Below are 141,912 nucleotides of genomic sequence, written 5' to 3'. Positions count from 1 at the left end.
CTGCATGGCCAAGATGATATAGGGAAAAGGAAATCAAGCCACCCGATAGTCCTTCCATCCTAAAGCAGTCCTGTTTTGTGTGAGGGGTGGGGAGCGGGGGACAGGGGCTTTCCCCTAGCAGGTCTTTTGTGCTTCCGCACGCTCACTGGACAAATACTTACTGAGCATCTACTCAATAAATGGCCCCAGGCAGGGATGCAGAGGTGGGAGAAGAAGAGAGCTGCTCGCCCTTCCTCTAACGGTTCCACATTCCAGTGGGAGACACAGACAGGGTCTTGGGCTCCTGTTCTGTGGCCTCGCCTCCACTGTCACAACCAGAAGGCCATGTGACTATCTGCTGAATAATAATGTCCACTGTTCATTGAGCTCTTTTCTGGGCCTGCTAGACCGTGAGCTCCTCGAGCCAGGATCGTGGCTGCATTGGATCCTCACATAGTAGGTGCTTGGCACATAGCAGGCGCACGATAAATGCTTGTTGGGTGGAGACTGAAACAGCAGGAGCTGTGCTGAGCTCTTCACCCGCCTGATTCCACTGTCATGATCGCTCTGTCAGCAGCCACTGTCTGTAATCTCCAGTTCCTAGGCGGGGGTCTGAGCCCAGAGAGGTACAGCAAGCTGTTCTAGACGATGCAGCTGTGGCCTTGAGAGCCAGGACTTAGACGGCAAGGCCATACTCTGTGCAAGGCCCCAAACCCGAGTGAGGGTCGGGTGAGGGCATGCACTGGCGTCAGGGGTGTGATCTAGCCACACCCTGACTCAGTTGCTGTGTCACCGTGGGTTGGTCACTAGCTCTCTCTGAGCCTCAGTTTTCTCATCTGTAAGATGGGAAAGTATTGATTGCTGCCCTTTGCATTCAAAGAGATAAAGGGAGTAGGACCCATAAAGCGTCCTACATGTAGGCTTTCTCCTGATTTGCACACAATACCTCCGAGTGGGTGGCGCTGAAAACAGGGGCTGCCTCTGGGAGGAACTGGGGGTTTGGGAGAAAGGACAGGGATGCTTTTGTGCGTTTGGAATTTTGACTCATGTGAATGTGTTATTTTTAAAAACATTACAACATCCAGCATTTTACCCACAGCTGGAGCCAAGTATTCCCTTTGGCAAAAGACCAGTGGTCAGTTCCTCTTCCTCAGAGCTCCTGGGCAGGAATCCAGGCCTACAGGGATACGGCAGGACCTCTTGGGTGGGTCCTTCCCTAGGCCCATGTCATACTCCCCCTCACAGAGCAGGGTGAGCCTCGCTGATTCCCAAGGCCCAGCCAGGGAGGCCTGTTTCTCCTGGGGCACCCACTTGGCCCTCGGGGCTTCACACCCACAGTCATTGCGGGGCTCCCCTTAGCTGAGCTGGTGTGTGCCCACTGGCCTCGCCAGGGCAAGGATTGGAGGGCATTGGTTTTGCCAGGCCTCCTGACACCCCCATCTGGATGGGGAAGCCCTGTTGACGGCTTCCCAAGGAGCAGGAGAACTTCCTGGCAGGCTGCTGTCCTGGCTGATGTTTCTGTTCTGCTCCTGGGGCCGTGGAAGGCAATGAATGTGAGTGTCCCTGGCTGGGGTACTGGTGGTCAATGGCAATGCCTGCCAAGGAGCGGGAGGCATGTCCCTCTGCTGGTGCAGCAGGTGCTGGGACCTGGCACAGGAGTGTGAGAGGTCATGGGATCAAGGTTAAAAAGCAAAAAAGTAACAAATAAATACATACATACATACATACATACATACATACATAGATAAAACCAAACAAAACCCAGAAATGCCTATCCCTGCATCTTAGACTCTTAAACTGTCGTCGGCACCACCATCATCCCATCAGCTATATTTTTGAGTGACACACTTTTTGCATTCTCTCATTTGATCCTTGTTCTTCCTCTTTTTGTTGTGGTAAAATACACAGACCTTAAAATTCATTATTTTAAAGAGTGTACAGCTCAACGGCATTCAGCGCATCCACAGTACAACCATCAAATTCCAGAACATTTGAATCATACCCACTAAGCCCTCCTCCTTCGGCCCTCCCACCCCCACCACCCCCGGAACCACAGATCTCCTTTCTGTCTCCATGGATTTGCCTCTTCTGGGCATTTTATATAAATGCAATCATGCAATATGATGACTGCATAAGTACAAATGCCGGCCTTTGCGCCTGGCTTTTTGTAAGAAGTGTAATGCTTTCTTGGACCCTGTTGTAGCATGCATTGGTGCTTGGTTCCGTTATATGGCTGGAGAGTGTCCCATTGCATGGCTAGACCACGTTGTGTTCAGTCCTCATCCATCACAGACTCTTGGCTGGTTTCCTATCTCATTCAATCTTCATACCCACTCCCTGAGGTACCTTGGTTGCTCCTGCTTCATCACAGCTCAAAAAATGGAGCAGAGAGAAGTTAACATGCCTCAGGTCAGGATTTGAACTCAGAGCTGGGTTCCAGGGTGGGCAGGCCAGTTAATGGGACACGCTGCCCCTTTGTTCCTTGATGCCCAGAATCTGAGAATCATGGAAACACAGGACAAGGACTTTCAGAGCATGACAGCTCCCACGACCCTCCTGGTGTGGCTCCTGGGGAAGGGGCTCCCTGGGGTGGGGAGGGCCAATGACATTTTAAGGTCATGATCCCATGACCTCTCACACTCCTATGCCAGGTCCCAGCTTAGCAGAATACATTCTACTTCCATCCATGTTGTTGCAAATGGCAAGATTTCATTCCCTTTGATTGCCGAGTAATACTCCATTGTACATGTATATACCACATCTTCTCTATCCATTTATCTGTCGATGGACATTTGGGCTCTTTCCATACTTTGGCTCTTGTGGATAGTGCTGCTATAAACATGGGGGTGCATGTACCCCTTTGAAAGAGCACTCCTTTAACCTTTTGATAAATACCTAGCAGTGCATTTATCCAAAATTTTATCCAGATTTATCCAATTTATCCAATTGCTGGGTCATAGGGTAGTTCTATTTTAAAATTTTTAAGGAACCTCCATACTCTTTTCCAGGGTGGTTGCGCCAGTTTGCAGTCCTACCAGCAATGCAAAAATGTTTCCCTTTCTCCATATCCTTGTCAATATCTATTGTTTCCTGAGTTGTTCATTTTAGCCATTCTGACAGGTGTGAGGTGGTATCTCATTGTGGTTTTGATCTGTAGTTCCCTGATGATGAGTGATGTTGACCATTTTCTCATGTGTCTGTTAGCCATCTGGATGTCTTCTTGGGAAAAGTGTCTGTTCATGTCTTTTGCCCATTTCTACACTGCATTATTTGGTTTTGGGGTGTTGAATTTGGTAAGTTCTTCAGAGATTTCGCATACTAAACCTTTTTCTGATATGTCATTTGCAAATGTCTTCTCCCATTCCGTTGAGTGACTTTTAGTTTTGTTGATTGTTTTCTTTGCTGTACAGAAGTTTTGACCTTGATGAGGTCCCAATAGTTCGTTTGTGCTTTTGTTTCCTTTGTCTCTGGAGACATGTCTAGTAAGGAGTTGCTGCAGCCAAGGTCAAAGAGGTTTTTGCTTCCTTTCTCCTCTAGGATTTTGATGGCTTCCTGTCTTATGTTTAAGTTTTTCATCCATTTCAAGTTTATTTTTGTGTATGGTGTAAGAAAGTGGTCCAGGTTCATTCTTCTGCATGTCGCTGTCCAGTTTTCCCAGCACCATTTGCTGAAGAGACAGTCTTTTTTCCATTGGATATTCTTTGCTGGTTTGTCAAATATTAGTCGGCCATGCACTTATGGGTCCATTTCTGGGTTCTCTATTCTGTTCCATTGAACCATGTGTCTTTTTTTGTGTCAGTGACCATACTGTCTTGATGATTACAGCTTTGTAACACAGCTGGATGGTGATGCCTCCTGCTTTGGTTTTCTCTTTCAACATTACTTTGGCTATTTGGGGTCTTTTCTGGTTTCATACAAATTTTAGAATTGTTTGTTCTAGCTCTGTGAAGAATGCTGGTGTTATTTTGATAGGAATTGCATTGAATAAGTAGATTGCTTTGGGTAGTATCAACATTCTAACAATATTTGTTCTTCCTACCCATGAGCATGGAATGTTTTTCCATGTTTTTGTGTCTTCAGTTTCCTTCATAAGTTTTTATAGTTTTCAGTGTATAGATTTTTCACCTCTTTGCTTAGGTTTATTCCTAGGTATTTTATGGGTTTTGGTGCAATTGTAATTGGGATCGATTCTTTGATTTCTCTTTCTGCTGTTTCATTACTGGTGTGTAGAAATGCAACCGATTTCTGTACCTTGGTTTCACATTCTGTGACTTTGCTGAATTCGTGGATCAGTTCTAGCAGTTTTTTGGTGGAATCTTTTGGGTTTTCCATGTAGAATAGCATGTCATCTGCAAACAGTGAGGGTTTGACTTCTTCCTTTCTGATTTGGATGCTTTTTATTTCTTTTTGTTGTCTGATTGCTGAGGCTAGGACTTCCAGTACTATGTTGAACACAGTGGTGAGAGTGGACATCCTTGCCGTGTTCCTGACCTTAGGGGGAAAGCTCTCAGTTTTTCCCCATTAGTGACAATATTAGCTGTGGGCCTTTCATATATGGCCTTTATGATCTTGAGGTTTCCCTCCTTCTATCCCTACTTTCTTGAGGATTTTTAACCAAGAAAGAATGCTGTATTTTGTCAAATGCTTTCTCTGCATCTATTGAGAGGATCATGTGGTTCTTGTCCTTTCTTTTTTTATTTTTTTATTTTTTTTTTCAACGTTTATTTATTTTTGGGACAGAGAGAGACAGAGCATGAACGGGGGAGGGGCAGAGAGAGAGGGAGACACAGAATCGGAAACAGGCTCCAGGCTCTGAGCCATCAGCCCAGAGCCCGACGCAGGGCTCAAACTCACGGACCGTGAGATCGTGACCTGGCTGAAGTCGGACGCTTAACTGACTGCGCCACCCAGGCGCCCCTCTTGTCCTTTCTTTTATTGATGTGATGTATCACATTGATTGATTTGCAGATATTGAAATATCCCTGCATCCCAGGAATAAATCCCACTTGGTTGTGGTGAATAATTCTTTTATTGTATTGTTGGATGTGGTTGGCTAGTGTCTTGTTGAGAATTTTGCATCCATGTTCATCAGGGAAATTGGTCTTTTGTTCTCCTTTTTGGTGCAGTCTTTGATTTTGGAATCAAGATAATGCTGGCCTCATAGAATGAGTCTGGTAGTTTTCCTTCCATTTCTATTTTTTGAAACAGATTCAAAAGAATAGGTATTAACTCTTCTTAAAATGATTGGTAGAATTCCCTTGGAAAGTCATACAGCACTGGACTCTTGTTTTTTGGGAGATTTACGATTCCTAATTCAATGGCTTTCGGTTATGGTCTGTTCAAATTTTCTACTTCTTCCTGTTTCAGTTTTGGTAGTTCATAAGTTTCTAGGAATTTGTCCATTTCTTCTCGATTGCCTGACTTGTTGGAAAATAATTGGTCATAATATTCTCTTATTATTGTTTGTATTTCTGCAGTGTTGGATGTGATCTTGGTTTTATTTATTTGTTGCCTTTACTTCTTTTTGATAAATCTGGCTAGGTTATCAATTTTGTTGATTTTTTTCAAAGAACCAGCTCGTTGTTTCATTGATCTGTTCTACTGTGCTTTTTAAATTTAAATTTTTTTTTTTTGAGAGACACAGAGACAGAGCATGAACATGGGAGGGGCAGAGAAAGAGAGGGAGACACAGAATCTGAAGCAGGCTCCAGGCTTATAGCTATCAGCACAGAGCCTGACATGGGGCTTGAACTCACAAACTGCAAGATCATGTCCTGAGCTGAAGTCGGACGCTCAACTGACTGAGTCACCCAGGCACCCCTGTTCTATTATTTTTTTATTTCAATATCATTGATTTCTTCTCTAATCTTTATTATTTCCCATCTTCTGCTCGTTTGGGGCTCTATTTGCTGTTCTTTCTCCAGCTCTTTAAGGTATACGGTTAGGTTGTTTATCTGAGGCCTTTCTTCCTTCTTTAGGAAGGCCTGGATTGCTATATATTTTCCTGTTATGACCCCCTTTGCTGTATCCCAGAGGTTTTGGGATGTCATGTTATCATGTTCATTGGCTTCCATGTACTTTTTAATTTCCTCTTTAATTTCCTGGCTAGCCCATTCATTCTTTAGTAGGATGGTCTTTACTTTCCAAGTATTCATGGTGTTTCCAAATATTTTCTTTTGGTTGATTTTGAGTTTCATAGTATTGTGGTCTGAAAATATGCATGGTATAATCTCAATCTTTTTGTACTTGTTGAGGGTTGATTTTTATCCCACTATGTGATCTATTCTGGCAAACGTTCCATGCGCACTGGGGAAGAATGTGTATTCCGCTGCTCTAGAATGAAATGTTCTGAATATATCTGTTAAGTCCATCCAGTCCAGTGTGTCATTGAAAGTCATTGTTTCCTTACTGATTTTCTGCCTAGGTGATCTGTCCATTGTTGTAAATGGGGTGTTGACGTTCCCTACTATTATGGTATTATTATCAACGAGTTTATGTTTGTGATTCACTAATTTATATATTTGGGTGTTTCATGTTGGGGGCATAAATGTTTACAATTGTTAGATCTTCTTGGTGGATAGACCCCTTAATTGTGATATAATGCCCTTCTTCATCTCCTGTTACAGTCTTTATTTTAAAGTCTAGATTGTCTGATATAAGTATGGCTACCCCAGCTTTCTTTTTTTGACCATTAGCATGATAGATGGTTCTCCATCTCCTTACTTTCAATCTAAAGGTGTCTTTAGGTCTAAAGTGGGTCTCTTGTAAACAGTGTATAGATGGATATTGTTTTCTTATCCATTCTGATGCCCCATGTCTTTTGATTGGAGTATTTAGTCCATTGACATTTAAAGTGGGTACTGAAAGATATGAATTTATTGCCATTGTGTTGCCTGTAGAGTTGGAGTTTCTGGTGGTGTTCCCTGGTCCTTTCTAATCTTTGTTGCTTTTGGTATTTTTTGTTTTGTTTCATCTTTTCTCCCCTCAGAGAGTTCCCCTTAACATTTCTTGCATGGCTGGTTTAGTGGTCATGACCTCCTTTAGTTTTTGTTTGTCTGGGAAACTCTTTATCTCTCCTTCTCTTTTGAATGACAGCCTTGCTGACAGCCTTGGCTGCATGTTTTTCCAATTCTTCACGGAATATATCCTGCCACTCCTTTCTGGACTGCCAAGTTTCTGTGGATAAGTCTGCTGTGAACCTGATCTGTCTTCCCTTATAGGTTAAGGACTTTTTTTCCCCTTGTTGCTTTCACAATTCTTATCTTGTCTGTGTATTTTGGGAATTTGACTATGATATGCCTTGTTGATGGTCAGTTTTTGTTGAATCTAGTGGAAGTTCTCTGTGTTTCTTGGATTGTGATATCTGTGTCTTTCCCCAGATTAGGAAATTTTTCTGCTGTAATTTGCACATAAAACTTCTACTCCTTTTTCTCTCTCTTCATCTTCTGGGACTCCTATGATTCAGATGTTATTCCTTTTTAATAAGTCACTGAGTTCTCTAATTCTTGTATCATGGCCTTTTGCCTTAGTTTTATTCTTTTTTTCTGCTTCATTATTCTCCACAATTTTGTCTTCTATATTGCTGATTCACTTCTCTGCTTCATCCATCCTTAATGCTGTGGCATCTATTCGTGGTTGCGTCTCGATCATAGCATTTTTAATTTCATCCTGACTAGATCTTACTTCTTTTATCTCCGCAGAGGGGATTCTATGCTTTTTTCCCACCCCAGCTAGTATTCTTATTATCATGGTTCTAAGTTCTAGTTCATACATCTTGCTTATATCTGTGTTGATTAAGCCCTTGGCTGTCATTCCTTCCTGTTCTTTCTTTTGGGTGAATTCCTTTGTTTTGTCATTTTGGAGGAAGAAAAAATAACTAATAAAATTAAAAAATTAAAATTAAAAAATTAAAAACAACACAAAAAACTAAAATAAAGGAAGCTAGAACTTAGGTGTGTTTTGGTCTGGTTGTTGAAAGAAGCTTAATAGAATAGAGAAAAAAGGGAAAGAAAAGAAAAAAAACAAAGTTTAAAAGTTAAAAAATGTATATAATGGTTAAAAAAAATACAATGAAGGAAGTGAAATAGAATAAGAAAATTTACAAAAAAATAAAAAACATAGTAAAAATAATTTTTAAAAAATTTTTAAATGAAAATAACAATAAATTTTTCCCTTTCTGTATTCAAGAAAAAGAAAAGAGAGAAGGGGGAAAAAAGCCAAATAGATGGACCAGCAAACAGAATGAAACCCAAATAAAGTTACATCCAGTTTTCCCTAGAAGTCAAGCTATGAAGCATTCTATAATCCGTACACTAAGCAGATGGAGAGACTTGTGGCAGTCCTCTAGGCATGTGCTGGGAGGGCACAGTTGGACGGGATTTGGTGTAACGACTCTGTTCTCCACTAGGGGCGCTGCTTAGCTTACTGGGGTAGATCCGTGTGGCACCCATGTACATGCATGTGTATGCGCATGCACAGGAGAGGTGAAAATGGTTTCAGCCAGCTTTCTAGTCTCTGGCACAGGTATTCTGCGCCCCCACTGACCGGCAATCAAGCATCCCTCCTTTATCTTAGGCTTCCGTCCACTCCCTCCTTCAACACTGTCCATGTCCAAGCCATCAGCCTGCCAGGCAGCACCCCCCTCCAAAATTATATCTCAGATGGGGCTCTGTTTCCAAACCCCTCACTTCAGAGAACCCTGTGGCTTGGACCCTTTCTGACTCTCTGGGGCAGGGTCTCTCTGAGCAATGGCCAGATGCCAGCTTGCCCCAGAGGATGTTTGTTCAACTGCACTGCAGCAGAGGTTCAGAGATTGTGGCCAGGTGCTGTCTTGCCCTAGAAAAAGTCTATGCAATCGCCCAATGGCAGAGGTTCAGAGATTATGGCAAATCACAATACATAGCCAGTGCCAGGTTTCACCGCACTCTGGTGTCTTTGTTCTAATACCAGCAAACATGGCTGTTCTCAGTACGAAATTGTTGAATGTTGACTGTAGGGTATATGTGTCTGCCTGCATGTTCTTCAGCCGCTGAGTGGACAGGGAACCACAAGCACCTTCATGCTCAGGTACGCACAAATACAATGGGCATCAAAGAGTTTGCCCCCGTGCCTAGGCCACTGAGACTGCTGTGAGCAAAGCTACTCTTGGATGTCACCAAGTCAGAGACAGCATTCCCTACCCTCCTCCCCAGGTTCCTATGCCATTTATAGCCCACGACTTCTAGCCTAACACCTTCCTTCCTTCTCCTTTTTTATGGCCATGCAACATTCCATCGGGTGAGATATATATATATATATATATATATATATATATATATATATATATATATCTCACATCTACTTTTTTAAAATGTTTATTTTATTAAAATTTTTTTTTAATCTTTGTTTATTTTTGACAAAGAGAGAGAGAGAGTCAGTGTGAGCAGGGGAGGAACAGAGAGAGAGGGAGACATAGGCTCCAGGCTCTGAGCTGTCAGCACAGAGCCCGATGCGGGGCTCGAACTCAGCAACCACGAGTTCATGACCTGAGCTGAAGTTGGAGGCTCAAATAACTGAGCCAATCCAGGTGCCCCTATGTTTATTTTATTTTTGAGAGAGAGAGAGCATGAGTAGGGGAGGGGCAGAGAGAGAGGGGGACAGAGGATTTGAAGTAGGCTCCGCACTGACAGCAGCGAGCCTGATGCAGGGCTCGAACTCACAAACCATGAGATCATGACCTGAGCTGAAGTCGAACACTCAACTGAGCCAACATATGCCACCTCTTCTTAATCCACTCATCTGTTGATGGACACTTGGGTTGCTTCCATATTTTGGCTATTATGATAATGCTGCAATAAACATAAGAGTCCATCTATCTTTTCAAGTTAGTGTTATTATATTCCCTGGGTAAATATCCAGTAATGGAATTACTGAATTACATGGTAATTCTCTTTTTAATTGTTTTGAGAAGTTGCATGCTAACATAGTGGGGTCTTTTGAGTTCTGCGTGACTTTTTTAGGACAAAATGAGCTTTCCACCTTGCTGTGATAGATTCACGTCACTCAAACCAAGGCTGGGACTAGGGTGAGGCAAAGGATACACTCATCTTGGGCACAAAGTCTGAGAAGCCAGAAAAATTAAGTAGTCAAGATAAAGATTTTGACGAAATGCTTTTAGAAATCAGACTTAGGGAATCAAAGAGATATTTGTACACACACGTTCATAGCAGCATTATTTACAACAGCCAAAAGGTGGAAGCAACTCAGGTGTCCATCAGTGGATGAATGGATAAACAAAATGTGGCATACGTGTACAATGGGATATTATTCAGCCTTGAAAAGGAAGGAAACTCGGACACCTGCCACAACATGGATGAGCCCTGAAGACGCTGTACAAAGTGAAATAAGCCAGTCATAAAAGGACAAATATTATCGTATGCTCTCTCTTACATGAGGTTTCTAGAATAGTCAAATCCATAGAGACAGAAAGTGGAATGGTGGCTGCTGGGGGTTAAGGGAGAGGGGAACGGGGAGTTAGTGTTGAATAGGGACAGAGTTTCAGTTGGTGAAGATGAAAAGTTCTGGAGATGGATGGTGGTGACGGTCCCATGACCATGTGAATGTACCGAATGCCCCCAAACCGCATACTCAAAAATGGTTAAAATTGGAAATATAGGTTATGTATATTTGATCACAATTTTAAAAATCGAAATGAATACAAAAGATCCATAACGAATACAGTGTCAAAACTTTAGGGAAAGACTAGGTCAGTATTACTGATTTCTCCCTTGTGTCTCAGGCTCCAACATGGCTTTGTCAAAGTCTATCCTGTGGCAGAGAAGGCGACAGCCTTTTTCCCCAACATGTTCCTTTAACCACTCAGTGCTGCCTAAAATCACATCTTCAGAGGATACACCTAGGGGGAGAAATTTATGGCAAAACTGGACCCAGAACCCAGGTCAAAAATTCCCATTCTAATAGGGGGATTCCATTGACTTTGCCATTTAGTCAAGTACACAATAGTAAGGACTAGCTAATAAATTTCCTTCCTAAGAGTAAGCATTCATCGTATGTAGGCATTAGGTAGGAGGAAAATAAACTTAGGATGGGGAGACGGAGGCAACAGTGAGAACCGACTTTATCATTTGTCCCAGTGTGGGCGACTCTGACCAAGGATTTGGCATGGCAGGACCTGTACCCCAGCCCTGGAGGGAGCGTGGATTAAAAGCAGCTGTGGCCTGAGCAGAGTCCTGGCCCTGTGGCCCGGCCCCCTAATTCTCTTGGGGAGGGTCCCAGCCTGGGAGATGGAGGGTGGTTATGACGACCCCTCCCAGAAATGTTCGGCCTCACTTCCCGGGAGAGAGCTGGTGGAGGCCTCTACATTCACAAGAGAGGCAGGACAAGGGGTCAGCCGGCTTGGGCAGGAAGGCCTCACCGAGGTTGCACGGACTGAGCTGCCCCTTCACTGGAAGGACATGAGGCGCCCAAGGCCTCCTGTTAGCACCAAGGGCTGAGGCAGAGACTGGCATTCTTGTTGCAGGTCAAGGGCCTGGGGAAATGCACACCTGAGGACACAGCCCTGGCCATTGTCACGGCTCAACTCCAGTGGGATCTCAGGCTTGGAGCACCTCAAACTCCAAGAGACGGCTTCACGGAGTAGAGGGGAGACCTGACCTACCCATAGGAGTCAACTGTTAAATGTTTAGGAATTTTGCAAGCCAGTTATCAAATGCAGCTATTATTAGAAATTAAATGACGTAAGTGATATTAAAAACAAACTTAAATCAAAACATCACTTCCGAATTATTTCACTTGGGGTTATTGGCATCCGCTGGATCTGTAGAGCGGCCGTAACTATAGGGTGCCATGCTACTGTGCGTCTCTTGCCAACTTTGCATTCTGTGACATCATGTTGGGAGCTTGAACTTGGCCATGGTCAGAGTACTTACGCCCCAGAAGTTAGCAAAGGCTAGCATATACCAGGCTTTCCGCTCTGCCCCATAAGAACTGATTTTTAGGCTTCTGCCAGCACACCACTGACTGGGAGCCCGAAATCTAGCCCACTGGCTCCACCAACCCGCCCATGGCTTCCTCCACCTCCCCCAGACCTCCCTTTCCAGCTCCGATGGCACCTCTTCCAGGAACCCTCCCCTGAGTTCTTAGCCTGAGCTCCCAAATTCTTTCTCACCTCTTCTGTCCTCACATAGTCAGTTTTGTACTTCAGCCTGGCCTTTTCTCCTCCTTAGACACTTTTTTCTTTAATTATATATTTTTCTTTCTTTTTTTAAAAAAATTTTTTTTAACGTTTATTCATTATTGACAGATAGAGAGAGACTGAGCACGAGCCGGGGAGGGGCAGAGAGAGGGGGAGACACAGAACCCGGAGCAGGCTCCAGGCTCCAAGCCGTCAGCACACAGCGTGACATGGGGCTTGAACTCACAAACCGTGAGATCATGACCTGAGCCGAAGTCGGACGCCCAACCGACTGAGCCACCCAGGCACCCCGTAATTATATATTTTTCTTTATTATAAATAGAATTTGTGCTCATTAGAAAACATAATTCAGACAAGCAAAATAAAGCAAAGCTTAGCAGCACCGACAGTCCCACTCACCTCTCACCACCTACAACTGCTGTGTGCACCTTAGTTTCTATCCCTGCAAACACTTTTCCTCGTATCTAGGTGATGATTAGTATTTATTTTTAAATGAGATCCTATTATACAAGTTCTTTTATAACAGCCTTTCTCCTTACTTTTTTACTTCCTGCCTTTTAACAAAAAAATCTCTACAGCAATCGGTACGTTTACACAAGATCTTTGTTTAAAAATCTGTACGTGGGGGAGCCTTGGGTGGCTCAGTCGGTTAAGCGTCTGACTCTTGGTTTCGGCTCAGGTCATGATCTCACACTTCATGAGTGCGAGCCCCACGTCGGGCTCTGCATTGACAGCGCGGATCCTGCTTGGGATTCTCTCTCTCCCTCTCTCTGTGTCCCTCTCCCACTCCCTCGCACTCTTTCTCTCAAAATAAACACATAAACATCAAAAAAAATAAACATCTTCACAGTGTTCTACTCGGCAGCTGCATTATGATTTATTGAACCCTACTGGACTGGACTGGACACATCCCTTCACGTATAGCCTTAATTATGTCTTGAGTTTAAACGCCTTGCTGGGTAACAAGCATGTACGTGAGTCTCCCCAGTATTTTCCCATGGCTGTGTGGATCCACACACACACACACACAAACACACGCCACATTTTTTACAAAAATGGGTTCCTACTACACATGCTTCTCTGTGTCCTGCCACTTAAAAATTGTTTTATTATTTTGATGATGATGATGATGATGATGATGTTGCTAACACGTCCTTCCTAGTCATTTGGTGCCTGCATTGGTCTCCTGCAGCTGCTAGGACAAATCACCAAGAACTTGATAGCTTAAAACAACAGAAATTTATCCACTTACAGTTCTGGAGGCCAGCCGACTACACTCGGTGTCCCTGGACGGCACTCCTGCTGAGGCTCTAGGGTGATCCCGTTCCTCGCCTCTTCCGGCTTCTGGCAGCTGCCAGAACGCCTTGGCTTGTGGCCACATCTCTCTAATCTCAGCCTCCGTGTTCATGTTGCCTTCTCCTCTTCTGTCCATGAGTCCCATCTCCCTCTACTTCTCTGAGACCGCATTTACGAACCACCTGCCTAATCCACGATAATCTCAAGTCCTTAATCACATCTGCAAAAGAAAAAAAGAAAAAAAATATTTTGTGGCCATATCAAATAACATTCACAGGGGCCAGGGATCAGGACAGGAATATCTTGGGTGGGGGGAAGGCATTACTCAGCTTGCCACAGTGTTTTTGCGGGGAGAAGCCTATACAACATGACCCCACTTCCGCAAAGCAGATAATGATGACAGGCCCAGAGCTCAGTCTGTACAGGATTATTTGTGAGGACACACACTAGATTGTGTTGTAGAGGCTGCTAGGCAGTCCTCCCACCCTGTCCACACTGGATTATTAACTTGTCACCTGGGGCAGGGGTGGGAAGTAATGTTACCCCTGAGATGCAGGGGACGGCCTAGCTCCTTGTGTTTGGTCACAGGCAAAGACGAGGCCGCCGTGTCCGTGGGTCTCTAAAGAAAGGGAAGGACTTCTGAATGAGAACAAGCTATGTGTGACTGCCAGCACGGGTCACTCACTGGCGGTGTGATCGGATGCGTCACGTAACCTCTCAGAGCCTCAGTTTCCTCAACCATGAAACGGGCTGAGCATACGCGTTGTGCGAATTCGAGGAGCTATTGCTTAGTACAGGCCTGGCCCACAGTTGGGGAGGAAAGCTCCTGCCCATTCATGTATTCTGCCCCAGCGAGGCTTTGTCACCAAGGCTGGCAGCAGAGGGAGCCTCCCATCCCTGGAAGGTGAGTGCCTGGCACACAGGAGGACTTCGGTAAGGATTTGCGGAGAGAAGGAATCTGAGAAGGAGCTGGGATTTTTTGTTAAATGTTGCCGTGGCCTCCAGGCTGGCCTTGGGCTGTGCAAGTGGTGGCCTTGGACATGAGGACATCTGTACAACACAAACACTGTAGGGTCCAGCGGCCCCTCTGATGCCCACTATGGAGCCTCAGAGAGGCCCATTCCCCACAAGCCCAAAGGTTTAGCAGAATTCTGAACAGGCTTAGGACTGAGGAGAGTGGAGACAGACAGCTACAGAGCAGCCTTGAAGAGACCCAGAGACAGAGTGACAGAGCCGAGGCTGTGGAGGAGCCAGAGGTGGCCAGGCTGGCTGACTCCCAGACGTCCAGGTGCCAGAACTCCAGAGACAACTGGCAGAGGCCTGGGGGAGGTGGAGAGGGGCACAGAGAGACTTCGGGTGGCCTCCAGCGCCAGGCTCAGACTGGAAGTGGCCTGGAGTGCAGAGGCCCAAAGATCCTGAGGCTGCAGGTTGAGGAGCCGACGAAAAGAAGGCCCCACAGCGCCGTCTGCTGCCCCCTAGTGGCTACTGACCAACCAGCTGCAGACTTTCCGCCAGCCCAGTCTCCCTCGGCCGGGGAGGAGGCTCACACGCATTCTGGTGTCACTGTTAACCGCAGGGACTCAAGATGCATACACACCCAATGCACCCCTACTCACGCACCTGCCCAGATAAAGCAGCACACGTGCAGATAACCTTGTGCACACGTGTGCACAGATATGCCCACCCCCGTGCCCACACAGGACCCCTACTCACAGGCTCTTACGCAGCAACCCCAGCGACATGTGCCTCTGAGACCCATTTGCCCACACACGTTCATGTACAGCCACAGGAACCATCCACGGCACATATGAACAAACGCACTGCTGTCCCTGTCTTTTTTAAAAAACATTTTCACGGGCCATATGTTCACAAAACTCTTGGTGTTCAGTGTCTCTGGGACGTCAATCATTCAAGAACTACGATCATGATTTTTGTCATCTCTGTATGTGCTTTTATTTTTTTTACACCACGAGGAAATTCTTTACTAAGCTATTTTAAACGCTTTAGAACTGCACTGTGCTTTATTCAGTCTATTATTTATTTAACCTTTGAAACTGACTTGGCTTTCTACTTAAATATATTTTTAAAGGGAACTTTATATTCTCACTTTAAGTGGAAAAATACACTTAACTAAACCATTTAAAAAGAAAATAGTTACTGGTGTTCGGGTGGCTCAGTCGGTTAAGTACCTGACTTCGGCTCAGGTCATGACCTCACGCTCTGTGAATTTGAGTCCCGCTTCGGGTAAACACAAGTCCCACTTCGAGTGAGCCCCACTTCTCTCTCTCTCCTTTTCTCTCTCTCTCCTTCTCCCTCCCTCTCTTTACCCCTCGTAGGATTCTCTCTTCCTCTGCCCCTCGCTCACCTGCATGCACCCTGTCTCTCAGAATAAATAATTAAATAAATAAAATGTATTAAAAAAATAACATGGTTATTAAAGGGTTCTACCATGGACCCTCTAGATTTGTTCTGCATGCCCATCCCAGGTCACCCCTGCCAACTTTGGAAAGCACTGCATTATTCTGAGCCTTGTGCCCCCCGTGTGGTGGGCAGAGCAGGTTTGATATGTCCTCGGGGGTCTGTGTTATAGGTGCGGAAGCAGGAGCTCAGCACGGAGGTTCAACTTCCCCCGGGGCCCCATGGCTAGGGCTGAAACCAGCTCTCCTGTCCCCACACACTCTGCCCTTCCCAGGGGACGACCCCTCTGGCCTCACCCCTCCCAACAGCTTCCTGTCGCAGGCCAACCCCAGCAAGAACACAGCACCGCCTTCCCTGCTGTCTCCCCGGTCAGCCTTACTCTCTCTGACCCCGCTTCCCCCAGTCCTGCCCTGTCATCTACAATCTCCATAATCCCACTATTCTCGCTCTTGCCTATGCTTTTATCCCCCGTCCCCCATGTCATTGTCCGTCCACTTGTTCCCTCGCACAGTCTCTGTTATCCCACCAGGATGGAAGCTCCCTGAGGGCAGGGATCACCCGGCACCAGGTCGGTCCCCAGTGGGTGATCGTTGAGTGTTGACTGTAGGACACGTGTCCGCCCGCGTGTTCTTCAGCCACTGAGTGGACAGGGAACCACGAGCACCTTCTTCATGCTCAGGCACGCACGAATACGATGGGCATCGGAGAATTCGCCCCTGTGCCTAGGCCACTGGAACTGCTGTGAGCCAAGCTACTCTTGGATGTTACCAAGTCGGAGACAGCACCCCCCACCCTCCTCCCCAGGGTCCCATGCCATTTATTGCCCACCACTTCTAGCCTAACACTTTCCTTCCAGTTGAGGCCTCCTCTTCCAGCAAGCTTACCCAGCCCCCTCCCCAGAACAGGAGACATTTGCAAGGCACAGAGCGAAGCCTTCCCTGGAGCCTCCCCCGTATGCTTTCGGTCTGAAGCACAGGCAGAAGTGCCCCCTGAGTAAGGGACACAGTCTGCCTGGAAGCCACCTCCCACTGGCCAGCACGACACACAAGGAGAAGGAGCTGGACCTGTAATCTCCAGAGCCGGGACCCAGTATCAGTCAGGGTTCTTTCCGAGAAACAGAACGGGTAGGAGATTAATGTTTTGTTTATTTCAAGGAAGGGGCTTACGTGATGGTAGAGGCTGGCTGGGTGGAGGCTGGCCCGGCAAGTTGGAAGTCACAGGGCAGGACGGCAGGCCGACCGGAAACTCCGGAGCTTCTCCGCTGCATTCCGTGGGCAGAACTGCTGCTTCCTCAGGGAAGCTTCTGTTTTGCCCTTCAGAACTTTCAGTTAATTGAATGAGGCCCGCTCAGATTATAAAGGATAATTGCCTTCACTTCAAATCTACTGATTGTAGGGGCACCTGTGTGGCCCAGTCGGTTAAGCGTCCGACTTCGGCTCAGGTCATGATCTCGTGGTTCGTGGATTTGAGCCCCGCATCAGGCTCTGTGCTGACGCCTGGAGCTTGCCTCAGATTCTGTGTCTCCCTCTCTCTCTGCCCTTTCCCTGCTCACACGTTCTCTCTCAAAAAATAAGTAAACATTAAAAAAAAAATTAAAAGAAAATCTACTGATTGTAAACATTAATCTACATCTGCAAAATACCTTCACTGGCAACACCTAGCTAATGGTTGATTGAATAATTGGACCTAGCCACATTGACACTTTAGACTAACCTTCCTCGAGATCACCCTTTGTCAATTCAGTACCCACGCACATGTTCTCAAACCACACTTAATCCCCAGATAAAGACAATAACAGAGTCATGATTGCATTCAGTGTGATGCAACTCCTGTGTTTAAAACAAAAAACACGCTGACCTTTTTCCCAGGAAAGGATGCCAAGTCCTTGGGTGATGATTACTTTGCTCCTGGATATCCTGTAACTAAAATCCTGTGATGTGACGTTAGGTATTATTAATTCACCTTATGTTAGAAGATAAGGAGATAAGGGAGGAAAACATAGGTAATATACAAGTTTGCATGTGCGTATAAACGTATACATAATGAGGAATATTCATGACAGCTACAGTCTTCATTTCTACAACTAGTCACATGGTTGTAATTGGTATTTGCAACTCTCTTCTACCACGATTCATTCCATGTCCTCAGCGAGCACCTCAGATGGTTATGGTTCTCTCCCTGGCAGTGGGGGTGGGGGGGAGGGGCAGTGACCCTAACTTTCACTCCCGAAGAGTCAAGGCCATTAGTAATCCTACCTGAATTGGGTTGTAACTTTCCATTGACTTTAATCACAGGGCATGGTACTAAAAGACACCCTAATGGACCTCCTGTATTCCCCAAATCTTATCTTCATTGTACAGTAACAGCCTAATGTCTTCCTGATAGCCAGGATCAATCCACCCAGCCAATAGAACAACTCCCTTCTTTGCCTATTGATTCAGAAGCATGAGGACCCCAAAGTGGCCAGGCAGTAGTCTTAGCTTCCAGTTCAATGGAATCATCATTGTGTCTCCTAGCAGAAGCATTGCTCTGTTGTGGGTTTAACTGTGTCCCCCCAAGCTCATGTCCATTCAGAACCTTGAAATGTGAAAAGGGGCCTTTGCAGGTATAAATCCAATGACTGGCATCCTTATAAGAAGGTCATATAAAGCCAGAGACACAGAAACAGAGGGAAGAAAGCCATACGAAGGAGGCAGAAATTAGAGTCACACAGCTACAAGCCAAGGAGCACCAAGAATTGCTGGCAACCACGAGAAGCTGGGAGAAAGGCCTGGAACAGGTTCTCCCACAGGGAGCCCAGAAGATCCAAACCAGTAATTTTCTAAATATTGAGTGACATGAAGTACATTATTTTACTACATTTAGCTACCTGCTGTGGATGCATTGACACTTCTGCCACATCCCCCACCCGTCAGCTGTCTTAAGCCTGATCTGTTGTCTGAACATTCCCCACTTTGTCCTGGTGCAGCTTGGGCCAATCTGAACCCTTGTCAGCTGTCCTTAGGAGCATCTTCCTGGAACTATTTTGGGCCCATGGAATCTGGAGGTTAGGGGTCAGAAGCTGACCCCACCTCCTTTAGAAACAGGAGCTGGGCATCTCGCCAAATGGTGATGCCCCCTCCTCTGAAAATGAACAGGATTTTCTTTTTTTTTTTTTTTTTTTAATTTCTTTTTTTTTTTCAACGTTTATTTATTTTTGGGACAGAGAGAGACAGAGCATGAACGGGGGAGGGGCAGAGAGAGAGGGAGACACAGAATCGGAAACAGGCTCCAGGCTCTGAGCAGTCAGCCCAGAGCCCGACGCGGGGCTCGAACTCGCCGACCGCGAGATCGTGACCTGGCTGAAGTCGGACGCTCAACCGACTGCGCCACCCAGGCGCCCCCTTTTTTTTTTTTTTTTGAACAGGATTTTCTACCCAAGACTTGAGTATGAACTCCTAATGATCACTTTCATAAATCGCCAAAACTAAATACCAAGCATGCCAAGAATCCAGCTTTGAGGCAGGAGGCGGCAAATCTCACCTCTGCTCTTTTGCTTTCACTGGGACCCTTCATCTCCTCAGATTCCTTCCATTATTTCAGACCCACTTCCTCAATCGCAAAACCCTCAAATCTGCAATCGCAAGTCCGTTCTTCCGTCAGGCAAATCCTGCCTTCTTCATAACTTGTCCATAATGGCTGCCTTCTCGTCACTCCTCTGCTCTGGAGGCCAGCGTTCTTTGAAACTCCAGGCCATTTAACTCCTGGCACAATTATATTTACTGGCTTTTTAAGGCACAACCGTATACAAAATACCTTTGTGTCTACCCAGCATCTTGCTTTGAATTGTTCAATGAAGGTTTATTTGATGTAAATGTTTCCAGTAATGATTCATTTAAATGATCACAACACCATAGTATAAGAAGTGATTTAGTGTGCCAAAAACACACTGCCCAGGCCTTTAGCATTCTGCCTGTAACATTATTTGTGTGAAAAATACACAGGACTGTGCTTTTAAGATTAGTCTTAAATAGTTGAAAGATTAAAATCACAAAAGCAAGCTCAGCTTACAAAAGCCTGATATATGAGCAGGTGTAACTACCGCCTAATTGTCAAGGTGGAAGGTACTTAATGCCTTTTTTAAGAAAAATTTTTAAAGGAGGCTCCATGTCCAACATGGGGCTTGAATTCAGGACCCTGAGATCAAGTCACACGCTCTACTGACTGAACCAGCCAGGTGCCCCAATGTTACTAACTTTAAATCTGGAGAATTCAAGTTTGATGGGTTAGTATATAAGCCAGTACTGCTGGAAACAGGGAATGGGGACAAACACAGTATATTCTTAGTAAATTAAAACTTTCATGGTCTTACCTTATCATTCTTTATTGGTACAAATAGTCCTTTTATAAAAAGAAGCAAAACATTCAGATTACTTGCAAGTCAGCAACTCAACTATTGACCCTCCAGCGACAAGGGACATGGAGCAAAATGCTAAGATGACAGGAGTCTCTTCCACGGTCATTCATAGTAAAACTTTATTGAACAGAAAACCCAGCAAAGGTTTTCACCTCTGCAAAGTTCTCTTGGTTTAAAGTAAAGCACTGCATTTTAAAAAGCAATTATACATAAGTCTTCCCTAGAAAAGTCCTGCTAAAACATGTCTAGCAATTTCATTGATTATATAAAGTAGTACACTTAGTGTAATTTAAACATTCCAACAGGAATCAAATCGTACCAGCAGAACCATTTCTGCATCTATGAGATCTATGTACAAACACACATGCAGACACACACATCTGAAAAGTTCCTCAGGCATAAGCATGCGACACTAATGCCTTCTACTTACAATGCCTATTAAACTACATACAGTATATATTAAAGCTCTTCAGAATAAAGACAGGAGAAGCCTTGGGCAAAATTTTTGTTCATCAATTTGTATCATGGCTTCACGTCTTAGTTTCTGCTTTTGCTTGACCACAAAAGCATGTCCTTCTCCTTGTTGGTTCTTTACTAATTCTGTGCCACTGCCATGGCTGGGTGAGGAAATCTAGCTGGAGCTAGATGATCCAGTCCACGCCTGTCGAGGCCTCCAGCAGCCAGAAAGCAAGCACCATCAGTTTGCTATGGCTGGGGGACCTTCCGGAAGAAGAGAGGCAAAGAAAGTCTTGAAGACAAGCCAGGCTGTGCTCATAAATGAAGGGCTGGTCTGCTCGTCATCCAGTACGTCCCTGTCCGGAGGGAGGTGGTTGGGGTCTTCGATTTCAGGATCGGGACCTTCCTGCAGTTATGAAATACAATGAGAACACAATCAGGACCGTGATAAATACCAAATAATGTAATAATGTTAGGAGAGGGCAGACTAAATCCCTGGCCCCATATTCAAAGCAGCCAGGCAGACAGGACCCCAGGGAATGGTGTCCTAGGCTGGATGGAGTTCTCAGGCCTCACAGCACAACTGTGCTAGTGACATTCTCACAGTCCTGAAAGTTCCTGGCAGTAACATTAAAAGAAATGAGGTAACTACATCTTTATTATTAAACTCATGAGTTAAGTTAACCACTTCATTAACTATGAATATTCTAAATTTGGCAGTATTCTGAGTTAAGAAACAAAAATAGAAACCCAAGGTGATAATTTATATTATAAAAATGGTAATAGTAGGGTGATAATTAATAATATAAAAGAATTCCTTTAGGATTATGCATTAAACGGATTTATAAATCTAGGGAAGTTATCTAGGACATCTATTCTGTGAGACATGCTTATATTCTTAATCCTTACTTAGATTAACTATCCATTAGCTGGGGTGCCTGGGTGGCTTAGCCAGTTAAGCGTTCAACTTCAGCTCAGGTCATGATCTCATGGTTTGTGAGTCTGAGCCCCATGTTGGGTTGTGCTGACAGCTCAGAGCCTGGAGCCTGCTTTGGATTCTTTATCTCCCTCTCTCCCTGCCCCTCCCCCACCCATTCTCATTCTTATTCTCTCTCTCTCTCTCAGAAATAAACATCAAAACAAATTTTTTTAATAAATTATCCAATAGCAGTTTCCATGATAGAACACATTATTACAGACCACTGAACACTCAAAAACAGTGTGCTAAAAAAACCCATTATTTACATATGCCAAAATGCAAACTGCCAAATGCCAAAAAATACCTGATGGATTTTATGGCACATTCAATGTTTTTTAAAAATAGCTACTGCTCGGGGCGCCTGGGTGGCTCAGTCAGTTAAGCGTCCAACTTGGGCTCAGGTCATGATCTCACAGTCTGTGGGTTCGAGCCCCGTGTCAGGCTCTGTGCTGACAGCTTAGGGCCTGGAGCCTGCTTTAGATTTTGTGTCTCCCTCTCTCTCTCTGCCCCTCCCCCACTCATGCTCAGTCTCTCTTTCCCTCCAAAATAAGCATTAAAAAAAACAATAGCCACTGCTCTAAGAATAAATTTGAAAAAATCTTGAAACTTCCGCCTAATGAAATGGTAAACCAGGAGGCTAAATATCTAAAGGTTAAGGATTTGAGAGCCCGGCACTTCACATCAAGCTTGCTGGACTCCAATGGGAGTTCCTTACCTGTAAGTTATTGTTGGGGTCCTGATTTACAGCTTCATGAGGAGGACCATCATTGGGGAAGTTCTGAACTGGCCTCTGTCTAAATGGAAACCATCCAACGTGATGCCTTCAAAGGAAGCACATAAAAGCTCATCTTAGCTAATCACAGTGAAATTTACTCAAGAATTTGAGTCTTCTTGATCAGATAATGTTCCTCTTGCTCCCCTCCTCCAATCAGAGCAGTGCTCTGACTATAAGCTCACAGCGGGCAGATCTGCAGAGATGTTCTGTCACACCATCTCCTAGACTTCCTCACTTGCCCACTGGCTTCTTCAAGGTCACTATGGGGACTATGTTTTATTCACCACTGTATGCCCGGCAACATTAACAGCACACAGTATATGCTCTATAAATGCTTGCTCATCCAAACTAAACTTTACACATGAAGACCTGAACCGGGGGATGGGGGGGGGATAAATACACACACACACACACACACACACACACACACACACACACACACCAGAGGCAGGACTGGGATTATATGTAATAACCTAAGATAATAATACCTAAATTTGATCACTTAAATATATGATTCTAGAGACTATAAAACTTAAACTGACTAGAAGTTTTATTTGGAAAATCCAATTAAGTGCAAGTTTTGAAGCAAATATGACAAAATATTAGTAATGATTAATTCTGGATTTATGAGTATTTTTTATTTTATTCAGGTATTTCTCAAGATTTTTAAAACTAAAGTAAAAATTCTTTTTCACCACAGAGGAAATATTTGTCTGTCTCGACCACAAAGGAGGACATGTCACTCGATGCCAGGGTTTCTTAACTTTGGCACTACTGACATATTGGGCTAGGTATTTACTGGGGGGCTGTCCTATGCACTGTAGGATGATTAGCAGCATCCCTGGCCTCTACCCACTAGATAACAGCAGGACCACCCCCTAGTTGCCAATCAAAAACGTCACACTCTGGGGATGCAAAATCATCCTGGTTGAGAACCACTACTCTGAGCTAAGGACAAGCCAAATGTCAGGTCTGTACAGGTTCCTTGGCCCTTTAGAGCTATGCTGACAGTCAGTGCCTGACCTTTATCCTGGAAAGCAGCAGCTGCAGCTTGGTAAACATGTTTTTATTCAAAACAAATCAATTTTCCCTTCCATGCCTCAGAACGGCCGTTATTATTGTGGTTCATGAGCCTGGCAGGTACCTTATCTAGAAGAAAACAGAATGTTCTCCTTGCATTCACACACGATTGATGTGTTTTCAGCAGTGCCCAAACAAGCCATCAGTTCCTTGCATTCAAAGTGCCAGAATGATATGCTATTGAAATACACTTCCATTAACAATGACTGAGACTGCTCAAAAAGAGAAAAATCTGTACTTGGCTTGAGTCACCATGCAGTGTTAATTTGTATTAAGGGAAAAAAGGAAAGCAAAATCATGTGCTTACAGGTACATGACAACGGTGGCCCCCATGACCATGAGGAACCTGCTCAGGGAGGAGTAGAAGTAGAGGATACTGAGAAAAACGGAAAACGTGGCTGCTGAATAGGTCCAATCCAACCAATCTCGATTTATCTCATCATCTTCTTCCACAATAGGGCCGCCTTGTGCATTCATTCGCAAATTTTGATTCGCCCCAGGATTAACCACCACTGGAGGAGCAGCGTTCTGATTAGCTGGCTGGTTCTCGGCTGGAAACTGGTTGTGAATGGGGGCCGGAGCAGGTGCAGAAACCACAGGTATCTCTTGTGCACTTGGTGAGGGGACAAAAGCCCCTGAGGCAGCAGTGGCTGCTAAACTAAAATAAAAATGATAGAGGCAGATACTGTTGAAAGCAAATCACCGTGAAGACTGTGCTTCTCATAATCTTATTTACGCAGGGTCTTTTACTGTTAAGAACTGTCTGTAGGTACATGAAAAACCTGACTTTTAAGTTAGTGAAGAATTTCTTTACTAACAGTCATATCTATACATGCCTCTTCTGCTCCTAAGAGAGACTGGCCGTAAATTTCATCTGGAGTTAAACATGAAGGCCACGATAAAAGTATGGTATGTTAAAAAAACTAATTAAACCTTCCGCAAAACTTTAAAGCTACCACATACTGAAAAGGAAGTAAAGTAGGTACAGACACAAACACTCCTGAATTAACACACGATTAAGATAGCAGGTATCATTTATACTCTCCTCCACCCACCGAACCAGACAGAACAGAGCTCTGCAGAAACTGATGAAAGTACACTCCTTCCTCCATTCCTAACCCCGGGCGTGCCTAGCATGACGGGAAAGGACTCACTATTGCATGTAGTACTGCCGTGCGTAGATCTGCTGGAACCAGGAGAGCTGCAGCCAACCGTAGGTAGTATAGCCCGAGAAACCAGGCCCCAAGCCTTGGAAGGCCGGCTGGGCAGCTTCAGGCCTACGAAACATTGTTAAAAAACACTCGTTTTGACTTGGTTTAGTATGAATAAATGAAGTTTAAATGACAATAAGGATTTCAAGTCAAAGAGACAAAAACTCCATGACAGCTACATGGTAGGTTACTGTGCGATGCCCCCGTGTGACCCAAGCACGGAAAGTGCTGCCAAAGCCCTCCTACCATGGTCCAGACCCCACAGAGAAACGAGCGCCCGTGGCCAGCACTGGGTTCTCATGCCATGTCGTTGCTATGGCGTATAAACAAGCTGGACCCTTTCAGACTAGATGGATACTCACTCCCATTTTTCATTTGCTGAGTCTCACTGCAGCTCGAAACCCACTGTTTATCCTTCAAAGGACAGCTCTAAAAAGCCACATCTCTCTCAAAGCCTTTCCTGAAGGAAACTCCCTCTTCCTTCTGACAGCCATTTCTCCCCACCCCTAAACCTGACTACATGGGGGGCAGAGTTCTGTGTATATGTGGCATCACTCATACATGCTTTCTGACCACTTGTGCCCTCTACAAGCTGCTGGGTTGTTGCCTCACTGGATTCCCGACAACCTTGTGGGGAGGGGGCTATCCCCTCCATTTCACAGAAGGGAGTCTGAATAGAGCTCAGGGAAGACAAGGGATTTGCACAAAGTCACTGAGCTGGTTAAATAGCATGCTGGATTTGAGACCTGTTTGACACCAAACTCCTGTTTCTTAAACAGCCTAGGGCAGAGCATAGGAGTGTCATCTTTGGCCTTGTGTGCCTTAACAGAGTGAACTCCTTTGGCAGCAATTCGCAAAACTGAAACTATAAAAACTTATGGTAAGATCATGAATGGATTATGTCAACACCTCTGCTGGTTAACTCCCATCCTTAAACAAAGTTATATGTATTGACTGTTCAATAAATACGTGTTGGATAAAATCGGTAAGCTTTATCCAGGTGAAATTCACATAGATATGGGCCACAATTCTCAGGCTGTATAGCCAGAATAAGGGAGGCAATTTTAAGTGGTTCTATCCAATTATCCAATTTATAGGCTGACAGTCTTTTACCCAAATTCCCTACCCAGAGTGCTTCTAAAATGGTATTCCAGTTCAAGTAGGTCTTGGTAGAATACTGGTTTTGATCATTCAAAAAAGTTGCAGTGCAAGGAAATGAGACCATAACAAAGTGCTTTTGCAGCTCTGATGAGAACAGCATTGTAGATATACAAGATAACTCTATGGTTTTACTCAAGTATGTAGGGGTGAACTGACATGAAGTCTGGGAATTACGGCAAAAGGAAAAAGCAAAAGAGGAATAGATGAAACAAGCATGGCAAAACCTTCATCATTATTGGGCCTGGGGGACGTCTATGCAGAGATTCATTGCACAATTCCCTCTGCTTTTGTGTGTATTTGAAATTTCCATGAAGAAAAAAACCCCTCATTCCCTAAAGACCTGACTTGTCAAAATCAAATATTAAAAACTAGTAGGAAAAGGGAAGCAGGGGAATGGAGGGGTTATAGAATTTCAACTCATAATGATTTTTTCTCATAAGAACTTTCAATAATAAGGTGTTCCAGGAGTTATGAAATCCAAACATCAGAGCATTTAGTCTAGAGCTCTAACTGCTCTAAAGAAACGATCTTTTTTCTAGCACCACCAACTCAGTCCTTGGCAGAGCATTTCTTAAACAATTTTTCACCTTTTGTCACCCATTGTTATGATAGACAAAGCACAAAGCCACTCAGCAAAGCAGCTGCGAGATGCTTACACCAGCTGTTTCCTCTGCAGCAGCACGAATTCCCTATCATGAGGTCAGCACAATGCAAAGCATCTCCATGTGGGAGGGGAGATGCCTACGTTGTCAACACACGCATCCCGATATTTATATGTACTTAAAAGGCTATGTATTAAGAAGAGTTAAATAAATAAAAAATCTTTAAAGTGAAACCCTTAAAGCAAAATTCTGTACATTAAGTTCTGCGACTATATACTATCAACACACTTTATTCTTAAAGTTGATGCAAATGATACACATCCATGTTGTATAAACCTGGTTCTTTATTATGACACTCACCTTGAGATGTTCTCCCATCCAGAGGGAGAAAGGTTACGAAGAATCTCCCTTTGCCTTAAGCTATCACCTGAGGAATCCCCAGGATACTGTCCCTGATGAAGACCAGCAGGCTGCTCTGTGGATTCGGCAACCTAAATAAGTAGAAGATGAACATTAAAACAAAGGATCTGATGCAACAGCCTGCAACCAAACTGAAAGGATTATTCTGCTGTGAATGGCTTATATCTCTCACCCCGACCTCTGAACTTCACAAAATTGAACAGATGCAGTGTTATGTAAAAAATATTCTGAAATTTGTTCAACCCAAATTCAATATACAGATATTCTTTAAATCCATATTTTTTCCTAGAATAACTATGCTGTGGTTTCATTAAAATCTTCCAATGAAGTTATCACTGGTGAGAAAGCATCCTGATAATGTTCTACAGATCCTACAGTGCTAAATTTACTAAATCAAGAAACCAAATCTGACCAACAAGATTTATAAATACAACCCAGCCAGCAACTTAAAGGAAAGAATGTTTTATGCTATGTTCAGATGTTTTAGGAAATAGAGCTGTAATGCTAATTTACAGTCCATCACTACACTAGAATATTATTACTATATATTCAAATCAACACCATGAAATGAAAAATAAACAATTTTGACTGTCAAATGTAAGTCTTTAGAGATCACTTGATAGAGATTGTGGTCTTTTCCTATCCAATTAAATAAATCATGATGAAAATTTCCAAAGAAGGGGTGCCTGGGTGGCTCAATTGGTTGAACTTCAACTTCAGCTCAGGTCATGATCTTGTGGTTCGTTGAGTCTGAGCCCCATGTTGGGCTCTGTGCTGACAGCTCAAAGCCTGAAGCCTGCTTCAGATTCTGTGTCTGTCTGTCTGTCTGTCTGTCTCTCTCTGTCCCTCACCTGCTCATGCTCTGTTACTCTCTGTCAGAAATAAACGTTAAAAAAAAAAAGAAAATTTCCAAAGGAAATATATTCACTTTTGTACTGTTTATAAAAATTAGTGATTCCTTAGAAGAAATTTATTATGTGCTAAATTTAATAAAAACCCATTTTGAGTGCCTTGCTAATTCAGAGATCTGGATACACAGCTATTGTAGGTCAAATCATGTCCCAAAAGATAGAGTAATGTAGAACTCTACTCTTCTACTACAACACTAATGGCATACAGTCTACTACTGTAATAATAAACACACACTTGTATTGATAAGTTTCTCATTCTTTATTCTCACTGGGGAGAAACAAAATTTTACTTGATAAAAAGGTAATAAAATCTCTTCAGAGTTTTATCCAACTCCCTTTATTTTTACCATGTGGGTCTGAATGACACAGATGGTTATAATCTTGAAAAAGCAGACATACCTTTGTACTGGTCTCTGACACTTTTGAAGGACCCTTCACATTGCATACCAGATGCAAAACATGCCGTTTTTCCTGCTAAAAGTAATAAGGAGGTACTTTAGGACCTGAATTCAACCTTGTAAGTGCTTAAACATTCAACAGTTAATGTGTAAATGATGTACCTTTGGAAGCAAGTCCTTGAGACACTGGTGATCCAACAAGAGCTTCCCAGAATAAATTAACCTCTGGTCCTCTGGACGCTTGTCATGGAAAGAAAGAGAAGCACAGGTCAGTACTTAGCTCACACAAGTTCCCAAATACAGAAGAAACTGTTTTATACAAACAACTTGAATATGTGTGTTTTTTTCCTAGAATCACAGGAAAACATTTTTTACAAAAGTCTCATATACAAACCTTTCCTTTAGAAAGTGCTGAACTTTGAATTTCTAACATGCAAATAAATTTAGGATGGCAAATTATCTCTAGTCCACAAAACCACGGCCAACTACTTGACTTTTAAAGTCCTAAGGAAATTCCTTTCTGCCACTAGAAACACAAATTTTATTTGGGGATCCTACAGCCTAACTTCAAAACCTGGTTTGGTCTCATACAACAGTCAAAGTACTCCCAACCAAGGTCAGCCTTCACCAAAACGACCTCGTACCGTCCTGAGATAACATAAGGCAATTCTAAACTAAGCTCTCAAAGAGACTTCCCAAAATACAAACGCAGTTACAGAGAAGATGGTGTGTAGGTACCATTTCATATAACCCTGTGAGATTTAGTATCCCTATGTGAAGGGAGGAAAAGTCTGAAATTGACTTGTCCACAGTCAACCTGCTGTTGAAGAGTCAAGATTCCAAACCCGCTTCTCCATTCCAGTGATTTCAAAATCACAGGGACTCTGCACACTTTCATACAAATCTGATTTTTAAAAATCTAGTTTTAATTCCGCTAAAAACCATACTTAAAAATAATGGCATCAAATGACACATACCAAAGTAGGTAGTGATCACCAAACAATGCCAGAATAAACAATTTTGCAAAATTTGGAATAAAGCCGCTCCTGCCAAGTAGCTGGAGATTATAAAGCAAACTGTTTAAAACAATCAAAACAATAACCGCATCTATTTATCTGCAGAAATCAGGACTTTTTGACACTGTGCACCTAAAACAAACTACAGAGCCGAAGTGGATACTGCGTTCACCACTGTTCTGATTGACTTTATAGGGAAATCCCATACACATAATTTTGTAAAATGCTACTGCAGAGGTGGGATCCTACACTGAAGAGTTCCACACTAGTAAAGGCTTTGAAATCAACAGGTGCCTGTAATTTAAATTGTTTTCCTTTTTAAAGGGCTGACTTGATATTCTGTGCCTTTACCTAGAAAGCTCATTTGAAAAAAAATAATAAATGTTGAACTATTATAAAAGTAAGACTTCTCAGGTTAGAAACCAAATGCTGAGTGCTCTCTAGCCATAATTTTTAAGCACCAATGTACACACCTGAGAGACCTTTTACAACTTTGGGTCTTCAGACTTAATAGGAGTCATGTTTGTCACCCAAGGAAGCCCTTAAGGGAAGCTCTCCTCCAAAACACTGCCTTTTACCAAGTGATGCAACTAGAGACTACGCCAATCTGTATCTAACAGCCATTCTCACAGCAACACGGCCACCTAGTTTCTTGGAAGCAGGTGCAGTGAAACTACAAACAGTCCCAAGGTGAGTGCTAAGGAAATGCAAGCTTACTAGATAAATACACAAAATTCAAAAGAATAAGTCAGAAGGAAAACTCACTTCTACATTCCACCTTGAACAAATCAGGAACAAAAACCACCTGACCCGTGAGCTACCACACACTGCAACTCTTCAGATAATGAGGAACAATTTCACAGTGTTTTTGGGTCCCCATGCTTTCTCTGGTCTGATGGGGATTTACACTTGTGGGCAGTAAGGCACACTGCTGACACTTACATAATATCAGACAGAATAGAAAGTAAATACAGGAAGGTCCAGCTCACAGCCTCCATCACGTGGTGGGGAGAGAGGGCGGTGCTAAGGGTGATGTTGACAGATGTGTCAACCAAAACAAAGCGAGGAAGTCTGTAATTGAGGGGCCGAAGTCTTAAAACGCAGACTCAGGAAGACTCTTGCCGCCTGCTTCCCTTCTAACTCACTCTACCCAGAAAGCGCCAGGGGCTCCTCCCTGGGACTAGGCAAAGGCTGCGGAGTCCGGCGCGGCAGGGAGGGGCCCCGGGCGGAAGGTGGACAGGGCGGGGAAAAGCCACGTCTCGCTCCTGGGCGTGGGACCTTAAGTACACACTCCCTGGGCGCTCACCATGGCTCCCTAGCACTGGCCCAGGGAGCCTCCTCCGCTCCGCACCGACACGCTGCATTCAGAAAATTCACTTCCAACCATTTCCGTGTCCTCGCTTTCTATCCAGTGGATGCAATCCTAATGCGGAACACCTAGTCGCCCTGTCTTTTCGGGGAAACTGAGGCTGGAAGGGTGAAATAATTCACCCAAGGTCAAACTGCTGTCTCAGCGGCGTGGCTAAGGCCGGAAGCCAGATCTAGGGGACGGGGCAGTGGTCCGGGTTGGGGGGAGGAGGCGAGGAGAGGGGTTGGGGTACAGCGGGAGGCGAGGTGACAGGGGAAGGCGAGACGACGGCGGCCTAGGACGTGGAGGTGACGGCCACTGGGCAAGGCGAGGCGGCGCCTACAGCGGTAGGACAGGGAACGGGGAGACCCCAGCCAGGGGAGGTGAGCGGGTGAGGGCCAGCCGTCGGGGGAGAGATGGCGAAGGGAGAAGAGAAGCTGTAGGGGAAGGGGAGACGGACGCAAGGAGGGCCGAGGTGAGGACAGCGGGGCCGGGAGTGGGCGCTGGCAGCGGGAGTCGGGGGCCCCTCTCACCGGGCGCTCGGGATAGACGCGGCTCAGATGGGCCTTGAGGCGGCCCACGCTCCAGCTGCGGTCGCCGCTCAGCTCCAAGTCGCGGTGGCGCTGGTTGGGACTCTTCACCAGGAGCGTGACGGGCTCAGGTTCGGGCTCGGGCTCGACCTCCATGTCGGCGGCGCTTGGGGCTTCCGCGGCGCTCTTGAGATGCCAGGCAGGCGGCGTCGCAGCCGCCCCGCAACCTCCGCAACGACTGTACGCGCCTCTGGGACGCGCGCCCCCGCCTCGGGCGCCTTTTATAGGCACCTCGCACTAGGGCTCTGCGGCGAGAACACTCTGTGGCTGCCTCCCATTGGCTGAGGCGGAGGTCACGGCCCTAACGTGGCCCAATCAGCGCCCGGATCCGTGGGCGGGGGGGACGGGCCGAGCACGTGGGCGCGGGCTGATGCAACCCGCCGCCGTTGCGTCACCCGGAGTCGCGGCCGCGGCCCCGGAACTCCCGTTCGGCGGCCATGTTTGGGTGCGCTTCGTACCTGACGGAGCCGGAGTGCTACGTAGCTTGGGCTGCTCCCGGTGCCTCGCGGAGGGTCCGGCCGGCGGACCGTCGGTTTGGCGGCCTCTGGAAATTGTTTCCTCACAAAGCAGCAATCCCCGCCCCTTTTCACCCCCAGCCGCCGAGGCCCACTTCCCCTTTCCCTGCCCTGGCGCTCCAACCAGCCCTGCTAGGGAGGCCTCCCCACGCCTGCCGCCGCCCCAGCCCAAAGAACGGCTGGGTCGACCCGTTTGCGAGCCCACCCGGAAGGGCAGCCCCACAGGCCTTAGCAGGGCGAGGAAGAAGCCTGGCGGATTCTTCCTGGGGCTACGGACAGCCTTCCGAGCCGCACTTGCCACTTACTTCATCTGTGGCCTCAGACGTGAACCTTACACCGTCAGGCGTGGGACATCACCTTTGTGCCTGGCAAACGGGCCACAGTCCAGCTTAGGCTAGGAGACCCTTGCAGAGGGCCTCGCCTCAAAGGATACTAACACATGCTTCCTTTAAATTGCAGTTGAGACAAGCCAGGGAGGGTTCTTAGTTAAGGCCCCTCTGACGTAGGCCCCCTCCCTCCCTCCCCTCTGTAGGAAAAAAAAGATCTTGAAAAACAAAACTGACATTGCACGGGCCCCATCCTTATTCCAGTCCTGTTGGAACATCTGTTTGTGCAGGTGTCGGAAACTTGACAAGGGCAGGAGGCTAATGGAAGGAGCCTGGTCTGGTTGGTGCCTCTAGGACCACAAACCGGGCGCCCTGAAGGACAGAAATGTGTCGTCTCGCAGTTCTGGAGGCCAGAAGTGGGCCATCAAGGTGTCGGGCAGGGTTTGTTCCTTCTGGAGGTTTTGAGAGAGAATCTGTTGGAATGCCACTCTACTAGCTTCTGGTAGATTGCAGGCAGTCTTTGGAGTTCTAGGGTGTGTGGCTGCATCATCCTGTCTCTGGCTTCGTGGTTACATGGCGTTCTCCCGGGTGCATGCCTTCACATCATTTTCCCTGCATGCACGTCTGTCTCTGTCCTAATCCCCCCTCCATCCACCCTTTTTATAAGGACACCAGTTGTAATGAATTAGGGTCCACTCTAATGACTTCACCTTAACTTGATCATGTGCAAAGACCGTATTTCCAAATGCGGTCACATTCACAGGTACGGGAGTTAGGACTTCAGCATCCTTTTACACAATTCAATCCACAACAGTCGGCCTTACTCTAACACAAAACTAGGATAGCTTCTTCTTCTTTTTTTTAATATTTATTTTTGAGAGAGAGAGATACACACCGAGCACAAATGAGAGAGGGGCAGAGAGTGAGAGAGGCACAGAATCCGAAGCAGGCCCCAGGCTCCGAGCTGTCAGCACAGAGCCCGACGCGGGGCTCAAACCCACGAACGGTGAGATCATGACCCGAGCTGAAGTCAGACACTCAACCGACTGAACCACCCAGGTGCCCCTCGGGTGGCTTCTTTTTCAGCAGGCTTTATGTTAAGAAGGGAGGTGGAGGGCTTTAGAGAGAAATTGTCCCCATGGTGCTTCAACTTTCTGTGATTGGCTTTTGTCTGCTGAGGAGGATCTCTGTCCCTTTTCATCAGGGCTGGCTTTACAGAAGTGGGACCTATACAGTCACGTGGAACCCCCCTCTTGGTTTAATGCTCTGCTGTTACCATGTGAAAATTCTTAATAAATTTTGAACAAGAAGTTCTGCATTTTCCTGTTTCCCTAGGTCCCCATAAATCATGTAGCTGGTCCTGCTTTTCATACATCAGGATGGAAGAAGGTGACTGATTATGATCTGGTAGTTTTGCACCTAGCTAGAAGCTGACAGATGGGGCCAGGCCATGTAAAACAGGCAGAGGCCTTAAAGGAGGCAGCCAGGCAGGTGATATTGACTTCCCTGGGAAATTAAGTATGCCACATGGCATGGTTTCCTCTAGCCTGCAGTGACAATTCTTAGGACCCCTTAAGACAGCCCATCCACTTGTATCCAGTAGTAAGAAAGTAAAGGGGTGTAGTTTTTTTCCTTAGGGCAAAGGGAATCTAATTTCTGTGATTCCCTTTTATCTTCCAACAAGAGAGCTCCTTTTATTTTTATTTTTTAAGTTTATTTATTTTGAGAGAGAGAGAGAGAGGGAATGCTTGTGAGAGCACAAGTTGAGGAGGGGCAGAGAGAGAGAATATCAAGCAGCCTCTGAGCTGTCAGCACAGAGCCCGATGCGGGGCTGGAACTCACGCACCATGAGATCATGACCTGATCCAAAGTCAAGAGTCAGGTGCTGAAGTGACCATCCATCCAGGTGCCCCTAGAGAGCTCCTTTTAAAGGACTTTCGTGATTTTGCCTATAAGCATATTTAGAGAAACATTGCCACAAATAGGAAGATACATGGCCATAAACGTGCCAGAAATAGGAAAATAAACATGGAGTGACCCTATTCTTAGTAACCTTACAAACAGTATGGGCGTGATAAGACAGTACAAAAATACAAACGTAAAGGACAGCCCAAAAGTCTCCCACTTTCCTGAAGGAATCATGATTACATTGAGGGACTCCACAGTGCCAGGAGGAGAGGGGGAGTCAGAGAAATCTTGATGGAAAAGGTGGAATCTAAGCTGAACTTTGAAGGATGCATGTTTGAATACAAATAATAATGGCGGTAATTACTGATTAAGCCCAACAGGGTGCCTGTATACAGAATTTGTGTAGGCAGCATAACTCAGCGATTAAACTCAGGGTCCCACATCCAGACTGCCTGTTTTCAAACCTAGCTTTTGCCACTTGAGAGCTACGTGATGTTAGGCAAATTACTTAATTTCTCTGTACCAAATTGTCCTCTTCTGCAACATGAGAAAAATAATAGTATCTACTTTGTAGGATTGTTGTCAGGCTTGATGAATAGAACATTGCTGAAGGTCTTGCGACAGATCCAGACGGTAAGTGCTCAACAAATGTTGGCCGTTAGTACTTAGCAAACTGAAACAAGTCCGGCCCAGTGGTCTTTAAACCTGGCTGTGAAAGAGGATCACCCAAGGAACTCTCTTGTAAAGTGAAGACCCCTGCAAGACTGAGTATTGGCGAAGCTATGAAGCAATTGGAACTCTCATACGTGGCTGATAGGAGTGTAAGATGGTACAACCCTTTTGGAATTCGCTCTGGCAGTTTCTCATAAAGTTAAACACACTCCTCCCTACAACCTAGCCATTTCACTCATGGGGATTTACCCCAAATAAATGAAAGACTGGCACAAGAACATTCATGACAGTTTTATTCCTAATAGCACCAAACACTGGGAAACAGTCCAGGCGTCCATGACCAGGAGACTGCATGAACAAACTATGGAACATCCACACGATGGAATACTACTCACTAATAAAAAGGAACCACTGGGGCACCTGGGTGACTCAGTCAGTTGGGCGTCCCACTTCGGCTCAGGTCATGATCTCGCGTTCGTGAGTTGGAGCCCCACATCAAGCCCGCTGCTGTCAGCCTGTCAGCACAGAGCCCGCTTGGGATCCTCTGTCCCCCTCTCTCTGCCCCTTCCCTGCTTGCGCACTCTCAAAAAATAAATAAACCTTTCTTTTTCTTTTTTTTTTTTAAAAAAAAGGAACCAACTACTGATACAGGCAGCAGCATGAATGATTCTCAAAACCACAAGCGAAAGAAACAGACAAAAAGAGTACATATTATAAGGTTCCATTCATATGAAACTCTAGAATAAGCAAAGTTAATCTATGGTGACAGGAAACAGATTTATGGTTGCCTGGGGGGTGAGGTGACAGAGATTGACTTGGAAAGGACACAGCAGTGGTGTGCCGAGATCACCTGGTCCTGGGTCACAAGAATGCACTGTGAACCTCTTCAGTGAGAACTCTTTCAAGGGACATCCTATTGATAGCTTGAAATTGGCCATGCTGGGAATATTTACACCACAGAGATCAGCAAACACTGCAAAGAGAGGCTGCTTTTTTTTTTTTTTTTTAATCCCAGGGAATCAGATATTAAAATTTACCGACACAACACCGGACACGAAGAAAATTTCTGGGGTGTTGAAATGCTCTGTCTTCATAGGATGTGGGTTATACAGGTCCAGGCATTTGTCAACACAGATCAAGCTGCACACTTAAGATTTATGCATTTCCCTTTGTGCACATTATGCCTCCACTAAACGTGAAAATGAACAAACAAGAAATGCAGGATGGGTGTCTGGGTCCCTTTTTAGGCCTAGCAAACGGGGCCTGATGCATCTAAGTTGGTACTGGTTCAAGGGCCAGGTTTGGAAGTCACTGGTCAAGTTTGACAGTAAGTACATGGCTTATTTTATTTTTTTTATTTTTATTTTTATTTATTTTTTTTTTTCAACGTTTATTTATTTTGGGACAGAGAGAGACACAGCATGAACGGGGAAGGGGCAGAGAGAGAGGGAGACACAGAATCGGAAACAGGTTCCGGGCTCCGAGCCATCAGCCCAGAGCCCGACGCGGGGCTCGAACTCACAGACCGCGAGATCGTGACCTGGCTGAAGTCGGACGCTTAACCGACTGCGCCACCCAGGCGCCCCATTACAGGGCTTATTTTAAACCAGTAATAATGATAATGTCAGCGAGAGGTAAGACTGGAAAGAATTCTCGGGACCACCTCAGGAAAGACTTTACACGGCCACCCTTGAGAGCTGGAGCCTCTTTTGTGGGCAGTGGGAAGTTTTCGAGCAGTAGTTCTGCCTGTTCCGGAAGTCCATATAAATGAAATCATACGTACTTATTTTGTGTCTTTCAAAGATAAAATTCAAGGGGCGCCTGGGTGGCGCAGTCGGTTAAGCATCCGACTTCAGCCAGGTCACGATCTTGCGGTCCGCGAGTTCGAGCCCCGCGTCGGGCTCTGGGCTGATGGCTCAGAGCCTGGAGCCTGTTTCCGATTCTGCTCTGTCTCCGTTCATGCTCTGTCTCTCTCTGTCCCAAAAATAAATAAACGTTGAAAAAAAAATTAAAAAAAAAAAAAGATAAAATTCAAGCAGATCAGAAAAAGAAATATAGTGAGCTAAAGGGAAATCCATACTCTTATTTTTTAAATGCTTCTGTTTATTTTTTGAGAAAGAGCTCCAGCGGGGGAGGGGCAGATTGGGAGAGGGGGACAGAGGATCCCAAGCAGGCTCTGGGCTGACAGGCCGACAGCAGTGAGCCCGATGTGGGGCTTGAACCCACGAACTTCGAGATCATGACTTGAGCTGAAGTCCAGCCCTCAACTGACTGAGCCACCCAGGTGCCCCAAGGGAAATCCATATTCTTTTCTTCTTCTTTTTTTTTTTTTTTTAACGTTTATATATTTTTGAGAGACAGAAGGAGACAGAGAATGAGGGGGGGAGGGGCAAAGAGAGGGAGACAGAGAATCCGAGGCAGCAGGCTCTAGGCTCTGAGCTGTCAGCACAAAGCTGGATGTGGGGCTCAAACCCATTGACTGTGAGATCATGTCAGATGCTTAACAGACTGAGCCACCTGGGTGCCCCGGGAAATCCATATTCTTAAATGAGATTTCTGGAAATGTGGAAATTGAACGGACTATGGAGATATTTTATCTTGATTGTAGTAGCACCTCCGTGATGTTGTCTCTGCTGTGACCTAATTCATATTTAAATTCTGAGGAGGGGAAAGGGAAGAAGGAGCCAAGAACTGTTTTCCTTTACAGTCCGGTCGTGAAGGTCTGGAAGGGGCCTTTGCAAATCTCGAACAGGCAAAAGATCACTGACAGTGCACGTGCTTTAGTTTAAACAATCTGGTGATTAGGGCCCACTGCACCTCTGTACTTTGTTCTTGGATCTCTTATTTTACTGGGGTGTTAGAGATTCCCCCAAGCTCCAACCCAAAACCTTGCCTTTTATGGTCATTTCTGAAGTCCCAATTTGGCCACACACACACACACACACACGCGCGTGCGCACCATCTTCTTTGACCCAGGAAATGGACATCCTGTTCTATACTCACGAAATCCATTCCATAGCAACTCTGGTGCCCTTGCTAAGCAAGGCCGGAAGCAGCTTTCTTTCCTCACCAAAAGTAGCTCCCCCACCCCAGGCAAATCCTCCCTTTTGCCGGGCCAGTGATGGGGGAAGTGTCTTTGCTTGATAAAGGAAAGAGGTATCTCAGATTATGGTTCTCAATCTTTGAGCAGTGTGGCATCCACTTCCTGCAGCTTCCCAACTGTGCTGCTGATCTCTTAAAAGTGCTTGTTACATGCCTTTTAATTCACAGAAAATTGAAACCGATTCGGTTTTTGAAAACCCCAGGTGCCTCTTGAATGGGAGACACCAAGGGGTATGGCCAGTCAAGGTTGACCATTGTGGCCAACAATGGGCCTGACAGTTACCTGCAGCGTGTGCTTCTAAACCTGGCCCTTACAAGGTTTAAAAATACACCCGGGGTTCATTTACCGGGTAGGTTAAACATAGAATTACCATATGCCCCAGCAGTTCCACTCCTGGGTATATATCCAAAAGAACTGAAAACAGGAGTTTATTTTATTTATTTATTTTTTTAACGTTTATTTATTTTTGAGACAGAGAGAGACAAAGCATGAACGGGGGAGGGTCAGAGAGAGGGAGACACAGAATCCGAAACAGGCTCCAGGCTCTGAGCTGTCAGCACAGAGCCCGACGCGGGGCTCAAACCCACGGACCGCGAGATCATGACCTGAGCCGAAGTCGGCCACCCAACCGACTAAGCCACCCAGGCGCCCCTGAAAACAGGAGTTTAAACAAAAACTTATCTGCGAGTATTCAGAGCGGCACTGTTCATAATAGCCAAATGGTAGGAACGACTCAAATGTCCGTCACCTGAATATGAATCTATTTATATGAAATACTTAGAGCGGCCAAATTCACAGAGACAGAATTTGTGGTTGCCAGGGGTTAGTGAGGAGGGATTACTTAATGGGTCCGGGATTTCCTTTTCAAGATGACAAAAAAGCGTTTGGAGCCAGGTGGTGGTGACGGTCACACAACAGCGTGCGTGTACTAAATGTCACTGAACCGTATGCTTTAACGCCAAGCTGGGTGTCGGGGTGCAACAATGAATCAGATGTGGTCGCCATCATGGCTGACGTGCACTCACTGAGCTACTTCAGCAGTTGAGATATTGAAATACCCCATGCCGGTTGGTAAACAGCCTCTCCCCTGAGTACCCTTCAGCTGCCCTGGGCCCTCCCCTGAGACTTCTAGATCTCACTACCATCCATCCAATAACCCAGATGTTCACCCCACTTGCCACATTCACAGATCTCATAGTCAAATGGTGGACACTGGGTGCCTTGGTGGCTTAGTCGATTGAGCATCTGACTCTTGATTTAGACTCGGTTCACGACCTCATGTTTCGTGAGATTGAACCCCTCATCAGGCTCTGTGCTGATGGTGCAGAGCCTGCTTGGGATTCTCTCTCTCCCTCTCTCTCTGCCCACCCCCCTGCCCCACCACCAAATAAATAAAATAAACTTTAAAAAAAAGCTCTAGATTTTGCTAGAATATTATTACCTCCTGCAGAATCTCACACATACTAACCACAAACTACCCTGTATTCTTCTGTCTCCCTCTCTCCCACTCACACCGAGCACCCTTTCTGTCCTCATGCGACCAGCCCCACAAATCTCAACTCTTGTAGTTCACTTCTTAGCAACCTTGGAGCTCATGGTCAGCCATCTCCAGGTATTCTTATCATTCTCCTTGACTCCCTTCCGCCTTGGCCTTCCATTCTTGCTTGGCCAGCCCCATTGCTGGGGAACATGTCAGCTGCCTTCTGCATGTTCACTATCTGCCCTGGTGCTCAGGAGCCCCGCCAGGGAAAGTCACAAGGGCAGGTGTCCTGAGAGTTCTGCACCCTTGGGCTGGCAGACATCAGCGAGGCCTTCCCTTCTGACTGGCAAAATCCCGCCGCCCCCACCCCCCGCCAGTCATTTTCTTGATTCCCCATTACCGCCTCTTTGTCAATTATTTTCTTTCTGGCATCCTGAATCTACCCGCCTCTGACCTGTAGATACACTCAGGTCTCTATTACTCACCCCCACCCTATAACAGAGACATTTGTGGCTCAGTGAATATTCAAATGTTCCCTCCAATTTTCCAGCACTCTGGCAGTTAGGTGGAGACAGGTGACTTATCTGGCTAATGAGCTTTGAACGGAAGTAACATGTTGCTTCTGGCCTGAAGCATTTGGAAGCCAGAGCACGACATTCCAGCTTTCTTTTCCCTTCCTCAGCTACCGGCTGGAGTGGTGTCCTCACTAACTGGAGGTAGTTGGGATCACTGGCTGTTGATGTGGAGAAGAGGGGCCCCGAAGAGTTGCCTATAACCAGCACGGAGATCTTCGGAAAAGAGAAATCAAACTTTGCCGTGTAAGCCACCGACAATGCATAGCCTAGCATTGTCCTGACCGATATGCGCCCTAAGATAACAATAATCAGAACGTCTCTGGAATCTACTTCTCCCTCAAGTTTCCAACTTGTTTCTCTCCCTTGCTGGGTCACTCATGCATAAGCTCTATATATGCATGTCTGCCGCTTTCCTTTTCTCTCTACAAATTATTCCTCAGTCCCTGGGCCCTGACTCACCACTTTACCAGATTATTCTCTGCAAAGCTCCCAGTGATGCCCAATACCCCAAATTCAACAGCATTTCTCAGCCTCTTCAGCCCCTCTGCAGACAGCTGCCCTGAGGGCTCTATTGTGCTTCTTTGACCTTTTCTCTGGGGTCTTCTGAGGGCTTGGTTACCTGGGTTTTCCTCCTGCTCCATCAATGCTGTTTTTTAGACTGCCCCTTCTTCTTTCTTCCCCCTAAATATAGCCCATCCCAGGGTCCAGTCTATACCCCTCTCCATCCTCTGTACTTTCTCTCTTGGTGATCTCACTCAAGCTTTGACTTCAGTATTCCTGTTCGAGAATGTGACTCTCAAATCTGTTTATGGTCTCTGTTCTCAAAGAGCGCCCAGCTAACAGTGGACATCCTGAGCTCTCGGAGCCCCAGGACCCCAATTCTGCCCACTGGGATGTCTTCATACTTCAAGTATTCAAAACCAAACCCACTCTCTCTTTCTCCACCAGAAAGCTTGGTACCTCATCCTCCATATTACATGGTTTCTCCATTCTTATAGCTGCCCAGGCTCTCTATCTCCACCCACACATATATCCAGGAAACCCATAGTTCTGGAAGGTATGGTTTCTTCATCCTCTTTTCCATAGCTTTTGCCACTCCTAGAGCGTTGGGCCTTGCTGACTTGCCTTTGCAGTCTGCACAGCCTCCTCCCTGGGTGCCCTGCCTTCTCTCTTCCAGGCTCCTCCGTCTCTTGTCCAGCCAAGCTTTCTAAGGCTCTGCCCCTTCACCTTCAGTGGCTCCCCAGTGCCTCTGAGTCAGTCATGCGCTCCCCGGTCTGAGAGGGGGAGCCTTCCACATTATGACTTTCCTGATCTTATCACCACCCCGCCCCCCCCCCCCCCAGCTCTCATGCTCCAGGAAAACTGGCTTATTTATTTTCCAAACAAGGGCTCTCCTTATTCGAGTCTTTGTTCAAACCACCAATGCCGCCTGAAATACCTCCTCCCAACCACAGTCCTTGTGTCTATCTGTAGAATCCTACTGATCACTCAAACCTATTCTAAACACCATTTTCTCTAGAGAGACTGGCCTAATTCCCTTGCTCTTATGGGTTTGCTCCCTCCTTCACATCCTTAGAGCCTTTGATTTGTAACTCTAAGCTGGGATGAAAAACACTTGTTCTCTGTTGACACTGTCCTTCATCCGTATGACATGTTGCTGTCCGTCCTCTCAGCCAGGTGGTTCTGCACAAGGTTCTGCCCACATGGCATTTTTAGAAACTGAATTTATTTTGGCTCCCTTTCAGGAAGCAGTGCTTACATGATGCTTGTGCTTTCGATCATAGGTTTAACCGTCACGTCAAGTGGGGAGTTACCGATGCAGGGGTGGCTGGGCTCTCCTGGGTCCTGTTTTTGTGAACACTTTTGAATTTAGCAGCATTTTTTGGGGTAACTTCCTGAGCTAAACACAGCTACAAGCGTAACCTGGCTGCTCTGCCTGTGCCTGGGGGCCTCGCAGCTAGGTGGTCCTTTTGGAACATTCCAGCTGGTCTCATCCTTGTAACACCCATCTCTCCCTTACCACGCAGGAAAGGCCAGGCAGGTGTGTAAAAGGGAACCCAGTCCAAATGGGGACTCTCCGTGTGCTAATGAGGCCCACAGCTTTCTGCCTGGGAGGTAGAACTCAGCAAGCCTATTGGGTGAAAAATGGGCCACACTGTGCTTACTTCAAAGCCACAAGTCTGAGCAGGAACTGAAGGAGGATGTGAAATCTGGAGGCTGAAATGGTGAGGGGAACATTGGGAGCTGACTGGGCCGTGGATCCTGGGGGCGACATGAGGGAGGAGTCCCTGCTGAGGTGGCCAGTGTGGCTGCTGGCTGCCGCTGGGCTCTGGCCATACCCAGCCACTTCCCAGCCCCTGAAACTCACGAAAGCGGAGGGTTTTATCACTCAAAGGCAGACACACATACACACACACACACACACACACACACACACGGGACTGAAATCTGTCACACCTGTGCTGCCCTGTGGGCCAAACAATGAGCTGGAGGACCTTGAGAGCCTCTGATCACACATTAAGGCAGGAGGCAGTGGTGGCTGAGGGTGGGGGGTGACAGAAGAATGTGGTTTTCGCCCCACCCCCAGCATTCACAACTTTGATCAACCATGTGTGGGCCAGACCATAGCCATCAGCAGGCAGCCGTCTGGTGACACCTGTTCTGGTCCAGTTCTCTTGCTCTACACAGAGGCCCAGAGGGGTTAAGGGGTATCCGAGGTCACACTGCCGGTTTGGGGAGGAGACAGAAACTCAAGTCCAAGCCTCCTGGTGACCATGCTGTGACTCTTTCCACTTAACCCCTCCACCTCTTGGCTTGAGGTAAGATTGAGATACTCAGAGACTTTTATCAAGACAGAAGATGGGGCGCCTCGGTGGCTCAGTCGGTTAGGCGTCCGACTTCGGCTCGGGTCATGACCTTGGCAGTTTGCGGGTTTGAGCCCTGCATTGGCTCTGTGCTGACGTCTCACAGCCTGGAGCCTGCTTCAGATTCTGTGTCTCCCTCTCTCTCTCTGCCCCTCCCTGCTCATACTCTGTCTCTGTCTCTCAAAAATGAATAAACATTTAAAAAAAAAGAAGAAGAAGAAGAAGAAGGAAAAGAAAATGAGTTCCCTGTGAATCTGCAAACACAAGCCAGAGAAGCAAAGGGAAAATTAGTGGCTCCTGTAAATGTTCACGTGGAAGTCTGGCAATATGACCTAAAGATCTAGAAGAAGCTCAGAGAAAAGTTCAATCCAGGGTTGATAAAACAATACAGTTAATTTTTTCAAAACACTCAGCAGAGTTGAGAAATAGCATGTTCCAAAAGAAATAAATTCTGTTGACCAAGTGAGCACATTTTTTATTCATTTGTTTTTGACCTTACTGTTAAGGCTTTTTTAAAAAAAATTTCTTTTTAATGTTTATTTATTTTCGAGAGAGAGACAGAGAGACAGAGTGAGTGGAGGAGGGGCAGAGAGAGAAGGAGACACAGAATCCAAAGCAGGCTCCAGGCTCTGAGATACTAGCACAGAGCCCGATGCGGAGCTTGAACTCACGAACCTAACCGTGAGATCATGACCTGAGCTGAAATCGGACACCTAACTGACTGAGCCACTCAGGTGCCCCTCAAGGCTTTTTTTTTTTTTAAACAAAGCTATTAGCATTGCTCAAAATGCAGTTTCCAACAGAGTGAAAATTGGTTTTTTGTTTGTTTTTCTAACGCCCTAACCCAGAGCATTTTTTGTCCTTGGATCAGGGTCTCCCTGAGATCTGAAAAGGCAGCACCCTTCTCCAGGAAATGGTTTTCTATGTGGTTCTAGAAAGACAAGCGTTCCCTGACTGAAGCTTCACCTTATCTGGAGTTGGGGGTTGGTCCCAGGTCTAAAGAATGGCTCAGAGGCAGGACCCCTCTCCAGTCCCTCAGGAGCAGAGGAGCCATCCCTAATGAGCTCAGCCAGGCACTAGGTGACCCTCACCAAGTCCCCATGCGGTGAACCTACTGTGGGGCTTGTAACAGCCTAGAAGCCCCCAGCCTTTGGTGTCTGTAGCCACAGGACCTGGGAGACATTGAAGTCCCTTGGGTCCCGGTCCTAAGAAAGAGATTTTTGCCTTCATGACTAAGTGGGCACTTCAGTGGGCTTGGAGGGGGCTTACGAGACCCAAAGATGCCTCGTTCCTTTGGCCGCCCTCAAGAAAGTGGCCATTGCAAGGAGGCCCAGCCAGTCATACCTCCCAACAACCCACTTGTATGGGTTGCAGGGGTGCATCTAGAGCTGAAATGCCCTTTCAGGGAGGCTCGCCCGCTGGCACGGGGCATCTCTTAATGTACCTTCTGCTCTTGCGTCCTATCTTGGTTGGCGCAAACGCTCTGTAAGCATCCAAACACCCTTACCTGAGCAAGGCTCATCTTCCCCAGGTTCTCTCTCACTGCTGAGCCCTGTCTTGCACTCACCTCCACCGCAGCCCCCTCTGCCTCTGTCTTTGGCTGGTGCTTCCTTACCCCTCACTCTTCACCAGGCCTTGGACGGGGTATGGACCTTTCTGATCCTTTGCCAATCTGGCCATCTTTATACCTCTTCTCTGCTTCTCCATTCCTGACCCACCAAACCTGCATCCTGAACATCCCTAACCAGACCTCCATCCTCCCTCCCCAACCACACCTGAAAATTAACATCCTTCCATGAGACATCCTAACTCTTGTCCCTCCTTTGAAGCTCGTTCTCGACACATCCGCCACCAGTACCCCTCCTCACATGTTTTTTTCCTTCCTTTTCCTTCTCTGTGGGATATGATGGAGAAACGCCAGTGATGCCCAACATGGCCTTTCTGCAAATCATGGGTCACCACCCATTAGTGGATTGCAACCAACGTCAAAAGAGAAAAAGAGGGGCACCTGGGCGGCTCAGTCTGTTGAGCATCCGACTCTTGATTTCAACTGAAGTCGTGATCTCAGGATCATGGGATCAAGCCCCGAGTCTGGCTCCATGCTGAACATGGAGTATGCTTGATATTCTCTCTCTCTCCCTCTCTCCCTCTCCCCTCCCTTAAAAAAAAAGAGGAAACAAAATATAACAGAAAATATCAGAGCGCATCACCCATAGTAAGGATAAGTATCGTTTTGTGACACTTTATAGTTTCAGTGCATGTTTGTTTCAAGTCTCAACAAAAAATATATTTCTCACTGGGGGTTGCAGCCCAAACAAGTTTGAAAGTCCCTCGTCTACTAAAGAACCAACCCAAATGCTGAAGACACATTATTGAAAGTGAAGAGAGTGAGAAGTGGTTAAAGAAATTTGCATCATGGAGGCTCAGAGGGCCCTGTGATTCCTCCTTGGAAGGGCTGCAGGGCGGTGTCCATTCTCCTGACTGTTGGAGGAGGGAGGAACACTGAGGGAGCACTCCTAGGGAAGGTCTAGAAACTTCCAGATTCACACTCAGCACTCCGACTCAAATTTGCAGATAAATCAAAGACGGAAATCTTAATTCGTTGTAATCAAGATCAAAAGAAAACTTAAAAGGAATATATATCCACCAGAGAACTTTCCACACAACTTCATCTGCTACTTCCCTAGCCTATACAAACAAAGCCCAGAGGATGTGTCCGTTGGGAGTGGGGTCTAGCCAAAGTCTGGAAATCTACCAGCTCCTTCAGTCGGATCATCAGATGCTACCAGTTAAGGTACATCAGGACACGAGTCTTGTCCCCACCGACAAACAGATGTCCCAGGCCTCCTCAGCTTTGGGCAGGCGTGGCCATGCCTGGAGTTACTGGCAGTAAAAGGTGAGCACGTTTTCCTGGTTTCCTCGGATCAGGATGACCGGAGGTCTGAGGTCCTGGGACAGCGTCTCCAACCAGGCCATGTACAGGGAGCTCGGACACTTTCCTTTCCTCCCTATAGGCAAGGTACTGCAAGGCAGGAAGAAGCGGCAGATGAAAAATTACCAGGAGGCCTTCCCCGCACAACCCCCCCAGCTCATGACTTGCTTTCTGAACAGCAACTCTGTTTATGGAGTCCTTCACCACTCCTTCTTCCTAGCCACCCTAAGAACGATCTCCCATTCTCCCTGAAAGCTCGACTCCAATGTACCTTTACCCACAAAGCTTGTGTAAACAAAGCCGTGGCCCTGGTAAGACTCACACGATCTGGTCTCCACCTATCTCCACAACCTCACCTCCTCCCAGCCTGGGCCTCGCTCACACCCCTGTGGACACAATGACTTTCTCTCCATTCCAGAAAAAAAAAAAAAAAAAAAAAAAAGGCAAGCTTGCTCTTGCCCCAGGGCCTTTGCATGTGATGTTCTCCCCACCCAGAAGGCGGAGCCTCCAGCTCTCCACCTTGTCTCCTCCTTCAGATCACTCAGGCTTTGGCTTACAAGCACCTCCTTCTCTGATCACCTTATCCAGAGCCAGACTGTGAGGGGGCGTTGGTGATACAGTGGTTAACATAGCTGCCTTCCAGAGCAGGCCACTGTCTCTCTTTATCACAGCACCCTGTTTCATTGTCCTCACAGCCCTTCCCACTCTCCAAAACCTCTTTTCATTTGTTGTCTGTGCTGCTCACTATCCTTTCCCTGTGCCTAGAGCACAGACTGGTACAGTTGGGCCATCGCATGGGTGATCTCACCCCCTCAGGCCCCTTGAGTCGTGCCAGCCTGTGGCCACAACAGTGTGATACGCTCACATGTTTCAGTGTGTTCTTGTCCTGCCTCCCGCTGTGTATGTGAGGCCCTGGGAGCAGCACGCCCCCTTGCCTTGGGACAGCCCTTTGTCCGCACTGCAATGCCGTGCAAATAACGAGGTGCCCTGGGGCGGCCGTTCAACCACATAATTACGGCTATTTCAGGAAGTGACTTTTCCACCACCTTAAGATTCCAGAAATACTTCAGGATGACGGCGGCTGCCCTGCTCTTGGCTCCAGGAGAAGGCGCAGTATCTCACAGGCCCAGCGGGCGTTACATGAACTTGAGACACCGGCATCTCACACGGGGCTGCACTTTACAGTCTGTTTTCCTACGGTCCATCCCAACCGTTATTTCATCTGAACTTCAATACAACCCCGGGGGATGGGCAGGGCCTGCAGCAACCCCCCTTCTTCCCAGCTGAGGGCACCCGGGCAGAAAGGAAGACTGAGCGACTCTGGGCTGCAGAGCACGGGCGGGAGCTGGCAGCAGGGAAGCTGTGAGCAAGGCTCTGCCCCTCCTCGGTCACGTGGCTTTGGCAGGTGGCTCACCGCCCTAAGGTGAGGACACACCAACCCCCCTCACAGGATGCTTGCGAGCTCTACAGAGGACAGAGCACACAAAGGGAGCCACGCAATGCCTGGCACACAGCAAGCACCTCCTAACGCCAGCCGCTGATGTCGCACTCATTACTTAGCGGCCAGAAAGGACGGAGCTAGAGCGTGGCAGAGCTGGGGCTCCAACCACGGTCTGGGATCACCCCCCCTCTCCCCCGCCAGCTGCCTCTGCTCACTGCAACCGTCACCTCTGCTGAGAAGGCCAACCAGGGTCCCTGAGCAGCTGTCTCTTATTTAAAAGTCCAGCCTCAAAGCCTCCCTTGGGACCACCTCTACCCTCCTTTAGAAAGCAAGTTCCCTAGGGGTGCCTGGGTGGCTCAGTCGGTTAAGCATCCAACTTTGGCCGAGGTCATGATCTTGTGGTTCATAGGTTTGAACCCTGTGTCATACTCTGCACTGACAGCCTAGAGCCTGCTTCGGATTCTCTTTTTCTCTCTCTTTCAAAAATAAACAAACATTGCAGAAGCGGGGGCGGGGGAGGGGGGGCGGAAAGCAAGTTCCCTAGGACTGGGAAAGGTGGCGGGAACAGGGGTATTTCAATCAGCTAGTGTCACCACAGTTAGGACATGTTTGTGTCTGGTGACACTCAGGAGAAGGGAAGTGGAAAGATCGAATCCCAACTTTTCTGATTTAACAGGCTGAAGTTTCAGTTACATTGAAAGACTCTCCGGGAACTCCCACGTCATTCTCAGGCACCGAAATCAGAAATTTCAAAGCTGGTGGCTGCATTACCAGGGGCAGGGGACACCCATCACTCCTGCTGTGGCCTTTCAAGCTTCAGCACCACGTTCCCTTCCCCAGCGGGGCCTGTCCACCCGTCCTCCCTTTGCGCTCCACCCCAGGCCCATCACTCCTGTTTCCAGGATTAACAGCTTTCAGCTGTTAATCTTTAGAAATAACGCTGCTCCAGAATAAAGGAACCTTTTGTTCAGATTTGCATCTGACCTGGATCCAAGGTTTCAGAAAACAATCCCCATTTCACAGCTGTGGGATCCTGGGCAAGTTGCCCTAACTCCCCTGAGACTCAGTTTCCTCATCTTCAATGTGTGTGTGTGTGTGTGTGTGTGTGTTGTGGGGGAGACAGGTATAAAACAGAAACACTTCAGAGCATTGTGAAAATTACTAAGGCCCAATGCCCGAGTGTGGCATAGAAGCTCGATTGACAAGATGCAATGTCGACGACTACTATTGCCTTTGAGGAGGGCGTCTTTATGGAAGAAAGATGGGTCCAAACCCAAAAGTGGGACCAGAGACAGGTTGTTCATCTCGGCAAAAGTTACTGGGCTGGCTTATCATCCTATAAGGCTGGTATTTCAGCTGCGCAGGTTAAGCTGAACTCAAACACGGGCCATTAATCAGATAAACCGCTGATGGGTACAGAGCAAACACCAAGTTCTGCCCCAAACCTGCTCTAGAAAATGGTCCAAGTGCGCTCTTCAAGATGCTGAAAAATGTAATTTTATCTTTTCACCGCGGCCTGGGAGGATTCTTTTCCTTCCTCGGAATTTCTGGGGAATGCAGTTTCCTTGACTCCCCCCCCCCCCCCCCCGCAGACACTGATCTGGAGGGAACAGAGGAACTGGCCATTTTGCTCAGTGCCCCGGTGGTTCTGATGGAAGTGACCCTCGCTGAACTTGTAGAAACACTGGTGGGTGTGTCTCCGGGGTGGAGACGGGCAATGCCAAGGTGCGGCCGCCGTGCCCTCCCAGTGAAGGTGGCCCAAAGGCTGGGGCCCCTTCGCGCAGCAGATGTAGCTGGTCCCATGGGTTCGGACACCATGCACAGGCATCTTCTCTAAGATGTCTGGACCCATGATTATTTGTACCTGCCAATCCCACGAAGGTTGGTGGGGGTGGGGGACTGGCTTTCCCTCTGAGGTCCCGGGGATTAGGAAGTGGAAAGGGAGAGGTATCAGCAGGGGCTCATCTCCCAGGATGAAACTGCTCGACTTATGGCTTGAGAGACCGACTCATTTTAGTGGCAAGTAAACTTAGAATCATAGCATGTTAGAGTGAAGGACAACCTTGGAAATAATTAGGTTTAACTCTTCTCTATATTCAGGGAGACGGGGAGACACAGAGAAGTAGGGTTACTTGCTCAAGGCCACACAGTGAGCTAACGACAGCAGAGACAAAATGCAAAAAACCTGCTTGTCAGGGGCACCTGGGTGGCTGGGTCCGTTAAGCCTCCAACCGGTTAAGCCTTCGGCTCAGGTCATGATCTCACGGTTCCTAAATTCAAGCCCTGCATTAGTCTCTGTGCTGACATCGAGGAGCCTGCTTGGGATTCTCTCTCTCCCTCTCTTTCTGCCCCTCTCCTGCTCATGCTCTCTCTCTCTCAAAATAAATAGGCAAACATTGAAAAAAAATTTTTTTTTGAAAATCCCACTTCTCTTGGCTCAAACATCTGACTTCTGTTCAGGTCACGATCTCGCGGTTTGTGGGTTTGAGCCCCGAGTCGGGCTCTGTGCTGACAGCTCGGAGCCTGGAGCCTGCTTCAGATTCTGTGTCTCCCTCTCTCTCTGCACCCCCCTCCCCCACTTTGTCTCACTCTGTCTCTCAAAAATAAATAAATATATTAAAAAAATTAAAAAATCTCACTTCTCCGAACACAGGTAGCGTTCATGAAGAGGTGGTTTCGCACACACCAGGTACCACACCCAAAGAAAGTTCCGGGGAGTCAACCCAGGATGCAGCCATCCCCACTGTCTTGCACTCTGACCCAGTCCACAGCCTAGTCCAGCCTTGCCCTGGGAGCATTCTCTGCTGGGCGTTGGCCAGAGGCTCACAAATAAACCCAGCTCTTTCTCTTACCACAGTTCGCACATCAAAGAAACACGAAGTGCTTTCTTTGTACAAAAAATGATTTCCCTACTGGCCCCCGGGAGCACTGCTCCCGCAGAGCCAGCCACGTGGGCGTGCAACCCGTGCAGTCGCGTGGGGCCCCTGCACTTGGAAGGGTCCCACGCTGGGTTTAATCCTCTGCTGCCGCCATCTTGCCATCCTTAATAATGTTTGAACACATTTTCATTTTGCATTGGGGCCTGCAAGTGGTGTGCTGGAAAAACCAGTCCCCGCAGGCTTCTTGGCTGCCCTGAGGAACTCCCAGGTGACTAGCCCTCAGGAAATGTGAGCCGGGTCAGCTAGCTGCCTTGCCCCATAGCCCCATTCCCTGGGAGCTGGGCTTCTCTCAGGGAGGACGCTCAGAGGGCTTGGCCGACCATGTTTTTCCTCCTGGCCTCCGAGAGAATAGAGCCACCCTGAGACCCTCAGTGCCACTGCCACCTGTCCCCTCGCCTTCCGCATACTCAGAAGTGGCCCATAACCGGACACAGCCAGCAGCAGCGGAAGCCGGAGGGTCTGACGGGCATGGAGCCTGGGATGGCGGGCCTCTCCTTCTGCTGCCCAGGCTTGGCACCAACGTCAGTCGGGGGTGGCCAATGGCCAAGAAGGGCCGGGTGATTCCCAAACAACCAGGAATTGATTTTCTTCTGGACTGGGCTGGGTCCTCTTTGCCAAGCTGAGTTTGGCAGGAAAAGGAGGCGAACGAGGGTAAACCGTGGTCAGGGGAGTCCGTGAGGCCTGGGATGTGTGAGGCCCTAGACCTCTGCCAGCTGGCACTCAGGCGAGGGGGGTGCCGCGGACGCAGGCCCAGCCACGTGCTAACGAGCCACCTGGACTGTGTTTCCTGGAACTTCAGGCCCTTCCGCCTCACAGGGGAGGGCTCGGGTCCCCAGCCCTCCTGAGGTGCGCACCTCCTGAATCCCTTCCCAGAGCGGACGCCCCAGGCCTCTGCGACAGGCTTCCCCTCCCACCGGGGGCCACTTACATGACCACTAGAGCAGCGTCCTGGGAGGAATCCAGCAGGATCTCGTTCAGCCTCACCTGCCGAAGGGACTGGAACGAAAAGCCACGTGGTCACTGCCTACATTCTTGGGAAACGTCTCCGCTAAGCCCACCAGCCTCTTTTAACATTCAAACCAGATGCACGAATTGTTCCCCCTAAACTATTACAGACTCTCCTTCCTCTGAGATGGAAGGGGCCCCTCAGAGTCACTGAGTGCCAAGTTCACCTTGAGAAGCCCTCCGTGGCTTTTCCTTGCCGGACCTTATTACCACGACTGGGGGCGTAGTCGGTGGGGGGGGGGCGGGGAGCGAGCGCCTTCTGTGATGCGGAGGGAGCTGGGTCTGAATCTCAGCCCTGATAGCTCACAGCAGAGAGAACCCGGGCAAGGCATGCGGGGCCCCCCAAGCTTCACTGTCTTCGCTGCAAAATGGGTAGGATAATCCCTTCCCTGGGGGAATCTGGGCAGCGTTGAGAGCGATAACCTATGCAAATCACCAAGCCGAGGTCCTGGCATGTGGAAGCCTCTCGATAAGGTAGAGTCGGAGCAGAGGTGGAACATGCCGTCTCCTTCTCTGCACCAGGCCAAGCCAGAGCCTTCCGGGGACACTATGCTTTATCCAGAATTTCCCAAGGAGCTGTGGGCCCTCTGGGGCGGAGCCTCAGGGCTGTGACAGATCAGAACTCCCCAAAGCTTACGTGAGGTTGGGTTGGGAGGCTCCCTCCCACCCCAAGACCTGTCTCCAGATGGTTCAGAAATGACTGACACTCAAGAGTCTGACCGTGGGAGGACACCCCAAAGAAGGAGGGAAGTGAGTTCACTGAGATCCCAGACTCCGGATCCTGCCCTAGTGACGTTTGCAGGGAGTAATTCTTCCTTGCAGGAAGGTGGGATGGGATGGTGTCCCAGAGTTTGCTACATGTCCTCTAAGGGGCAAAGTGGGGGTGGGGGGGCCACCGACCCAGAGCACACAGGGAGCAGAACTGTGATTCCCAGGCGCTCCCACAGCTCGCCCCACCGCAGAGTGGCCACGGCAGCCACCACTTTCCTTTAGGCCTTGAAAGAGTCTGGAAGATGCTACCTGGGCAGGAGCATCCATGGCTTTAGGCTGCTTGTGGGATGGGATCCACAGGCTAAGGGGAACCACCAGGCAGCTTGTTGGCCCATAGCACAAGGTCTACCTTGACCTTTGCCACCTGTCTCAGGAATCCCTCCCACCAGCCATAGAGAGGAGAGGAAGAGCTCCGGCCAGTCCATTGCCATGGCCGGGGGTGACTCAAATGGGCAGGGGGACCAGGCTCTCATGCCAAGAATGGCTCTGAGTTCCACAACTGGGCTACCAAGCATCTGTGGCTTGAGGATACCCCAGAGGCTGGGGCATGGTAGAGGAGGAGGGTTAAGAGGAGAACGTTAAGAAAGTTCAGAACAGGGGCGCCTGGGTGGCTCAGTGGGTTAAGCATCGGACTCTTGATATCGGCTCAGGTCATGATCTCACAGTTCATGGGTTCCAGCCCCTGCATCAGGCTCTATGCTGACAGTGCAGAGCCTGCTTGGGATTCTCTCTCTCCCTCTCTCTCTCTTTCTCTCTCTTCCCCTCTCCACTCACTCACTTGCTCTCTCCCAAAATAAATAAATCAGCTTAAAAAAAAAAGAAAGTTTAAGACAGATACAGCACATGGCCCTGACCCAGAGGAGGGCCTTGACCCCCACCCACCCCGGCAAGGCCCTTCTCTCTCTGGTACCTTGACTCTGTTCTTGTTAATCTCCTCATCTGAGATCTTCCAGGGGCAGTCCCGCCTCATCTCGGTGACAGCAGCCTCATCCTTGAAGCCGTCATTCAGGCGGAAGGGTGCAATCATGTCCTCAAACCTCTTGGTGCTAGGGACAGAGAGAGGAGGTGAGACCAGGTGAGATGGCCCAGTTTCCATGGGAACCAGGTCCTCCGAGGGAGATGGGCATGGGAACCAAAGGGACGTTCTTTATAGGCTGAACCCATTCTGCCACTGGGGTTTACATCAAAGCAGCTTCTGCGCAGAAATCAGCACTGACGCTGGCTGTGGCATTCAGCCAACCTTCCGCAAGCTGTCCACACGACCGCCTTGGGATCCACTTCTACCCACTCGACCGGTCCCCAGGTAGCTCCTGAGTACCATCCTGTGCCAGGCTTTGTGCTACTTGCCAGGGAACAAACCCCACAACGTCCGCTATCTACAGAGCGCACAGTCTGCTGGGCAATAAACAGGCCAATATAGAGGGGAAGTTTCCTGAAGGCACAAACTGAGTACCAGGACTGGGAATATTTGGGGTGGGGAAGGCCTTCCTGAAGCTGAAGGATGCCTGTCCCTCTGAAGCCAGCTCCTCACAGGTCAGCGGGTGCTGAAGCACACAGAACTGGAGGTGCAAAGGCCCTGAGGCAGAAGTGTGTTTGGTGTGTTTGGGGAGCAGCAAAGGAGCCAGCATGGCCAGAGCAAGGTGAGTGGGGCACCCAGATCAGACAGGCCTTCGTTATTTGCCCTGAGTGAGACAGGAAGCTGTCTGTGTCTGTTCTGTGACTTGACTTACATTATTTAAAATAGAAATTGGGACTGGTCAGCATTCAGATGAAGCCGCCTGAAGCCATATGGATGGATGAGCTCACATGGGGGACAGAGTCAAGAGAAAAAAATCCAGGGCCCAATCCCAAGGATGCAGACTAGTTTACGTCAGATAAAGGAGGAATAATCAGCAATTAAAACTGGAAAGAAGGATGGGGCACCTGGGTGTCTCAGTCGGTTGAGCGGACGACTTCGGCTCAGGTCACGATCTCACGGTCCGTGAGTTCAAGCCCCGCGTCGGGCTCTGTGCTGACAGCTCAGAGCCTGGAGCCTGTTTCAGATTCTGTGTCTCCCTCTCTCTGACCCTCCCCGTTCATGCTCTGTCTCTCTCTGTCTCAAAAATAAATAAACGCTAAAAAAAAAAAAAATTAAAAAATAAAATAAAAAACTGGAAAGAAGGATCACTAAGGTAGGAGGGATCCTGTCAAGGGCGACGTCTCCAGAGCCAAAAGAACTGTTTCAGGAAGGATCGCTGTGTCAAATGTAGTGGAGAGGCAGAGAAAGATAAGGACAGAAATGAGCTCTGTGGACAAGGTGGTGCGGAGGTGAGCAATGACGCTGGCGAGGGTGATTTCCGTGAGGCCACGAAGGGCTTAAATCTCTTTGGAGAAGTTTGTGCAAAGGAGGAGACAGTGGGCCAGGAAGTGGAGGCAGAGAGGGGCCAAGGCGGGGGTTTTAAAGATCAGGGCTGCTGGATGGGGTCTGCGTGCTTTTGCTCTCAGTCTCCTCCCCGCTGGAAGGTATTCCCCAGTGTCTCTGCTCGGGGCCTTTCTCAAGGCTTTGCCAACAGAGACAGCTGCATTGTCTTGTGTGTTCTGGTCCGTGTCTGCAGCGTTCTGATGGCTCTTGACTTCCTCTAGCCTGCACTTGGGCCAGAGTAAACCCTGGTGGTGGGAGCTGTGATTACTCACCTCTGCCCCAACACGCAGTAGGGGCCAATATACCCATCACCACTGACTAGTTCCTTTCTTGATTTCCTTCCCTTTCCAGGAAATGGGGAATCTAAGGGAGAATTAAGAGGTCGGACGGACCTTACTTTTTACTAGGGAGGTGGAGTGCTGGAAAACCTCTATTAGACTGATTTACAGAAAGCAAACCCTATTGTAAACGTCTTAGTTTCAGAATATGAAATTGAATCATTGAGCAAGCAAATAACCTTCCTTCTGACCCCACCATTGAGCCTAGCTACAAGTTCACATGGGGGTGTTGCTTAAAGTCTGTGTGCTTGCTGTTGTGGGGGTGGGGGGAGAGGAGGAGAGCCGTGGCCCAGACCATTTAACATTCGCCCCACTCTAAGCACCGATGTATTTATAAAAATAACATCAGGGGCTGTCGCTGCCATGTTTCTGCCTCAGGGACTATGTACCTTCGGTTCTGGAATGTGCCTCTGCCACGGCCCCTGCCCTCCAGCCATGTGCTTCTGGGCCTGTGACTCTGCCAACCCTGGCCACAGCCAACTGGAGCAAAGGAAGCCAAGAAATAGGCTTTGCGGCAACCTCTACCTTCGCCTGGCAGGAAGAGATAAACTAGGCCAGTCGTAGTTCCTTTTTCAGGAACTTAAATTAGGCAATGCCTAGAGAAGGAGTAAGTTCGTCGTGGAGCTGAGACCTCACAAAAAGGTCAAGGTCTAGAGCTCAGAAGCCACAAGTAGGCAGAAGCCATCAATCTGGCATTTTTGAACATCGACTCAGGACTAAGACAGTGGTTCTCAAAGTTGGGTGCCTGGACCAGCACCTGAGAGCTTATTAGAAATGCAGGTTCTCAGGCACTGACCCAGATCTGCTGACTCAGCATCTTGGGGCAGGGGGCAGGGGAGGGGGCCCAGCAAGCTGTGTTGTCATACACCTTTCCGTGTGAGTTTGACAGCGGCCATGGTTTGAGAACCACCGCTTTATGAAAACATTCAGGGTGTTGGAGAAAATTTAGAAACTTATGAGTAGCAAGCAGTGGGAAGTGTGAAGCCAGACATCCCCCCGCCCCCACGCAGGTCCTTGGGGAGGGTGGGGGGTGGGGTCCGTTAAGGATGAAACACCTGCCTCCCCTCGAGGGGCAGAGCCCCCGGGACGCGCGCCAGCGTGAAACACACGCTCTGAGAAAAGCACGAACTGACCATTCACTGTCCTCCAGCCCAGCTGTGTTTCTGGCAAAGCCCAGAGCTCTGATATGCAAAGGAAGAAACACTGGCAGGAAAAGAAGCGGCTGCAAACTCCTACCCCTTCCTCTTTCTTCCCCTGAGCCCCGTGTAGGTGGCTGCCTGCCCGTGGCTCACCAGACACACAGGGGCAACACGCACAGGGCTCTGCAGGGCACATGGCTGGTCCTTCTGCCTGGGAAGGAAGTCACCGCAGAGAACTTACTGCTCCGCCCGCGGCTTCTGGTTGATGTCGGGAAGGACGTGAACGTCGTGGAATCCCAGTCGGAACTTGCTCAACAGAGAAATGATCCTGGAAGGTGGAGAGTTCTAAACATGAGTTCTTCCAGTCAACGGGTTGGTCTTGAGTGTCTACCGAGGACCCAGCAGCGAGTACAGCAGATCAAACCCTGCCCTCAGGGAGTTTGCATTCAGGACAAGAGCCGAATATTGATACAGTAGGTCAGATGATGACGAGCAATGTGGAAAAGTCATGAAGCAGGGTTTCCCCAAGTATCTCCGTACTATACTAGCACGCCTTACGTTTTAATGTGTCTATACATCTGCCGGGGACCTTGTCACAATATGCAGTCTGATTCACCTGCTTGGGGGCAGGGGCCTGGGATTCTGCATTCTGATAAGCTCCCAGGTGATGTATACGGCTGCTCCACGGACCACACTTTGAGAAACAAGGGTCTAAGGGATGGGAAGGTAAACCACAGGAAATTACAGGGTGGGCTAAGGAAACAGAGATGCCGCACATGAGCTAAATGCAGAACCAGGAGCGACAGCCACATAGCACTGGCTTTGCATGCAACAGGGGAGGAGATGCCAACGCCATGGTTTGTGGCAGTCAGGGAGGGCTTCATGGAGGAGGCGGCAAGCTAGCCAGACAGTGCCTGGTGTGTAAGATTATTATAAGGGGGTGTGGTGTCCACACCGGAGCCTTCTAAATAATATACCTGACTTGGCTCTAGCCCACCCACTGCATCAGAATTCCTGGACGGGACGGGATTTGGGGGATACTCCAGAATGAGCTGGCAGGGTTTGAGTGCATGGGGTGGGAAGTCCCAATGAGTGAGAACATGGGGGTGCAGGGGGTGAAGGGGGAGCAGTGAGTGGCTAGCTGGGGGAGGCAGGAGGGAGGGATAAACCTTAAGGATCAGGCTGGGGCCCAGGTATCAAGCTGCTGCTGGTCCCTGAACTCGGGAGCGAAATTAGGAAGCAGAGCTGTGGGCAGATGTGTTGGTGTGCGGTGTGGGGGTGGCAGGAGGCAGCACAAGCCTGGTCTTGGGGTCACAAAGTGGGGGAAGAGGGCTTGGCCTGTTGGAGGGACGGTTGGGAGGCAGAGAACACTCTACAACCTTCCCATGCAGGACAGCCCGTGACCCCCATGGGGCCATGGTCTTGAGCCCAACTAAACCTGCTGAGCCCGGCTTCCACTGGGGGCTGGAACTGGAAGCTGAGCCAGCAAAGCCTGTTTCTGGAGATCACAGAGAAGCTAGATGCTGCTCTTTCTAAGCAACGCTTTCCTCGGCACTGCTGGGAAGGGCCTTCCGGTATAGAAGCTCTCAGCAGGGGTGAGGACAAGGAGATGGGGTTGCTGGCACCCTTAACTCGCACAAGGGGTGACTAAGAAGGCATCATGGGGACGTAGTCCTGGTGCAGGACCAGGGTGGCAAGGCCACAGGGTCCCGGCCCTGGGGCGTCGTGGCTGGGATTGTTGTAGAGGGCACAGGAGGCTGGGCAGAGTTTCTTCTCTTTGGCTAATTAATCACACGACCTTGAGCAAGCCACCCATTGTTCCCAACCTGTCTGCCCCATCCAGCGGTCTTCTACCCTACAACCTTTCACCTCACTTGACCTTGTTCTTGCTCTAAAACAACCGTGGCCCAACTCTAGGCCCACGTGAGCCACCTGCCCGGCCGCACACCTGTATACCTGCCTTACCATCTACTTCCCTTTCGACTTAAATCAACTCATTTCTTACTTAGCCACATCTTAAAAGGAAATGTCATATGGCAATGTTCAAGAGAAAACCAGCATCTCCTGCCGGAGAGAGGCGATCAGTAAAACCCACAAACCACCGTGGCTAAATTCTGACCGGTAGCCGTTGCCGGCCAAGCTCCCCAGCCAGGCCTGTTCTTTCCGGGTGAGACAGATTAGCCTGGGTTTCCCGGCAGAGGGCCCTCCTCCTGTGGAGTGAGCCACACAATTGGAGGAGAATTAAACGTCACTTCTCACCAAGAAATTCAGTAGGATCTGCGGCCCCGTCTCCTGGCCACGGAAGTCACCTCCTGTCTCACCAGGAACAGCATCCCAAGCTTGGGGGGATGTCGCCCTGAAGGATCCTCAGCCCCACCTCACCTCTCAGCAGGAGGGGCCTTCTCCATCCCTCCTTTCACACAGATTTCTCCTTGAGCAGATTTTGTGGTTTTAAAATGTAACACTCCTCCCCCTCATGGCTGGACCTAGAGCGCCTGCCGCTTATTGAAAGGGGGACAGGACACCGAAGCCTGCCCCGGCCCAGAGCCCCCTCACCACTGCCGTGACCTGGGGAGAGCTGAGCCCACCCGGGGCAGGGGTGCGGGTGCGGGGAGCGGGGGTGGGGGCACCCCTGGGGAGAGCTGGGCAAGCCCCACTTACGCCTTTCTCTCCTGGTCCATCCTGTTGATCTGGCCCCCCACGAACACGCGGACCCTGCATTTGCTCCACCTCTTCTTGCGGCCGAGGAGATAGGGGATGAGGAGGGTGAGGCCTGGCAAGGAGGCTCCCCGTAAATCAAGAGGGAAGTGCTCTCAGGGCAAAACACCCTCCGGGTTCTCGCCCCGCTCTGCCACTGGCAAACCTCTTCCCCTCGCTGGGCCTCAGTTTACCCATCTGTATCATGAGGGTGCTAGACTAAAGCAGGGTGGCACACGGGGCTCTGTGGGCTGGGGTCCATTTGGCCTGCATGATGTTTTTATTCTATCTATTTATTAATATAATTTATTGTCAAATTGGCTAACATACAGCGTGTAAAGTGTGCTCTTGGTTTGGGGGTAGATTCCCGTGATTCGTCACTTACATACAACCTCCCAGTGCACATCCCAACAAGTGCCCTCCTCAATGCCCATCACCCATTTTCCCCTCTCCCCCAACCACTCTCAGATTGTTCTCTGTATTGAAGAGTCTCTTATGGTTTGTCTCCCTCCCTCTCTGTTTGTAACTATTTTTCCCCCTTCCCCTCCCCCATCGTCTTCTGTTAAGAGGCTCAAGATCCATATGTAAGTGAAAACATGATATCTTTCTCTGACTGACTTATTTCACTCAGCATAATACCTTCCCGGACCATCCACGTTGCTGCAAATGGCATGATTTCATTCTTTCTCATCTGCATGATGTTTTTAAATAAGTGAGCTGACATTTAATAATTGGGGGCTCCTGGGTGGCTCAGTCGGTTAAATGTCCGACTGTGGCCCAGGCCGACTGTCCCATGTTGGGCTCTGTGCTGACAGCTCAGAGCCTGGAGCCTGCTTTGGATTCGGTCTCTCCCTCTCTCGCTGCCCCTCCCCCGCTTGCACTCTGTCTCAAAAATAAATAAGCATTGGGGCGCCTGGGTGGCTCAGTCGGTTAAGCGTCCGACTTCGGCTCAGGTCACGATCTCACGGCTTGTGAGTTCGAGCCCCGCGTCGGGCTCTGGGCTGACAGCTCAGAGCCTGGAGCCTGTTTCAGATTCTGTGTCTCCCTCTCTCTCTAACCCTCCCCCGTTCATGCTCTGTCTCTCTCTGTCTCAAAAATAAATAAACGTTAAAAAAATTATATAAATAAATAAATAAATAAGCATTAAAAAAATATGTTTATAATAAGTGGGGGCTTTGCATGTGAAAATCTGGATTGCTGGCATTTTTTGAAGATGAAAGATTTGACCAATGGATGGGAACCCTCATCCTTCCTTGTCATCCCTTCATAGAAGGCCAAGAGCAGCTGTCACTTATCACTGCATAACCCTGGACAAATTACGTCACCACGCTATGTCTCAGTTTCCTTATTTGTAAAGGAGTCTCAAACAACTTCCTACCTAGGGATTGCATTAGGTTAGCCCACGGAAAGCACTTAATGTCAAGCAATGGTAAGCGTTCTCTCTATATTAACTTTCACCAACGGGATACATACTACTGGAGCGGGAACATTTTCTGTCTACCTGGGGCCCTATTTCTGTCTACATGGAATAATAAAGCTGAGAGGCATGTATCTTAAGAAAAATGGGAGAGGGTATATTTCTTTGGGAACAGAAGAACATTCCTACAGCTTTTCTGTGCACTGGCCCATCTCCCCCAGTTATGGCGGGTGCCCGTGGCTCCTAAGGCCCAGCTTGTCTGAACATTCCATCCTGTGCCAAACTCAGCTCCTCCTATAAAGTGCTCCATTTTACAGCTGAAACACTGGGGGCCAAGAGAGGGGCCCGGCCAGGCTCCCCCAAGCCCAGAGGTGGGCCCGAAGGCCCCTATTCCCCTTTTCTGGGCCCCGGGGTCCCTCTAGGAACCTTGTCCAGAGTGGCCAGGAAGGGTAGGCCATGTAGGGAAGACAGCCTTGGGGAGAGCTGGTGTCCAGGGGGGCACTGACCTCCGTCGTCAAATAGCCAGTAGATGTCTATGGTCTTCTTGCCCTGCTCAGACTGGAAGATGGTGCTGGCCTGCTCCTCCCGTACCAGGGCCTCGGGGTCCACTGCAGGAGCACAGGGGCAGATCACCTCAGAGCAGTGCACATTCAAATGCCTGTGTCTGTCTGAAAACAGAGCCACCTGCCCTGTGAGGTGGGCTCGCTGTCACCCGGGCCACGCACACAGCGGCCAGAAGCACCCTGCTCAGGGCATGCATGGTGGGGACTGGCCCAGATCACCACCAGTGGCTCTCCTGACAGTGAGACCCTCATACCCGATTGTCAGGCAGGTGGACCAGGAGCGGCAGTCCCAGACATGCAGTGCTAGGACGTGCCCCTCCCTTGCTCCTAGCGTCTCTCTCCCAGGATTCTGGTGGGCATTGGAGACCAGGACAACCCTGTGCCCCTCGCAAATGCCCACCGGATGCTCCCAGCTCCTGTGCTGTTCCCCTGCCTCCCAGAGCATCAGTGGGAAAGGACTGAAGGAGAAGCCTACTCCTCTCCTCCCTGACATCTGAGTGTGGCCAGGTGCCTTTGGAAGGGTCGGACATGGGCTGCAGAGCCAGCTGGGTGGGTCCTCACAATGTCAGGATACTGAATTCCCAAAGAGGGCTGTGATGTTGAATATTTCCCCAGCCCACCTGCTCTGGCCCCCAGTTACCCATCCCCAAGGGTCTCGAGCACCTCCTGCCCTTGACCAGCTTCCCTCATGGCCCCCCACTAGCTGCCCCACGAGGTGAGGGTGCCTTGAGTGGGGTGGGGACTGACGTGTGCCTGAGACAGATGGCCTGGCCCCGCTGGTGCCGGCTTCTTTGCTGTCCTCCGCTGGGTCAAACACTGGGTCAAACACTGGGTTAACTGCAAGAGAGGGGACAGTTTTGTTCCCAGGCTCTCCTGGCCTAGGGCACTTTCAGGCTCCCCCTTATACTAGAAAGTCCTGACTCCTCACCTTCCACTGACCTGGCCCCTGCCCCTGAGCCAGGAGCCCTCACAGCATCTCCCCTTCTCAGCGAAAGTCCCCCTCCTCCGAGAGGCCTTTCGGACCACGTGTCCCGTGTCGGCGTCACTGTCTAAAATGACTTGTGGGTCCACTGCACTTCCTATGGGAACAGCAGCTTCCCAGGGGCAGACTTTGTTTTACCCCTGTAGTACCCCTAGCGCCTAGCACAACGTCTGTCAGGAGCGCGGGCTGCTGTTCTGTAAATATTGGTTGCATCAATATTCATTGCACAGCCGCTGTGTGCCAGGCATGCTGTCTGCACAGGGTGACATGGGTCAGCACGCCCCGGTCCCCACCTGCCAGAACTGTAGCATCCGTACCTGTCAGCTCCCCCTGTGCCGCCCCCACTTATTTTCTAGACCATATATTATTTCTTTCAGCCCTGCAAATATGACTAATTCAGGGTCTGCAGATTCCCGCATGACTAAACGTAAAACACATCCCTCCTCGGTGCCCCAAAGATGGTCTCGGAGATGTCCCGTCTCCGTGGCCTTTCTCTGTGTATTTTCATATTCCAGTGTCTTTATCTGGGCATTCTCCTTTCTTCCCTCTTTTTCTTTCTTCTCTTAGATCCTCTTTATCTCATCTGGTTGCAAAAACCCTGATAGTGATTGGGGAGCCCTGAGTTCCAGTCGCATTTCTGTACCCAGCTGGAAGTGTGGCCTTGAGCTGATCACTTCTCCTTTCTGGGCCTCAGTTTCTTCATTTGGAAACCTGATGAGTTCTAAGAGGCCATCAAAAGCTAACTTTTTATGAATATATGAGCTTTTATTCCTTACTAACTTCTCTCTCTCTTCCCTCTACCACTTAAAAAAAAATCGGGTTCCAGAACTTTCTGGGCTCCTGTTCTGGCTTTTGACAGGCATGCCAATAGGTGGGGCGTGTACTCACTGTGGGCCTGCATCACTTCCGAGACGTTGAGCCCCTCACGCATCCTCATGACACACACACCGTAGTTGAAATCAAAAGCATCGCTGGGAGGAGAAGAGGTGGGGTCAGGTTCCTCTCGGTCCCAGCCCTCAGCCCCCAGCCCCCAGGAGACCAGATGTCTAGAGTTGGCCTTGCCTTCTACCATGCCCCTCTTCTCTGGGCCTCATCTCCCCCTCTCTGTGACACGCAAGTGGAACCGGAGAGCCCCCCAGGACCCCTCTGGCTCTATGGTCTGTGGCACTATGGATGCTGTGAACCCTGTACTCAGAGGGAATCCAAGTCAGGCCACTCTTTGAAGCAGGCTCTGTCCTCCTGATACATTTGGATAATCTGCACAACCCTGCCAACAGAGGTGGGCATGGGAATCGCTAGCCCCATCTTAGAGATCCAAAACTTGAGTTTGGGGGAGTAACTTGCCCAAGACTGCACACTAAGGAAGTGGCCAGCTGGGTCTGGAGCCAAATGGCTGAGACAGAACCCTGAGGGCAGGCACAGACACAGGAATGGCCTTGCTCAGGAAGGCAGCCAATAGCTTGTCTATGTGGAATGTCTAGAAGACTCCTACCCCGGAAATGGATTTACTGCCCGGTTGACAGAGGGCCCCGGAGACCACCAGTAGGGCTTGATCTGATGAGCCAAGCATTGCCCCCCTGGGTTCTTTCAGTTACACATCTCTGGGACGGGGGCTTCTCAGGCCCCAGCATTTCGGGGTCTTGGAGCGCCGAAGCTGGGGGGTGGGGTGCTGAACAGACATCCCACCACTTCCTGCTGTGACTGTGTCCACCGTGGCTCAGGTGCACGGCTCAGAGTCAGGCAGCTAGTTCACAGCAGACCCGGAAGCAGGTCCCAGGGACCCAGCGCTCAGCCTTTGTTCTGGAAATGCTACTACACACTGCCTCTCTATGCCACATCAACCCAGAAAAGCAACCCAGGCAGGCATTTGCTGGCCATTGCGCAGCAAGAGCTGAAGGAGAAAAGGTTCGGAGTTCACCCTGAAGTCCCCAGGGAGTCCCCACATGGTCGCCTCCCGGGAGGCCTTCTGTAGCCCACAGGCGAGCACAAGGTTTTCACCTAAAACCCCACATTTTCAACTTCTCTGAAAAACCAGAAGATCTGGGCAACACTGGGCCCAGGCCCACATTTCTGCCTGGGCACGGCTGGCTGCAGCCAAGTGACAGCTGCTCACTCCAGCTCGCTCCCCATCGTCCCACACCCGGCCGGTCCCCTTCTCTGTGTTCCCTGCCTGCCCCTGCCCATCTTGGTGTCCGTGCCCCGGAGTGGCGAGCCCTCAGCGGGTCTGTTCCTTCCTGAGCTTTGAACCGCCTTCTTCTAACACCCACTGCTTCCCAAGGCCCAGGAAACTGCCAAGGCGCAAATCAAGAGACCCCAGGCCCTGCGCCTCTCGTGCCCTCACTCACTGCAGGATGCCAATGTAGTCCTCCACTGTGGCCGGGTGAGCCGACTGCCAGTTCTTCTTGAACCCAATCACCAGAATGTTGGGCTTCATTCTCCCGAGACCTGTGGCCTGCAAGGGGTAGGGGGTTGGGGTGAGGGACCAGGCCTCGTGCCCCACAGGGGCTCTGTGCTGTGACGAGGGTGGGGCTCTCTCAGCCCCCGCTGCCCTCTTCGCCAGGTGGCGAGGGCTCAGAAATTCCATCCTGCCGGTTCAGGGTCCTGCCTGTCTGGACACACCTGCGAGAAAGGTGACGTGACAACCAGAAGCTACGATCACCGCACCGTCCCCATTAGCTCTGGATTATTCCAGTTCCTGCTTCTCCAGCAAATTATTCCTCGTCACAAGTCACTTGAATTTGGATGTCAAGCTTTAGCGTATCCCCAGGCCATCTCACCTGCACATCTTTTGCATTTCTTTTTTCAGTGTTTAAAAATGTAAAAAAAAAAAAAAAAAAAATCCCCAAATGTGGGACACTCGACTGCATAATTTGTGGTAATGGGGGACTGCGTTCACACTTTCCCCTGTAAAATAAATAAATAAATAGATAGATAGATAGATAGATAGATAGATAGATAAAATAAAAATAAAAATGTAAAAAAAAAATTTTGACGTAAAATTTACATAACACAAAATTAACCATTTTAAAGGGTATAGAATTTGGTGGAATTTAAGATATTCAAAATGTTGTGCAAACATCACTGCTATCTATTCTCAAAATATTTTCATACCCCCCCCCAAAGACCCTATATGTTCTTTTTTTAAAAATCGTGAGAAATATTTAGAATTATTAGAAAGGACTCCCAATGTTGACTCAGAATTAACACCTATTATTTTATCCCGTTTTACAGATGAGAAACCTGAGCAGTAAAATGAATGGCCTGGTAGAACATTCCGGAACTTGGTCTGAGCGGTGGCATCATACCGCTGGGTGGTATCTTCTTACGTAAACATTTATCAGGCTATACACTTAATACTTGTTCACTTTGCTGTCTGTAAATTATATCAGAAAAGAAAAACACGGACGGCTCAAGCTCCCACCATCCCCACAGACTTCCAGGTCAGTTTCCCCTAGGCCCTGGGCACCCCGAGAAAGTGCCCCAAATTAGCATATCTGGAAAGGTGAGGAAGGTAGGAGACTCCTGTGGGAGTAGGAGCTTCAACTAGCCCCTTAGGACATCCTGCCTTCCGGGTTGTCCCACCAAAGCCACGGCACCTGCATGAGAATCTGTACACCACTACGGAGGTCCTCGGCAATGACGTCTGAGTAGAAGGCCTTGATCTTCCTCTTGTTCAGCCACTTGGTGTGCCCATTGGCAATGAGCCGGAGCTCAGGCATCCTCTGTTTGTGGGGTCCCTGCAGGTGGGGGGAGCAGGTGACCTCAGGGGCTCCTTCCTTCACCCTCTGGCCTGAATGAGATTCAGCCCCTCTCCTCCCTGGAGGCTGCCCCATGGGCTCAGCCACACCCAGAGGTGCCCATTCTCCCATATGGAGTTAGGGGAGGGAAAGAAGAGAAGGGAAGGAGGGAGCAGGGTGGGGGAAGGAAAATGGAGGCAAGAGTGAGAGGTAGGGCAGTGGGGAGAAGCTGGTGACTGGAACAGGGGAGGGCAGGGGAGGAGAGAGAACCAGGCCCACAGCAGGGTCCGGTAGGCTTTGCTTCTCCACAGCCCTTCTGTCCCCCACGGCCCCCAACGCTGCCTGCCACCCTTCCAAGTATGGACTTCATGCCCAGGGGCTCCTCCAAGGGTATGTGCCCACCCCACCTGCAGGGGCCACTCACAATGAGCACGTGGCCACAGACCATCAGGCTGAGGTTTCGGGTGAAGGTGCCCACAAAGTCAACCAGGGCCGGGCGGAAGTTGGGGGGCCCCGTGAGCACCAGGCACTGGGGGCTGAGGAGGGGAAGGGAAAAGGGCATGAGCCATCTGGACAGAGCCCACAGGGGTCTGGGTGCAAAACGCAGGTGCCGGGAAGCGTAAAGACTGGGAGTGGGGAGGCATAGCATTTACAAGATCTCTGTGTCACCTGGGTGGGTGACTCGGCCTCTGGTCAAGGGCCGCTGCCACACTCAGCTGGAGCCAAAATTGGCCACTCCTCAGCCGTGTGACTGTAGGCCAGCTACGTAATTTCTCTGTGCCTCCGTGTTCTCATCAGTGACCGCGGTAATTTCATACACCCCAGAGGGCTGTGGTGAGACGGTGGATTGGCACTTTGTGCAGCAATGCAACGTAAGTACTTAATGGCTGACTGTTAGCTATTAAGGTGTGGTGGGAAGGGGTCCAGGACACCCGAGTCTCCCTCTAAGGAGAGGTTCGTCATAGTCAGCCTGACGGACACCTGTGGCAGGGATGGCACCACCCCATCGCCCTTCTAGAGCCCCCTGCATTTCAAAGAGCAGATCCTGCTGTGGAAACTCAGGTACAGAGAGGTCACTAGACTTGCTTGGTCCCCACTGAGCCATGTCAACCTCGTCTCCTCCCCGCAGGGCGGTTCTCCTCCACCTCTGTTCCCTCTCTGAGCAAGGACCGCGCCCACCCTGGGTTTTCCCCGGGGCAGGGGCACGGGTCTTGGCCTGGAGCCTCCCAGAGCAGGGACATGGCTTTGCTCACCGGTAGTTCTTGATGTGATCCTCCACCTTGTTGAGGCCCACCGAGTAGCTCAGGGCCAAGTTGTAGGAGCCGGCCTGAACCGAGGAGCCCCAGTTCACCTCTGAGCAGGAGGGGTGAGCACAAGATTAGAAATCCCCGGGAGAAGCCAGACGTGCCAAGGGAGGGGACGTTGACCTTCTTTAGGAATCGAGCACCACGGGAGCTGGGCTGGCTGGTGGGTGGACAGCCTACAGATCTCTTCCTGATGTTTGCACATTGTCATACGGCTATATATTTAAAAGTTATACTTCATAGGATCAAACTCTATAAAATATTCTCCTCCCTTGACAAGCAGACAACGACCTGGAAAACCAGGTTCAAATTTAGAATTCCAGGCCTTCCCGGATTGCTGCATCCTGTCCCCAGACCACTGTCACCCCTGGATCCGCACTCGCGCGTATGTGGGCACCACGCTGTGTCCACCTGGCCTGCGGTCAGCCAGCCCCTGGCCACCCGCAGGCCCGGGTGTGCACACCAGCAGGCCGGCTTTTTCAAGAGGATGGACCTGGGCAGGCAATTCCTGGGTCCTGGGTGCTGGCGGGGGTGGTCCGGACCCAGAGATGTGGGTTCTGAGCAGACACATTTCCCATAGGCTTCTCACCCCACTGGGAGGGACGAGGCTGGAGGGTCAGAGCAGGGCCCTTGAGAGCACAGAGCCTGACACAGGCCCTCCAGCCGGGCCGAAGGGCACGATGGTGTGCTTGGCACCCTCAGGGGGACAAGGGGCCCCTGGGCCCCTGGGCAGCCTGAGACCACACACCTGGCTTCTTGTAGATCACATAGAGCAGGAGGAAGAGAACGACGCCGATGGCGATGAGGGCTGCCCACCAGGTGAGAAGGAACATGATGACCACAGAGATGACCGCCCCGAACAGCGCCGTCCACTTGCTGTAGTATTGGAACGAGGGTCTCCACCCTGGGCGGGGGACACAGGTCACACTCGAGCCTCCTCCTGGGCCGGTGCTGCTGGGGCAGGGCCTGGGTGGCAACACCAGCAGAGCCCAGAGCCGGGATCCTGGGCTCTGCCCACCACCCGGGTCTCCTGGGGCTGGGCCTGGAGGCTCCGGGGAGGACCGCCCACCCGCCTTGGCTGGCACTTGGCCACGTCAGGCTACTCCAAGGAGGAGGCATCCAGCTCTGGCCAAATACAGCCACGCGTCAGCAACAGCACCGGCTCCCGTGTCTCCCGGGGAGCCAAGGGGGTGAGAGCACGAGGAAGGATGTGGTTCTGCGGGGCTCCATGCCACCGGGCCGTGCCCGGCCCACCACTACCGACAGCTGCCCCACGGCATGACTGTGGGGCACCACAGCCCCCAGTCTAAGGCAAAGGTGGCCTGGCGACCAGCCCACTGGGGATTTGGGGCCTAATAAGAAGAAGAAAAAGGTTTTCTCGAGACTCTTTACTGCCATCTGCTAGAAGTTTTTCAGGACAAACATAGAAATCGATGACGCAAACAGGCGGCACCCCAAGAGCTGTGCAATTAACAACCTACGGCAACCCTCTCTGTGACTTTGGGCCATTCTCTTCCTCTTCTGGGGAGTCAGACTCCTGACTCCTGTAAGATTGGTGCAGGAAGGCACTAGAAAAATCTCTGCACCCTGGAAACAGTGTATGAATCCACATACAGGGGACACTGTCCGTGCTTGAGAAAGGATAGCTACTATGATGATGATTTCAATGGTTCCTTGAATTGGTTTTGATTTGGGAGGTGACTGTGGTCTGCCCACCTGCATCACGCCTTCCACTCCCCCACCCATGCCCCCGCCCCAGGTGCTTCCTCCCACAGAAGGGTGGAGGGGGCTGCTTACCGGGCGAGTTGGTGATGGAGGCGTGGAAACAGCTGAAGTTGATGAGGGCGTAGGAGCATAGGAAGAAGTTGGAGATGATGGGGGCAATGGTGTTGAGCTCAGCTTCAAGGACCCGAGGGGAGAGAGGACAGTCTGTTGGGCAACCAGCCAGGGAGCCACCTGGCACCCTCCCTGGCAGTTGGGGGATTCCAGACAGGCCACAGAGGCTCAGTGAGTCTCGGCCTTCTCATCTGTGAAATGGGTCCATCGTGTTGTGACACTCAAGGGGCCGATGTTTCGTTAACCGTAAAATGCCAGCTCTTAAGAGGATGGAGAGCAGTGGGAGAGGCTACGGGATCACAAGGACAGTGGCTGTCACGTTTTTTTTTTGTAACACAAATTACAGTAGGAAATATACTTTACAGCGTGACCGAAGACACGGGACCTATACGATCTTTTATCTGAAACCCTGAGACCACAAGACACACACAGTTTCGCCCGCAGTAGAAACCCACTCAAGAACAAGTTCCTTCCCTCCCCTGCCTCACTCCACTGCCACTGCCCCAAGAAACCCCAGACAAACTTGTGTATGTGTATCCTTGTCTCAGGGCCTGCTTCTGGGGGATCCCAAAACAAGACAAGCACCTCTTATGCATCAGGGCCTCTGTGCACGATTCCACTGAATCCGCCACAAGAGCCCTGCCCCAGAGCATCTGAAATGACGGTTCTCAGTCTGAAGTGCAATCAGAACCGCCTAGATAAAAGGACATCAAATCTGAGTCGGCGGCGGGGGCGGGGGGGGGGGGACTGCACGGTGAGCAGGAAGCAGAGATGTATCTGGGGAAGCCCAGGCCTGACTAGTCATTTCCATCCCCCGGGGGCGGCCCTGCTGCCTCCTCATCTGGTTCAGGATCCAGAGCAGCCAGTGTCTGGAAAGGTTCCCTTGAGTGGACGTGAGTAGATTGGTAGGGATCGCTGATGCCAGCGTGAGTAGCAGGACCACGGGACCACCAGCCGAAACCCCCACCCTGCTCCTGCATAGAGAGCAGGGGCCGGAGGGTCAGCGTGCCGTAGCGTGGCCACCGCCCTTGCTTGGTGCGGCCACCTTTCTTCTAGCAAGTTCTTCCTTGTTGGTTAAGGAGACCAGGAAGTACTGGGGAGTGTGTGCGTATACGAATGCATGCGTGTGCATGTGTGTGTGTATATGTGTGCACACCGGTCTCTTCCTGCCCATCTATGACACACCTCTTCTGCACTCTCTCTCCCATTCTGCAAATGAGACCAAGGCTCAGGAAGGTAAAAATGATGTGTCCAAAGCAATACAGCTGGCTTATGGCAAAGCCAGGATAGAGAGACAATCTGGGGCGCCTGATGGCTCCGTCGGTTAAGCATCCAACTTCAGCTCAGGTCATGATCTCACACTTCATGAGCTCGAGCCCCACCTTGGGCTCTGTTGTCAGTACTGAGCCCACTTCGGATCCTCTGTCTCCCCCTCTCTCTGCCCCTCTCCAATTGTTCTCTCTCTCTCTCTCTCTCTCAAAAACGAATATAAATTTTTTTAAAAATCTAAAAAAAAAAAGAGAGAGAGAGAAAAGAAAGTCCATCTAACTAACTGATTAACTGGGATCTGTCTCCTTGGGCATCTTCTATCTTGAAGTCCAAGGGAGCTGGCAGCTCAAGGGTGGAGAAATGAGTTTAGACACCTACAGAGATACTGACTGAGCTGTTTGTATCAGCTCCCACGAGCTGTCCTGTGCTCCAAAGTTGTCCCGGGGGCTAATTCAGACCTGGTGTCTGGGGGGTGCGGGCAACTTGCCAGGACACAGGAATACGGAAGCAGGAAAAGAAGGTAGGGTCCCTTCTAACCAAATCGAATGGTCCACCTGCCTGGTGTGGTGTGGGAGCCACCCTGTCTGGAGGCGGGGGAGGGGCGGGTACCGCATGACCCTCCCGAGTCTTCTCCCAGAGAGGGCCTCGCTCAAGAGTTATTCCACGAGTGCCCACTCCCTGCCAGGCCCGGCTGGACGCTGGGCGCCAAGGTGAGCGGCACAGAGGGGAGCCCTGCCGGCGCTCACAAGCCTCTGCGCCCTGGCAGCCTCTCACCGATGATGATGAAGGCCACGGCGATGGCGTAGGCCAGCAGATAGCCGCGCACGGGCTCCTTGTTCTTGCCGTAGCCCTTGCCGAAGAAGCCGATCAGTGGGTACAGCTGGTCCTCGCACAGGCACTGTGGGCACAGGAAGACGTGCTCACCCCAGGCTGGGCGCCCCCCTCCCCTCCCTTGCAGCCCCAGCTGGCCCTGCTTCCTCCCTCCACCTCAGCAGACTACTGGCCCCAGTCTGGGTCCTGTCTTCTCTCTCTCTGTCTCTCTTTTTTAAACATTTATTTTTGAGAGAGCATGAGTTGGGGAAGGACCGGGAGAGAAGGAGACACAGAATCTGAAGCAGGTTCCAGGCTCCGAGCTGTCAGCACAGAGCCCGACATGGGGCTCGAACTCACGCACCAACCGTCAGACGCTTACCTGACCGAACCACCCAGGCGCCCCCTGGCTTCTGTCTCTTAAAAGGGAGTCATCTCCCTGCCCACCCCCACGTCACCAGGGAGCTAGCAAGGGGGCAAAGAGAGGGGGTGGCCCGCGTGGGGGTGAGACTGGGTCAGAGAAATTGCAGGCAGGGCGCCAGGCTGCACAAGGGAGACTGTGGGAGGGAAATGCGGGTGCTCTTTGCAGCATACCATGGGACAGGGGCCGCTTCCTGCGGGTTTGCTCACTAGCCCCCTTTCTCCTTCAGTCTAGACGTCCCGTCCCATGATACCTCCAGGCCTCTGTAGGGGTCACCTGGGGACCCTTCCACCGGGCCTTCCGACACTCGCGGCCCCGTTCTGCGGCCTCACCTGGAAGACCTTGGCGGCAGAGACGAGGCAGGCCAGGGCGGAGGAGAGCGTGGCCCCAAAGATGCCGGCCGTGATCAGGGGCGCAAAGCCCGACACCATGCTCATGGTCTGCAAGGACATGGGGTTCGGGCCCCTCATGGTGGGGCCCCTCACGCCCGGAGTCCTCGCCTCAGGCAGGGGCTGGGTCCTGAGGCCCCCGAGTCCACACTCCTCGCCTGGAGATCCCAGTGCCCACCGAGTCAGGGACTGGGCTCAGGGGCCCCCCACCTGAGCCTGAACCTCTTTCCCCCGCGCCCGGGACCCAGCCCCCCAAACCACGTGTGTCCCAGCCCGTTCCAGCCTCTGTCTGGTCCTTCCCCGCGTCTGCTGGGCCAGACTCCCTGGCAGAGGCCGCGCGTACCTGGTAGTAGTTGATGAGGCCATAGCGGCAGCTGTGCTGGTGGGCACACTCGGTGAAGTTCCAGCCGTAGCCACAGGCCAGCCCCTCGCAGGCGCCCGAGCCGGGGGTCACGGTGGCATTCAGGACCCCGGAGGCATCGCGAACCACGCAGGAGCCTGAAGGGGCAGCAGGGCTTGGGGAGGCCTCCCGCCCGCCCTTCCCTCCTTCCTCCTCTCCTCCCACCCCAGACACTGGCCGCTTCTGCACAGGGCGAGATGCTGCTTGAGGGGCCAGCTCTCCCTTTAGCGTGTGCTACTACTAATGGATGATGACGACGATGACGATGACGGCAATGAAATCTGCTAACGTGCAGAGGCACTCACGACGTGCCACGCGCTCCGCTAAGCGCTTGAAACAACCCTGGGAAGCAAGTATGACCATCGCTTTCGTTGTCAGTGCCATTCTACAGTGGCGCGGTGACCTACAGTGACCCGTGAAGATCACCATGTCCTTCTTAAAGCAGAGACCTGGCTGGCTGTGACCGGGGCTGTGTCCCTCGGCCATCCGTGAGCGGCTCGCCTCACAAGGGGGTGGCGGGCAGCCAGAGCACCTGTGAGGATCTCAGTGCGAGGCAAGGGTCAACAGCCCAGGCCTGGGTTCAAACCTGGCTCCACCACTCAGTGGCTGTTTGACCCTGGGCAGGTCGCTTAACCTCTCTGAGCCCTGCTTTTCTCCTCTGTAAAATGGCGGGTTGGCAGTGCTTGGACTGAATGTGGTGAGGCATGTCAAGGGCCGGGCATGTGGTTGAGTCAGCGGTTAGTGTCGTCTTCACCACCACCACCATCATCATTATTGTTATTATTACCCATCCTTGGGTCAGAGTATTGTTTCTCCTCTAGGAATTTCCTACTCTTGAATCTGTAACCTCAGGTTTGAAGGGACCAGAGGAGCCTGGTCTGACCGTCCCCATCCCCACCACAAACGACCACCGCCCCCCCCAACGAAGATGTTCTGGTCACCACCGGTTGTCCCCAAAAAGAAGGTTTGAGGGTCCACTTCTTGCCGTCACCATGCTCTCCCTGTTAGAGAGCTGAGCCCCCTGCCCCGTGTGACCCTTCCGGCGGTCTGGGCTGGCTACTCACCGATGGTGGCCGAGATGGCCAGGTAGGATATGGTGGTCCAGAAAATGGCCATGAGCGTTCCCTTGGGAATGGCTACAGCAGGGTCCTGGGGGAGGGGGAGGAAGAGAGAGAAGGCATCAGTTAGCCTCTGGGCCTCCGTCAGGCCCTTCTCTTGTCTGAGGCCCGGATGGGCCAGCAACTGCTGGCCGTGTGTGAATCACCGTCAGGTACCCATTGATTTGTGTGGTTCCACAGCAATTAACATACAGACAAGCCCCAAACTCTCCTCTGAGGAGAAACTCTCTGCTGGCATTTTCCTAGCAGAAATAACAAATCTTCACATGCACACATCGGGTATTCCACTCTTCCAGACACTTCCTCAAACATAACTTCCTGGGCAGTGGCCAGGGTGTCCCTACCCTGCTGGCGGGGAAACTGAGGCCAGGAAGTGGAGCGGAGGCCCCAGCCGGCTGAGCCAGGGGCGGCTCTGTCCTGACCACACCAAGTCCGCAGCCTCAGGCCTGGGGGGGCTGGTGCTGGGTGGTGCAACACAGGTAGGGACCCTTACAGCAGGGTCCCCCCGCCAGGTGTAGACCCCAGCCCCGGGGCAGGCCACGTGGGCACTGGGAAGGACATCGGTGCACCTCCCCAGCTTTCCCACAGCTGGCAGGTAGAACCACAAATTACAGAGCTTGGAGGGACCACGACACCGTTCAGCGTCACGGGCAGGTCCAGACAAAGCTGGCAACAGCCAGTTCCCTGCCTCAGACACTCAGGAGCCTGAGTTGGAATCGATGGTCACTCAGTGATGAATGAAGGAGCCCCGGACCCCGCCCTTAAGGACCCTGTGCCCCAGGGAAGGAGGTCCCGCCAACACAGGGCGGATGGCACCTGTCACGGGACAGCCTGAAGTGTTCTGGAGAACAAGGGGAAGGAGGGAGAGCAACATGGTGCAGCGACCATGGAGGGCCTCACGGCAGAGGGGACAGCTGAGGTGGCTCTGAAGGCCCTGGGGTGGGAGGAAAGGTGAGGCAGGCCAGAGCCAAGCGGAAGCAGAGATGCGTTGCTGAAGCGAGGCTGGGGGACCTGGAGCTTCCAGATCTGCTGCAGTGTCTGCTTTGGGGGGCCCGGCAGCTCTTCCTTGGGTACCAGGATGGCCTGACTAGGTCAACACACAGAGTCCCCCTGGTCCCAAGGCCAACAGACCGCCTCCACTTCCCCTCCCACCTACAGTGGGTTGAACAGTATCTCCAAAAATTCGTGTTTGTTCAGAACCTCAGATTATGACCGTATTTGGAAATAAGGTCTTTGCAAATGTCGTTAGTTAAGATGAGGTCATACCCAGTTGGGTGGGCCTTAAATCCAATGACTAGTGTTCCTGTGAGAAGAGGGAGGGACACACAGAGGGAAAAAGGCTGGCTGAAGACAGTCGCAGAGACTGGAGAGAGGCAACCCCATGCCAAGGACTGTCAGAGCCACCAGAAGCTGGGAGAAGAAAGGAAGGATTCTCCCCTACGGCCTTCAGAGGGAACGTGGCCCTTAACACCTTTGTTTTGAACTTTTGGCTTCCAGACTGTGCAAGAATAAACGTCTGGGATTTTTTGTTTGTTTGCTTGTTTTTGGTTTCTGTTTGTTTGTTTCTGAGAGACAGAGCATGAGCAGGGGAGGGGCAGAGAGAGGGTGAGACACAGAATCCGAAGCAGGCTCCGGGCTCTGAGCAGTCAGCACAGAGCCTCACAAGGGGATGGAACCCATGAACTGTGAGATCATGACCCGAGCCGGTGTCAGAAGCTTAACCGACTGAGCCAGCCAGGCACCCCAGTGTCTGTTTTAAGCCCCTGTGTTTGTGGTAGTTTGTCACAGCAGCCGTGGGCAGTGGGCACACCCGGCCTCCATCCTACCCCTATATCTTGGCCTGAAATCTCTGAGCCCGGCTCACAAGTCAGGCACATCCGAGCCCACATCCCAGCCTGTCTCTTCCCAGGGGTATGTGCACTGGGACAAGCCCCTTCACCTCTGTGAGCCTCAGGGATTCCCTGAACCCTGATCTGTGAGATGATAACCCAACATGGCACGCAGCCAGCACCCACAAATGTGAGCAGTTAGGAGAGGGGGCTGTGTCGTGCTCGGGGACACGCGCTGGGACCACAGATGCAGTACAGACCCCACAGCTGTCACCTGGAAGTCCCTTGTCTCTCAGCCTCAGCCTCCCCATCAGAAAATTAAGCTAGTAAAGCTTTCCTCGGCTATAGCACAGGCTGATGGTAAAGAGACATTGGTCACGAGATTGCTCTGTCAGTGCTAAAGGGTCAGGGAGGTGTGAGGGATTAATATGATGGTAACTCTGATGTCACCCTTAAAAAAAATTTTTTTTAATGTTTATTTTTGAGAGAGAGAGAGAGAGAGAGACAGAGCACAAGCAGGGGAGGAGCAGAGAGACACACATAGAATCCGGAGCAGGCTCCAGGCTCAGATCTGTTAGCACAGAGCCCGACGCGGGGCTCAAACACACGGACCGCGAGATCATGACCTGAGCTGAAGTCGGACTGAGCCACCCAGGCACCCTTGACGTCACCCCTTTAAATGTCACATTCTCTGAGGTCTCCGGCCACCTTGTGCGAATTTGTACCAGCTCCTCCACCCCCGCCCCCAGGGATTCCCTACCCTCCCTCTGCTTCGTTCCTCTCCCCAGCACCACCCACAAGTCACTCTCACTCCTCGTCCTCCTTATGTTTCGGTGCCTTGTCTCTCTCACGAGAATGTCAGCTCCGTGAGGACAGGAACTTGTGCCTGTTTTATTCCCCGCTGTGTCCACAAGATGCAGGCACAAAGCAGGTACTCAAAACATACCCACCGAATGATAAACTTAGGATGACGCTGAGGCCTCTTTGTTCTAGAAACTTGCATTCCAGCTCCTCTGCCACCTGCGTGTGTGGCCCTGGGCCACCCCAGCCCTCTCTGCGCTTGGTTTGCTCCTCTGTAACATGGGGGTGATGAGGGCATGAGCCCCCTGAGTATAATGTACCCAGAGGCCACATAGTAAAAATTACCACAACCTTGACTACTAGCCATTAGTACTTTCTCCATGCTGGGCACTGTTCTAAGCACATCACATAAATTAGCACATGGAATCCTTATTCCCTGCTCTGCGAAGGGGAGGGGGCGGTGGGCTGTTAGTCCCGTTTTACAGTTGGCAAAGCTAAAGCCCAGGGAAGTTTTAAGGGACTTGCATAAAGTCTCCATGAATGGAAGCTTCTCTCCCGTTGAGGACATGCTGTCTCACAAAATGGGCAGAGGGCTGGATGCAGGAGGGAAGGGCCGCTTGGGGGCTTGAGGGCATTTAGGACAGAGTGGAGGTGCACCGCCCTTCTACCCTTCCCCACTGGGTCCGGGACAGCTGCCTGCCACCCGAGAAGCTGGACGAGGTGTCTGGATAAATCGCTAGGCTGCGATGATCTGTAACGGGGCTGGCAGGGGAACCAGGCTGTCTGAGCACAAGACTGGCCACTGCAGGGACCTCAGGGCGGACGGGCAGACCAGGCCTCTGCTGGCCGCTCCCCAGAAAAGGAAAAGGAACCAGACAAACACAGCCACTCCGGGATTCCCAGGCCACGCTGGGTACCGCCCAGGCATACCCAGTTAGAGCCAGGCTGGGTGGAGACTGTCCCCAAGGCACAATTCTTAAGTCGTTTAAGAAAATGCATCAAGGAGGGGCACTTTGGTGGCTCAGTCCGACTCTTGGTTTTGGCTCAGGTCATGATGTCACAGTTTGTGGGTTCGAGCTGTGTGTTGGGCTCTGTGCAGACAGTGTGGATCCCGCTTGGGATTTTCTCTCTCTCTCTCTCTCTCTCTCTCTCTCTCTCTCTCTCTCTCTCTCCCTCCCTCCCTCCCTCCCTCAAAAATAAATAAATAAACATTAAAAAACTGCATCAAGGAGCACCTTTCAAGTGGGACTGGAGGCTGGGGGAAAGGGCTCCAAGCACAGAGCCAGGCTCTCACCGATCACCCCACATACACACCATCTATCTTCTTGATCCTGCCCTGGCAAAGACCCCACGGCTTTCAAAGCCCAGCCTCAGCCCTACCTCCACCCAGGGTTTTGCCGGAGCCCCTGCCAACATCCGCCTGCCCTTCTCTCCCACCTTCTAGCAGTTTGTACTTCACTCTAAGCCTCCCATCCGGTACGTTTCACCCTCTATCCACTCAATAAGCATGTTGTCTGACTCTTAGCTGGGAATCGGGACATAGAGGCAGGCCCCAGTTGTCCAGCTCAAGAGAACGGGACGGGCGAAGAGACACGTAAATGGCCCGATGTCTTTATGCTCAAGAGCCACGAAGGGCCAGGAGAGATTTAAGGATGGAAGCGTTATTTGAAAGAGAAACAGAACTTCTCAAGGTTAAAAAACAAGCGTAGGGCATCCCAGGAAGAGAGCACAGCAGAGGCAAAGACGTGGAGGAGGGACAGACAGCAGCAGGTCCTCAGGACTGGGGCAGGGGTCATAGCAATGGCATTGGCAGGTTGGAACCTTGAGCTCTGAGCCTAGGAAACTGCCCACATCAGGAGGGTGGAGGGCCCTGGGAAGAGGTCAGCCCAGCCAAGATGTGCATGAACCAGCTGTAGCTTTGGAAGGTCGAGCTGGCTCCGTCTTCCCCTTAGGCTGACTCCCGGGAACCAGGGAGGAGACTGGCCCGCTTTAGTCATTAGTCCTCCAGGCCTAGAGCATAGCTGGTGCCAATCAACAAACCTCAGAACTGAGTAGAATGAATGGACCTGGTTTGGATTGAATGGGGTTGAGTTGGGTTGGAATGGACTGGATTTTAGAAGCTCTGACTCCATGGTGTCTGTGCCAGGCTCAGTGCCCAGTGGGAGATCCCAGTGGGACACAGCCAGGAAGCCAGGGGTGGGGGGAAGGGTGGGCGCCTGGCTCACCTTGAGGTCCCCAGAGATGTTGGCCCCTGCCAGGATGCCTGTAGCCGAGGGAAAGAAGATGGAGAACATCCCGAAGAAGCTGCCTTCTGCACCCCGCCAGTCGGGTACCAAGTTCTGGACAAAAATGTCCGCTGGAAGAACAAAGCCTGAATCAGGGACGCCTGGAAGGCTGGGCCCAGCCAGCCAGGCAGGAGGCTCCTCTCTGGCAGCTCCTGGCCCTGGGAGTTGGGGGTGGGTCTCATCTTCCTCATGCTCACAGAATGGGCCCAACCGGTGGGCAGACTGTACCTGTCCCCAGAGCCATGGGCAGGGACCCCAACTTGCACGTACCCCGGTAGCTGAAGAAGCCTTTGGAGGCCTTGTCCTCAGATGGGGGGATCAGCGTCCCCACTAAGTAGTTGGCAAAGGAGATCATGATGACGAGGAAGAAAAGCACCTGGGCCTGGGGGGTGGGTAAAGGACCCTAGAGGTCAGATGGCCTGGCCCTACCCGCTCAGGGAGCCCCAGCAGGTCAGAACCTGTCCAGGATCCCATCCTCATTCATTTATTCATTCATTCATTCATTCATTCATTCATTCATTCATTCATCACCCATTATGCTGCAGGTCCCGTGCTGGGAGTCGGCCACATAGCAAAGCTCTTGGCTTGTCTTGCTGGTGAATAAGGAACACGACTCCGGGGTAAGAACAAGGGTGTGATGGGGACTGTGGATGGGGCTATGGAGCAGAGTGGCCTGCAAAGGTATCTATAAGGGTCCTAAAGGAGGGGATGAGTGACAGCAGAATGATCGGGGGCACAAGCCTGGGACACTCAACGGCGAGGAGGCCGCAGAGCCGGAAGCCGGAGGGAGAGGGAGAGAGGGCAGGCAGCGGCAGATCTGGCCAGTCTGCCCGCTGACGCCCGAGATTTCTGCTGCCCTCGCCCCACGGTGCCAAGCCTCTGAATTTTGGCTGGATACAGGTTTACGTGAGGACCACGTCTCCCTGCCCTGCTTACAGCTTAGCTGTGGCCAAGAGATCAAGTTCTAGTTGATGGAATGGAAGCAGAGGAACATGAGCAACTTCCAGGTGGTGCCAGAAAAGGAAAAGGAAGGGGAATTCGCTCCTTTTCACCCTCTCCCCTTCCTGCTGAGCGGACTGTGGACATGGTGGCAGTGGCCGCTGTGGAGCAGGTGCACGGAGGCCACACCCAGGGATGGAGCAGCCACAGGACAGAAATGGTCTGGGCGCCTGAGCCTCCAGGAGCCACACACACACACACACACACACACACACACGGACTTTTACAGGTGAGAGAAACACACTGGTCCTGCTCCAGGCCCCGCCCTCAGGGTCTCTGTCACAACAGCAGAGCCGAAAGCGCAGCTAATACAGCGAGAAGAGGCAGGGCCAGGCTCAGGACCGGGGCCTCACGACTCACGTTCTTCACCTGACCACTCCCAACATCCCCTCCTCACCTTGGACTCCCACTCCATGCCAGCCAGGGAGATGGCCAGCAGCACGGTGACGGTGACCACGCCGATGATGCGGATGTCATTGATGGGGTCCACTATGGGCGTGCCGTACTCCTAGGGCGGGGCACAGGCCGGGCTGCACACCCCACCCCTCCATCACAGGTGCCCTCTCAGCAAAGCACAAACACAACCACCTCGCCCACCCACAGAACATCCAGAGTCGTGCTGTATCGGCCTGGACAGTTTGGCCCTAAAGGCAACACGCATCCCTGAAGGGGACTTCTGGGAATGGTCTTTATGTGATGAGATCACCCAGTCACCCACAGCAAGCAGACAGCGGCCTGGCAGGCAAAGTGGGGCAGAGGGGCAGGAAGGCCTGGCCCAGGTGGGGGGAGGGGAGAGCGAGGTAGGCTTCCCCGGGCTCCCTCTGCCTGGGTCCAGCCCCCAGCTTTACCTGGAGCAGGTCCCGCACGGTCTCTGCAAAGCCCACGGTGTGCATGGCCACGCCCACAGCATTGGCAAAAGCGAAAATGAGGCCGATGGAGCCCCCGAGCTCTGGGCCGAGACTCCGGGAGATGAGGAAGTAGGTGCCACCTATTAAGGACAGAGCCAGAATCCGTGAAACCAAAGGATCAGCTGGCTGGGGTGGGCTTGGGGCAGGCAGAAGCCGAGGCTGGGAAAGGGTAACCACGGGACCCACGGGGCCCATAGCACAGGAGATAACCGAGGCCATCTGTGGGTGCCCAAAGCCTTCACCTGGAACCAGAGGGAGCAGCCTGGGGAGTCCCCATTTTGGTGGGGGTGGGGTGGGTGGGAGTGGCTTGGAGACCCATTCCCGGGGAGGAGACGGGGGTGAGCGACAAGAAAGAGGAGGGCCTTCGGGGTGGGGTGGGACCCACCTGACTTGACCTTGCCGTTGGTAGAGATGGCCGAGATGGAGAGGCCCGTGATGGAGGTCACCGTGACCGAGAGCAGGATGATGATCCAGGTCAGGACTGGGAGGGGGGGGGTGGTGGAGGGGATGTGATTACCAGGAAACTCAGCTGGGGCATTTCCCAGGTGGGGAGCCATGTGAGGAACCTAAGTTAGCCAGCTGGCTTGCCATGCCACCTAAGTCACCGAGCCTTGGTTTTCTCTGAGCCTTGGTTTTCTCATCTGAAAAATGGGTCTCTGTCTACCTCCTGGTATATTCTGAACAGCCAGTACATAAATGATCATTAGGTATGGAAGGAAGGTACCCTCTTTTAGTAATAAAAAGTAATGTAGGGACACCTGGGTGGTTCAGTCGGTTGGGTGTCCGACTCTGGCTCAGGTCAGGATCTCGTGGTTCACGAGTTTGAGCCCCGTATGGGGCTCTGGGCTGACAGCTCAGAGACTGGAGCCTATTTCAGATTCTGTGTCTCCCTCTCTCTCTCTGCCCCTTCCTCTCTCTCTCTCTCTCTCTCTCTCTCTCAAAAATAAATAAAACATTAAAAAAATTTTTTTAAAAATTAATAGTTACCACTTGATGAACACCTTTGGGTACCAAATCCTATGGTGTTTTACATGCATCATAGAAACCCTATTATAGGTCTATGGGTAGGGATAGTTATCACTCCCAGTTTACTGATGAGGAAATCAAGGCTCAGGGAGGTTAAGAAACTTGTCCAAGGTCACACAGCATCAGAGCTAGCATCTGAACCTTGGTGTCTGTCCAGAGCAGAAGTTCCTAACCTGGATGCTATGCAGGAGAGATTGGCTCTGAGAGGTTCAGGGACCTACTGAGGGCCAACAGGGCCAGGGAGAGTCCTCGGGTCTGTTGACTCCACTGCAGACTCCCCTGCCACACCTCCCTGTCCTCTGTCACTGCAGGAGCCTGCGGGCTCTGCAGCCCAAGTTCAGGATTGTGGCCTGGAAGGATAAGGTCTCAGGCACACTCTTCCCCTTCCCCCAGGAGGTGACACTCACCGATGCCCGCCTGGGCTGTAATCCAGGGGAGCCTTAGGTAGAGGATCACGCCCCAGATATTGAGCATGCAACGGATCTGGGAAGAGAGAGGGGTCGGAGGTCACCTGGGTGGGCCGGATACCCCAAAGCCAAACATACAAGTCCCTGTCCCCAGTCATGGCATAGCACGGCCTAGGGGACACGTGGGTCCTTTCTTGGCTCTACTCACTGCAATGGGTTCCTACTTCAATGCCCCTCTAACTCACTGGGGCACCCAGGGAGGGGGGGTACCCAGAGACTCACTTTTCTGCCTTCCCATTGGGGTCTGAGGATGGGCTGCAAGCATAATCACCTCTCACCGGGCTCCCAGCCCGGGATCCTGTGTCCGGCAGCCCCAGCCGGGGCCCCAGTGGCCAGCTGCTGGCCCAGAGCCTGGCATCCAGGGGCAGCTCAGCAAATGCCAGCTGAGCCAATGTCCCACATACAAGCAGAAACAGCACTCAGGTCGCTGTGACTTCAGCTTCCAAATTTAAAGCAAAGCCAGAGGCCACAGCTGAGACTGAAATTCCATGGAGGTGGGGGTGCTGATGTGGTCTTGGGCCCCAGCCACGTCTTGGGGAGGGGCAGGAACACGTGGCGTTTACAAGGCAGGGAGACCTCTAAGACCCTCTATACGCTCCGAGATACTGAACGGGGCCACGCCAGGCTCTGGCTGCCACAGCTCAGGAGGAAGATTCAGACGCCATATACGAGCTGCTGGGGTAGAGGGGAGCTCACGGTTCAGATGGAGAAACGGAGGCACAGCCAGTAGGCAGCTGGTCAGAGTGAGGTCAGAACCCAGGCCTCCCGCCTTCCAGAGCAGGACCAAAGCCTTCTTCTAACTCTCATGTGATCCCCTCTGTAAGGTCCCATAATGCCTTGCAAAGCCAAGTTCATTTGATTCTTTGCTGTTTGAGGACTTACTGGTGCTCTAGGCCACAGGAAACCTTCCCCTGCCCATCACTGAGAATGAGAAAAACATGCGTTCACACTGTGTGTTTCGTGCTGCCCCCTGGTGGCTGTGGGGGAAAACAATGTCTCCTAATAATTCCAGGGGAAGCATTGATCCAAGCAATTCCCGTCTATTAACTCATTTAACGCACATCATTTACAGATGAAGAAACTGAGGCACAGGCAGGTTAAATAACTTGTCCAAGGCCATAGAACAAGTGAATATACACAGATCTTTCCTAGGGCAAGGTATACAGTCTGGGGGTTGAGAAGCACAAAACCAGGGAAAATCTCTGAGGCCCAGGCTGGACCTTGGGTCTACCCTGGCCACTGACATCTGAGAGTCAGAGCTGAGCCTGGATGGAACTCTGTCTCCCACTCCCATTCCTGGGCATCCCACCCACACCCTACTCACCATCACCCCCTTGACCCAGCCAAAGCGCACGGGCTCCCCAGGGTTCTTCTCACTGTTGGTGCCTGTCTCGTCCTCCACCAGCCCGTCAGTCATCTCATGGCCGGGCCGGCTGTCGAAGGCCAAGGCGTGCAGATGGCTGCCTTCCTGCTGGAAGCCCAGAGGCCACAGGTCAGGCAGGCGGGGGTCATGACACTCCAGCCCCCCATCTCGCCTCCTCCACAGTCCAGCCCCGCAGGCAGCAAACCCAGCAAGCCTCCTCTCCGCTGCAGACCTTCCTCATTCCCACCTCCCTACCTCTTTCAGGTGCGTGCAGCCTCTGTTCACGCACCTCCACCCGCCGTGGCTCATTACCTCCCTAGGAGGCTACGATTGCTTGATTGGGTCATCGGTGCCCGGACAATAAACATTACAACATGTGCCCCGAGCTCTATAGCTTCCACGCTCACATTTCACTGAGGCCTCTTGACCCATGAAGAAGACACTTGTTTGTCCCCGGGGCACAAGGGCCAAGGCTCAGAGAAGTTAAGCACCCGTGTCAAGGTCACACAGCAGGACCGTGGCCAGTCTTTGAGACGGTGCTTACCTTGAGGAAGGAGTGCAGATGGGCCAGCGTGGGCCGGACCTTTCGGGGCTCTCCGGGCAGGGCGCTGTTGGCATAGTGCTCGTAGGCGGGCACCACATCGATAGTGTTGTAGCCGAAGGTACGCATGTAGAAGGTGCTGCCGTGGGTCAGGTGGCTGGGGTGGCTGCTGTCGTAGGCAGCCGGCGGCGGGGGCTCATCGCCCCCCAGCAGCGTGCTGATGGTGAAGCGCCCGCTGCACAGCGTGGGGTCCCCCGGCATCTCTGACCCCGGCAGCTCTGCCATGGTGGCTCTGGGTGTCCGGGGAGGGGGCCAGGGTCGGCGGGGATGTGCTGGGTGGCTTTATAGGCTGGCCCACAGCGGGGAGGAGGCAGGGAGTTTGGCCCAAACCGCCCATGGCTGGCGAGCAGGGTCCCTGGACGGGGTGGGAGGTGGAGCACGTGCCCACTGCTGTCCTGCCCGCCACCTGATCGCGGAGATAGCAGCCCGGCCTGGGACCGGGAGGGCTGGGCTGGACCACAGCCAGACGCAGAGCGGGAAAGGGGCAAACACGTCCAGCCCCTGGGTCCCCGAGAGGCTCTTCTGAGTCTGAGAGCTGAGGATGTCTGCAGGACCCTAGGAAGCAGTACTCACCAGAGGGGACTCTTAGGGACCCTATGAGGGACCCTAGGGACAGCCTGATGACCTGTGGCCCCACCCTATGCAGGTTCAAAAACCTCTCATTTTACCTAGTATTTAGTTTTAGTTTTTATTTACCTAGTATCTGTGAATAGATGAATGGTATGATGTTTAAAAAGATGCACACGTGTATATAAAAGGTTAGTCTCTCTCTCTTGGACCTCTGACTCCTAGTTGTGCCCGTCCTTCCAAAGACATCTCAGAGTGTAAAAGCCATTACGTGCAAGCACCCCCAGACCAGAATTCAGCATGCGATAGGTGTGATCTGTAGCCACCTGGGGCCTGAAGGGCCCCTGGGGCTGACTTGTGGCTGGTCAGGGGCCTGCAGGGCAACTGGGTACCCAGCCTGCACATGCACCGCAGAGCCTGAGTTATAGAGCCCAAGGGAGCAGCGCCTCCCCCGGCCCAGCCCAGACAAAGAGCCCCCCATTCCCAAGGCGGACAGCAGCGAGCAGAGGCCCCATTTCATCGCTGGCCCAGGTCAGCTGCCCTGAGGCCATGCCTTGATTGCATGGGGGCGGGGGGGGGGGGGTGGGGGGCGGGCTGCCCTCTGGTCACCAGAGGCACCTGAGCCATTGCAGGGGTGGGGGCTGAAATCAGAAGAGGGTTAGGAGAGATGAGTTAGTGTGGTGGGCACCCAGATGTGCCACCAGAGAGAAGGGGTGCCTGCGCTCAAGGTGCTGTTAAGTTAGTGGGGAAAAGGGACATGGAAACGGACTGGCCTGGCTGTGTAGTGAGGGTAGCAGTGGGAGAGATTCCCCCGCAGGAGGGTCAGGGTGGGGACAGCAGGGACTCAACAGACCCCTGACCAGAGCCTTGGAGGACGAGTTGTTTCTCTGGACGCAGGGGATGGACGGAGACCCCGAGGCCACCATCAGCTCCAGGCTTCTGAGCTGGGGCAAAGAGGGACACATTTCTCTCCCTCCCTCCCAGAAGGGGGCAGGTAGAAATGCTTAGACTGTGTTAGATAGTAAACTGGGTTAAGGAGTCACCCTCCAAGATGAGGGTACTTGGACTGGGGTCTGGGAGCCCCACAAAGTTGTGGACAAGTTTTCATACCTAAGTGCATTATTCTGGGAAGGGGGACATACCTTTTGCTGCTAGAAGCTAAGCCCACGGGGGCAGGGATCTGGGCCTATCTCGTTCACAGATAATCCCAAGCAGCTAGAAGAGCTGTAAGTACTCCATAAATGCTTGCTGGACGGGTAATGAAGGGGGAGCCAGAAGCCAAGAGGGCAAAGCTGCCATAGAAACCCCCGGCTGGCAGTCTTAGCCTGAGTCAGGGGTGTAAGGGGCAGCTCCTGGCACTCTCCCAGCCGAGCCAGACATGGAGGTGAGCCGAGGATGACAGGCCCCCGGTGACAAACCCGAAAGGTTATGATCACTGTGTATCTGTTTGCAAAGTTTATATATTCATCATATGTGTTCATTTTTTTTAAGAGACTCTCCTCGGGGCTCCTCTTAACGAGCCCCCGGCTTGCCTACCCCCTTCCCAGGATTTCTAGCTGCCCCTCAGAGAGGCTTCTGGAGAAGTGTGTCTCCAACCTCTACCCAGTGGGGCCGAAAGCTAGGAGGTGAGGTCTCCAGGTCAGTTTTCCACCTTCCCTGCAGGTCTGGGCAGGGAGAGGCCGGCAGGTTACTCATTCTGTCCCACGGGGCCTTGGGGGCAGATCTTATCACCCTCTCACTTTTAAACTGAAAGTCACAGCTGCCTAACACCCCCTTCCACCCATCCAACACACTCCACCCTGGAGCAGCTGTGGAAATTTCCTGATTCCCATCTCAGGAGGGGAAGAGGCCAGGAGGGGCCAGGACTGGTTTCCAGCAGCACAGGGGCCACAGGCAGAGAGAGGGGCCACAGAATTGCTGGGTGATCTTGGGCAAGTCACTTCTTCATCCCTCCATGACACCTAGGCCTAGGGGAGCCCCAAGGTCCCTTCTAGCCCCGCAGCTGCTTCAAGAAGCCGCTCCTGCCCCTCTGCATCTCTCTGGGGTGAGGTGAGAGTTAAACAGGACCCCTTGAAGGGCTTATCAAAAGACCACGTTGAAGGGACTGTCAGAACACCTGGACCCAAAGCACAGACCCCCAGGAAAGCGGATTCTTATACGTGGATGGAAAGTGATCCATTTGGAGACACTTTCCAGGTGGGGGACACAGTGCTGGGTCAGACACAACACCTGCCTTGTGGGACACCAGCTTCCACGTGGGCCCCAGAGTCCTGCAGGTCTGGGACCCAGGACTCAAAGTCGGATGTACCCTGAACCAAGCCCTGTGATGTGAGTCTGAGGCTCACACCCCAGGCCTCAGTTTCCATGTGACTTTTAGCACGTCACCTGACTGTGGTGAGCCTCAGCTGCCTCAGCAGCAAAATGGGAAAGCCACCTGCCCTGGGTCATTGGTGGCTCACCTGTCCAGCGTCAACCCCCAGCGGAGAGACTTCGGGTTCCTTGCATCTCCCGAGGGGGATGGAGAACAGAAGGGGGAAAGGAACTGACTCAGTGGTCGAGAAACTCCCTAGGAGCGGCAACTCTAGCCACAGGGCTGATATGGTGAGGACAGGAGGGCCTGAGGCAACCTCTGCATCTCAGAGCCTCCTGTCTTTGAGGCCACAGAGCCACTTAAGCATTTATTAGGCTCCTCCTGCATACCAGGCACTGGAACTCGCCACCTAGCCTGGCAGGCAAACCAGCAACTGGCTAGGAGAGGGGGCAGCTGCCCTGGAGAGGGCGGGGATTCTGGGGCCTGGGGTCAGCGCAAGGAAGAGGTGGCCGGGGCTGGAGCACACAATGCCATGGGGGTAAGGGGAGGAGGGAAGAAAGGGGGGAATGTGAGGTGTTTCTTCAGTCACACACATTTATTGAGTGCCTACTGCATACCAGGCCCTGTGGTAGGCAAAGGAAGCACCATGGAGAACAAGACAAGGACCCTGCCCTCTGGGAGCTTACATTCTAGTGGGGAGACAGACAGTAAGTAAACAAACAATCATTATGATACATTTAGTGGTAGGTGCTATTAAGAAAACAAAGCTTTAAAAAATTTTTTTTTAGGAGGGGCATTTAGGCCTGAGAATGAGAAATTCAAGGTAGGCTCCAGCAATGAGAAGGAGCCGCCCATATGCCAGCAGGAATGAGTTCAGGGCTTCCAGAAGGAGGAGAGAGCATGTGCAAAGGCCCTAGGATAGGAGTGTAGACAGCAAGAAGGCTGGTGTGGTTGAGCAGAGGGACTGAGGAGCTGGGGTCTGAGACACGCAGGGATCACTGGGCCTTGTAAGCCAGGGTCGGAAGGTTTATATTCCATCAGGTGACGGTCAGATTTCCATTTACCAGAAATCACTCTGGCTGTTGGATGGACGATGGACTGAGGGAGGCAAGGTGCAGCAAGGCTAGTCGGGGACTACCGCAGGTGCGCTGTGGTGGCGGCCAGGCCAGGGCAGCGGCTGTGGGTGGCAGGGGGGAGGACTGTTGGGACCTGAGGTGTGTTGTGAAGGCAGAGCTGACAGGCCCAGCGCATGGATTCACGTAGAGCAGCGGTTGGAAGGAAGGGCCCAGGAAGGACCCTATGGGGCCAACGGCAGCATCGCTGCTGAGCAGGGAAGCCTGGCAGTGCCAGGGTAAGGGGCCTGGACTGCGAGATGCCACCTGTCTCTGGGAAGCCGCTGGCGAGCAGGGCAAGGCAGAAAGAACAGGGCCGGGGAGGGTCGGGAGGGGTTACCACAACAGTCAGGCAGGAACAGACGGCAGCCTGGCTTAGGAGCCCCTGGGCCATCCCGACTGAACGCAGTCTCGGGCATCACACCGGAACCCCTAACAGATGCTGACTCTGTGACCCCAGCCTGGAGAGTCTATGGGCTTGGGGGCCGGCATCTCCCCGGGGGATCCCGAGGAGTGTGCTGAGATCCGGGGAGCTAAAGACCATAATCTTCCACACACAGACTCCCCGCTCCCACCTCACCCCATCCCCACGTCCGTGGCCGCCCGGTCCCACGAGGCTCGCCTGGAGAGGATGGGTATGATGCAACCCTGGTGTCGTGAAATAGCCGGGTAAGAGGATGCGCTGCTCGTCGGCCTGATTCACAACACCAGCTGCAGCAACGATACCAGAACTCCGCCGGCTTCCTCCTCTGCACGTGGTTCCGCGGCTCTGGGATGGCAACGAGCCCCATGCGAGCATCCTCCCCGACCGACGGCCGCCCGGGGCCAGTGCGGTGCCGGGGCGGTGACGGATGGAGGCAGGGTCCCTGCCCGCGGGGGGCTCACAGACTGGATGGCAGCAGGGAAGAGGAGGGCACGCTCAAAGCCCCGTACAGTGCAGGGGACAGAACAGCTACGGGGGAACCAGGCACTGGCAACCTGCAACCTCTCCAGCAACCAGGCCCAAGAAACTGAGATTTCTCACGGGCCTTACGGACCACGTAAGCGTGTCTGTTGCAGTCCTGGTCCTTTTACCAGTGTTATAGCAGCTGGACACTGAAGTGTCACGAAGCTGCTGGCAGCTAAAGCAGAAAGGGAAACATGCTTGGTAAGATATTTTCGTTGTTAAAGGAAGGGCTCCTGTTTGTTTTCTTCATGGTCAGGCTTGCTTTTTTTTTTTTTTTTTAGTTATTGAGCCCACATTCATTCTACAAGTAATTGTAGATATTAATAATGTATTAGACACAGTCTGATGAGTTTGGGGGATGCACAGGACAAGGCATGATCACTGTCTTTAAGAGACATATAGTTCATCAGAAGAGGCAAAGCCAACAGTAACCATAACCTAAGGTATAACGGCATAAATCCCTGGATAAAATGCTACCTGGGTTCAGAGAAGGGACGGCTGCCTCTGGCTGGGGCCATGGGATATACAAAATAGCACAATTAGAACAAAGGTAAAAAGAAATAAGCAGTCGTTTAAGGAGGGAGAGTGTCATATGTTAGCTTGGAGCTTCCTGGCAGGCAAGGCAAAAAGCACAATTATGATCACTAGTCACTATCTGATGAAAGAGTGAGATTTCGGTTTTCCCCCATCTTCCTTTTCTCATGAGGAAAAGGAATCTCCATCAACTCTTTCCCCTCCATCCAGGCTTAGCTGAGAGGATCGTCAATGCAGGGGTGGCCCAAGCTCAGTCCAGCCACACCAACACAAACTGAAGCTAGAATTCTAACACAAATTCAGTCCTGTAGTAACAGATATGACCACACGTCCTTCTGTTTTGCAGGTTCTGTCAACGTGCTCTCCAAGAGACCAAGAAACCCATCATCTCTCCTGCCTCCAGCCTCTCACGTTGTAAGATCAGCGTTCTAACCCCTGAACTATAGAGACCAGCCTTTCATTTTAAATACACCTTTAGCTTTTCCAACTTGACTGTAACCCTTTTTGCCTTTCCTGAAAACAATAGGAAACATGGGTATTCTGCTCGATTTTGAATTCCACGTGTATTTCTAATCAGAATACTCTTTAATGGCCTCTTTAATGGAGCCCGGGAGCTCCCACAGCAGGGATCAAGGGGTCTAGAATCACAGAGCTGCCTTCAGAAGCTCAGATCCTCCACCCGGTCCCCCAAGCCCACACAGGGAGGTAGTGGGAAGGATGTGAGCCAAGACAGGCCTGGGCCTGGCTCTGTAGCCCCTACCTCAGGACCTCAGGCCTGTCCCTGCGTGCCTTAGCTTCACCATCAAATGGAGAATACCTCTCAGTCAGTGGGGCTTTTTGATGATCAAGAGAGGGAGTAAAAGAAGCATTTCAGAGGATATTAATACCACTCTGCAATGTAAATGATATGTATATAATTTTATCTCAGCTCCTTAGCTACCAGGAAAGAAAGGGAGGAGAAAACCAACCCATCTTGACTGTTTAAGGCAGTATTTTCCGGTAAGGGCAGCTGCTAAAGTTTATGAAACAACAACAAAAAAGTTGGGGCATGGGAGAAGTGATGGGAGGAGTCACTCAGCATTAGGAAACAGAAACCCAGAGAGTTGGTTTTGGTCTTTTGCAGTCATCAGAGCTCAGGATTTGTTTGACAGAAGTTGCGTGTAAAAAGGCAGGACATGTTCAGAGGATCCTAGAAGCTCAGAGTGAGGCAGGCTTCTCCCTCAATGGTTGCCTCTTCCCCAGATACTTGAAATAAGCTGCTGGCCACCTTAATATCCCAAGGCAGAATCCCAAAGGATCTTCTGCCGAAGTCACCCAGCACCCCGGGGGTCAGGTTGCAAGATGGCACTTGCCACTCAGGCTGCATTTGTGCTGAAGTGGGGCAGGGGTTGGATCCTAGGGGAATAGATTGGGTCACTATGGCAGAGTGGGGGTCCCGCAGGGTATGGAGCCCCCCAGCAGGAAGTTTGAGGGGCTGCATGTGGAAGGGAAGTTGAGTCTCTACCCCTAGAGAGCTCAGTTAGAAGCACCACTGAGCACGTGCACTAGAGAGGCTCGGGCAAGCCCCAGTCAAGGCACGTGCCTGCTGATGGTGAGCGCAGGAAGGCGGGGGCAGGTGGACACTAGCAGAGATTCAATCAGAGTCGTCAGATGGTCATTCACTTGTGATTTCCTGCGAAATGTGCACCACCCCCACCGCACACACCCAGTGATGCTCTTTAATGGAAGCCATTTTTCTTGGTTAACCACCTGGCATCGAAGACCAGGCTGGACAACTGCCGTTGACCTTGGTGGGTACACAATGGTCAAGCTAACCTAGTGAGCTTAGGTACGATGCATTGTTTCCCTAACCAGTTATAATTTTTATCTTCCTATTTAGTGCATCTCAGACATTCTAGGATTTATCGAAAACCTGTGTTGAAAAGTGGGGGAGGGGCTTCCACACTTAGACCTGGAGGCCTACTTCTCTACTCCCTGTGTTCAGTCAGAACAAGGGTTCTTGACCCAGGGAAAATAATCTGGGGAGCTTTTTAAAAAAAAACCTGAATTACTGCCCAGGCCCCTCCCCAGTCCAACTAAGGCAGAAGCTCAGGGGCAGGAGTGTGGACAGCAGTTTTAAGAGCTCCCAGGGTGATCCGCGTATGTAGCCAGGGCTGAGGCCGGCACAGCCTGAGCTGTGAGCTAGAGAAAAGATGTGTTGACTGAGCCTGTGTGCAGCCCAGAGTCTGGGTCTTCTTCAGTAAAGGTAATGCTGATTTAGAGTTTCTTAAAAACTATCTTCCATGTTGTAAAATGTTTCTAAAAAGCTTTTTCTCCTGGATAGACTTGTGGATACATAAGCAGGCCACCAGCCCTTTGTGCTGAATTCATTGCCCAAGGCCAGCAAGTAGCCTTTAAATTATTGATTTGTAAGACACGTGTGTGCTCCCAAATCAGACCACCTCCCCATCTCTCTGCCTTAGGGACCATACCTCCCCCACAGCCCCCTTCTCCCCACCCACCCCACCCCCGTCCCACATACTCACCTCTTGAACAAGGTGCTTGGCCAGGATGGGCTGAACATGAGGCCTACAGCCCCTGGCAGGTCTCCACCTGGCTCCAGGGCCCCTCAACTCACCTGAGTCCTGCGTTGCTCCTGCTTCAAGGTCGTAGGAGAGATTAACAGTTGCGTGACACCACTGGTATGCGGCTAAGAGACGAGCTGCTGTTCTCTGTGTCCTGGGCAAGCACGTCAGCCACACCCACACCACACCCCCCATGTCTGCGGGTCTGAATCCTGGTCACTTGCAGATGGCTCCCACATCCCCCAGCCACAGGAAATCCTGCCTTGGATCTTCTTGATCTGGCTTTTTCTTGCGGCATTTCTTAGGGCTTCCTATTTTATTATAGTGGGTCTGTGGGCACAAGTACACACACCTGCTTATCTCTTTTCCCCAACCACACTGTGGGCTTAAGAAAGCAGGGACCGTGCCTCAGTCCAGAAATTGCCCCACAGCTCTGTTGGGTGCTGAGTGGTTGCGAGAGGTTGTAGGAAGAGGACCTTTGCTGTGGGTCTCACTCCAGTAAAATGTAAACTCCTTGAGGGAAGGGACCTGGGTTCATTTCATCACTGTGTGCCCAGGGCACGGGATAGATGCTCCCACATTCTCCATTTAGCAGCCACTGAATCAACAGGAATCACAAGTTGAACTTGACATGACAATGTCTGTCACCTAAGAGCAAAGTTTTAGTCTACCAATTTGGACCTAATGTTGTTTCTTGGGGGGAAAAAAAAAAAAAAGCCATCCCTGGCGTGGGGGTAGTTGATCTACCCCGCACCCATATGAAAAACCTGTTGTGAAGGACAGAAGCCAAATGGTAGAGGACATGCCTAGAACCCTAGAGACCCGTCTAAACGAGACTGGGAGCAGGGTGGCCAACATTAACTTTTATTGAGGGCCCACGCTGTGATAAGCAATAGGTAGGTGACTTCTATAAACTGCCTAAATCTTCCTAATAGGCTGGCAGAATAGGAACTGATGTCCCTGCCTTCTACCTGAGCAAACTAGCTCAGAGCGGTCAGATGACTTTCCCTCCGTCATTCGATCACCGAAAGATGAAGGGGCTTTAGCCCAACTTTCAGTCTTGCTCCAAAGTTTGTGGTTGTCTCTGGAACATTCCGGCACCTGAGGCCTGGTGGAGCTGCTGCCGGCTCGTTCCGTTCAGGTCTCTGTGCGCTGAAAGCCTTCAGTTTTGGGGCTGTTTTCCCGATCTTCCTCACCCTGCCCTCTCCCCACCCCCACTGTTGCTGAGCTCTTTCCTTGCAGGACTGAGTTGTCAGGGAAGTCTGGAAACCCTTTGGCAGTTTGTGCTAATGACAGCCACTGGCCACCAGAGGGCCACGGGCAAACATCTGCATTTGAGGAACCCAGGTGCCCTTTGTGGTTTGGTTTAACTTTCCTGAAAATACATGCCAGTTTATCTGTCAGGCTGATCGGCATGAAAGCTCACTCACAGACCCACAGTGGGTCTTCATGTGGGGTGACCAGTGGCCCTGTCATCTTTCCTTGCCACTCGGGTGGCATTTTACAAGGTTTAAACAGAGGGCTCTGCTGTAGAACCTCTAACTCCGAGACCTAGAAAACGGGGCCACACTCTGCTACAGGGGCCACCTCTCCATCTGCCTCCAACCCCCTCCACAGTTTCCCTTGCCAACCACAGGCTCACGTGAGCCATTCCAGGAGGTGCTACAGGGTCCTGGGAGAGACCATTAAACCCAACAATGGGGTGTGGGGCACCTGTATGAGGCCCAAATTCCCAGGTGATTCATCAGGAAATGATTTCCCATAAGCCCCGGGGGCCAGAACAAGGTGAGGGACCCCATGCAAAGGGAATGGGCTGAAACTCTCCCATGAAGCCCCTCTGGGACAGGACCCCTAAGCCTCTATGCAGCTGGAGCAGAATCCCTTCAGAGCCTCTCTCCAGGACAAGGTCCCCGTGGTGGACAGAGATGGACACCTCCTACCTCTTCAGCCATTTGCATATTCCCAAGCCAAATCCCACACCCAGACCCTGAAAGCGCCCCTCCTGGTCAGAAATACAGGCAGATACTGTCCAAGAGAGCAAGAGACATCTGTCCTGTGACCAGGCCCAAGTCTCTCCCACCATCTGATCAAAACATAGCACCCCACCCCCCAAGTCCTTCCCCAAGGCCCTTCCCCAAGGTCCCCTTCCCCAAGGCCAATAACTGGCTCTCAACTCCCATTTAAAATGCTTTCCACTGAGAGTGCGAAAAAAAAAGTCACAGACTTTTAGCAGTTCCAAGTTCCAGAACGCATGCCACATGCTGGGTTGATCACCAGATGCTCTTATCATCACCCCACCACACCTCCAGCCAGACTCTGACCCCTGGCCAGGGGTCTGAGCTCTGAGGCCAGTAGGGGAGAGCAAGACTTCAGAGCTGGTATGGGAGTCCTGTACTTACACAGACCTGCGGGGACTTCGCAGACCCAGGGACCGGGTAGGCCGTAGCCTTCCTTGCAAGGAGTGGAGAAGGGGCCCGGCTCAGTCATCCCCAAAGGCTGGGAAGAGGCACTTCTGCTGCCTTGTGAGGAGCCCCAGGCTGTGCCTCAGCTAAGAACATTCCCAGGAAAGAAGGCCCAAGAGCGGTTTCAGCTCCACTGAAGGACGGAACAAAGGGAGCACATGGCATTTGGGGAGAACATTCCAGAAATTTACTGGCTATAGACAGGGGCAGTGGTGAAAGAACCATCCTAAACAAAGTAAATGCAGAAGTTACTGTACGAGAAAGAACATGCAGAACACATACACTGACTCTCCCACCTGCCCTTCTCCCCACAAACACCACACAGCGACAATATCAGAAAAGCAAAGACAAAAGGAAATAACTGAATAAAGCAAAGAATTCTCCCTACTGTGATTCTAATAAAAGTTACTGACCAAGTGAGAAAAGGCTGTACTTTGCCTCCCTCTTTTCTTTATAAAATACACACTTGAAATTCCTGATGGAAATTTACCCAGTAGATGATAGCAGCTGGGGTCAACCGGTGCCCACAATCTCCCACGCAGCCAGCCTGCCTGGCTCATCGAAACTGAATTCCAGTCACTGCCCTCTCTCAAGTGACTTCATATCTCACTGTCATTTCCGCTGCCCACAGAAGCACAAACAGTGCAACAAATCAGGGTAATCCAATTTAGCTGGAGAGCTCCTGGAGCCCCGGCCAAACCTGGAAGCCTCTAGGCAGCAAAAGCCAGCAGAGGCAAGCGCCTGGATAGGGCAGCCAAAGAAAATCGGAACATACTTATAACCAAGAACTTATTGTTTATCGGAAATTTAAATTTAACTCTATGTCCTGTATTTTTATTTGCTACATCTGGCCCAGATGAAGGGACCTCAGCTGTAGGTCATACAGCCTTGGATGCCACCTGAGAGGCATGTGTAGGCCACCCACACATGTAGTAGCCAGCCACCTGTGTAGGCCAGCTAGGCTGAGGCCATCAAAGGGGCTATGGGTATGCCTATTTCCCTGCTAGAAGTCCTCTCTGGGATCACTGGCTCCCCACTTTCTGCTCAAATAGAAGTCACGGTCTGAGACACTCTTTTACCCTCTCATGCCCCCAAAACAGATTCTCAAAAATCCGAAGGGTAAAGGCAACAAGGAGGAGAATATGCCAATGCAATGCTGGGTTTCGGCCGGCCCTCCCTATCCCCTTTTCTCCATCTGGCCTTTACTGTTAACAGGAAATCACATTTCCACCTCCTTCCTCTCAAACTTTCCCTGCATACCGCGCAGCTCTGTACCCTTCCGTCTTGCAAAGATCAGCTGTGTTTCATCTGACCCCAAGAGACACTCCTCTCCACCTTCTTTCAGATTGCATGCCTTTAGTAGGAAACAGGGAGTCTGAATCCAGGCATATGGAGCTGGTGAGAGGATGTGGGGAGGGGGCCGGCACAGGAAGCCAAAGCAAAGAATCTGTTCAAACATTTGCTGAGCAATCCATCGTGGGCTGTACACCCAGAAGGCACACAGAAGCTATTTCAACAATCAAGGTTAGGACAAAAATTTTCCTCCTTTCCCTGGGTTAGCAACTTCAAATCACCGATATTTCCACTTAGGTGATCGTGGCAAAAAGAGGACTAGAAAGAAAAAAGCCCACATTCTTAGACTTGTTGCACACTCTGGGAGGGCGACTTGAGCACTCTGGCTTATCCCCAGCGACCGAGCCCGGCCCAGTACATGCAGGGGCTTTGTAACTGCTGAGCTGAACTTGGGCTGGCAGATACCTTGGGCTTGTTCAACCAGGCCCTGGATTCTAGCCAGCCACATCAGTTACCTAACAAGGTGAGGAAAGGCACAAATAAATCATTTGTGTTTAATTTTCAAAACATTTTAGTTAGTGGCTTTAAGTTTTTTTCCACCAACCTTTGCAGTTAGAAACAACTGGCAGGAGGACAGATTTACTTCCCTCCTCTCCCTGCCCTGTGAGGGGTACTAATTTACTGTGAAACTGTCCGAAGATGGGCTGGATGCAGGTGACTTCTGAATTCAGCCTGGAAGAATGAAGAAATGGGGGACCACCCCTCCCAAAAGCTTCATTTTTCTTGAGGGCCACACAATTCCTGTTTTAATAAGTTGCTGACTTCTTCCTGACATATCCAAAACACAGGTGCAAGAACCTAATTTTACGGATATAAAGTGAGCACTTTGAATAATGCCATAAAACGCATATTTTCTCCCCATTTGCTGGACGCAGGGCCCGATCTCTGTGGCTGACTGATGCTAAGTGAGAGTCTAGTCAGTGTGGGGCTCGCCAGCACCTTGGCAGGCCTGGAGCAACCCACCAGCCTAGGGTTTTATTCAGGGGTCTGGCACGCTGGAGTCGCCCCCTGAGTGGTGCAAGCTTGGCAGCGATATGAGTTTCCTAATGAGCTGGACAAAATTCTGATGCCTAATGGAGAAACGAGGATTGCGGAGACCCAGTCTATGGTGGTAGGACACGGGCACATCCGCGTGTAACTGCTAAATTTAGTATTAAGAGTTTGGCCCGGAGAGGTTACTCAGAGCAGGCAGGGGTGATAATCCAGAGTGAATAGTCCTCCATTTGTTTTTTTTTTGTTTGTTTGTTTGTTTTTTGTAAATCATCAGTGCTGGATACTGTGGGGGGAAAGTCTGTAATACTATGTGTAGGTGCATCAAAAGAATAACAACAATGGCTGCTATACTGCCATTAAAAGTCTCTCATTAAACCCTAAGTTCTAGAGAGGCAGGAGCAGGGCTTACATCCTGGCCCCAGTGTGAACGGGCACTGCCTGCTCTTTGAGGAGCCCGTCCAGCACACCAGTGCCAAAACCGAAGGATCCGTTCTCAGAGAGCTCACCAGCTCCTCTCGTTTCCCCCTTTGAAGTTAGGCAGCCGGGGCTGTTTTACGTTAAAACAAACAAATAAATGAATAAAAGGAACAGAATCCTTGAAATCAAATCTCAAGGTCTCTGAAAAGGACCCTGATTAAGTCTGTACTTCCCTCTGAGTGTCTAAGACGGTGAGCCACTCTAAGGCAAGCACTAACTCTGTCAGTCTCCAAGTGCCCTTGATTTTGTTAGAAAGATTGGAATCGCATCCCTAGAAGATGCAAGGTTCCCAGTTCCACTGTCTTTGCTTCTCTGCACAAGTGGTAAAATCACAGACCACCACCGAGGGAGAGGATTTAGTTCCCTGAATGGGTGATCCGAGGATGACTTTTACTAACGACCTGTTACAGGATAGGATTTTTGGGCACAAGCTGTAACCGTGGGTACACAGGAACCTGTTCTGTGCCTCGCAGACTCAGGCTCCCATCTCTCACGTCTCTACACGGAGCAGGCCGTGCATCACCACAGAACCGGCCGACAGGACAGGCCCTGGGATTTGCTCCGGGGGTCTGATACTTCTGGTGTGATTCCAGTTATCTTATCTCTCCTACAGAAGGCTCTCTGGGCAAGTCCTCAGTGCCAAACAGGGACTGCTTTCCTCTGAAGGGTGGAGCCCCCCCCCCCCCCCCCCCCCCCCCCATGCAGGGCTCACAGGCAGTTCTGTTTGGAGCTAGCAGGGCTGCACGATGGAAGGAACAGCAAATTCACAGGTAATTCCCGTGGTGGGAAGGACGAACAAGCGGTGAACCAGGGAACAAACACGCATTTAACCTTAGGCTCCTCACGTCTGTGGCCCTGCCACATGTCTGCGAGGAAGATCCAATATTTACAAGCAGAACACTAAGTCACACTTAATGCAAAGTCCACTGAGTACTCTTTTTGTAAAAAGCAGTTAAAGCACTGGGCGACTTGTTTTAAAAAATATAAATCAGCACCTGTCAACAGGGTACAACTTACTAAATCAAGTCCCCTGTGGGGCTCATCTTTTAACACTTTCCTAGTGACGCTCAACTGAAGACGAGTGCTCCAGGGTGAACAGGCGGGACAGGAGGAAGGCAGCCGCAGCCCCTGCCAACCCTCGCGCTAAGTCCTTGATGGATAGTGGAATCCAACTGATGAGCAGCAGATGGCCCCGTTATTATTCTGGGAAAGATTAGTGCTTTCCCCAAAGGAAAGTTAACAACTATTTTAACCACCACAGGATAGCAGGGATAACCATGCCGTGTGATGAGAGAGACTTCTGTTTAGGAGGAAAAGCACCTGTAGAGACTCTGGGATCCACTAACCTCCCTCTGGGAGAGCCGGCCCTAGGAGCCGTTGATAAAACCAGCAGGCCTGACTGCTGCCTGGCGTCCTGCAGCCCGCCTAGACTTCTCGTGTCCTCTCTGGTTTTGTACAGAGCTTTGGGACTGGCGGTGGGAGAAAGAGAGTCAACGATGGGGGTCAACCTCTGCTCAGGGACCGCACACCCTCAGTGCTGATGCCCAATGGTGTCTGCATTCCATACCTCAGCAGTCAGAAGGCAACCCGTGAGCTTGCCCGGCCAGTGGGCTCCGTGAGTGGGGGAGAGGGAAAGGTGGGCTGTCCGTGTAGAGGAACCGACCACCAGAGAAGGGAAAAGAGAGCCTAGAAGTCCTCTGGAAGAGGGGAGTGCACAGGCCCACACGGGCGCCTCGGCGGGGCAGCTACAGAGGGAGAAGCTGTTGAGGTCTGCCCTTCCTCAAGCTCCAGCCAAGAAACCTACAACGTTCCCTTTTAAAGTTATGTTTTTCTAGGGCTGTTTTCATTTCCAGTGGGATTCCAACTGAACAGCAAACTAATTAATCTTGGAATCAGAGCAGATGATTTGGGGGATGGTCTTGGATCACCCGGACCCCAGGGCACATCTGGGAGAAGAGGGGCCACGGAGCACTCGCTAGTTCACACACAGATCCTAACTCGCCCACGGCTGAGGGTGGCTTTCACAAATGAAAATGTAAAACACGGACAGTGACCCTGCCATAGGGATACTGTATCTAACAAAAGCAACTCCCGAAGGCTTCATTTCCTTGCTCATTTTGGGTGTTTTTTTAATCATTTAAGGTCAACTTTAACCAAAGCACAGATGCCTATATAAGCCTAGCATTCTCTGGCCCAAGCACTAGTGAAGACGTTTCCTCCCACACAAATAAAAATTGAAACAAAATTTCAAAGGAAAAAAAAATGAAAATAAAAGAATGTGAAAAGAAATACAAATCAAAGAAATTTATTGGGTGCTGACAAAAATACATAATACAAAAAACAAAACAAAACACAAACACAACAGAAACAAAACCAGAAACCCCACCCCAGCGGGCCCACGCGCCTGAGGTACTGACAGCGCGCAGTCCCAGAAGCCCCGCAAAGCATTGCACTTAATTCATGAGGACCTCCATCTGCACCAGCCTTGCATTGGTGTCCCCAGACGTCCGGTAGGGGATCATCCCAGCAAAGGTAATCAGGGCTCGGGCTTGGCTTCGGAGTTGCTGAGAAAAAGGGAAAGAAGAGAAGAAGACCAGTGAGCTTTCGCGTCTGGGTACAATACTGGGAACAACCACCGTGTTCTTCCATTTTCTACCCCCTGGTGTCAGGGGGCAGCTTTCTGGTGAGTGGATGAGAGTGTCACCCTCAACTGTCATGTTACCCATAAGGTGCAGACTTAAGCAAAGCTGGTCCACTGAGGCCCCACTTCCAAAACCCTTCTACTAAGCAAAAGACAGACGGGGTTGCCAGACAAGCTGCCTCGCCTGACACACGGGACCAGCTTCTGACACAGCCCCGTGCTTCAGATGGCCTGCTCTCCTTCTCTGAGCCTCCCGCTCTCTCCTGGCTGGTTTCTGACCACCTGCCTCTGTGGGGGTCTGAGCTTCTCAGACCTCCCCACAAAGTGGGTCCAGTCACATTCTGGCTCTTTTCCTCTCCTGCTTCTTCCCTTTTCTTTCCTCCCATGCCTCCCATTTCTTCTTTCCTGACATAAGCGCTGGGCCCTCCATTCCTCGGTAATAATATTTATGAGATTCCTAGATTGTTCCAGGAGGGAAGAAGATTTAAATTCAGGTAGTTCCAGTAACAGGAAAAAAAAAAAAAAAGACAATCTTCACCCTGATTTCCAGGGTATAAATTACTAAATACAGAATAAAGAAACTTAGAAGAACAGCTTCGGGTTGCCCCGTGTTGAGATGTGTTGGATGCTTATAGCAGCAAGAAAGGAAACTAGATCTGGAGTAGAAAAGGAGTCTACAAACCTCTTTTAGACCAGTAACAAGACTTTTAAGGATAACTCAGGGGTCACTTCCTAAGGACCATTCCAGAAGAAATCTGAAAGCCATGGGCTTTTTACCTGATAGATGAAATAAACTGGCAAGCATATATCCTAATTAATGTCCAAACCGAAAGAAATTTTTACTTTATGATGAGAGTACCCATTAGATTTTCTTCAAAAGTGCACGGGCTCTCATGCGTCATCTGAAGCTACTGTAAGTGAACTTTAGGAGTGTTCAGGCAGAGGGACTCACCCCCTTAACGGGCAGCTCTGCACTTTATAGCACGAAGCCACTTCTCGGGCAGGGAGCTTTTACACAGAAGTCTCTCTGTGACCCTGCTCATCCCTAGCTTTCAGAGAAAAGGTGTAGTGGGTGACAGGCAGACAGGAGAATGGCTTTATTCATGGTATGTGAAAACCAAGGGCCTAAAAAAGAAAGCTTGAGACACACAGAACGTGAGTTCAGCTGGTCCTGAAACTATTCCCTTCACATGTGGGAAAAGGCCTGCAAGGCCACAGCGGCACTCTCTGTGGGGGCAGCCACCCGCCCCCCCCCCCCCCGCCCCGCCGCCCTATGAGGAGCCCACAGAGCACCGGAAATGTCCACCACCTCAACACTTGTCTGCCAAGGCCCAGGCACAATGAGCCACTGCTGGCACGTCTCCTGACGTGTATCTTTTATGCGGTCCAGGTTCTAGCCTGCCCAAAGGGTGGATGGCAGACCAGCAGCTGCCTCTGGGGCACCCGGGGATGGCCCTACCACTCAGTGGACCATTCCCAGCACTGCCACCTACGCTGCTGACGGTGAAAACTTCCACCACCACTCACTAGACAGCAATTCTGCCACGACACTGCCTGTAGGGTCACAGCTGAGAGAGCCCCCCCACACACCCTTGGAGGCAGAAGACAGGATTTCAAACATTAAGTGGCGAAGTTAAGGGAAAGGTAGTTTTCATGGGGTCAAGCACCTACGCCCTTTTGTCAAATCAACCGGACAACATATGCCGTGCAAGCCCCAGGCTCCCATCCACCAGGACCTGACTTGAGCCACACGACGCTAGAGGCCCCAAAGGCAGCGGAAGGAGCCCTGGCCGCATGTCAGATGGCTCAGCTTCCAGACACGGCTCCTTCACCATCACCTGAGGGGCCTGCAAAAGCAAACTGCTTCCTGACCCGGGGCCTCAGTTCCCTCAGCTGTAAAATGGGGATAACAATCACTGCCTCAAGGAACCTCTCTGGGGTCACTGAGAGGTTCAGATGAGGGCAGAAACAAGGTTTGAATCAAATTCATTGTTGACCAGAAGTACTTATGATTCTGATGAAAGTGCTGAGCTGAGACTCACAAAATAACCTTCCGATTTCAAAATGTGTATGAAATTCCTATGGAATCACCACAAATTAGTATTCTGTTTGATTTTTTAAAAGGTAGTATCTGCAGACTTCACTTTTTTTTAAAACTTGAGAGCAGCGGCGATCCCGTTAACGTTCGATTTCTTCTGAGAGCCTGACACAAGGTTTACTCAGCAGCTAGGCGGTAAGGAAAGAGCATTTGGGGTCATGAGCAGGGGTCTCATGAGGTGCCGAGGACAGTAGACCAGAAAGGTGGTTCTCAGCGATGGTTCTGGCCAACGCTGGGATCTTACAGAGTCACGGTCCTCGACGACTCGCTGGGGCCTGGATGCCGAGGACGGACTTGTCCCTTTGAGCCTCTTAAACTGTGTGAACAAGATGTTCATGGTGGCGAGAAGCACTTCTGAGAGGTTGTGCCTGATCTGCCCAGAGAAAAACACATGAAGTAAGGAGAAGCACCGAGCCCTGGGGCCAACAACCAGTGTATGTCCAAGCACGTCACGTCCCACAGCTGCCAGGGAGAGAACTACAGGGTCACCAAAAACAGCCAATGGCACTGCCATGTCAAGCATGAGAGCAAAGCGCAGGCAATGCCGATCAGGTGAGACAGATTATTCTTCTCCTTTCTGTATGCTATTCCTCCTAGGCATAAAGAGGGGCAGCGAGCCAAAAGCATGCTGACCGTATCTGGCCACTATGTAGGCTTGGACTGGCCAGCAGAGTGATTACCGTAAGAAGTCTGGATTTCAATGTCAGTAGGTAGGGATGTGCACACTGGTTCTCCAGGCCCCGCCACTCCCCACTATCTTAGACCTGCCAGACTGTCTCCACGGAACCTGCCCGGCCCTAGCAGAGTCGTTGGGAGCGTCTTCAAGGGCAGACCCTGGTGCACCACTTCATTCCCTAATGCAGTGAACGGTATATCCCGGGGAAGGCAAGAAACAACAACAGGGGAAGTGGCTGGGGTAGAAATGACAGCAGGTAAGAAAGGCAGGTCGGCAAGGGGCAAGACCTTCTAAACTGAGTACCGTAGCAGGCAACAGCCCCCCACATGCAGAAGCTGGCCTTCCCTCTTCCTCTAAAACAGAAACATGTCTTCATAAGAGGTATTTGCGTACTGTGTAACGGTTTTAAATGGAAACAGCTAGTGACATCCCAGGGCCAGGCAGCTGGCCCTGTGTCTGTGGTTCCAGAGAAGAGTTTTTTACATGTGGGAACAACCAGAGAAGTCCTGGGCCAGTCCAGATCACAGAAGCCAGAATTTCTGGGGTAGGCCTTGGGTATGAAGATTTTTTACAGCTCTCTTAGAAATTCCAGTGGGCAGCTCAGCTGCGCACCCTTGGGCTAGACAGTGGCAATGTGCTAGAAACTCTGCAGAGAGACAGTGGCTCTGGGGCTCATGGGCTGGCAACTGAGTCCATGGTCACTGTTCTGCTTCTCAAGACAAACAGTTCAGAGAAGCGAAAGAAGGAGGTGTATCATGGTGCATGTGTCATACACCCAATGGAACTACTTAAGGAAGATCAGAGTTAAGCACTAAGATTCCCTCTAGAACAAGTGGATAATACAGATTTAAACCAGACCACACAGGATCAACCAGGAATCTGTGCCCCCAAGAACATGTCTAATCACTAAAGAGACTGTGTTTTCTGAGTCAGGGATTTGGACAATGACCTGATAGGGATATGTGTACTCACAGAAAACCAACCCAGGAATATTTGAAATTGGACTCGCCTTAGAAAACTCAGTCTACATGGTTAGTGTACTGGGACTCTTAACGTCACCAGCTACACTAAAACAAAAGGTTTCAGCAGAAGTGGGGAAAAAATTCCATCATGCAGGAAGAAAAGGACTCACTTCATCACTGAAATTTCTGAAGGCAGCCACTCTCTCTTCCACACTTTCCTGATTCAGGGGCACCAGCTTCAAACGATCAATGATCTGTTTAAAACAAAACCCCACCGCCTGCATATGAAATAACCATCAGTCATCTTGTCTCCTTAGACAGACAGCAAGCATCTCACATGTTACAAAGGGCTCTTTTCAACGTTTATTTATTTTTGGGACAGAGAGAGACAGAGCATGAACGAGGGAGGGGCAGAGAGAGAGGGAGACACAGAATCGGAAACAGGCTCCGGGCTCTGAGCGGTCAGCCCAGAGCCCGACGCGGGCTCGAACTCACGGACTGCGAGATCGTGACCTGGCTGAAGTCGGACGCTTCACCGACTGCGCCACCCAGGCGCCCCACAAAGGGCTCTTTTTTTTTTTTTTTTTTTTTTTTTTTCCTCTCAACGTTTATTTATTTTTGGGACAGAGAGAGACAGAGCATGAACGGGGAGGGGCAGAGAGAGAGGGAGACACAGAATCGGAAACAGGCTCCAGGCTCTGAGCCATCAGCCCAGAGCCCGACGCGGGGCTCGAACTCACGGACCGCGAGATCGTGACCTGGCTGAAGTCGGACGCTTCACCGACTGCGCCACCCAGGCGCCCCACAAAGGGCTCTTTAATACAAAATACTACCTTCCCTCAAACACACAAAGGCTTTGGTCTTTCTAATTTTCTGACTGAATTCCCAACCACATTTTCTGAGGCAATTCTAAAATTCAGAGATTGCAAGTTACTCCAAGAAATCTCTCCATTTTCAGACTAATGAGGAAAGGAATGGGGAGCGGAGAGAAAAAAGAGCAACACAGAAATCCCCTTTCAAGTCCCAGGGTGATACTTGTCTTCTTTGCTTAACAGGCACGTTGGTAACATTTCCTTTGTTTTAGATGAATCCCATATAGTGTTTTGGATTTCCAAGGGCATACATCAACCTGCACTTCAAATAGCCCTCTTAAAACTTACATCAAAGGCTCTGTCAATATGACCACTGTGATACTCGTCAAAAAAGGTGATCAAGTCCAACAGAAGATAGAACGTGGAGTCCACAAATTTATTGGCACTGATTCCCTGAGCCCTATACCTGAAAGACAAAAAAAGAGGGAAGAGGGGACAGGGATAATTATGAATTTCTATGCAATTTGTAACTTTAGAATAGCATTTGAAAAATGTCAAAACGTCTTGAAATCTCTAGGTGAGGTGAATTAAGGAGTGGAAAATAGCGTTTCTTTTCCAATGGCCAAGAAGTTGATGGTGGATTTGATACGAATCCATGTGCAAATATTCTGCACGAAGCATGGCTCTCTAGCCTCGGCCACCATTAAGCATCCAAATCTCCAGGAAGGATAAAAAGGTTCTGATGGGTCAAAAGTCCAGTGGCTACCACTGTAGAGTGTTTGCTAAATGGATTATTTGATCAGGAGTCTTCTTCTGTGCTACCCCAGGAAAGCATCTCGAACCCAGTTTTCTCTAAGTCACTTTACTAGGAGTATCTGTAGAGAGCACAAAAGGTAATGACTGTGGCCTCAGCCTGGGAGCTCCACCAAATAAAGTCTGATAACTCCGTTATCTCACCAAAGAAGGAAGAAGGTGGCTCTTAAACACTGGCCACTACCATCTCTAAGAATTCCCCCGTCCACCTATCACTAGCTTCGCTCCAGAATGTCTTTAAGATGGCTTATAACTGTGTATAGATGAGTACAATGCCCAGAGTTAAACTTAATGAGCAAGATTAGAATGTTGACATATGCTTTCATACCCTTCTTTCTAGCAAAACTTTGAAGTCTGATAGTGACAAGTACTGGTTATGATGTGAGGCAAAAAGAACTCTCAAGCAGTGCTCGGGGGATGGGGAGACTCTGGAAGGCCACCTGATGTGACTAGTAAAGCTGAAGACGCATGTGGTGGGCACGGGCGGCCTGGCACTGGCGCCGTGCCCCCTCGGAGCCAGCTCTCGGTCTTACCGTTCCGCGATGGAGAGCGCCATGTTCTTCAGCCTCTCTTTGTTGGACTGTGGTGCGCTGATCTGGGGGACAACAGGGCTGAGCAGTTTGTTCATCAGCTCTAGCACCTTGTCAGCATTCTGTTCAATTTTTTAAAATTAAGGAAGGAATTGATTATAAATAATCAGTAAAAGAGAAAAGGAAAACCAAAATAACCAAAAGAGGGAACGTTCTGGGGTGATGGATTAAAACATTCTGCACCTTGATCTGGATGATGGTTACAGATATACACCTATGGAAAGCTCATCAAGCTGGACCCTTAATGTCCGCGCATTCTTCCACATCTTAATTAGAACTCAATCAAAACATCTTTGAATTAACAAAAAATGAACTATAAACCTTCTTTTGGCCCACTTTTCTCAGTTTATAAAAGAAAGAGCATAATCTTTTTTAGGCCACGTAATGATCAGCAGTCACCATATGTCCTCATGTCGAAGTACTTATTCTAGTTCTCTCGAAGCACCTCAGCTGTCACCGCCTTCCCTAACACACAGGCCTCACGAGCGTGTCTGTGGCGACCAGAAGGGTAAGCACGAAGGCATTTTGTCCCAAAGCTTCACCGTCGAAATGTGATGGACGCCTATTCTGCTGCCAAGTGAGATGAGACCTCAAGGCCTACAGGATGTCCGGGCAATATGTTGTTCTTATTTGGCCAGAAATACTTTATGGGCAGAGGTAACTCCGTAAAATGGGAATTTCACCCTGACCGGACCATTAACTGCCAAGCACTAGGAGAAAATGGCTCATCAGGACAGCAGTGCAACAGTGGCATTGTCAAACTGTTTGTGCATTTAATGCCAAAAGGCCGACGGATCTATTAAGTACAGAAGAAGGAAAAGGGCATGTCTTACCTTGGCAAGGTCATAGAGCTTTGCTGCTTCTTCAAACAGTCCTTTATTTTCTGCCACGGAAGCAACTTTGTTGATAATAGGCTTTGTGTCACTAGTAAACTTATCTATGACTCCAGGCTGACAAGACAAATTACAGAGGGGAGGAGGAGAGAGATGGGTACACAGAACTGTTAATTTAAACACACAGAAGCAGTTGGGATCTGAAAACGACTTTAACTGAAAATGCCTGCCCTAGGCAATGCATATATTTCATCTGCTAGACTCTGGCATTCTGGAAGATGTAAGGTCCTATTAAACATATGAAAGGGACCAAGGAAACTACAGATGAAGAAGCAGACTCACGGGCAGCACAGAGGAGTCAGCAATAAGACGTCTGTGCTGCCTGATTGTCCAAAATGATCCAGAGGGTAGGTGAAAGAGTCAATGATTTTAAATTTGCTGATGCGTAGGCACTAGGAGGAAAAACCAGGAGGCTCAGAGAAAATACCTGAAAGGTTCTGGATTTGTTTTCTAAGACAGATGGTAAAAGAAATTCGGTGCTGAAAAAATACATGGCAAATGGCATCAGGATATTTTTTTTAAAAAATCACCATTAACATTCAACAGCAACCAAATGGTCAGGAGAGCACGAGAGGCCTTAGGAACCACAGAAGAGCTAGTGTGGACAGAGTGACATCTGACAGGCTATTCTGATTTTCCATCAGCGCTAGACCAAGTTGGGGTGACCTGCTCCTGCCACCCTGGAGGCAGCACAGGAGACAAGTGAAGAGCATGGGCTCTGGAGTCACGAAGGACTGGGTTCAAATTCCAGCTCCCTTCTTACTAGCTGTGTGATCCTGCGGGAAATAATGAACTGCTCTTGTTTTCTTTTCCTCATTTGAAAACCACCTTGTTGGATCATTATTGTGGTGATTAGTTAAAAAATACCTATAAAGCATTCAGCACAGTGCTTGGCAAATGTCACTGCTCAATAAGCATGGCCACTGTCACCAGTACTGTCACTGTCTGTTCTTCTGAGCTGGAAGGTGTGCACATTGTGAGCTCATCTTGAGATTGCTGGGTCCAAACCACCCATTTTTACAAGTGAGGAAAGGGAGTCCCTGAGAGAGGCAGGTGACTTTCCCAAAGCCACCGGGAGAATGCCTGTGTGGGGTCAGGACTGGGTTTTGGCACCAGGGGCCCTGCCCCTTTTGCTATGGCTCCCACTGCGCACGACAGGTCTCAGGGAATCACTAGGGTCACAGGCACAGCTGTATCTCCAGGGTCAGAGTGAAGTTCTCAGCCCTCAGAAACTACCTTCTGAGAGAGGTCAAGCATATTTCTAACTTTTTTATCTGGGGAGAGTAGGTGCAGTAAATAATTCCTTTTCTTGCCTATTTTCTGAGCCAAGAATGACAGAAATGCAGCCTTCTTAGCTCAAAAATCAGCAGGCATGAACAGATGAGTCCTCTGCACATAATAAAGAAGCTATCTGATCAGGGCGCCTGGCTGGCTCAGTCAGTAGAGCCTGTTGACTCTTGATCTCGGGGTTGTGGGTTCAAGCCCCCTACTGGAGGTAGAGATTACTAAGAACAAAAAAGCTATCTCGCTATACATTTACATAGTTTAGAGAAATAGAAATGTGTGTTAAGATCAAGGGCATCATTTGTGGCCATTCTTTGTTGCTTAAACTACAATTTCATTAAGATCTGCATCTTTATTACTTTGAATCCTAAGATTTAACTACATTCTTTTGACAACTGTACATCCCCAACTGCAAACTAACACATCTCTAGAGGCACATTTAACCCACCTTTCTACTTCCATCATTCTCTAGTTTCCCAAGAATCATATCGAACTGTGGAGACAAAAAAAAAGTGTACTCAATTTACTGGACAACGATATACACACAATCCACAATTCTCTGGACACAAAAGAGAGGAAGAAAACAGGGGAGGCAGGAGAAGTTTTACATGAATCAGAAAACAGTGAGACTGAATCAGTATTTTCGCGATCAGAAACCAAGAAAGCAGAGACAACCGAACCCCCCCCCCGCTAACCTCGCCCCGGGCCTTATCCGCCACAGCCATGCTAGCGTGACCACACAGCATCACGTCAGCACGGGTGTGTGCACTGCAAATCGTGGGTGGGAGAAAGGAGGGACCGACGTACCTCTCGACTTTCTATCACAAGCTCACTCACGCAGCGCAAAAACATGTTTTCTCCTTGACTATCTTTCTCATCCCTGGAAGGGGACAAAAGCAACACGGTTTCTGGCGTGGACCTGAGGTCTCTAATCGTTCTCGGGATGACAGAGATGAAAGCCAGCCGAAGTCAACGGTCAAAAGTGGGTGTTACCTGAGGAAGTAGAAGTACTGGAGTGCCTCCCTCGGGTCTGTGGACTCAAACTTGCGGGTGTACAGCATGAGTAGCCGCACAAAGTTCAGCCGCCGCATGCAGGGAGGGTCGCCAGGCTCGTGGCTGACTGCACCGTGGGGGACAGAACCGGTCACGACCACCCTGCCCCTCTGACCCAGGCAACCAGGAATTATGGGAGCTGAATCCAAAGACCCTGCAGCCTGGCCAACGTTTGCCAATGTAAGCTGCACTACCCTGTCCTCAGCTGCTTTCCAAGCAGAGTGGGGGAAATGGCATTCTGGAGTCCGTCACTAGCGTGCGGCTCTCACACTGGAAGGTGGAGACAGCTGACCGTTACGGCACGCGCTCTGAGGAGACCTGGCTGCACTGCTAAGGAGTCTGCAGGCATTCATCCACATTCGTCTTCTGCCCCTCTTCAGACTCTCCCGCCCCGGGCAGGTGGGCACAGAAAGTGGCGGCTGGGGTTTCCGATTAGGGCCCTAACGGAATGTGACTCAGGACTCCAGGGACTGCTTCCCGCTCCATTCTCCGGGCGGTCCGACCGACTGGCCACAGAGCTAGCCCTCCACTGCCCTGACACGATTTGTACCGTGTGCCCAAAGCCTTGGTGGTGGCAGGTGCGTGTGTGCTGCCGCCCGATGGGGGAGGGGGTGAGCGATGGGGATGCCAGTGCCAACAAATACTCACGGAGCTGAGCACTCTGTCCCGAGGATTTTAAAAGCAGCTTCAGCTCAAAGAGGACCAGCGCCACGTGGACTGCATGGCAGCGCAGCCGCTCCATGCGGAAGAGAAAAGCGATGGCAGCCTCGAACTGTGCCGTCAGGAAGAGTACTTGGAAGTACAGGAAGGGCTGCTGGTTTACCGTGAAGTGGGACTCGCCTGGGGGAGGAGGCGGCGAAGCTGACTCAGGAGCCAGGCTCTCAGCAGCCCCGACCCCAGGCAGAAGCCCCGTGTGCTCAGAGGACCTGCTGACAGGATGAAGGGGGCCCCGGGCACGGTGGACCGCCACAGGAACCATGACCTGGTTCCACAACCTTCTCCAGACCTCACAACACAACTGGCGAGTGGGGTCGTGCTGTAAAACCCAAACCGCTTGCATAAGTGGGAGAGAAACAGAGTTCAGGACCTTAGGACAATACATAAAAGAGGCTGTTTATCTCCTTTGCCCTGCGAAGAGTCACTCGATAAGGAGAGGAATGAAGATTTCAAAGATACTTCAGTTCACTCAGATTCACAGGTAAGTGAATTCAATAAATGCTGGCCACTAGTTGGGACCTTCTTTTGCTCCCAGAATTCTTAAACAGAAACAGTGAGGAGGGAGAGCTATGTCCCCGTCATTTATGCTCAGATACAGTCATTGCGAGATCCATAAGGAAGCAATAGCCAAGTCCTACCTCTGTCTCTCCCTGAGCAAACGTCTACGAGAGCAGTTCAAAGAACTGGAGTAAAATAGCTTACTGTATATGACCATATAAGTCACACACACTGCTTGAGCTCACATGGCCTCTACTTAAATTTGAAATCATTGATCTATTGTGTTGTGTTCTGAAGATCCGGAGTTCAGAGACGAAGGACGTTCCTAGAGGAAAGCTAAGTTGTGACCTTAGGTGGACAAGACAGAGAAAGTAGTTCTGTTCAGGATATCTTACCATAGTCTTCCAACAACTGTTTCTGGAACTGTGAAAGAGTGAGCCTGTCTTGTGGGGAGCTGGTGCCGTCGTCATCAAAACACACTTGGTTCAACTAAACCCCCAAGAGAAACACATGCATTGGTACAAACTACTTCCTGAGCCAGGCATGCAGGCCTGTCGCTGCTCAGCAGCTCGAGGCTGTGCTAATGGCTGTGGTTACTGGTTGAGAACTATACAACAAAAAACGGGGTCAAGAGGCAGGAAATCCACTAGCCCTATCACCCTACTGGCATCACACATTAAGCAGGTAAAATGTGTGTGCGGAACACAAGCAGAGGGAAGGGGCTAACGCCCTGCTCAGGCAAGGGAAGTGGTGCCTGCCTTCAGCCACAGGTAGTCCTCGGTTTTGTCAGCTACTTCGCTCTGGTTGTCGGTGATGTCGCATCTGCCAATGATACAGTACACGGCCCGCTTGTAGGGGTCCGTGTTGTTCCTGAGGGCCCTGCGGTAATGCAGTCGGAGCTTGTTCTCTGTGGCTGGTGACAACCTAAAGACACAAGGGAACAGACAGCTTAGCTACACATGCTGAAGACCCTCAGGGGTACCTGCAAGCACCCCGGGTCCCAACCACATAGCAGAGTTGCGCAGCCTTCCTTCATAGACACCACCCCAGCCACATCCCCCGCTACCACCATTTTCATCCAACGTGCGGCCACCAACACCTTCGTCTCCCCCGCCTGCCGGCTTCCTCTGGCAGAGGCCGTCAGGGGCACGTCAGAAATGCTGGGGAATTAATACTCCACCGCACTCCCCAGCAACCCTCAAGCCGTGATGGACAAAAGTGAGTCCTTCCCTTAAGTGTCTTGGCCCCCACTCTGACCTCCTTGCTCCCTTATACATGTAAGGTTACCTCCAAAATAAACTACTTGCACTCAGATCCTTGCTTCGGGGTCTCTACACCATTAACCCTACTTTAAACTCACTAATGCGAGCAAAGAGAGAGGCTTATGGTTTACGATAATCTCTGGACATGGCATCATTAACACTGTCTAAAAACCTGCCTTGAAAAGTATCGCTAGTATTCCACAGGAGAAAATAGGGTAACCACCGTTATTCGTCTCAAATACAAATACATATATATAAACTGGGTTTCAGTGAATATGAACTTAGCCCAAGTACATTAAAACCCAGAGAAAAATTAATCCTTAGCAGTTCCTTAATGGAAAAGAACTGAAAACAAAACAAACAAACAAAAAACCCAGTTTCAATGATTGCATTTCAAAATGACTAACTTCTCGTTGTAGCCTTTGAGCTACGAAGTGTGTGACAACACATTTTCATATTGGGCCAACCACAAAAGCACTGAGTGTTAAATGAAGTGTAACGCAGCAGAGTTTTTAAATAAAGCATCCTGGATATGCCCGGGATTTACAGGATATGTAAAATCGTGCTCCTAACCACAGTGCCTCCCTCCCACACAGGAACAGAAAAATCCCCAAACACAAACGCTTCAGTATCAGAATGGGGCTCTTTTAATGTTCTCAACTGATACTCTCAGGCAAGTTCTACTTGCTTTCTAGACTTCATTTTTTTCCCAAGCAGAAACTTATTCTGAGCCATGCACGGGGCAAAAAGAGCAAATGCCGGTGGAGGCCACCCTGTTGACTGCACGTGGCGTCTTCTAGATGCACCATCTCGTTCGCCATACCTTCTGTCCTTGCTGTTCATGTACTCCTGGAACCAGGTTTTAAATTCTCCCAGCTGGTGCTGGGCTCGGTTAACCACCTGTGAAGCGGCAAGCAGGTCCCCACAGCGCATGCAGTAATAAATTAATGCCCACACAGGATGGCCTTCCACTTCTCCATCCTATAAGAGGAAAGATGCTCAAATAAGCAGGCAAACAAAGCTAACTGATGGCTTTCTGCTACACTCACCTCTTCTCATACTAAGTCACTTCCGCTTCACAACCACCCCGTTAGGTAGGGACCTCCCTGTTTTATAAACAAGGAAACTGAGGCACAGGGACATTAAGTACCTTGTCCAAGCTGGTGAATGCAGCCTGGCTCTAGAGCTTTTCCTTGAGAACACCATGTGCTCCACCTGACTGAAAGCCAGCCTGTGGATTCACCTTGGAATCCCAGTAGCCAGTAACTGGGTAACATGCTCTGTGATAATTCACAGACGTGCGCTCTTGCAACCCCCGCAAAGCAAGGGCTAAAGTTTACCGACCAGTAAGAGACTACCATTGCTATACTTGAGTTTACAAAGTGTTAACTACAAATGATTAGTCAAATGGACACTGGCACTTTCATTCATTTGTTGACTGTTCATTCACTGACTATCTTTGTTTTCGACACTGGGGATCTGAGAAGGCAGCTCCACCCCCACTGTCCCAGTACCGGAGCTGGTCTATCCTCCAAATGCTTCTGTCATCATCTGTATGGAAGCCTGGGATTGCTTTTCTCTCCACTTCTCCCCAGCGCCTCCAGAGGGGTGGGCCTCAGACTTCCTTTCTTGGTCCCTCAACCCTTCCCCCCACAGGGCTCTTTCTAAAACCAGATCTGATCATTATCACTTCTCCACTTGAACCCTTTTGAGGTATTTACATCCAAAGTGCTTAGCCTGGCACTCAAGGCTTTCACCTGCCAGTCCCACGTTTGCCAAGCCCTACCTCACACCCGATATGCTATGCTAGATACTCTTTCCTGCCTCCACGCATCTGTTCATGTTGTTCCCTCCACCTTAAACACCCTTTCCTAAGACCTGTGGCAGGTGAGCCCCTATTTTTCAAGCGCAGTGTGAACCTCACCTCCTTTATGAAGACAGCTTCCTCTGTATCCCACCACCTTGGCACAAAGCTCCAGCTTAGTGCTGCTTTGCACAGGGTATTAAATCTATAAAATAATTCCCCCAACTGGACTATGTATGAGCTGAAAAGTGTCACATTCTAGGAACTGTATCTAACTCCATTCTTCCAGATGTTTGAACCAACAATCCCAAGAGTCATCCCTGACTCTGCCTGTCACTCCCACATCCAAGTCTTCAACAAGTCCTACTGGGCCTACTTTCAGAACACGTCAAGAATCCAATGACATCCTCCCCCTGTGCCCTCCTCCACTGAGCTGAGCAGCCACCATCTGTTCATCACCTGGATTCCTGCAAGGTCCCCCCAGCCTTTCTCCTAGCCCCACTCTAGTCTCTTTTCCATACAGCAGTTTCCACACATAGCTTCATCTTCGCTGCCAATGCCTATCTCAGAGAGACGACTCCAGGCGTGTAACTCATCACACAGAGAAAGATGCCAGTACCTGAAGTCCAGGCAAGGGAGCTGGAAGTTTAATGTTCAAGAAACTTCGAACCAACTGGTAAGTCCCAGGCACCCCGCCTAGCTGGGCCTGATGCAAGTTTCCAAAGACAGTCACAAGGGTGTAATTCTTATAACTGGAAAAATTGAAAAGGAAAACAAAAAAAAGGTTGAGAACACATACAGGTATCTGTATCCACATCCCTGACATTAGACTGTGAACTCTACAGGACAGGGCCTGGACTTCAAACCTAATGCAGAGGAGGAAACAGTGCATGCTTCATGAAGCAAACTATGTTACTTATTCAGTGAGGAGTAGACCACCGTACAGATCTTTCATCACTGTGGATGCTCAAAAGCACCCCTCGAGGAACATAACAGCAGACTTCCAATGCATTAAGGCCTAATGTACAGGTTGCTTCAGCTCACAACCGAATGCTTTGGTGCATTCTTTTTAAACTTTTTATTTTGGAAAATTTCAAACCTATGAAAAATTAAAAAAAATAGCCCAATGAATACTCATATAACCTTTACCGAGATTCATCAATTGTTATTAGCCTTTGTGCACATGTTTCTACGTAGATACATACATATATATATATATATATACATACACGTACACACACGTGTACATATACACACCCACTTGTTTTTTGAACCATTTGAAAACGTATACAAATACAGAAAGCAGGAGCTACTTCATCTGTAAATACTTCACTATGTACGTTGGAAGAACTAGGGCCTTCTCCTACCCAACCTCAATACCACTATGACAGCAAGAAACTGAACATCAACACACTGCAATTATCTAAAATATAAGCCACGTTCAAATTTCCTAATAATACCCTTTATGGTTTGTGTTTCTCCCCCCAAGTCTAGGATCCAGTCAAGGGAATGCATGGCACTTGGTTCTCATGCCATTTCTATTTCCTGTACTCTAGGGTAATTCTACCACCATTTTCCATGACACTGACCTTTTAAAAAGAATCCAGGCTGTTGGGTAGAATGTCCCACAACCTAGACCGTTTCCTCATGATTTAATTAAGATTCAACTTTGTTGCCAAGAATCCCACACAGCTGATGCTGGTACTGCTCACTGAGCCCCAGGTAATATTTGGTTTGATCACCTGCTTAAAAGTGTCACTCACCAGATTTCACCACCTTTTGTAAAAGTACCTTTCCCTGGAGAGGGTGGGTGATGGGTATTGAGGAGGGCACCTTTTGGGATGAGCACTGGGTGTTGTATGGAAACCAATTTGTCAATAAATTTCAGAAAAAAAATAAAAATAAAAAAAAAAAAATAAAAAAATAAAAAAAAAAGTACCTTTCCCTCTGAAATTGGTAAGTACCCTGTGGGGTAATACTTGGAAGCCATGTGAATATTCTGTTCACCAACAATCTTCTACTGAATGGTTTCAGTTTCCACTGATGTCCTTGCTGAACCAATTACCACACCGATGGTTGCAAAGGATTTTGTATCATTTCTTTTTCACTTATTTGCTAGTATTCTTAAAACTGTGCAATTCCTTAAAACCTGTAGTGTTTTTAAGGTGCTTCCATACTAAGATTAACTGGTTCTAGTTACAGATACTCAGATATGGGGTTAACAGAATAAAGAACTTTCTAAATATGTTTCTTGTCCAAAACAAAACAAAACAGACTAACTCAAAAAGTCAGGTGCTCCATATGCACAGATATTCAACACCAGATTAAGTAAAATAACAGAATGAGAGTGTGAGAGAGACAGAGAGAAACATCTAAATGTCAATTACAAAAAACAAAACAAAACAAAACAAAACACCTCAATGGAATTCGATGCAGTTATGCAAAATGATACTGATAAAGATTTTAAAAAGCAAACTACATAAAACCACATACTGTACACATTTGGATCATAACTACAAAAAACAAAATCAAACAAAATATTCCCATATCAAAAAGTGGTGGGGGGGGGAGGAAATGTGAAAAGGTACAAGAGCCTCTGGCATTTTTCTGTACCAGTCCTACATTTTCTCAACATTTTCAGCCTTATCTGCAAAAAACCATTTGGGGCTGGGTCTACTTTGCCACGCCATCAGGATTCGCACCAGCAAAACTACTTTAAAAAGTGAGTATAATTATCACGAAATAGTCCCTTTATCAAGAAATGACAACAAATCCTTGAAAAGGATACTGGTGGGGAGTGACGCCCCTAGAAAAGAAGGGCAATAGGGTGACAGTAATTGTGGACAGCAAACTTCCAAGTAGCTCCCAAGTGCTGCCAAAGGAATTAAGGGGAAAAAAAAAAAGAATTTTTAAGACAAATAAATATGTAAAATTAAATAAGCAAAATGAAGAGAATAAATTAAATGGGATGGCTTACCAGATATAAAATCAACAAAAGCCTTGTACCATTGGTGAAGTCAAGCACCAATGTTGAAGAGCGGGTTTACTAAAGAAAAAGCAGTCACGAGCAGTCATATACTCGTTAAAAAAACAAAATCCTAGGGGCGCCTGGGTGGCTCGGTCGGTTAAGCATCCCACTTCAGCTTAGGTCATGATCTCACGGTTTGAGGGTTTGAGACCCACGTCAGGCTCTGTGCTCACAGCTTGGAGTCTGGAGACGGCTTCAGATTCTGTATCTCCCTCTCTCTCTGCCCCTCCCCCGTTTGCACTCGGTCTCCCTCCCTCCCTCCTTCCCTTCCTCCCTCTCTCTTTCTCTCTCTCTCTCTCTCTCTCTCTCTCTCAGATTCTGTGTCTCCCTCTCTCTCTGCCCCTCCCCCGTTTGCACTCGGTCTCTTTCTCTCTCTCTCAAAATCAAACATTATAAAAAACTCAATCCTAAAGGTTTTTGTATACTGTCAGAAATTTTGACTCTTACTCTGCTGCTTGTAGCAATATTACCATATACATTAGGATCTTTATGGCTCCATATCAATATACCCAAAACTTACATTAAAAAATTTAGCAAAAGCCTATTATAATACTCCATAAGCTCTTTTGTGCCTATGTAAAAAAGAATAAAAAACATTTGGAGTTCCAAATTTTTCTTAATAAGGGAAGTTTATGTCTGATGGCATTCATCTCATGTGACTATTGTATAATTATTAAAGTATTTGATAAAAACCTATTCTCTGCTATACCAAGTCTGAATCACCTCAGTTAATGCACAAGGAAATCTTAGGACTTCCTAATGAAGTATTATTTTGTTGATAAAGGGCAACCACACTATAAGGGGACCGGCAGCTGCACAGCTCACTGGCAAAGAACTGCAATTTAACAAGTGTATTCAACTTGGCTTTCTCTTCTCGAACTAGCAGAGGCCCAGCACCGTGTCTCTGAAATAAAGAGGGTGCGTTGCACACTCATGACAACCCCTGCTGGCAAATTCAGAGCTGGAAGGAGGGTCCACAGGGAGGGATGAATGGCATAGGTCCCACCAATGAAGGGGACGACAGGGCACAAGGGCCATAGCCACAACCCCCTCAGTGACCAACTCCACTTCGTGAGGAGGTGGCAAAGAAACCCAGGCACAAATCACAGGCATTAGCAGCTGGGAAGGATCCAGATGCATAGGGATTAACAGAATAGAGCCAGAAAGAAAATAAAGGTTCAAGGACTCTTCCTAAGGCTCGAAGGTGATAATATTGCCAGCTGTAAAAATTAAAATGCTCAGAGAACAAAAGAGCCTAAGAAGTAACGGCTGAACAACATTAGGGAACAGGATCCTGACCTAAGGCATCATGGCCTAATAATCATGATGTCTCCATACCGAGGGACACAGAGTGGAGAAAGAGAAAATGAAAAGTCTAACAGCACTCCCATTCACCATGACTTTATACTGCTGCAGAAACAGGCCCGGTAAAGAAGTGTTTCTGAAAGCAGGATCGTATGTCTCAGCCTCGCTCAACCTTGTTTAAATCATACCAGAGGGCACTCAGCCCAAGGACTACTAGACACGAGACAAGGCTGACTTCTGGGGGGTTCTGAAGCCAGCCCCGCTAGGCCAGGGCTGCCTTACCTCTGCTCGAGGTAAGCCAAGGCCTGCCGGACAAAATCCATGCGCACTTCCACGCTGTTGCGGCTCTTCAGAGCATCGGTCGCCGGCACCAACAACACATCTGTCATTTGTTTCACCATGTTCCACATGTCAGAGATGTTCTGCGCATAAATGAAACTGCACGTGACAACGCTGCAGGGCTGGAGAAACGGTCTGGCTCTTCGAGGCTCTGACCGCAAGGGCAGAGAAGGTAAGGAGGGGGAAGAGGTTAATGTCCTCCGTCTGAGGCCCTCAGGCTTTAAGCTCAGTACAGAAGATGCGCCTGTGCCCTGCCAGCTGCTAGACTCCATCTTCCAAGGAGCACCTTCCTGTCCCGAGCTGGTTTTCAGATCAGTTTCTATTCCACGTCTGACATAACCACCCACATAATTGAGACCACACAACAGTAAAAGGAACACTGAATCTCAGTGGGTTATTCCTTACAAGAGAGTGAATACATTTATAATTGTCCAAAGCTCCAGGAGTTTAAACTCAAGTAGCTGCATTTCAGTCCTTACAAGGTCATTTGAGTTTCTTAAGGCTTAAAATAAAGAGTTTAACCTAAATAATATATAGGTTTTGTCCTCCCAGAGACTCTCCAGGGGCCACTGCTCTTACCCCATTTTGTGAGTGTCACAGCCTCCCATTTTCCTTCCCACTCACTCCCTTCAAAAGACGCCTCCATGAGAGCCTCCCAGGAAAGGAATGGGCATTCTCTCCTTTGTGTTACCACCACACATATGGGACTTCCTCTCCCAAGAATCCTCCTGTCTGTAAATCTCTCCTTAAAAATGGATTCCCTGGGGTGCCTGGGTGGCTCAGTCGGTTAAGTGTCTGACTTCGGCTCAGGTCATGATCTCACGGTCTGTGGGTTCGAGCCCCGCGTCGGGCTCTGTGCCGACAGCTCAGAGCCTGGAGCCTGTTTCGGATTCTGTGTCTCTCTCTCTCTCTGCCCCTCCCCTGTTAATGCTCTGTCTCTCTCTGTCTCAAAAATAAATACACGTTAAAAAAAAAATTTTTTTTTTAAATGGATTCCCTGAATGCTCTGCAATATTCTAAAGTTAAGAATCCTTAGAAGAGAGCACTGATGAGAAAAGCAGGTTTACACTTCTCCCACAAAAAGAGACAAAATCCTGTTTTCATGTTCTCAGAAACTAAAACTGTAGAAAATCCACCCAAATTTGACTCTTGGTGGTGAGATGGTAGGTGGATTCTTAACTTTCTTCCTTAGATTTGCTTGTGTTGCCTTGTTATTTTATTATTAAGAAAAAAAAAAGCTGGATGCATTTTTAAGGACCAAAATAATAATAATACTTATAATCTGTGTGAGATTGTGTTTGCTTCCATTATATTCTTCCCTCCTTCTCCCATTCCTCCTGGCCACCTAACAATCCACCCATCTGCTTTTTTCCTCCCAGGGTGAGAAAACTGGCCAGGGATAAGAATTGAGGGACAGGAATAAAGATGGGGAGTCAGAGAGGGTGGGAGCCAGCGGCATACAAAGAATGCACCTAAAGATCACATCTGAGTCAAGTTTAATGGGCTCCCAGGTGTAAAAACCACATCACCTTTACAATTCAGCTCTTATAAAAGAGTCCGTTAGTCTAAGGAAGGAAACTGGTGAGGGAAGAATTGAAGCCTGACAGGACTTCAAAGCAATACATCTTAAGGAGACCTCTTGTGCCCATTAACTGATCCCGGCTGGGTCTTCTGAAGATGCATTAAAAATACACGTACATAGCATCATCATCAAAAAACCACCCCAAAGCTATTTAAAATGAAACTCTGAAGGACAGTTAACATTTTATTCCACAGAGCAGGGTGTCTCTTGAGCACGTTTCTGCCCAGTCAGCAAGCTGCTAATCCCATCTGAACACCGGACACCGCGTCTCCCCTTGGGTTAGCTCCGGGCGCTACCTTATCGTCCAGCTCTGCAACGGAAGCACAGAGGTCCACGAGGTTAGGCTGCAGGTGCCCATTTACGATCTTCTCGTTATAGATATAAATCTGAAATGAAAAGCAAAGTAAGTGGCACAATTTCTATTTTCTCCTCTTCTTTTTAAAACCTCTTAAGGCACTTCTGAAGCCAGCTTTCTGCCCAACAGTCAGCACCAGAAGCTTCAGCCAACCTTTCCTTCCTCAGTGTGGCTGAGCTATCCATACTGCCTGGAGGTCAAGGCCTCTGGCCAGCTTCCCAGATGTGCCTTTAACTTTGGAAGGCAGTATCAACACATCCAAACTAACTGCTACCCCAGCCCTCCTAAGAGCTGAAGAATGGAAGGAGGGTGGTCCCGGTGGAGGAGACCACAGGCACTTTTGCACCTCTCCACCCAGCAGAGATCCCCAGTTCCAGCAAGCAAGGACCAAAGGGGAAGACAGGACGATGGGAAGACTTTGGCTGCTGCTTTCCTAAGAACCTGGGGCAAAGTTTGGTAATCTTTGCTGGCAAAAGGACTGAATGGCTCTAGGCCAAGGCTGGTAGACTGAGTAAAGAGTGTCAGGCTGCAATCCTCCACATGGGTTAGAACAGCAGTCGCCGTGTGTCTGGAGTACCCACTTCTCCAGGAAAGAATCCTTGCTCCTTAGGAAAATTTTCTCAAGAAAAGGGAACTATTGTGGTGTTTAAGGTGTGGGAAAACCACTATTACTTTGAATTTTATTTTAAAAGAACTAAAATAATGACATTAAGAACACGTAGGTTCTCCTCTTTGCCTGTGAAGTCCTTGCCCTACCAAGGACTGAACACAGTAGTGAGGTCAGACGACAGATCAGAACTCCCACTGAACCTCATTGCCCCCTACTCTGTATGAGGGACGGTATCGTGTAACTTCCAGGGGCATTATAAGGATGAAATAAAATGGTTTTTACACGATAAGGTGGAGTTTATTCACTCACTGTGCATTTATTAAGGGCCTCCCCTCTGCAAGGTTTTTTGTTCAACATAGGATATAAAGATTCACTCTCCTCTGGTGGGATAGCCACATAAACAGGACATGGTGCTCCGAGTCTGGAAAATGTTAGTTTCATGGAGTCTTACTTTCACAGACAAAGAGGCACAGCTTCTCTGCTCACAAGCCTATAACTTCATGAGGCCTGAACTCTGGTGGTGGCCGCGGCAGTGGGAGGAGTCAGCCACAGAGGGAGGTGAAATTTAAAGGATGGAGGTGTGGCAGGGAGAAAGAGAGCAATCTAAAACATGGAGCAGAAAATAAATGAAGGCCTACTAATAAAACACAAGGGAGTGGGAAGGAGAGGGACTGGCAATGGTACGCCCAAGGAGAGAGACTTAGAAAACTGTTCGTAACAAAGGGGTGCAAACTCACCACCCTCAATTCAAGAAACAAGATGGTTTCTCCTTCTTGATACTATTTTGTGTAGGAAAGCAGCAAATCAGAATAAAACACACAGGCAGCCAGCGCTGTTTTATTCAAAAAGTCAATTCCAGGTCTGTACTGTCTCCTTAGGGCAGCTTCAGTCCAACAGTCCCTGTGCTTGCCACAAAGCATCCCAATCCAACCCCATGCCACTGTGTGACCATCACATACAGCCAGAGCCACAGCCCCTAAAATATCATGAGCTTCTCCAGGACAATATTAGAGAGTGGTAAATACACTATGCCTACCAAGGCAGAAAAGCATTTAGAAAACTTCTTTCAACCACAAGGGGTGAAGAAAGATTTCTGATTATACCATCAGCCTACCAGGTAATTCAGGTTAATAGAGAACTCCATTTGCTAAGCAGTGCAATTACTCAAGGCTGTACTGTACATGGGCTACTGCCAAATACAAAATGAGACGCCTTGGGTCAGGGGAGAGGGCAGACTTCCATTTCCCTAAGTCAAATGTGAGTCATTCTATTACCCAATTTGATGGAATTCTCCAGGGACCGAGGTGGTAAAATATTAACCAGTCCTCTGAACAAAACCCCAACTTGCTCTCAGGGTCTGACTTTCACATGAAGTCTTGGTTCTCTTTTACTCCCCTGAGCACTCACATAGAATTTTCCTGGTTTTGATCTTCTCTGAGAGAATGCTCACCTGCCGGGCATAGGCCATCTCAATGCTATCCAGAGAGCTTCGACCAGGGGGTCCCCCATCGCTGATGTAACTTGGCTGTAGGTAAATACACAGGCAGCGTTAAGAACAGCATTTAGTCATGTAAAGAAAAAAATCTTATAAACATACGTTTATCTTTAAGCTGTGAGAAGTCTCTTGCCTAGCCAGACTTCCTCAAAATGATGATTTTAGGGGTTTCAATAAGACAATACTCCCTTCCTATGAATACACAAGAAGGGAGCAGGCATGAAACCCAACTCAACAGTAGCAGGAGGCTAAATAAACTGTAAGGAGACGTCAATGACTGTTCCTGGAAATGCGTATCTTTCCAATAATCGGTTCAATCCCAAGCCCCATCTCCACCCCATCCTCTCCCTCTAGGTGTTCACACCAGCGAAGCTGTTGTTATTTGTGGGCCTCCTGTTTCCTTCCATCAGTCACATCAGACAGTTAAAGGGCTGGGGCTTAAAGGGTTACAATACGGAGATTCAGGCATTTCTAATCCAGAATCCACACTAAGAGAACAGCTGCTAATTAACTTTCTACATCTGAAGATATGAAGCTAGTCTACATTGGGCACTCATTCATTCATTGCTTCAGTAAATGTTTGCGAAGTGTCTGTCTCCCGTATAGCTGAGTGCAAGTGCCACGGCCACAGGGATGACAATAGGCCATGGGTATGGAGCCTGTCCCCAGAGAGTCCACCATCTATGGGGACAATTAGACACAAACATAGGGAAAAGTTGATTACATTTTTTTTTTTTTTTTTTTAAGAAAGACTAAAATCAATCTTCAGCTAAGCTCCATTCCCTACTGTAAACAAGTATGGGTCAAAATCAGGTATCTCCCATTAGGTATATTCTGAACTTTCCACTACATTGTAGTTTATACTGTGCTATAGCAAATTCTTTAAGTTTCTCTCATTAAAAAAAATTCAGTGCTGGGGCGCCTGGGTGGCTTAGTCAGTTAAGTAGCTGACTCTTGCTTTCAGCTCAGGTCATGATTTCATGATTCTAAGACAAAGCCCCATGTTAGGCTCTGTGCTGACAGCATGGGGCCTGCTTGGGGGATTCTCTCTCTTCTTCTCTCTGCACCCCCCCCCCCCACACACACTGATAAATAAACATTAAAAAAAAAAAAAAATCAATGCTGTATTCTCTAAAATCTTAAAAAAAAAAAAAAAAAAGGTGGGAGAGTTTAAAATAGGTTTTCTGGAGAACTGACAAGACAGCAGCAAAACATCCTGGCACTACCAAAGCTGGTAAAAGGAATATTTGTGTGGGTAAGGACTGAGAGTAGCATAGAGAGGAGGGAGGGCAGGAGGCAGAAAGGTGAGATGTAAGCCCTCAAGTTCTCAAAAATGAACTGGGACACCTGGGTTCCAGGAGGGCCATTTGACTCCCTGGCTCTGTGGTATGGGGCAGAGCACATTCTCTTGGAGCCTCAGGTTCCCATCAGTTGAATCAAGGGGATGCCCTAGACAACCTCAGAAGGTCCTCCTCAACTCTGATTTTCTGCAGTCACTGCTATTAAAAACATTAAACAGTCTACTGACTTTGGCAGATGCTGCTGGCTTGATGACCCAACGACCATTTCAAATCCTTACTTCTCACCTCCACTCCCTGTCTGGCATATGGAGTTAAAGATACCTAACAGTGTGCGGGTAAATATTTAACAACCAGCTTGGGGAAGGGGCCTGATCTATAGTGTTGGCTGCTTTCCATGATATAAGTACTCCCACCATGACCGATTTCAAGCTATCCCAAGGAGTATCAGATAGACAGCAAAATTTCTGAAAATTTAACAACAGGCCCCCTTGAGCTGACCTCTACAAGCTACCGAATATGCCCTTCCCCAGCCTCCACTGCAGCTAGGAGTGGCCGAGAACCCTAGTTCTAGTCCATGAGATGAAGCACAAGTCTGGAGTACATTTTGGGGACAGCTTCTGCTCTTTCTGGTAACGGGAGCATGAAGAGCCTCGCATGGCCGATCAACACCCCCGCCTTCTCCCAATGTAAATGGGGTGTGTAGAGCTGCAGCAACCATCCTGTGAGCCTCAAGGGAGTGATGCGCCGAGGATGGTGCTGAACAAAGAGAGGCGCTGCGTGTCTCACGGCACTGCAGAACAACTGAATGGAGGCCCACACTCTCCACACCCACGGACCTCTTGTTAGGTGAGAAAAAGAAATCCTTAGGCAAGCCGCCGAAACGGATTTTCTGTTACTCACAGTTGAAAGCATTCCTATCTGAAACACAGAACTGGTGAAAACCACCAGGTTATAATAATAACAGCTACGCTTACTGAGCACTACTATATGCTAAGCACTGTCTTAAGTCTCACGACCCTGTAAAATGATATACTGTTATTCTATCAATTTTATAGATGAAGACGCCAAAGCACACAGAAAGCAGACTGCCCAAGGTCACTCCAATAGGAGGCAGTGGAGCCATGGTTTGAGTGCACATTCTGGCCCCACAATGTCTGCCAGGGCAGCCCAGGGCAACTTTCCAAGGACAGCCATCAAAGAACCAGAGAGCAGTGGTTAGAAATCCTGGCTGCACTACTCACTAGCCATGTGATCTTGATTGCATATACTGCTTCTTTTGAGCCTCGGTTTCTTTAGCTATGAAACAGGGGAGGTCATGGTATCCACCTTGGGTTTGTGGTAAAGATTAAACAAGGAGAAAAATAGTATTTACCGCACAGCATTGTTGTGAGAAATAAGTAGAAAGAACTCAGCACAGGGCCAAATACTTGGCCAATAAACACTAGCTATTACCACTTTTTAAACACAAAATAAACAACCATAATGAACGTAGGAATAAATCCTATAGTGAACACCAATGGATAGATATGGACACTACAGAAACATAACCTAAAATATTTCAGTCTGTGCTGGTTGGAAATTCTCATGTCATTTTTCTAAAATAAACACAATCCTTGCATGAACAGAACCCCCAGCAGCTCATTTTCTCTGCTAACTCTGAGGGTTCCCAGTAACACATAGTTGAGGACTGTTCTATTCGACAGCCAGCCACCCTTCCAGAACAGAACTAACCGCGTGAATGTTGATGATCCCAAAGTCTTTTTAAAAACACAGGGCACTAAACTTGTTAATTCCAGTAGCCTAATCAAGGGGAATGACTAAGAGGATAAAAACGGGAACACAACACTAAAACATTTCTGCAAGGACACAGTTGTTTCAGCTACATATACATAAACAGCCTTGAGAAATATTTTCCAGTACTAAAACCTAATTTTTAAAATTATCCATTTAAAAAGTAGTTGGGTTTTCAGCCTTCAAATTTCCATTTAAATTAATTTTGCCTAATGCTCTTGTTTTCAAGGGTAGCCTTCCTTCATTTGCCCTTGGCCAAGTCTCCATCTCACTGCACATAAAGTCAACTATCCCAGAAACAGGATGTGTACACACACATTCCTGAGCTGAGGAACCAGCAAACATTCACTGGAATTTCAAACCCAGGAGCTGCTTGAGGGCTGGGCAAGCAGCCACCAGTATGCTGTGTGGGAGTAACATTCTGAACCCCTTGGACATTTGGGTTTCTCTGCACTGGGGCCTGATGGCACCAAGTGAGGACGACAGGAGCAGGGAATCAGAGACCAGAAAGGCAGAGAAGATGAGAGGGCAGGGCCAGAGAGGGACTCATCCAGGAGTCTAGACATACGATATGTGAAGAAACAGCAGCCTCTGGGAGCACAGACATGAGAAGAGTCTTCTCAGAGTAGACGATATTCCCAAAACAGTAAGAGAGCATTCCAGATCAGGTAGGAAGTGGCTGGAGGGTGGCAGGAGGGAATCACAAGCTTTTATTAAGCAACTACTTTTGTACAAAGACTCTCCAGATATAAATAAACTCTTTTCCCAAGAAGGGCACATTCTAGTTAGGGAGGAAGGAATGTAACTAAGCATTCCTAGCAAAAGAAGTATGGAGTTAAAACACATACACATACACATACACACACACACACACACACACACATAAAATTGCCAAGTGGAATGTCTAGTTTTACATAAGCAAAATGGAACTAAAGTGATTAATTCACAATAGCTGGCTATAAAATCTGTACACAGAAGCCTAGTACTACTAGGAAGAAAAATACCAACTGGGGACCAGAGGACCCAGGTTCTAAATGAAATCTAACTGCGTGACCTTTGGTAATGACACCTAACTTCTTTGGAGCCTCATTCTTCACGGACAAAGTGGGAAGAATACTTGGGCCATTTAAACAATGAAACCTGTAGAGCCACTAAAAAATGGCAGACACCTACATGTACTAACCTAGAAAAGCCTCCAAAATAAGTTCAAAAAAATCAAAACATAATGATAAGTTGTAGACTCTAATATATAAAATGGTGTCATTTATGGAATAAACTGATACTGATCAGATGAACGTACATGGACCAATGTGCACATGGATACGTGAGAGGGAACTGGCAGGGACAGCACATGCACCGCTGTCGGAGGTTACATTTGCGCGGGAGGAGGGAGGGGGTGGCAGAGTTCTCAAAAGTGTATCCATACACCTCTACCATTAGCATACTGTGCAAGGAGGTGCTCAGGTATGATACAGCATGATGTTAAAATGAAAGGTCTCTTTGAATTTTTTTAATGTTTATTTATTTTTGAGAGAGAGCAAGCACAAGTGGGGGAGGGGCAGAGAGAGACAGAGGGAGACACAGAATCCAAAGAAGGCTCCAGGCTCTGAGCTGTCAGTGCACAGCCTGACACACGGCTGGAACCCATGAACTGCGAGATCATGACCCGAGCTGAAGTCAGACACTTAGCCAACAGAACCACCCAGGTGCCCCAGGGCCCGTTTGGATTTTTTAAACTTCTTTTTGAAAGAACTGCAGAGCTCTTTCTATACTTGAAATCCTATTCAAATTCTGATATGTGAAACAAATCCCTCCCCCACCTCCCGGCCCCAGGAAACTACGAGGGAGTCATAAAACACAGTTTGAAATCATGCAGTCTGGAGTTTTCCAATTAAACTCTGTTGGTCTCTACTTTACTGTACTGCATTGAATCTTAATACATCATCTATTATTAAGACATGTTATTTATGCACCACCAGGAAAGAAAAAATGTTGTCAACTAAATTATGGCACTGGATTTAAGACACACCCTGATTTCAGAGATGTTAAAATGTAGAAGAGTTCTGTGACTGGGAATTGAACAAATTAAGTCCGTTATCAAAACGAGACATTATATTCAACACACAGTGTTCGCACATCACGGTGTGAAATGTTACCTTCACTATCTGCAGTTAAGCTACAACTTAGCTTCTCAATGGAGCCTGTTGCTTGCTAGGCTCAGTCATTTCCCAGACAATACATTACAGACCCATCTACTGACTATGTCTAAAACCAACACAGGCACTAGACTGTACAGAAGTTAGATAAAAGTTGACTTTTAAATACTGTTTTAAAAGTTGGCTAAGATACACCAAGGATTCCCAATACTGCTCAAACCCCATGTGCTGTCATGCAAGCAGTGTAGCACTGGGGGTGTTCTTCCTCCCACCAACCACATGCAAGTATAGCCCAGGGATTCCAAAAGCCTCTTCCTTGCTTCAAAGCACATGTGTTCTCTCTCTCTCTCTTTTTTTTTTTAATGTTTATTTATTTTGAGAGACAAGAGAGAGAGAAAGGAAGAGAGAGAATCCCAAGCAGGCTCTGTGCTGCCAGCACAGAACCCCACGCCAGGCTCGATCTCACAAACCATGAGATCACGACCTGAGCTGAAATCAAGAGTCAGACGCTTAGCCAACTGAGCCACCCAGGCACCTCACATTCCTGGAGATACTTTATAAACCAAGGGAAATCCCTAAAAAGGGACAAATCCATATTGAAATGATTAAAATAAACTTAATGTGTAGCTTACCAAACACAAACACCCACTATAAAGACTGCTGGGATGTGCTGCGTGCACATTCTCTGCCATTCCGGGCAAGCACTATACTGTGCACATGCTCTACATTCCTTAGGACACTTCTTCCTCAGAGGCCATTTATAATAAGGACACTCAGGCCCGGGAATTCCAAAGCCTATCTCTGGCCTTCATACCATGAAGACTCTATAAATAGGGTAGAGGAAAATGTCTGCCCAAATGGAGACGTACATCACCTTTCTATCATCTTGAAGAAAATTACCAGGGAGAAGCCTGTAGAAATGGTTAAATTTTAAACCCCCCGCCCCCCAAAAAAAGCGTGGCAAGGGTATGGAACAAATGGAATTCTCACGTACTGCTGGTGGGAGGGTACATCAATACAACCATTATGGAAAACCGTCTGGCAGGACCTACCAAAGCTGAATATCCTCTGACCCAGCAATTCCCCTCTTAGCTGTACCCAACAGAGATGCAAACATACGTTCACCAAAAGAAACCTACAAGATTGTTCACAATAGCACTATTCATAAAGGCAAAGAACCAGAAACTATCCAAATGTCCATCAACCCAAGAACAGATAAATAGATTGTAGTTCTACTACTCAGCCATGAGAATGAATGGCCCACAACTACATGCAACAATATATAGAATGTCAAGCAAAAGAAACCAGGAACAAGAGCATATGCTGTATGACTTCATTTATATAAAGTTCAAAAAAACAAGCAAAATTAAACTATGATGTTAGAAGTCAGGACAGTGGTTCCATTGGTGGTGGTGAGAGGCAGTGACTGGAAAGGCACACAAGGAGGGTTGTTGGGGTGCTGGTAGTCATCTGTTTCTTCATCTGGGTCTGTGCCATTTGTGATAATTCACCAAACTGCATACTTACAATGTGCACACTTTTCTGTATATATATTATACTTCAGGAAAGAAGTTCAAAAGAACAGCAACAAATAAAACCTAGAAGGTTCCAGAAAATGGCAATTCCCTAGGTAATCTGAAGAGAGAACCATCTGCATCCCTTGCCAGCTTTTACAGCAAAGCTATCCATTGTGCTAGGTGTCACAATAGAGAACAGCAAAACTATCGATAACTTTCTTCCAAGGGGACTGGAGGTCAAGGAAGAGAATTCTACTAAATAGACTAACCTATTTTTAAGAAAAGAGCAATCAAAAAAGAACATCTCATTAGCAGCTTATAATTACTTCCAAATCCCAATACAGACCACAACCTATTAACACCATTTTAAAAAATGAAGTTTATAAAACCATGAGCTGTTCTACTTATCTATTCAGACTCACAAGAAATAGAGAATGAAACATTAGGCTGACCAAGGGTTTTATACATTAATTCTTTCCCGAAGACTCTGATCTTAGTCTTTGAAGTCTCTGAGTGGAAGAAATGTGGAACAGGATCCTTAATAAGTAATTTCCTAACACAAAGGTCTTTAGCATTTATTTGGGGGCTAACTTAATGGAAAAAACTGGTTTTTAAGTCAGGAACAGATGTGCAGATATGGGATGTATATAGTTATTACCCCGTAGGCATGATAAACTGCCAAGCCACTCACCTTAAACTCAGACTTCAACAGAATGATGGTGTAGAGCCAATACTCCTGAGTCTAACCAGTATATTACATGTCTCTCTGACCCTCAGGTGTCCTATCTCTTGTGAGAAATGAATGCTAGCTAGCCATGAAACAAATTGTAGGAAAAAGATTTACCAGGAAGCATTGGTAATATTACTTGAAATGTCTTACATGGTAATTTTCACATTATACTTTTGAACCTGCACCTCTAAGTCATCTGAAACTACTTTTTTTTTATAACAATAGTAAGGAATGGTCATTATGGGTCAGTTGCTCACATTATTACACAACTGAATCTGAAGTTTTTGATCTGAGCAAGTGAAAAAATGGAATTGCCATTTATGTAGAGGATAAACTCTGTGGGGAGAGAAGGCTGGCATGGAAAGGGAGGTGGCGGGCAGTTGCTATCATGACTCAGGTACGGACGCGTTTAGCTTGAGATGGCCATGAAACATGCTAGCAGAACCAAGAGGCCACCAGATAAATGAGTCCGGGGTTTGCGGCTGCAAGGTAAATCTGAGTCTTCGGCATAGAAATGGTATTTAAAGCTACATGCCCAGATGAGATCAACAGGGCAGTGACTAAGGGAGAAAGAGCAGGTCAGGGATTGAGTCCCAGACACTCCAAACATCTACAGGTCAAGGGGTCAGAAAAATTCAGCAAAGGACACTGAGCAGAAACAGCCAGACATGCTGAAGGAAATACCAGCAAATGTGGGCATCCTGGAGGCCAAGTGAAGACAGTGTCTCTAGGGGGAAGATAGTGATCACCTGAGCCAAGACTGCCAGTAGTCTAGCAGATAAGCACTCCTTGACATCACATTTTTATTAGTGGTGGTTTATCTTTTTTTTTTTTTAATTTTTTTAACGTTTATTCATGTTTTGAGAGGAGAGAGAAAGAGAGAGAGAATGAGAACAGAAGGGGAAGAGAGAGAGGGAGACACAGAATCCCAAGCAGGCTCCAGGCTCCGAGCTGTCAGCACAGAGCCCAACGTGCGGCTCGAACCCACGAACTGCAAGATCATGACCTGAGCCGAAGTGGGACGCTCAACCGACTGAGCCACCCAGGCGCCCCAGCAGTGGCTTATCCTTTGGACTCAACCTACCTCGCTTTCTTGAGTAAAGTCCAGCGCATCTTCTCCTGATGCCAGCAGTGTGTGGAGGATTCGCTGTTTCACTTGCTCCCACTCAACCAGCATGGACTCTCGATGGTACTCCTCGGCCATGCCAAAGGTCTGTCAGAGAGGAACAGAGGGAGATGACCCCAACAGGAAAACAACACCGTTTCCTTTAAAGTTCAACAGAAACTCAAAAGTCCCTCAGATTCTCATCTTTCCATAAGTAGAGCAAAAGCAATCTACTTTAAAAAAATTATCCTTGGGGCGCCTGGGTGGCACAGTCGGTTAAGCATCCGACTTCAGCCAGGTCACGATCTCGCGGTCCGTGAGTTCGAGCCCTGCGTCAGGCTCTGGGCTGATGGCTCGGAGCCTGGAGCCTGTTTCCGATTCTGTGTCTCCCTCTCTCTCTGCCCCTCCCCCGTTCATGCTCTGTCTCTCTCTGTCCCAAAAATAAATAAAAACGTTGGAAAAAAAAAAATTATCCTTAGCGTCTAACACGTTAAAGAGATTGTTTTAATTGTGGTAAAATACATGCACAAATTTACCTCTTAACCACTTTTGAGTGTACAGTTCAGGATATTAGTACGTTCAGACTGTCGTGTAGTCACTACCACCGTAAAACTCCACAACTCCTTTCATCTCGCAAAACTGAAATCCTGTCCCCAATTCAACACTAACGCTCCATTTTCTCTTTCCCCCAGCCCCTGGGAACCACCACTTTCCATCTCTAGGACTTCAACTACTTCTCGGTACCTCATATAAGTGGAATCATACAATGTTTGCCTTTCTGTGATTGGCTTATTCCCTTCAGTATAGTGTCCTCGAGGGTCATCCGTGCTATACAGCGTATGCAGAATTTCCTTCCTTTTTAAGGCTGAGTAATATTCCATTGTATGAGCATGCCATATTTTGTTCATCCAGCTGTCCGTGCACACTTGAGCTGCTTCCACCTTTTGGTTATTGTGAGTAATGTTGCTATAAACATGGATGTACAGATCTCTCTTCAAGCTCTTGCTTTCAGTTCTTTGGGGTATATACCCAGAGGTGAAATTGCTGGATCACATGGTAATTCTATGTTTACTTTTTTGATGGACCTCCATGTTTCCATAGAGGATGCATCATTTTATATTCCCACCAACAATGCACAAAGGCTCCAGTTTCTCTACACCCTTGCCTCTTTGCCAACGCTTACTATTTTCTGGACTTTTTTTTTTTTTTTTTTGACCGTAGCCATCCTAATGGGTGTGAGTTGTTATCTCATGGTTTTGATTTACATTTCCCTAATGACTAGCAATGTTGAACATCTTTTCATTCACTCATTAAGATAAATATATATTTTAAACCTTTGAAATAAGGCTACATATTACAATTGTCACAGTTTAAACTGAAGTATTTTTAATTGGATTACATAAATCCATGGTTTTTAATAAGCATCTAAGAAAAGACAAAAACAAAAGATTCTCCCAGTGTCTATTTTTTTTAGAGACAGTAATATTTTCATAGAAGGAGGCAAATCAGTAAAACAAAAACAGAGCCTTCTACAATCAGGTTTCCTACCACTGTGCTCAAAGTCACTACTGAAATGTCTGGCAAACCTCACTCCTGTCTAGTAGTGATACAGCAGGTTGTTGCCAAAATAAAGGTGCTCAGAAAGAAAAGGAGAAAGAAAGAAAGAAAGAAAGAAAGAAAGAAAGAAAGAAAGAAAGAAAGAAAGAAAGAAAGAGAAAGAAAGACAAAAAAGAAGGGAGGGAGGGAAGGAAGAAGACAAAACAAAACCTTCTGAAGAGATCAGTGAAAGCAACTTCTAGACACACTAAATCATGACCTAAGTTCTTAGTCTATTATTCTTTAATTGGCAGACCACGTCTCCCATCAGCTTAAGCCCACTTTTCAAAAAGCCATTTCATTTGCTATCAGATTGGCATCTAATTAGGCAGCACCAAGGGAATGAGTATTAGTGATGCCTATTTTATTTTTGGCAACACATAATTTATACTGATAATACCCATATACATGAGCTCTGGGAAACTGCTAGAAAAATCACATACACTCTTCCTACCAATGGGATGTTTGAGTATGGACCGATATTTATCAAAATGTGAAAGAGGTAGATACCACACACACACACACAAATGATTAGGAAGAAGGCTGGCATATCCTGCAAGTCTGATTTTGGTCCATTTATCAATGAAACTCTTCTCTAATATGTATTCTAAGGACACAGGAGAAATCATAATCATAAACTTTACAGTCTTCCACCTGGCTTGCTGCTTGCTGCAGTCAGGCAGAATGAACCATTCCAGTCAGTTAGCCTGGAGTGAAAAAATATCCAAGGAAAAAATCCCTTTCTCTCGTTACATTAGTGAACTGAAATATGAGAGCTCCACATTTTGAAGAGAGAGAAGTACGCTGGAACAGAAAGGCGGTGGCAGGGTGAGAGAAGGGGTGATTTCCCTAGAAGATAACCAGAAATCATGCACAAGTGAACTGCAATTTCTTCTCAACTCTTCCCACTTAGTGGTCAAACCAACAACTCCCTCAGCGGTGAGCCTCTCCCAGCAACGGAAAATGAAGGGTGATGTGGCACGAGGACCAGGGCAGGCAGAAATAAGGAGGTGGGGGAAGGCTGACAGACCGTACAGCTTTCTGAGCTTGCAACAGGTGAGGCACTAAGCTGTGGTATTGACCCAGGACACCAGACTGATGCAAGAGTGTTTCTTAAGGATAAGCCCTCTGGCTGATAAAGAAAGGCAGAATAGTAAAAGCAGCTGAAGAAAACAGACAATATACTACCCAGAGACCCTGTTGATAAGGACGGTGGGGACACACTTCCAGCACCATTTAAGGGTCAGAGTGACCCTTAATGGGAATTAAGAGTGGGAATTAAGCAATACCTATTCATCAGGTTGCCCACCTATGTGCCAAGAACTCCTGTTTCAAGAACCCAGGGAAGTCCTTTGAAAACTGGCAGTTTTCTGGGCTCAAATCCTCAGATACATCTGAGCAGTATGCCAGGCTACTCATTCAGAAACAGCACCACAACTTGAATGAACAGCACTGTGGTTCCATTCATCATTAGTGTGATAAGGAGCTTCCAATAAAAATAAATGGCCCAACATTAAAATTCTCTTCCTTTGACCATGCAACCTCCAGCTTATCTTAATTACATTAGAGCTAATGAACATTGAATTTGTGGGCTAATCAGGAATGATCAGCCACCCATCTGCCCTATTCCAGCCTATTCCCTTTAGACCCACATTTGTACTGGATTAGGTACAAAGAAGAGTGTCAACCAGAAGAGCTAGTGAGAGAGGATCGACAGAGCCACTAACTGACAACTAAGAGAAGGACAGTGAGGGTCTGAGACAAAGTGAAAGGTAGGGAACAGTAGGGACAAGAAGGAAAGAAATCCAAGGGAAGAGAAAAGGAATAACCTCAAAGGCTGTGCGGATGTGTAAAAATTAAAAGGAAGGAAAGACAAACCACAGAAAATGACAGAGCAGTGGAGAAATTATAAATTAAATTGGAATCTGTCACATTACGTGTGTAAATCTCTTTGAGCACAGTTAAGAAAGGAAGGCAGGAAGAGAACTGGGCAACTGAATTGTTTAAAAACAGGTGGGGAGCACTCGAACCCCAATTTCATAAAGGGAAGAGGGCAATATGCTTTGACTTCACACCCGTTTATTATTGAGCTGTTGCTGGCTTTTAGAAACTCTACATATGTTCTGATAATGTTGTTCTGTTTTTGCTGGGATGCACCAAATGGAAAAAGATAGGACACATTTGTGGATTTGTAGCTTGTTTTCTTGGCATTTCAGCAGGACATTGGCAAGTTATTCAAACATGAAATTACCACCAAAATGCCAGGAAGCTGCTCACCTTTTGTTTGAAAATAATTCTTGCTCAGTGGTTAGCCTCTTGGTGTCCAGAGAGGTGAAAGGTCTCCCCCCATGCCGGCCCCCAACACCGGAACATCTCCCTCACAAATACATATGCACACATTTTGCACTGTGGTATGTCACTTAAATGTTTTGGCTGGCTGCACATTTAGTCTCAGTATGGCACAACGTTCAGAGGCTGCCAATTCCAGAAACACATTCCGCAGGGTAAATGGATTAATAAGGCTCAGTGGCATTTGACAATCCTAATTTAATTTCATTGGTTCCCTACAGCAGGAGAATCAATGTTGGTGAGTAACTCACTGAAGTGTGAACAAGAAAAAGCATTAAAAAAAAATTTTTTTTTTCAAATCTGAATCAAGTGAATTCCTCTATTTCCAGGGATAAATACTATTGCCAAAAATATACTTAATAAAATTTTAGGGATTTTTTACTCTGATAATTAAAATTTTCGGTCATTTAAAGAAATGCCTTCGGAACATCTTCTTATAAATTAGAGCTGGCAAGCTCCCCTGCTGCCCTATCTCACTCACGTCAGCCCTCCTGAGACATTTCCACCTGCAAAGAACATTTTAATGAAGCACACTGAGAAGCGTATGTTTTATTATTTTTTTAAACGACATAAATAATACATAAACATATTTTACTTGATATAAGAGTTATAAAGTAAACAGCAAAACGGAGGTTTTCCCTTCACCCCTAATTCACTTTTGCCAAGACAGCCACCGTTGGCAGACTGGCATGAACCCTTCCAGCCTCCTTCCCGGGAAGAGCTGCATTTTTAGAACCAAGTTCACATGACTGCTAACCTTCCTCCTCCCTCCGTAAAGGACTCCAGTGGCCTAAAAAATCTCTCACTCCATAATGGGATGTTTTGGAGAGGTTTTGTTCTTTTAATTCTTGTCAGAAAAAAATGGAGATAACACATGTTAGTAAACAATCTTGGAGTATCTTGAGGGAATGCCTGATGCAAAGTATTGCCGCTCTCACCGACTTAGTTATCATACTTTGGAGCACCAAGCTCCAAGCCTTTTTTTTTTAAGAGCTTGGGGAAATTGTTAATATAAAAGGTAACACAGAAAGTCAAACTGTATGATAAAAAAAAGGAAAAGAAACAAAGGAAAATTATTGATGGTCATACCTGCTTTTCTGAACTGCTGATTCAGTACAAATCAAAATACCACTTATACTGCAATAATGAATTGTCTGACCCTTCCACTTCAGGATTAATTTAATAATTAACTGGCGAATCTATGTTTCAGATGCATATCAGTTACTAAATACACACACAAGCATTGTATCTTCCTCCAACTCCCTAGAACTCCCTCTGGTGAATTAACTAAGTAGGAGAGGTGGGTCTAGGACACAGGCTCCAGCTTCCAGAACCTGTACTGCGGGTATACACTATGCCCTCACAGTTCAGCTGGGGCCATTTCTTACCCTCTTCCGAGACTCTTCAATGGCGGACAGCAGGGCATTGTCCTTCTCATTCTTCAGGAAACCCTAGGAAAGGGGGAAAAATGACACAACTGAGGTTAAAATTAACCTTCAAGTAATCAAAAAAGTATACTGTAGGGGGAAAAAAATAACTATAAGGATATGTACTATCCTGTCCACCTTCACCCTGACAGAAATTTCTTAACTCAAAACCATCAGAACAGATGGTTTTTCCAGATGTTTCCTAGTTCCTTTCATTCTGGGAAGCACATGATGGCCGTTAGAAAGTAAAGTCCTCCCCATGGAACAGCAGCATGAGTCCCACGTCCTGTAAACATATCAAATGTGAATGAATAGTCAAGACTGCTCTTCAGTATTTCCGACCGGCCCACATTACAGATATAGCTTTACCTATGCGGCCACTCACAGTGCTTCTTGGTCTAGATTTCTCTATTGCTTTCAATTCACTCTCCAGTTTCTTCCTACCGCAGTAGAAGCATCACCATTCATTCATCCAGGTGTTTTCCACTTATTTGTCAATGGCTGGGATACCCTCCCCCCAAAATCTACACATTTCTTCTGGGGTTTTACCATGTATACTCCCTATCTCAGGTCCGATGATATCAGCTCCTTGTTTAATATGGGTGGGAGGTACAGAAGACAGTCCACAAGTCTGGTTAAATATGCACGGGGCTTGGGCGCCTGGGTGGCACAGTCGGTTAAGCGTCCGACTTCAGCCAGGTCACGATCTCGCGGTCTGTGAGTTCGAGCCCCGCGTCGGACTCTGGGCTAATGGCTCAGAGCCTGGAGCCTGTTTCCAATTCTGTGTCTCCCTCTCTCTCTGCCCCTTCCCCGTTCATGCTCTCTCTCTCTCTGTCCCAAAAATAAATAAACGTTGAAAAAAAAAATTAAATAAATAAATAAATAAATAAATAAATAAATAAATATGCACGGGGCTAAATGCCTACAAAACACAACCACACAGTAACACAATGCAGACCTAGTTTCAAATCATGGTGCCTCCATTTACTGATGGCATGAATTGTGCAAAGTCACCCAAACTCTCTATTAGTTTACTCATATGTAAAATGAATATTAAACGAGATAATGCAATCAAGTGCTTGACTCAAGGTTTAATACATGTAGCTCTATTATTGGAATCAATTAGATTTAGATTTGTTGGTGACATCAAAGAGAGAAATGCCCAAAAATATGAACTCTCTGAGGGAACATAATACAGAGTAGAATTAAGCTAAAGATTTTAAGATATGCTACATTTAAAAAACCATTATTTGAGTTTTAAAAAATTTACTGTATGGTTAATTTTTCTTAAGTTTATTTATTTATTTTGAGAGAGAGAAAGCGGACACAAGCTTGGGAGGGGCAGAGAGAGAAGGAGAGAGAATCCCAAGCAGGCCCCGCACTGTCAGCATGGAGCCCAATGCGGAGCTCGAACTCACAAACCACGAAATCATGTGCCAAAATCAAGAGTCAGACGCTTAATTAACCTACTGAGCCACCCAAGCTCCCCATGGTTAATTTTTGGTCGCCTATTATATTTTAACAACTATAACATTTTAATATATGTTATTCAAGCAGTCCCAGATATGAAGCTGCTGATTCTTATGGGGGGTGGAAACAGTGCGGGTGGGGGAGGGGGGGGAGAGGTACTATAGTTGGGCATATAAATTTAAATAAAATATTACTAATGTTCTAGGTTTCCCTGATCTCTTACGTAGTCGCCCATGATTCTCCCACACCTGTCACACCCCAACCTGGCAATACATTGGAATGAACAAGGGTAATGGCCAGCAGCCCAGGAAATGCTCCCCTCATAGGCTGCTCTGGGCAGTCCCTGTGGCAGCTGAGGGCACAACATGAAGGCTGCTCCAAATACCTACACTGTTATTTGGTGGTGGGGTGGGGTGGGGTGGGGAAAGCATCGTCACTCGTTTGCTAATGCAGTGGCCTCACTAAACCAGAACACATAAAGTTAGGACCCTGTGTGGTGCATTCAAAAGGAGGCAGCTTATCACCACATCCCTGCCTCTGGCCAGATGTGAGATGATGGGAAACCAGACACGAGATGATGGGGAGGATTTTAACAGATCCTTATACCCTTCCCAGCAAATGAATCAACTCAACAAACCTTTACTGTAATTTCCCTTTCACAAGCAGTCTTTACTGGCTAAAGCTAAAGGTTTTAGTATCACAGTTTATAAACAAAGCTATGGAATTGTCACTGAATGCTGCTCGCAAACAAAGAGTAGGCATAGACTGTGCTTTGCTGCACCTCTTCCCGGCTGCTGCTCTGGGAGGTGGACTGTCTACACAAGCCACCTCTGGGGTAGGGGGGTGACAACCACTGCCTAACCAGGCCTGGTGTCAGTTTTTTTTCTTTTTAGTTGGGGTGGGAGGGGCTGTGCCCAGCACCCCGGGCTCCCTCTGGACTTCCTCTGCTCTTTCCAGTGACCAGCCCATCCATCCAATCCCTTTAATGTAGCCACGTCTACATTTAACCCAGGTACGTGTACACACACACACACTCTTAAAACACAGATGCAAAGCAATAATCAGATACATTTGTTTAAAAGCAACATAATTTTCTGTAAGAAACACAATTCCAAATTTTCTAAGAGATGAAATGTCAAGTAGTAATGAAAGAAAGAAAAACAGATGTTGCTTTAGGGGCAGATTATACTCCTCTTGAAAATATTCATTATAAACCTACATTCCAAAAGTCTCACTAATAAGTAAATCAACCACTTGTGCATGAGCATCACATTTTAGACATCATCTTCCTATGAACAAAGACCATGAGCCATTACATACCTCAACAACTGAGCTTTCTTCTATAGCGCAAACTAGACCCCCAAGATACATAGATTTTGAATTTCAATTTTTAATCCTTTATTCCTCTCTAAAATGAAACTCTAAAAAAAGGCTACATATCATATTTTATTTTCAAAAACAACACACTGGTGACCTATCTTTTGAAAAGAATCTTTAAAAGAATAATAATTTATGCAGTGGGAATAGTGCCGGGATCCATGTGCCATCTAGTGGCAGTTACTTTCCTTTAAAGAACACACGCCTCAAGGGAAAATAACAAATTAAAGAACTAGTCGGGCAGAAAAATACCTGCCTCAGCCCAAGTTTCGCACAGATCTCTCCCCTGACGTCCCTTTTCCACATGTTTCCTTTCCTTCCAATTCCTTCTGTGAGGCACCTCTAACACCTAGCATCCCAGAGACATGCCTTTAGAGCTCATCAGAGAATGGGCTTTCTGTAGGACTGAGGGCATGAAGGGTGAACTGAAGGTGCCTTTTCTCATCGGGTGGGGCTCCCTGTTACAAAGAAGACCCTGGTCACCTCCCACTAAGATGCCAGTCATTTAGCTGTGACCCTCAGAGCACCACATCCCTAACGTCCCCTCTTCTTGCCAACAAGCACTTTTTAATTGCTCAGAGTTTCCCATCTAACCGGTCTATTGCAGGCCCACTCAGTAAAAGAACACTCCACAAACATCTACTGGCCTGTTAAGTAAGATAACTACTCCTGACTTCCCATCTGTATACTGCTCCTCACTGCCAGAGTCCTGGAAACTGACCCTCTTCTAACTGGCTCCTTGAATGCGTTTTGGTTTCAAGCTTTCTGTAACATATAATAGCTCCCATTCAGCAAGCAACTAAGGGCCAGACGCTGCTCTAAGCAATTCAAAGACATTATGGCTAATCTTTTAACAATATGAAAAAACAGGCATGATCACTCCCCCCGCCCCCATCCACCCCTTCCCCATTTTACAGGTAAGAAACAGAATCTGAGCATTTAACTAACTGGACCACGGGACCCCAACAAGGATAAGGAAGAGGCAAAATTTAAACACAGTTCTCAAGAGACCAAATGTTACCGAGATACTTAGGGAATAGTACTTCTATTTATTCTATATTTTATTTTCTTCTAAATCGAGAAAATAAAGAAAAACTTCCTTTTCTTTCTAAACAGGTGGGAGTCCAAAGGGAAGCAAAGTATCTTTAGTTTGTTTTCTTTGTCCCCTATTAGTTCCCCTTTACAAATGATGAGTTGAAGGCTCAGAGAATTCTGTTATACCAGTACAAGTAAGGGCGAACCCTTTCATGGCTATGGGGATGACGCCATGCTAGGTGTGCGTTACACATATCTGGGTCTAGTCCTTGCTTTCAACCCAATACTAAGCTATCTCTCAGGGCTGCCTAACTGGATCATACTTTAATGCATGTCCTTAATTAATATAGGTTTAAACGCTGAAAGGGCCAAACGAGATGGTTTCTAGAGCTTCTATCAACCCTACAATGTTGTGGTTCCATATTATTTAGATCACCTAGTTCGTTAGTAGCAAAGCCTAGACTTAGAAATCAAATTTTCTGACCCCTTTTCTACCTTTTTCCATCCTACCATACTGTATCACAGCAAATCAAGGTAGAATAAACATATTTTATGACTCAATATTTATTCATTTCTTCCCCTTATGTCACACAGTGAGGGAAAGAATGAGACAACAAATAAATATCAAGTTTGTGGCATTCCTTGAGAATGGTGTTTTTCAAAATGTGGGTCAGAACTGGTAAATGGGTCATGAAATCAATTAGCATTTTTTTTAATGAAATAAGATGCAACAGAGATATGTGGTATACGTAAACACTGTTTTGTGAAAGTTTTCTTTCAATTATATAGTTGCAAGCATTTATATGTATGAAGTGGGTCATGGTGTAAAATATAATGCTTCTAAGGATCACAGACAAAAAGCTGGAAATCATTCCTCTAGATGTCAACTCTATGGCATCTCAAAATATCATTACTGTTTATTGCTGTGGAACAATACACACTGTACAGCTGTCCAAGATCTCCAGCCACGTGTTCCATCTTTAACAGAGGAAGTGGGCTGCCCTGTAACGTATAAAGGTTTCTCCTGCTATTTGAAAGTAGAACATACCTTTGAACCCTTTCGTAAGTTAAAAAGAAAGAAAGCGAAGAAGCAATTACCATTAACACCTGTGCAAAAAATTCCGAGTTTTCCCAGACCCCAAAAATAAACTCTCTTAGGCTTTTCTGATACCTTGAGGCACATCTTGTTAATGGATGCACAAAATAAATCAAACGAAAACACAGATGCTCACAGACACAGTTCAAAGAGCTCTGGCGGCTGAGGCCGAGGCTGCGATGCCGGTGTGGCTCCCAGGGAAGGAGTCTGGTGATGCTGCTTTCGCCGCCACTGTCCGGTGCCCGCTGCCTCTCTAACTGCTTGCTACAAAACAGATGCTGAAGGGTATTTTTGCTTTTCACCTTTTTCATAAAAACAAAAGTCCTCTTTGAATTCCTTTTGGTTAGCACACAGGTACTAATGTAGGTCTTTTATAAAAGCAAAGTGGCATAACACAAACTTTTGAAAAGCAAAGGACACCTGTACTAACCAAGAACCACCCAGAACATAACCGCAAGCTAAGCCAACTCTCCTAAAAAACGTGTGGTTACATCTCAGGTACCTGACAGCCAAACGAGCTTTGAAATGGCGCACGTTGGGAAAGACAGGCATGAAACGGCCTTATTTTTAGTCACCAGGCAGACTGGGTCTCAGAATACAAGTGGCAGCTAACTCCTACTGCAGAAGACGGGAGTGGGCACAGGGATGTTTTTGTCAAATGGCCAAATTCTCTTAGCTTATTTGCTTCCCAAAAGTGAGAACTGTGAGAAATAAGGGTCTCTGGGAGAAGAATTCCGGTGTCCATCTTAGCTAGGAAAGTAAGATGGCGAATAGTGCTTCCCGTCTACAAGGAAGAAGTGCTCTGCCGGACAGTTACGTAAACAGTTTGAAATGAAGACTCTGAACACAGATTTCCTGGCCGTTAAAAAATTAAACAAAGAAGATACAATGATATGGCAAAAGCTGTATTTTACATGGTCCTTCCCCTTCAAAACACAAAAGACCATTCCGTGTCTCTTCCCCTTCAAAAGATCAACTGTCAACTGCAATCTACTCTGTCCAAAATTCAAAGTGAAGCCCCCACAGCAGGCCAGACTGCCTACGAGAAGGTATCTGACAAAAACACATAGTGAGTGCTGTAAAAGCCTTGTATCTTCTCTCATTTAATACATACAATGTACAAATTAATAGATCTGTAACCAATATTCCAAATCAAAATAATAACACAAGCAAGCAGTTGACAGTTGACAATGGTCACTGTGGATTAAAAAAACATTGCCAAGATATAAGCAACAGCTAAGAAGGTAATGAAACAAGGAAAAGAAAACTAAGCAGATCAAAAAATAAGCTTAACAGACGGAATCCTCAAGAGGTTCTGTTCCAAGATGGAAACCAGAATTCCAATAAGCACGGCAAGTAGCCATTACCTTTAGATAGTGAAACAGAGAAGTGTCTGATTTCTAAAAAGACAGGAGTGTGAGTTATACCCATTATCCTGCTTCTGCTCATTCTGAGTAAAATACCTATTCCCTTAACCTCTCCTAAATTTCCCATCTTCCCAGTTTCTGAACAAATGACCTCTTCTGAAACCTTCTCTTGGGTGAATTTTCTACAAAAGTAAAACTGCTACTTGAGGAGAAAGTGAGGAAGGACAAAGCAAGATGCTGTTTTCAGATGGGCACAACGGAAACCCTGCCAGTGCTCAGAGCCGCTGGGCCTATCAGATGGCGTGGACACGCTTTTCATTAGCTCCCTTGTGGTGCCCACGGAGAACGCCTCGAGGAATTTGCAGGTGCAAAGAGATGTTCATTACTGATAAAGCCTAAAAGATGAACACAGAAATTTTTAAATTTAAACATTTTTAAAATTTGGGGGGATTTCATATGGTCTTATAGCATGTTTGGTTATTTCATCAGAGAAATATTTAACGCAATAGAGTAAGAATACATAAAATGTCAGCCTAAAACACCTAAGAGACAGTGAAATCTTCTTTTGCAAGGAATACGATATGAATAGCAAATCCAGG

At 48.7% G+C, this 141,912-nt stretch overlaps 3 protein-coding genes across 12 annotated transcripts in view; all 3 read right to left on the bottom strand.

Moving 5' to 3' along the window:
* Positions 1 to 20,379: 20,379 nt before the first annotated feature.
* Positions 20,380 to 31,453, bottom strand: HERPUD1 (homocysteine inducible ER protein with ubiquitin like domain 1). 3 transcript variants are annotated; one of them, XM_043599250.1, is made up of 8 exons: positions 31,173 to 31,453; positions 28,438 to 28,515; positions 28,277 to 28,351; positions 26,907 to 27,037; positions 24,727 to 24,849; positions 23,880 to 24,230; positions 22,433 to 22,538; positions 20,380 to 21,144 (listed from the first exon to the last, which is right to left on the bottom strand). In XM_043599250.1, the coding sequence occupies exons 1-8, from the start codon at positions 31,323 to 31,325 to the stop codon at positions 20,980 to 20,982; spliced, it is 1,182 nt and encodes a 393-aa protein (XP_043455185.1). In that variant the 5' UTR covers positions 31,326 to 31,453; the 3' UTR covers positions 20,380 to 20,979. The 3 variants fall into 3 exon arrangements, with proteins under 3 accessions (XP_043455185.1, XP_043455186.1, XP_043455187.1); XM_043599251.1 differs by having other exon boundaries at positions 28,277 to 28,348; positions 31,173 to 31,443; XM_043599252.1 differs by lacking the exon at positions 20,380 to 21,144 and having other exon boundaries at positions 22,459 to 22,538; positions 24,037 to 24,230; positions 31,173 to 31,446.
* A 13,435-nt stretch (positions 31,454 to 44,888) lies between these two features.
* Positions 44,889 to 83,128, bottom strand: SLC12A3 (solute carrier family 12 member 3). 7 transcript variants are annotated; one of them, XM_043599243.1, is made up of 26 exons: positions 82,804 to 83,128; positions 82,221 to 82,367; positions 80,837 to 80,912; positions 79,789 to 79,884; positions 79,344 to 79,483; positions 78,893 to 79,003; positions 77,767 to 77,878; positions 77,437 to 77,567; positions 72,528 to 72,612; positions 71,407 to 71,561; positions 71,007 to 71,114; positions 70,218 to 70,341; positions 68,136 to 68,237; positions 67,087 to 67,242; positions 66,288 to 66,387; positions 65,459 to 65,570; positions 64,894 to 65,034; positions 63,643 to 63,749; positions 62,186 to 62,268; positions 60,979 to 61,152; positions 60,259 to 60,360; positions 58,300 to 58,411; positions 55,880 to 55,966; positions 52,671 to 52,806; positions 50,913 to 50,980; positions 44,889 to 45,694 (listed from the first exon to the last, which is right to left on the bottom strand). In XM_043599243.1, exons 1-26 carry the CDS (start codon positions 83,083 to 83,085, stop codon positions 45,553 to 45,555), a joined length of 3,189 nt encoding a protein of 1,062 aa, XP_043455178.1. In that variant the 5' UTR covers positions 83,086 to 83,128; the 3' UTR covers positions 44,889 to 45,552. The 7 variants fall into 7 exon arrangements, with proteins under 7 accessions (XP_043455178.1, XP_043455180.1, XP_043455181.1 ...); XM_043599245.1 differs by having other exon boundaries at positions 60,259 to 60,420; positions 61,063 to 61,152; XM_043599246.1 differs by having other exon boundaries at positions 61,063 to 61,152.
* Positions 83,129 to 98,468: 15,340 nt separating this feature from the next.
* NUP93 (nucleoporin 93) overlaps positions 98,469 to 141,912 on the bottom strand; it is a 104,412-nt gene continuing 60,968 nt past the window's right edge. For both annotated transcript variants that reach the window (XM_043599241.1, XM_043599242.1), the window contains 19 exons: positions 134,930 to 134,992; positions 129,576 to 129,704; positions 120,952 to 121,026; positions 118,833 to 118,922; positions 116,898 to 117,037; positions 112,902 to 113,034; positions 111,302 to 111,459; positions 109,975 to 110,140; positions 109,612 to 109,705; positions 108,650 to 108,841; positions 107,942 to 108,068; positions 107,756 to 107,828; positions 107,397 to 107,441; positions 105,605 to 105,721; positions 104,715 to 104,833; positions 103,717 to 103,834; positions 102,727 to 102,810; positions 101,163 to 101,291; positions 98,469 to 98,743 (listed from right to left, as the gene is read on the bottom strand). In XM_043599241.1, coding sequence (XP_043455176.1) covers positions 98,633 to 98,743; positions 101,163 to 101,291; positions 102,727 to 102,810; positions 103,717 to 103,834; positions 104,715 to 104,833; positions 105,605 to 105,721; positions 107,397 to 107,441; positions 107,756 to 107,828; positions 107,942 to 108,068; positions 108,650 to 108,841; positions 109,612 to 109,705; positions 109,975 to 110,140; positions 111,302 to 111,459; positions 112,902 to 113,034; positions 116,898 to 117,037; positions 118,833 to 118,922; positions 120,952 to 121,026; positions 129,576 to 129,704; positions 134,930 to 134,992 — 2,163 coding nt within the window. In that variant the 3' untranslated portion in view covers positions 98,469 to 98,632. The remainder of the gene's footprint in view (positions 98,744 to 101,162; positions 101,292 to 102,726; positions 102,811 to 103,716; positions 103,835 to 104,714; positions 104,834 to 105,604; positions 105,722 to 107,396; positions 107,442 to 107,755; positions 107,829 to 107,941; positions 108,069 to 108,649; positions 108,842 to 109,611; positions 109,706 to 109,974; positions 110,141 to 111,301; positions 111,460 to 112,901; positions 113,035 to 116,897; positions 117,038 to 118,832; positions 118,923 to 120,951; positions 121,027 to 129,575; positions 129,705 to 134,929; positions 134,993 to 141,912) is intronic.

Source organism: Prionailurus bengalensis, chromosome E2 (genome assembly GCF_016509475.1).
Source record: "Prionailurus bengalensis isolate Pbe53 chromosome E2, Fcat_Pben_1.1_paternal_pri, whole genome shotgun sequence".
NCBI lineage: Eukaryota > Metazoa > Chordata > Mammalia > Carnivora > Felidae > Prionailurus > Prionailurus bengalensis.
Note: the sequence above shows the minus strand (reverse complement) of the source record. Positions and strands in the feature narration are given on the sequence as shown.

Excerpts from the sequence above, each read along its gene's own strand:
- SLC12A3 (XM_043599243.1), bottom strand. The coding sequence starts at position 83,085 with ATGGCAGAGCTGCCGGGGTCAGAGATGCCGGGGGACCCCACGCTGTGC. Across the intron at positions 70,342-71,006 it reads CTGCCGCCAAGGTCTTCCAG|TGCCTGTGCGAGGACCAGCT; the intron begins GTGAGGCCGCAG and ends CTGTGCCCACAG. Across the intron at positions 55,967-58,299 it reads ATGGACCAGGAGAGAAAGGC|GATCATTTCTCTGTTGAGCA; the intron begins GTAAGTGGGGCT and ends TCCACCTTCCAG.
- HERPUD1 (XM_043599250.1), bottom strand. The coding sequence starts at position 31,325 with ATGGAGGTCGAGCCCGAGCCCGAACCTGAGCCCGTCACGCTCCTGGTG. Across the intron at positions 24,850-26,906 it reads GGATGGGAGAACATCTCAAG|GCCTGAAGCTGCCCAGCCGG; the intron begins GTGAGTGTCATA and ends AATGTTTCGTAG. Across the intron at positions 21,145-22,432 it reads ACCCCAACAATAACTTACAG|GAAGGTCCCGATCCTGAAAT; the intron begins GTAAGGAACTCC and ends TCATAACTGCAG.